General features: G+C 36.6%; 1 protein-coding gene across 1 annotated transcript; it reads left to right on the forward strand.

Annotated features, from left to right (window-relative positions):
* The first annotated feature begins 29928 nt into the window (after positions 1–29928).
* LOC129242102 (uncharacterized) lies at positions 29929–82964 on the forward strand. The gene is made up of 5 exons (XM_054878659.1): positions 29929–30063; positions 51011–55468; positions 67255–67856; positions 67914–68765; positions 82952–82964. The coding sequence occupies exons 1-5, from the start codon at positions 29929–29931 to the stop codon at positions 82962–82964; spliced, it is 6060 nt and encodes a 2019-aa protein (XP_054734634.1).
* The last annotated feature ends 61215 nt before the right edge of the window (positions 82965–144179 follow it).

Raw genomic sequence — 144179 nt, forward strand, 5'->3', positions numbered from 1 at the left:
CATTCATTTCCCTGGACATGATTTTCTGCTAAGGGGATTTTTGCGAATTCTTTCTCGAACGGCTTTTATGGCTGCATTGGTTCGAACCACGCGAGGTCCACCAGTTCATTTGGGAAAAACGATTGATCGTGCGGTAAAGACACATTCTCAAAATATTAAGTTTTTTCAGCAATTTGTATATCTCACACAAACAAAAGCAAACATAACGGAACTTTTTCCGCGAATTTATTCTCGCCGTATGCATTGTTAAATTTGCCACATAATTTATGGAAGGTCTAAGTATACTATTTCGGTTTTTGTTTATATCAGATAATAAATTAATAAATAATATTTCAGCTAGCAGTTGTATGGGAGCAATTTGTTAAAGTAACCCGATCTAAATGATTTTCACACTTAACTTTCTGTTTATGATAAGGTGGCCCAAAATTAGATAATAGTTTTTGTCCCACTGCTTGTCTGTTTGTATACTGCAGCTGTCAAGTTCACAAGTGTTAAATATGCTTGATGTCATTTGCAAAAATCTTTCGAAAGGAATTATAACACAAAACTCCATATCTGAACAACAAGGTGTATGGAAGCCATATATTTTAGAGAACCGATTTCTACAACTTTCAGAGATAGCACCGACCCAAAAAACGAACACGTGCAAAATTTTAGTAAATTAATTTTAAAACTGAGGGAGTTATATACAACAAAAGACAATTTAAGGGAATATCCAAAAACTGTTATCTCGAAAATTGGAGATTTTCATATGGCAAAACGGGGGCACCTTTGGAATTAAGAGACCACAATTAAGTACAGGCAAATATCGAAATCTTTATCGAAAAAGTGGCAAACTTCGATCACAGTGTTCCCTACGAGAATTTCATGAAAACAAATCAAATATTTTTACAAATATGTACAAATACAAACGCTTTCAATATGTTTGCTTTTAAGAGCATACACTGGTACAAAAGAGACAATATGACTCTTTTTGACATTGAGAAAAGTATATGAAAAAGTTATTCCAAGCAAGACCTATAATGGTTGTCGGGTTCCTGGTGGAATTTGCCGAAAGCTTCTACTAACTCGGCTGCACAATCACGACAGATGGCGGATCAGATGAAGATGTCAACTGCAAAGCAAGGACGGCGTTCGGGTGAATGCATACAATATGGGCGAGGTCGCAAATCTTCAGGCCCACTAAACTGCGAATATTCTGCTCATGTGTGAAGTCTGTATTTTTGTACGGAAGTGAAATTTGGCCAATCTCCAACACCATGACACAGAGGCTACAATCTTTTGTCAAAAAATGTCTCTGCATTATTTGTAGAATATTTTGGCCGAACACTAATTAGCAACGACGCGCTGTACAGATCAACGAATGAGAAGCCTATTCTATGATAAATCAAACGCAGAAAGTGACGGTGAGAAAACCGCCACATACCACCATCAGAAAGGTTCTAGACTGGAACCCTCAAGGGAGCAGAGGTCAAAGATAACTTCGAAAGTCGATGTTGTGCGAACTAGCAGATGCCGACATCACTAATTGCTTTGTGCAACTTAAAAGCTCGCGCGCAACTTAAAAACGAAATTTTTCAGATCGCTGATAAATCGGGAATAATGCACCGATCAAATTAATACGAGGACGTACGCAAATGCAAGTTGGTGAAAAGTGGAACACTCAATTTGTCAGTTGGCGGAGAAATTTATGTTTCCTCCCAAGATGACGGTTGACAGCTGAGAATGACAAACTGTGGTGGCATTTCTGTTCAGTTAAGTCCTCAGTAAGCTGGTCATAAAAATATCTGCCGTTCGGAGTCGGCTTGAAGCTGTAGGTCCCCCATTTGTGGGACAACATCAAGACGCACACCACATATATATATAATTGGCACCTACACCCTTTTTGGGTGTTTGGCCGAGCTCCTCCTCCTATTTGTGGTGTGCGTCTTGATGTTGTCCCACAAATGGGGGACCTACAGCTTCAAGCCGACTCCGAACGGCAGATATTTTTATGACCAGCTTACTATATATATATATATATATAAGGTCTGGCAAGTCATCAAGAATCGTTTAACGTCAGAACAACGCTTCCAAATTGATGAAATTTACTTTATTTTTTTAGAAATGACGAAGGAGCTGTTGTTACGGTTAATGGTGAGCGCTATCAAGCCGTGCTGACTAAATTTTTGTTATTGATAATTAATCAGCTAAACATCGACGACATTTCAACATTCAAACGAGATGAAAAAACTTGCCTATAGCACGCTTCACAATCGATTTATTGCAATATTCAAGCAACATTGACGCCACAAAGCCAAATTTATTGGATAAATCAGTCACAAATTAGACTAATTGAATGGACTATATAACTTACAGCCGCGGCGGATATATGCCGGCTATCCCATTCAAAAAATTTATTATTATTCAACTGTGACTAAAACTTATATCAATTGTGATTTATCATACCTGATTAATACCATATTTACTTCATCATTAACTACAGTTAAGCATTAGAATAAGCGGTATATCTATATGCTACATTTTTCGACAAAATCCATAAATTAGAAAAAGATGAAATCATATCTTAAAATGTGTGCATAAGAACAGCAAAGCATTTAAAATGTTATCGACTGATCTTGATCTGAGAGTGCTATATGCAAACTCTGCTGATGAAAAACATCTGTCGGCTGAAATTTTAAAAAGTAGTTAGGACACTATTAGTTGATCTATTTGAAAAAATTATACAGCTTTCAATTGAAATCAATTGTCACCATATTTTATTAGTAAATTGCCACAAGTTTCTTGGAAATGGAAAATCTTTTATTGCAATACAATTTTGCATTAAACAAGTTTTTAAGTGCTTTTTTCAATTCATTATTTAAGTTTTTTTGCGCGTGCACTTCTGCTAGATGTTTGGCCTAACTCCTTCTCCTATTTGTGGTATGTATGCGTCTTGATATTGTTTCGCAAAGTGAAAGGACCTACAGTTTCAAGCCAACTCCGAACGGCAAATGGTTTTTATGAGGAGATTTTTCATGCTACAAATGCACTCGGAGGTTTCCCTATTTTCCGCTGTTAGAGATTTTTTATTTTATGTTTATGCTAGGAAATTCGAACCTACGCACTCCCGAACGGTAGTCACAAACAACTCTTTCGGCTACGGCGGCCGCTATATGGCTTTAGCTATCCAACCCATTATTATTAAAGTTGAATAAAAATACATATTTTTTAATGACTATGTAAATAGAATAGCAGTCGGCACTATTTTTTCGCATTTTAAAATTCAATGCCAATGAAAGTTTCACAAAATTAAACTAAATTTTAAATCTCTGTATAGTAAACGTAGAATGAATATTTTGCTATTTTAATTACTTCTGTCAGTTGACATGGAAATTTGTTTTTATTAAAATGTCTAACAGCAGTTAGGTCAAAAGGTCAAAATAGAACACAACCACTGATTTTATTAAGGTTGGAAAAGCAAAGACACAGAGGATTTGAACGCGAAATTTAACTGGGTCCTTTTGTATGTGAGTGCATATAATTTAATTTAATTGTGTATCGCTATCATTGCATTTTATGCTAAAAATGAAATGGATTGTACACTAAAAATTGTTTTTTAGTGAACAGTCTGAGGAGATTCTTCAGTTGATTTTTAATGAAAATAAGCTGACTTTCCTACCTAGCCAGGTGGGGTGCACATGAAGTAGTTTTCCAGCGCAATGCGAAGTTAGGGGCAGATATTGTCTAACAGTGGTCTACTTTGGGGAAAGAAAGACGTCATTCACGTCACTTTTGCAAGTGCTGAAAAGGTATACCCACCTGATAAGCGCCGAGATTCTTCTGACGCGCAAGGGAACTTCTAAGCCTAGCAAAACCTCAGCTCTCAACTATTGTCCTACCCGGCCATCGTCCGTTACGCAACAATGCGAGAGATTTAACTTTACTTTCAGTGCCTTTTCCGGCAGTTGTCTGCAAGATAAGATGAGCCATCTCGGTAACTTCTTCTTACCTGGCCTGATTTTTTTAATTCTTATTATTATTACATATTATTACTACTATAACCCGGGATAACATATGTTCCGGATATCGATATCCAGGGGCAGTGCTCTGTTGTTTTGTGTTATTATGTACTAATGGCTCTGATTCAAAAATTACCTTGCTGTATTACAGGTTTCAGTATGACTGCTTTTTGTAGTTGTTCATGTGTTTTTTCGTCGAAACTCATTGATTTTAAGTTTTGTTTCCAGATGTTTTCAATTTCTTGAGCAAGCACTGTGTATTTTTAAATTTTTTCTACTTACTTGCATTAGGGACACTTACTTTAAAGGCTTAGTGGGAGCAAGAATTTTCCAAAAATTTATTTTTTTTGCATTTTCTTAAAGTATAATATCTAAGAAATATTGTGTGAAAATTTGAAGGGAATCCGTGAAATACTTTTCGAGTTATTCAACATTTAAAAAAGGACGCTCGGGCAAATCGGCAGCAAAAGTTTAAATGCCTTTTTCTCAAAACTATGTTTTTTCAACTAGTCATCACTGTAACTCAAAACCGCTTGGTAGATTTTAAGGATTTTTTTTTCAAAAATTTCGATTTTTCTTAAGGTTTAATTGTCGGTTTTTTTCTCGAAAATTTTAAAAATATTTCCTGAGGTCACCATATTGTTAATTTTGAAAAAAAGGTTCGCTCAGGGACAATATTATCTATTAATAAAACAAATTTTTCCTGTCCGATTAATTTTAGATAAATCTGCAAGGACTTGTGATGATCAACGCACGGTACTTCTGGAGCAACGGCCGATAATTTTTCTCTCTTTCTCTTAACTTCCCAGTCTGTGGTGGACCATAGCTTCATCAACAATCCTCCTCCAATTCAGTCTCTCTTTTGCCTCATTTCTCCAATTACGAACGTTCATCGCTTTTAAGTCTGCTTCTAAGACATCAATCCATCTCTTTCTTGGTCGGCCTCTCTTTCTTCCTTCAATTGCGCGCAAAGTAAACACCTTTTTTGGATTGTTTCATTGGGCATTTTTATGATGTGGCCGGCCAATCCATCTAATCCGCTGCGCTTTAACAAAACGTATTACATTTTCATCACCAATAAGGTTTTCAATTTCGTTGTTGTAACGGATGCGTTACGTGCCGTTTTCAAGCCGAATACGATCGTAGAATTTTCTCAATATGGTTCTTTCAAATCGCAATCGCTTGTTCATATCATTAGCTTTTAGTGTCCAAATTTCAGCACCATAAGTAAGAACCGGACGTATCAAAGTTTTATACATTTTGATTTTCTGCATTCGTGATGAAACCTTTGATCTGAACAATTTTATATTTGCCTAGTAAGTCTTATTAGCAGATTAAATTTTTTCATATTTTGCAATTTATGTGACTTTACTCGCTGATATAACGAATCGTAAGTATTTGAATTCATTTACACTTCAAAAACAAAATCATCTATAGCTAGATTGTTGGCATCCATATTACGTGCTGAGCAAAGCATAAACTTAGTTTTTTCGGCGTTGACATTCAGTCCTATAATTTTTGCTTTTGTTTCTAGCAGCTTGAATATGCGAAGTAGTTAGTTTTGTTTGTTTGCCATGATGAGAACGTCATCAGCATAAGCACATATTTGAAATTAGCGATAACTTTTACAATTATTAATTTTTTTTTTGAAATTTTGCTAAAGTCAAGTCGAAACATAATGCATTAATGCCTTATTTTTATTTTTGTAAAATAAAGCAATTGACTAGCAAAACAAATTATTGATAATCATCACATTTTTGGGCCTTTGACCACTATACCCTTAACTAATTGTGTATTTTTTTTTGTTCCTGCCTATTATTATTATTATTATTATTGACATGTTCAGGTATTACAATACATATAGGTATATGTACTAAGAACTTAGTCTATCTACAAAAGATTTCCACATATTCCGATTGCTGGCTAGGAATTTTAATTCATTGAATGACTTTTTGGATTCCTGGTTAACGCATCTACGCCAAGTCATTTTGGGACGCCCTCTGTTTCTAGTGCCTTGCGGGTTCCATTGTAAGGCTGAGTAGACTATTTCCTCGGGTTGTTTTCGGAGGGTGTGCCCGATCCATTTGTACTTTCTGTGCATTATTTCCTTTTCAATAGGTTTTTGGCTCGTCAGTTGCCACAGGCGAGGGTTAGATATAGTACGTGGCCACCAGGTACCGATAATGCGTCGCAAGCATCTGTTTACGAATGCCTGTAGTTTTCTCGTTGAGTCTTGTTTCATGTGCCACGTTTCGCTACCATACAGTAACACAGATTTTACGCAAGCATTATTGTCTGTTGCAAATTATTGTCTTATTAGTGCGCATGGTTCTGTCCCAATATAGTTTGAAATTTCCGTTTTCTAGTGTAGCTTCGTGTGTATATTGATAATATGGTGTTGTGTCAAGAAAGATAGAAACAAGATTGCGCCCATCAGAGAATGCGTGACGTCACGTTTGCCGAGTTGTGCAGTGTTGCCAACCATTTTCCCTTCGCAATAAATTTAGTGCTTTTTTAAATTGTACATAACCATATCACATTTATATAAAAAAGCGCACATTTTAAGACAAATGTCTGTCACGCATACAAAGTTTTTTAAGTAAATCATAAAAAATTTGGTATTTTATTTTCTTTAAATCGGCATTTTAGTGCGTTTTCATATCCAAAGCAAGCATACGAACATCAACAACAACTGCAATCGCGGGCAATGCTACTAGAGTTTAAAAAAGTAAAGCTAAATAAAACTGAGTGAATTATTGAACCAATTTAAAAAAAATGTATATTTTACAAAATTATAAACATTACTTTTAATTAGAACAGGCTAGAAAAATGTCATGAAGAAAGAACTAAAACTCCGAGACTAAATAACAAAAAAACAAAAGCTGAATCAAGCTACGAAAATGGTAATCTGGCCATACTGGGGCTAAAACGACGTAACTCATTGTCAAATTCGCTGAGCGCAAAGTAACGGCACCACGATAGGTGCCATCTCATTATTCTTTCCATCATGGTGTTGTATTATTTGCTGGATTGAAAATTGTGGTTTTTTCTTTGTGAATAATTTTGGCTACTTTATCATGTCTTTGCGTGTATTTTGTCCCCCGCGAGCATTGAGCACCCGGATGTTATGTGATCTATTATTTCTGTGTGTATCATTTGCCGCAGCTGTGGGATGTGATTTTTAAATCTTTTATTAAATATTTTCTGTAGTTTCTTGTTGTTATAATTTGGTCTGTATAGCAATAATGAATTCCCCTGTTTCCGCTTGTCGATCTCCTTTTCTTAGCCACGTGTATGAATTTTGCTGATTTATGTTGCCATTGTTAACTATATGCGGATGTTTTCCGTGTATTTGTTTTTGTTTCCATGCTGCTAGGGTTTCTTCTATTGTACGTTTTGGTAGGGTTAAGTTTTGGTTGTGGAGATTAAGGGGTTCTTTGTCTTCTAGTAGTTTTGTTTTATGAAGTGCTATGTTTTGGTTGTAGAAGTACGTTCTTAAGTTAGAAGAAGTCTTTAAGTTATTTGGTCGTTGTATAGATGATGCATATCAATAAGTCCCCTTCCTCCATTTTTCCTGGGGATTGTTATACGCTCCTTACATTAATGTGGTTGGTGTTTGTTATATTTTCTGTTCTTATTGCTATCTTTAGGTTTTCTATATCTGTATTACTCCACTTGATTATTCCAAAGGAATATGTCAGCAACGGTATCGCGTATGTGTTCATGGCTTTAAAAAGGTTTTTCGGGTTTAGGTAGCCTTTTAATTATTTTTATGTTTTGTTTGAAACTTAGTTATTTATAAAACTCATTTTTTCCATGTTTAGGGGTGTTTCATTGCTTAGTGTTTCTATTGTGTTTTTGTCCGCATTCTATATAATGGGTTTTGCATTTGCCTATTCCGGATCCATTTTTTCAATTATTCTTATTAATCTTTGTAATTCTTGCTGATTTTTCGCATACAACTTTATGCCATCCATATATAATAAGTGATTTATTTTGTGAATGTTTTGTTTTTTATTTTTTATATTGAATCCATATTCTGTTGTATTGAGTATATTTGAGTGTGGACTCAGACATATACAGAATCACAACGCACTTAATGCATTTCTTTGAAATATTGCGGTTATTATTTTAGTTCTATCTGTTGTTAAAACTGTGGATGGGGCTTGTAGAAGTATTTTTGTTGTCCCTGTTTTCATATTTATTTTAAGGAAATGTTTACATTTCGGGTGTATTTTATATATTTCCAGCTGTTTTAACAGCCAGCTAGTTATGTGGTATTTTGTCGAACCCTTTTTTGTAGTTAATATAACACGTTGCAGATTTCGTAGATTTCGTTGCGCATTAATGGCTTGTTGCGTGACCGTTTGGTCTATTATTACTTGTTGTTGACAGCCTTGACTTTGTTTTCTACATCTTTTGTTTATTTGTTAAAATATTGTTGTCTATGACGTGAGGGTACATATATTTTTTGTGCCATTGTCTTAATGAGATGATGTGTTAATCTTGTGAAGAGTGGGTAAGCAAGTGATAGGGCTGTAATTTGCTGGATTATTGGTATGATCATTCTTTGGTTTAATGAATGTTATTCCTTGAGTAAGATAAGATGGTAAACTGTTTGGGTGGTTTAATGCATCGTTTATTAGTTTTAGCAGTCTATTGCGTGTTGATGTTACTGTTTTGTACTACTAGATGTGCGTATTTTTGATGGTTGTTACAAGTTCTTTTAGGGTTGTTGTGATGTTTTCTTGGGTTGGTAAAGATTTATTATTGTTTCCCACACCACTTTGCCCTCCGCATATCGTTCGGGCTGCAAGTCGTATTGACACTTTCGCGTTTAGTGTTTTTTTTTTGTTATTTATATTATATATTGGGTTTTCCGGAAAGAAATTGCCGATTTTTTAAAAGAAAGTAAATACATTTTTATTAAAACTTAGAATGAACATTAATCAATTATGTATTTTCCATTTTGCTCGATAACCTTTTGCCATCTTTCCGGCAAATTCATTATTCCGCGCTCATAGAACTTCTGGCCTTTATTTGCAAAAAACTGAACCAAGTGCGATTTTATAGCCTCGCCATTGCCGAAAGTTTTACTATTCAAGGAGTTCAAAGACCGAAACAAATGGTGGTCTGACGGTGCAAGATCAGGGCTATATGATGGATGTATCAAAAGTTCCTAGCCAAGCTCTCTCAGTTTTTGGCGAGTAACCAAAGATGTATGCGGCCTACCGATGTCCTGTTGAAATATGACACCTTTACGATTGATCAATTCTGGCCGATTCTCGTTGATGGCTGTATTTAATTTGTCCAATAGTTGGCAGACATCCGAATTAATCGTTTGGTTCCTCTGAAGCAGCTCAAAATATACCACACCCTTCCAGTCCCACCAAACAGACAGAATAATCTGCTTTAGGCAAGTATCAGCCTTTGAAGTGGTTTGTGGCGCGTCATCAGGCTTGGACCATGATCGTTTTCGATTGACGTTATTGTAAACAATCCATTTTTCATCACCAAGGATAATCCGCTACAAAGAGGGATAGACTTCATTTCATTTAAGATGCATATCACAAGCGTTGATTCGGTTTGTTAAATGAGTTTCTTTCAGTTCATGTGGTACCAAAATATAAAGCTTTTTTACCAGTCCAAGACTCTTTATATGCTCACGAACGGTTGATTTTGGTATATTTAACTTCTCTCCAATCTCACGCAAAGTTACATGATGATCCAATTCGATTAAAGCCTTGATAATATAATATAATATAATTGGTTCGATGTTGAGATCTTTTAAGTTTTTAATAAATGTTTTGAGGAGTAATCCAGTCGCTGAAATCACAAATGGGATTGTTTTTACAGTATTTTTTTACTTCTTGAGCTAGCTCACTATGCGTTACAATTTTTTCTAGATATTTTCTATGTGTGTTGATATCATTTGGGCTGCTGATTTCTATAAAGTATGTAATTTTGCGGCCGCCATAGCCGAATGGGTTGGTGCGTGATCACCATTCGGAATTCACTGAGAGGTCGTTGGTTCGAATCTCGGTGAAAGCAAAATTAATAAAAACATTTTTCTAATAGCGGTCGCCCCTCGGCAGGCAATGGCAAACCTCCGAGTGTATTTCTGCCATGAAAAAGCTCCTCATAAAAATATCTGCCGTTCGGAATCGGCTTGAAACTGTAGGTCCCTCCATTTGTGGAACAACACCAAGACGCACACCACAAATAGGAGGAGGAGCTCGGCCAAACACCTAACAGAAGTGTACGCGCCAATTATTTTTTTTTTAATTTTTTTTTTATGTAATTTTGCTTATTTTGTTTATTAAAGTATTTAATAACCGGTATATTGCTCATTTGAGTTTAATCGGTGTGTTGCAATGCCCCAGTATAGGTTGTATTCACTGTCTAAGAGGTATATTTGTAATTTGGATATTTGTTTTCTGGTAATGTTGTTTATTGGCTGTTTTTTATCTATTTTTTTGCAACTATGTTGTGTCTATGTGTATACTCTGTGTGCTATAATTTGGAATCCTACAGTTATGTGGTCTATAGTTTCTAGGTGCATTTGGCATCTTCGGCATTTGTCGTTAGTTATAATCGGGTCTTTTTTATTATTTATTTTTGATAGTTTTTGGTGTGGATTCTTTGATCTTGAACTGCGATTATAAATCCTTCTGTATTGGCACCTGTCTTCATAGAGCGGAGCTTCATCCTGAAACAGAAGGATTTATAAGATTTCAAGATCAAGGAATCCTCCCCAAAAACTATTCATTTTGTCAATATTTTGGTCTTTCAAAATGTGTAGGTGTTTGCCATGTAGCTGCTTCTGTGCTCAAGCTGTCTTCTTTTCTTTAACTGTTGTTTGGGTTATTGATATTTCAGTGTTTTGTAGACTTACTGATCTTTTAACATTCGCCCAAAAGGCACCTCCCCCAGCCTTATAATCCGCAAGCTTTCAACCCATTTGCATACCACATTTCGGATCTAAAAGTATTGTCTTGAAATTCAAAGAATTCTTCCGCACAGGAGTTATTTTATCACCCATTTTCTCATTAGAGGATTTCGTCTGAATTCCATTGCAACTTCCGTAAGACCTGCGAAATTTCCAATCCATTGGTCACAAATATTATTAAGAGTAATTGTTCCCAAGGCAACTTCCTTCTCTGTCATAATAGAAGCCCCCTTCCCTCGGAAGTTCACTGAGTACATCTGTGGCACTGGTTCTCATTGCCCCAGTTAACACATGCCAACTCACACCTGTCGTAGCAAATTACTTAATTTAGTATTATTGATCTATGCGTTTACATAAAAAATAGCGTCATCGGATTTTTTGCTATGATATTTTCTGGGATTTATCCCATTCCTTCACAACCAAGTCACCATTTTCGCACTTACAATGTAAAATCTTTCAAAATAGAAACTTCCCTACGCTGTTCCCAAGTTCCTGCGCAAATTTAAAGTGCAAAAACCAATTTCGCGCTGTTCAACAACAATATATTTCAACCATACCAATGCATGCCGATTATGTCTAGTACTAAATAATGCACACCAACCAATCTGTCAAGTACGTGTCCCGAAATACCAAATATGAAAAACATTCACATTACGTATGCATGCAATCGTGCAGTTTGGATACGCTCCATTTTCCTCTTAAACTACAATACATCTCCTTAACAAATTTGCAACTTTTCCAATTAAATATTATGAGTTCTATGGTAATTTTTTATTGAATTTCCGCTTGCTAATTTACAAAGAGATCGATAATGCAAAATGCCATGAAGGCGAGAGAAAAATAATAAAAATGAATAAATGACTGTATGCGGAGGAATAAGATATACAACAACACCTACACATACATATACACTCGTACATCAACATCTGACAATTTGTGCTCTCGACAATTATATGGCGTCTCGCCCTGTTCCCGTCCGCTTGCTGATGGCTTTCGTGTCGCTAGCTCACACACACATAGGTACAAGGCGTTGTTGTCAATTTACGACTATAGAACATCAATGATGCTTTAGCATGTACAACACTTTTACAGCTTGTCTTTTGCCACTTGCGGCGTTACTTATCTTTTTTTGTGTGGCTGTAGTTGTTGTTTTGTGACAGTGTTGCCAGACCAATATTGTCAAAAATCTGTCCAGTGAAGATACAATTTTCACACAAAATGTAAAACGGAAACACAACACAGAAACTATAAAAAATGCTTTTTTAACCGCAAAATATCTTTCTGAATATTTAAATACAAAAAGACCCTTTTTAGTATTTGTAGTGTAAAAACATTAACTTTATAAATCGGAGTTGCAGAAATTATCACAGGTTGGAGCAAATTGTCGTAACTTCGCATTTTCGAGAGAATTTTGTTTTCGCCTTAATATCTTCATTTTGAGATTTTTTGATTCTTCATAGAATAAATTTTAATTCTGAAGATGAATCTTCACTTCTGGCAACATTGCCCTGTTGTATGGAAGTAACTTTGTTGTTACCGACTTTGCTTATGCTGACAGCATGCTAACCTAGTTTCGCACCAACAACAATTCAAGCAATTTTCATTTCTGTTTTTGTTCAAAAGCTACGAGAAAAACAGTTTGGAGAGAAAGCAGTAAGAGTAGATGTCGAAGTGCAGGAAAAACGCTGAAAATTGCTTGCAAAATGCAACGCGCTCTATTAACTGCTGACTTAGCTGCTTCTGTGGAGGTTTTTAACAATACAACACTTCAACAAACTGCCCCCGTAGCTGTGCTTGAGTGTTGCCTTAAATACTGAAAAAATAAAGCACAGTAAAAGATGTTAAGGCTTAATAGCAGCTACAGCTGCAAAAAATTACTAAATTGAATTCACAATAAATATTAAATGCGTAGCTGTTGTCTGTTCTTTAAATTTCTCACTTATCTGCTGTTGATTACAATTTTTTGCCTCTTTCTTTGTACACAAATTACGCATTCATTCTTCTTAAACTTGTCTATCTCTAGAAATGGAGCTGTTCGTTGTCTTATCTACATGCAAGTGTTACTGGTCTTATGTGGAGTAGGTCTTAAACCCATGGCTCATGACCCAATTGTATCTTGTGCGACCTCACGATAGGCGAATTACACCGAAAGACTTGATTAAGTAGTTTTACGCCTAAACTAATTACCTATAATTTTATTTTAATATTTTACTCCTCACCTCCTCACTTCTGCAGCTACAACTTGAAGACATTAAATACTCCTATTTCCACAAGCTTAAGGTTACTACAAATTCAGAAATATTGGCAAACAGATTGCCGTACTTCTGTGGTGGTGGAACTCTTTTTCAATAGCTTTGTCTGTCTTGCCCGCGTAAATCTTAATATTTTTTCCAAAAAAGTTTGGCGCCCTAATGTACGTATTTGTCACTGTCTCATTCCTTTTTAGTGGCAGGAAAGAACTCATGTCTCAAAACCCAAAAATCTTTTTGGTCATTAAAAGTTTACTCGCACCCTTAATTGGTAGGGCGTGTACAGAAACCTATATACCATATACTTCCACTCGGAGACTTAATTACTCATTGTAAGATATTTTATCCTAACTTAACGTTTTCCTTTTTCTAGTTACGCATTCAACAACAATATTTTTCGTTAGCAGAGTTTAGTGACAGCAGTGCAGGAAGCAGACACTGTTTTTCTTCCTAGTTATTAACTGTCGTTTTCTTTTTTAATTTTTTTTATTACAGTCTGAAAGCAAGCCTTTAGGTAATGTGCACCCACTGCCATTAACATTTTGGCCTCGTTAATGAGACATAAGAACAAAGGCATAGTAAAAAAAGCGAAGAACGTGGCAAAATTGTTATAGAAAGAAAAAGAGTTTATGTATGTGTATGTTATTCAGGCAATTCCAAGTGTTTGTATTTTCAAAATGTTTTAGATAAAATAACCGAAGATGCATGAAAGAGCTGAGGAGATCATAAGAGCATTGAGAGCTGACTGGCTTACATGCGCAAAAATAAAGAAGTGTTCTCCGTATTTTATACAACAAATTGCTTCTAGGGAGGATAGATGTGATGTGATATCCCTCGTATTAAGTTCATTCTCCCAATTTAGTCGACATATGGTTGAATAATGTTTTGTTTTTTGACAACACCAGGCCGAAAAAAGTAGTTGTGAGATAATTGCGTTCAAAGCTCTACCTGCTAAAAGGGGTGTAAAATCGAAAATACTGAGAATATCCTTCCAAAAATTTGATAGTGTATTCTTAAAAGCCTATACTTTCGAAATATGGAAGAGGAGGGGGTCGAACATGTGGCCTTTTATTGCAGCAGGTTCGCTAAGGAACGCGATGACCTAGCAAGAACAACTGGTGTGTTGCTGACGCCCAATAACCTAGTTCCGCAAATGCTTGAGTCGAATAAAAAGTGGAGGGCGGTATAAGCTTTTGTAACACGAATTGTCCTGGAGCCTTGCAACATAGATTGGAGGTGAAGGAATGATGACAGACGAACGCGGCAGCAACAACAACTGTCGCATTGATAAAATGTAGCAAGACGAACGGCAGACGAATTTAAATGACAATTGAGGTTATTGCTCACGATGGCCTCCAGACGTAATTACCAAAACGGTTCCCCTGTAGGATGAACCGTCGATCTTGAGGTGCTTTTAGTGGCGATAAAGTCCCACATCGACTAAGGCTTTCGATTGCTTTTACAGCGCGTTAAAAAACAAAAACTCTAACTCTTACTTATTTTTATCTTTAACTTAACTTTACTAAATCACTCAGATCATCTACAAGCTCGAAGCTCTGCAATTTTTGTCTTCTCTTCGTCGAGCCACATGCGGAGTAGGCAACATATGGTTTATGTCTGTCGTTCTTCCTGTAGCTTCTTCAGAAATGGGTTCGTGTTTTCCTTTCGTATGTATAAGAAATTGACCTCTACCATAGCGTGCGGATTCCTCCAAACTTTTTATGCTCACGTACTATATTATATATATCTGACACACACATACTTGTTTGTCTTGGCTTCTTCTGCAGCTTGTGGTGTGTGTAATGCTGTTGTTGCACAGTTGTATACCGTCTCCATACGGAGAATGGTTTTTATGAGAAGCTTTGTCGTGAGAGAAATACACTCGGAGGTCTGCCATTGCCTGTCGAGAGGAACTCAACTGATGATCTTATTAACAGTCATGCACATATACTTGACGCCACCTTTGCTACAATAAGCGGATTCGCGCTCTACATCTCGCCTTGCAGGTAATTATCACTTTTGTTTAAGACTGTATGGCGCATTTCAGCAGTTCACAAACAAAATAGTTGAAGAACAGCTGCATCGTGGTAAGTGAGCAAGCGAAAGCAAGAAAAATTATAACTCATAGAGTAAAATAAAATGGATAAGGCTAAGAAAGCTTTGCGCGCGGAATTTCGAAAAAGGAAAACACCGACTGTGTCAGAGAAGCGCCAACTGGCGTGCCTTGAATATGTAATTACTTCTTACAGACTTTAGTAAAAACACATACATGCACGCATGTATGCAAGCCATTGTGTATATGAATGAGAATGTACCACTTAAAGTGCCCTCCGGTTTAGGTTTTGTTATTTTTTCTTTTGCATCCTTAAGTATTACTATTTGTTCCTGTGACGTCCGCTATTATCAACCATTAATGTCTGTCGGTACCAGAATGCACGTGTGTTTGTCGTTGCCGTTACTCGGCCAGCTCGCTCTTTCACTCGTCTTTTATTTAATAGCTGAGCACATTTTTGTAATTGCCTTTCCTCCTCTCCTTCTTCTTTCATTTCAACGCAGGTGTTCATCAGCCATTGTTCTCCATTTGCTTTCACCGCTTCCTGATCAAAAAGTGGGTTAGTAAATGTTGACTCATTCATATGCTTCCTTTAACATCCTGCCACAACACGTTCACTTTTCCACATCTTCTCTTGGCACTCTTCGCTTTTATTCACTTGGTCTAGCATTGCAACCACGCTTGGCGTTGACCAACTTTTGCAGTCCTTCTCCTTTTATTAGCCGCGTCTTATAACGGCAATTTGCAGTTGACTTTCATTGCGATGTAAGAGCAAACTTAACTCTCTGGTATTTGTTCTAGGTACAGCTGCAATTATTTTGAAAATGTTATCGTTTCCAACATCCCGCTTTCTCCGCTTGAGGGGCAATTTAGCAGCATGCACGACTGAGGTTGACGACGCGGCGTTGCATTCCTTTTAATTAGTTATTCTAACGTTTTTACCTATTCAATTTAAGCTCCTGCTGTGCTGCACGTAACTGGCACAATTTTATTTTAATTTAATAACACTGAACCGGCTGTAACTAGATGCTTACTAGTTAAAAATAAACCAAGTTGTATTAATTCAAAAGAAAAATTAATGGTGGATTTGCTAATACCACATGCACCTTAGATAAATGATTACTCTATACTTTAAAAGAAAAATCACGCATGGAAAAGCTGTTGGAAGAGTTATTGGGGCATTTGTTAAGAATCAACTGAGGCAAGAAGAAATGTTTCGGTGTGTTTTGACGATTGAATTAATTAAAGTACGAATTGATGGAACATCCACCTTATTTACTATATTTGACACCAGCAACCAGCTTTAGAAGTTTTCTTTCGAGAGAAGGTGAACACCAGTAAAGTTATCTTAGGGGTTTTCTTGATAGGGTATTGTCTGATGTATGTAGATGACTTGAAAATGTACAGTCGTATAAAAGAATGAGTTGGTGCTTGACTACCATTCAGGGAGAACTTAGGTTCGAATCTCGGTGAAAGCTCAAAATGAAGAAAAAAGTTTTTCTAGTATCGAGCGCCCCTCGGCAGGCAATGGCAAACCTCCGAGTGTATTTCTGCCATGAAAAAGCTCCTCATAAAAAAAATCTGCCGTTCGGAGTCGGCTTAAAACTGTAGGTCCCTCCATTTGTGGAACAACCTCAAGACGCACACCACAAATAGGAGGAGGAGCTTGGCCAAACACTCAAAAAAGGTTTACGCGCCAGTTATATATATAGATAAAGGACGTAATGAAGCGTTGTTTGTTGGAAGTATCTCATCTCCCGTTTTGGTGTCATGTTGTGGTCTTTTGGTCTTCACGGTCAACAAGCAGAATACCTGGCCTGAAGTATCCCGGAAGACCAGAGGATGAGCCCAACCTTTGAAGGCTTCGTCCACTATGGCATCTATCTATCTGTGGTTCAGTTGTCCAAGGCGCCAGCATATCCGCGCAGCGGGATAGTTGGGCGTTTGCTCCTCCTCAATCTACCGTTTCCTTTGTCTGAATTTTAGGAGGTTTGTGACTCCTGCTGCTGGTAGCTGTAACGCACGGCTAGTAGTTGAATACGTCTCATCGGTGACTAGTTCGACCAATATCAGATGCTGACCTCCTTGACGCAGTGTGTTCCTTGTTTCGTAGCAACAGTATTGGTAATCGCTGGTGAAAACTGTTGGAACGGTCACTAGCCCGGCCGTTGATACCTGTTGCTGCTCTTCGAGGGTATCGTCGCTCTCTTGTGTTGGATGTTGAGACCATGATGACTACCCTACTCGAGCACAAAGCAACTTGGGCTGGTTAGTTGTGAACTCCTCGGTTGGTGGAGATTTCATCATCATCGCAGGTGTGTTACTCGAAGAATGGCACTTCCGCTTCCCCACCTTCGAGTCCCGCGAAGTGGTAATTACACTGCTTCCTCCCTTTACTCTTCTTAATATTGCTGCTATTGTTATTTTCATTTTTTGTTGTATTTGTACTTGTATTTATCTTGTTCATATTACTTCCTACTCGACAAGGCAAGCACAGAAATTTGTAAATTTTACAGGCGATCTCATTTGGCCCACCGCGCCAGCGCCTTGTCACTGTGAGGCCACTGTTATTTTCCAACTCGGTCCGGTGTTCAGAAAATACCTTTATAATACGGCCGAATAAAACTTCTTGTAGGGTCACGGTGATGCGTAACACCCAGGCCTAAGAGGTGGCAGCTCATGGTCATTGTTCTCAAACGGTACCAATCATCAGGGTGGAGCATCACCCAAAGACAATGCCTCCTGGTGACTAAATCTGGTTTTGGTCCCTGCACTGCGTCAAGGTGCCTTTACACAATCATTTCTAACAGATTAACAATCTAAAAGAACAATATATCTTACAACTACGAGTTACGCACGTATTTCATTTAATAATAATTTCATTCTAAGTTTGGAGGATGGAAAACCGAAAGGCAAAAAAATTTGAGGATGAGTTAGCTGCTTGCAGAACTCTTTAATACCTTAGCTTCATTTTTCATTTTTAATTACTACTAACTTTCAATTATGTAAAAACTGTTTTAAGTCGCGGTAAGTTTTAAATTAACCCCTTTTGCAAAGTTTATGGTATACTACAACTACATATTCTAATTAGAATGAAGTACTTTTAGCTATTTTTGAATGTTCTCGTATTTGCATTCCACTTATAATTACCATTAATTATTGGTTTCCTGCCATCACGAATCTCAATTACATTCCAATAAGGGAATATTTTCAAATATAGGTACGCGGATGACTATGAAAACATTTTTGTGGTTGAATATATGTACATACGAGTATATAAGTATATAATAAACATTGCATAAATGTATGTATATGTGTCTATTAGGGTGCTGCTTATGTAACTTAAACTTTTTATCTTTTATCACGTGCCATACTTGTATTCTATTCTAAGGCATAAAAAAAATTAAGACCCTTTTTTCGCATCTATAATGTTATATTAATGCATTCCAAACAACATCAAAGAGTGTCTTACGTTGTCGCCAATCTCTAAATGAGATGGCCAAACAATATCGTATAATCTTATGCTGGGTCCCAGGCTACAGAGATATACCAGGGAACTGTAGGGCAGACTAGGTAGGTACCTATATGCCAGACATAAATAATTTTATGGAGATACCTCTCGCAACTCGTAAGCTTCTCATTAAGGGGGTGGTAGGGTTTAGCGCTAAAAAAAAAAACACTTTTTTTTTAATTTTTTACAGAAATATGGCTTAAGATACTTTAATAAAATCAGTTGCATGTTATTGTACATCTTTTCAATAAGTTTTTAAAAAATATTAATAATAAAATATTGACAAATAAGCCCATGACAGAGTTTTTTTGGAGATATGTTTTTCGAGAGGTGCTCTGCGGTGCCAATCGGCATTCGTCGTAGAATCATCTGAAACTAAAAAAGTCGAATTTTTCAGTTAAAGTATGACGTAATGCTCCCCCCCCCCCCCCCCCCCCCCCCATTAATAAATTTTTTTTTTTCATTTTTGTAGTTTTGGTGGCAAAAAAACGTAAAAGGAGCATTTTTGGCGAAAAATTTCGCCATATTTGTAAGTGGAAAACAACCTTAAAAAAAAAATAAAAAAAAAACAGTGGGGGGGGGGGGGGGAGGTATTTTTGATTTAGAAAACGTGTGCCAAATTTGAAAAGAATTAGTTGAATAGTTTCGGAGTTGTGATTGGCACCGACTTTTAAGAAGTCGTTTCGGGAAAAACCCGTTTGAAAAAATGACTCTGAAAAATTATCGATGCTCCGCATTCGAGGTAGAGTGCCTACAAAGGCTATAACTTTGAGAGTTCTGCTCCGATCCACTTAAAATTTTGGACGCACTAATCAGTTCTGCAAATCAAAGATGAATTAACACCTGTGAAATTGCTAGGCAAACATGGTCAAGGCTAAATCTACGTCTGTCCAAGAGTATTATAAAATTGAGTAGACTTCAAATCAGGACCTTAGGAGGGGCCCTCACAAGACATTATCTCATCATCATGCAAGGAGATTAGGCCTTTTTACACGCATGACTTCTGTCGTAGCTGCAGAAATGAGGAGGAGTTGGAAACAATTCAACACCTTTTTTGCACATGCCCAGCTCTAGCCAGAAACAGGAACCGATTTTTCTAATGCTACTTCTTAACGAATATAGATAATCTATACACTATATACCCATCAACAACCTTTTACGCTTTTTCAAATTCTCAGGATGGTTCAATATGAAGCGGGAAATGTAGCCCAGCCCCCATTTCGTGGTCTAAGTGGCATCGATGTCTCTATATGCGATGCAGCTGCCAAACCTAACCGAATCTAAATATAAACAAAAAATTAATTTTCGTTCGAAATGGTCACCAATTGCTTTACACAGGCCTAATCGCTTGGCCATTCAGCTATTGCAGCACGCATGGTTTCCATGGATATTGACGTCTCTGCTCGAGCCAAAGATTGCTTGAGATTCTCCAAAGATCTGTGAAATCTTCGGCAATTCACGTTCTCCAATTCTGACCACCAACTGTAGTCCAATGGATTCAGATCTGGACTTCTAGACGGCCAATCTTTTGCGGCTATGTTTTTTAACCACTGCTGGGTGGTTTTTGCCTTATGGGCTGGAGCGGAATCTGGCTCGAAGATCCAATGCTCTCCATTAAAGAGAATATTGCTCAACTGCTTCAACACGCCTTCTACCACATTCTCCTGGTACACTTTTGCCCCAGTCTTAATCCCTTTTTCGCTGAAATGAAGAGATGTAACGCCTTTACAAGACACTCCCCTCCAAACCATTACGGAGGCGGAATGGTGACCACGCTTTATCTATATAAGTGATAAAAGCGAATGGCGAGTTGACGCGGCTACTTTTAGAGAGTTGAAAAATAGGAACTCTCCTAATACATATGTAAGTATTTGTTTGCACAACGAAAATTCTTATGAAACGATGCACTGATAATATTTCTAGTCAATAAAGCAACAAAACAGGTACGTTACTATGTACTTAATACCTAAAAGCAGATTAAAGTTTTCCAAATTAATTAATTTCACTACTAAGCACAAATGATGTGGCATAAATTCTGGGTTTTAACGGATATTTTGGCCTTTCGAGCGCAATTTTATGCGATTGATCGGATTTCAATTAATATGCATGCATGTGTGTTCTAATATTAGAATTTTACCTCAATGCTTTTAGTTAAACAGATGTTGGAAATAAAGTTTTTAGAGTAGTGCATTTGCAAAATACGCACTATCCCGTTGTAAAATACACACTAATGGTGTAGTTCACATGTTGGCCCAACCAAACACATTGGGTAAATCAAATAATTTATTCTCTGTATGTTGATAATATTAATATATTAAAATGCTACAATTAAAAGAATTTTGAAAAACTTACCCTTTTCCACACTCTTCAACTCATGCCGCCAAAACCACAATGGCAAGTTTTAGAAATTTATTTCGATATTACGTACACAGATAGAAATCTATTTTATCGTGTGTTTTCTCAAAAACACTTTGGCCTCAGTACAATAGAAGCAGGACTCTTAAAGTGCTAGGAATCCCCCACCATTCAATTTCTAAACTCATAGCGGTGGTCACCGCTCACTAGGAGATCGGAACGCATGCAGAGAAGCTTGGACTTCTGTAGAACAGCTGTGAGGATTCGACAGAGTAAGAGCCTGTGGAATACTACCTTTGCAAATGTTCGGGCTTGGCGGTTTCTTAGTGTGCCGTTTGGGGATAGCCTGAGGCAGTTCTCCAGCTTTGATTCATTCGATCCTCACTACATCTACAACACTGGATGGTTTTTCTTCTGTAAGTTTTGCAATCTTTCACATGTAGTGGTCTATCCATTCGGCACTCCTAATTCCTTCGTTTTGCTCTTTAGCTTCTAAATTTTTTCGACCCACTTTCATCTTTTGCTATTCTCTGTCAACTGATAAAATAACGGTCATTGCAAAGAAGAAGAACTATTTAGCTGCTAATGTTTCTTTTTGACTTTCTTGTGGATCCATTGATTGGCTGAATTACTCGGGCAGGTTAGTTTCAATGTTTGTCAGGAAATCTGACGCTCATAATCGTTGTTTTATCTTATTAGTTAATTAATAGCTCCAAACTTGTCAAAGAAGATTGATATTGAATTTTCATTATCAACTAAGTATCGAATACTTTGTAGTGTAATATTTATGATTTAGGCTAAGTGATTCTTAGGCACTTAGGTACTCGAAAATAAGTGAAACGAAATTGAAATGAAAAGAAACCCACTGTGGGTATGAAACACCAAATGATAGAAACATGTTTTTTCTAACAGCGGTCGTCCCCCAGAGTGTATTTCTGTATTGAAAAAGCGTCTCAGAAAAATCCATCTGCCTCTCAGAGGTGATATACAACTGTAAGTTCTACCATTTATGGAGAAACGTCCAAGGGCCCAACACAATTTGGAGTTAGAGCCCGGCGTAACAACCAAAAAGGAAGTAAACACAATTACATAAACAGCCTTATTTGAATTGAAGCCAGAGACTTTGCACGCGTATACCTGTAAATAAAATGCATTAAGAGTTCGGCCACTGCAGCGGTGGAAGAAATTACCATATATTGGGAACTTTTTCTAGTTGGAAAATTAAACAAATTCCAATTCTGGTTAATAAACGGTACGCAAAATTTTTTTTTGAACCGCTTCTGTCAGTAACTTTTCTTTGACAATTTTTTTGAAGGGGTTCGTTTGAGCCAACATGGCTTGCCATTTTTAATTTAAGGTAATCAAGTATTTTTTTCGATTGCACATGTGAACATTTAGCTTTACAGAATTACGTAGATTTGCGCTGCTAATTAAAAAGAAAAGCTGGCGTGAAAATTGAATTTTCCGATAATTTGAATTTAAAACTAATTTAAAAACATTATTAAAAAATTACATTAATAATATTGAAAATAATTTATTTGGAGTCCTCTCATATATGTGAATGTATTCTTAAAATAATTTGCTTACAAACAGTGAGAATATGAAAAAAAATACATATCCAAGTACATAGCTTATGACTTAAAAATTTATTTCTAATCATTTACAGCCAAATCACAATGGAACAAATAAAGCCATTTAGTCATCTGAAGATGAAAATGAACTATACTTTGATTTTGGCTCGTCCCTTGTTTTCAAAAAATTTGTCTTAAACTCTTCACCGTGAGAGTTAAGTTTCTGTGGGAGTTACCCTGGTTTTTCAACTGGTTTTAAATATGTTTCGACGAGGTAGTGAAAACGATCTTTCATTCGGCAGCGTATATTTGAAGACTTTTTTTGGCCTATCTTCGGAATTCATATTGCAAATTATTTTATTATTATTATTTTTTACCAACGATTAAATTCCATCTGTACTTCCTAAAAATGTATAGTAAGTCATCACTATAAAAGGCATACAATTTTCATAAACTTAGCTTAGCCTTATCGTCTACGCACGATGTTTTATCAGGAAGAAGTGTTTGAAAGCCGAGGAATAAAAATTGATGATTTATAAATCTATGCATTTTTTAGATTGCGATTGAACGAATCGAAGATATATATGTAGCTTTTTTTTATAGAAACAAACAAGCAACAACAATTAACAACAATTTTGGGTGGTTTTTATGACAGGAATATTAAAATCTCTCTTTATATTAACAGCCAAAAAGGTCGTATGGTTTTCTCGCAGGAGTCTCATAGAGTGGGCTTTTGCCTGTTTTTTTTAAGAACATGGGCGGCCGTAGGACTGTTGAGGTCTCGATGAATACCTGTTGTGCGAACGTACTAAGGCGGGTTGACGATATTTTTGAGAATTTTATTTCGAAGTCGTTGGATTATGTTGATATTATTTTGACTGGCACAGCCCCAAATTTGTGCGCCTTGTGACCACATTGGTTTGATAATTTGTATATAGAGTGGAATACGATAATGAGCCTGGATTTGTCTTAAAAACATTTTAAACTTTCCACCATTGATTGTATTTTTTAAATGTTTTTTATCACGCTCAGTATGATGCAAAATGACATAAAAATCGATTTGTTGAAGTTTCTACAGTGACCAAAAACTTCAAAGTAATCACACCGTTGATGATTCACCAACTTTCATAAAGTGTCAAGATTTTTACATTATTATCAGTTTTCAAACTCGGCAAATTAAAAGTGAGTTGTAACACCACAATGCAAAAACTAAAAAAAAAAAAAAAAAAAAAAAAAAAATTAATTAAAATTTGCAATTTATTTACATCTGTCCATTATATCTCTCCATCACGCTATCGAAAAAGTATTTTTCGTATCTTAGGCACTAAACTCGAGCTTTGTTATTAATTTTCTTTTGTTATAGTTTTAATTTTTAATTTAAGCTTTCTTCTTTATTTTCTAATGTTAAAAAAATTTGGTAACATCTTTGAAAAATATTTCTGGATTAATATTTTCTTAAGCCCTTCTTGATACCCTTTTATAACATAATGAAGGTTTGAAGTTGAAAATTAGGCCGCACTGCCTTTCAAAAATACTTTGTTTTCAATTTAAGTTGAAAGGTGGTTAACATTTCCTTCAATGTTTATATCATTGCATGCATTCAAATGTGTCCTACATTCATATTTCTTCAATATACATATATTAAAATCAAATAAGGGGCTTGAATTAAAGTGTGTATTAACACATTTGTTCGGATACCCACTTTGAAATATTTATTGGAGTTTTTTAAATAAATTTATTGATTGTAATATTAATTATCTATAATCAATAAATTTGAATTACAAGAAGGGGACAGTACTCTATAGAAATAAGGATTGCATTCACAGCATATACAACCAAAGCAGCTTTAAATGAAATAAAAAAATATGAAAATCGGATTAGAGTTTTGGGAAAATTTGCTATCGCTGCATTTGTATGTATATTTCGTATATCTTACTAATATTATGTTTAAAGTGAAAGTTTGTGCATGTGTGTGTGTTTGTGAATTTGGATGCTTGCAGCTCAATCACGTAAAAACGACTAAACGGATTTGCATGAAATTTTGCCCACAAATAGTTTATGAGGTGGGTTGAAAAAAAATAACTTTTCTAAGAGAGTTGCCACCTGTTAAAAATGTATTTAATCAAAATTAATCTATTCAATCATCAAGCATTAAAAAATAGGGTCAAAAGATTAAGAGAGCCTATTATCGAATATGTCTTTGAATAGAGTTACCATTTGGAAAAATACGTTACAGTAAAAATAAGAAAATAAATGAAACAGAACAATATAAGCATTAAAGGAAAGAGATTTGAATATCTTAATTTCGAATATGTCTTTGAATAGGGTTGCCACCTATAAAATTCCATCTTTCCACTCGGAACTCTTTTATCATTCTTGATGACGTGTCAAACCTTATGAACTGAAATGTCAACACTGTTTGCCATTCTCATCTGTCATATATTAGTTATCGCTATGGATATTTCTCATACTTTGTTACAATTTGTACAATTTTTGTATAATTTTGTTATCAGCTATTATTTCGCCATATCGTTTCTGCTTTACTATGTAGAAAAAATAGATATGTTGTGCGTTTGTGTGAATTTCTAAATTTCTTTTCTGTTTTATTACGCGAGTCCATTTTGCATTTTTTAATCGTAAATATCCCTGATAGAGTAAGAAGATAGTAGGAAGGAGGCAAATACATATATTAGAATCTTATTATATACATTTTGTGTCAAAAGAAAAGAACCGGTTTTTTATCGTAACTTTAAGATATATTTCGTTCTGTTTTTTGCTGTGTAATGGTCCCACTTAAGGGCTACGATGCTGGTGCTAACTCAGGTTAGTGTCGTTCGAAACATTCCCGACAACGCAACCAAACAAAAATTAGTGAGAAGTACGCGAAGCATTTTGAGGCGCTATTTTTATGCACGCTTTCGAAATGGTCGAAATTATCTTACGCCGCGGCGGTATACGGTGTACAAAAATGTTGATGACTTTTCCGCGCGCGGCTTGAAGCGAGTGACGACAAAGAAGCGGGATAAAGTGATGGTCCAACTTTTTAAGCGTCCTTCTTTGTGATTACGCCAAGCACGATCAGATCTTGCTAAAAGGGAATAGATGTGAGTATAAGCACCATCGAAGGACGTCTGAAGGAAGCGAACATATCCTACCGTTCCCCATCATCAGAACCACTACACTCAGAAAAACACATTGAAAACAACAAAACAAGAAAACGGCGTCATAGTATGGGACTGGCCTTCCCAGTCCCCAGACGCCAACCCCATTGAAAATGTGTGGGGAACTATGAAGACGCATCTTGCCGGGAGGCCAGTCCATGATTTAAGGCAACTCATGCGTCAAGTTCGCAAGATCTAGTTCTGTTTGTCGACTAGCTACGCAGAAAATTTCCAAGCATGCTGAGAAGATGGTAGGCTATACTCGACAACGATGGAGACTACACAGCTTATTGAGTAATTGCGACTGGAAATTTGTACATACTTTCTTGTAAAAAAATTAAAAATATATCTTTTATAGTTCATGAATAATCGCGGTTCCTTTTTTCTGACACAGACTGTATATATGTATATTCTAAAAATGATTGATTTTTAAGAGAAACATATCGCAAAATTTGGGATTTCTCGGAAGGTGGAAACAATCATTGAATGAGTCGAAAATTCAAAGGTTGGTGAAAAAATTTCGGAACATTTCGTTTTGAATAAAAATAGTGAAATCTAAAAGAATGTACATTTTGAATTTTTTTTTTTTCATTTTAAAACAACATCTAGACGCGTCTTTTGATAGCCCTTATGTAACTAATGTATACCCGTCTTTTAGTTAAGGCACATTTGCTTTGAGAAGTAGATTCTAATGGACCTCTTCGAACTCAATCTAACGAATCTTCTTTACTCTAATAAAACGACGCTTCGCCTAATTGAGCTTCACTGGCTTGGGAATCTTAGGAACAACAATAATTCAGTGATGCGAATCATCCTCTAATCTGGATTACTTGATACTTTGCTGAGGGCAAGCGTTTAACCACCTTCGACTGTGAGTCGCTCCCAGTCCCCAAATAAAAGAATAAAAAAATAAAGGGGTTTTCAATTGGCGCGGGTCGATTTTGGCGCCCTGTGGCAGCCATTTTGTTTTGGTGACATCTGTCAAATTTTTTGTTTATTATTCAGTTGTTTATGCCAAATCATCATGGCAAGTTACACGAACAGCACGTTCAAATGATAAAACTTTATTATCAAAATGAGTGTTCATTAACGCAAACGTTGCGCGCATTGCGCCCATTTTTCGGTAGATGTGGTGGCCCTTCCAATTTCTTATGGCCCATATTGAACCAAATGGACCTAGACGACATGTGGTTCCAGCAGCACACAGCAAACGCCATTTTATTCCATTTTAACATCTACCCGCCCTTATTGAAAAACCCTTTACATACCTACGATATATGCTGCATATGTGCACAAATGGTATATCAAATATATATGTACAAATGTAATAATGCCAACATACGCTGACAATCAAGCTGATAACAAACAGCTGCTGAACTGAAGAAAGCGAAGGAATGGCAAAGTTGGAGCAGCAGGGAATTATTAGCATGTCAAAAATACGCTTACACAAGCTTACCGGCCTTACAGAAATTGAAAGACAATTCAATTGAATTCGAAGACAATGGTAATGAACGGGGAGGTAAAATAGTGAAGATGCAATATGGCTACTCGATATGCGGCAGGGCTTATATACAATCAACATTTAAGGAAAAGGGCAAGTGTGGTATGTCAAAATGCATCGTCTGAGAGTTCGAACGTTTCGACAGTGCTCTTGATTGACGGTGGTGTGCTATTTAAGGCATGAGAATGAGCTGCATGAACGTGTAGATATACACCGAATAAAAATCCAGATGCTTACAAACATTCCTATTCTCAAACATCCGGTGAGGGCTGCTGTCAAAAGAAGAAAAAAGCCTCCTTTGCGTTGAAGTTGTAGTAAAGAAGGACTTGGATTAATTTTGCTGTGTTTCATTAGCGCCAGGTAGCACGAGGTAGAAACGACAGGCTCACATTGCTGAACTCAGTCAAAATCGCTTAAGTGTTTAAAGCATCAATTAAAATTTTTATTTATTAAGCGGTAAATCTGCAAAAGGTATGTATTTGAGTACGATTACTTGGTGATCATAAATGTCGCTTCCTTTATGTGGTTGGACTACCAGCGAGAACTCACAAATGCGGGAATGCGAATGCAGTGAAGCAAATTTTTACCTTTTTTTTTTGGAAAACTGCAGTGCAGCTCCCTTAGTTTGCGGACACAGACGTGCTAAGACTTTTTCTTCGTTTGGTCCATATAATTACTTGTTTATATATCTTGCAGTCGGTTGCAAAAGACATTACAATTACCTTGGCTCTCCTCAAGTTTTAATTTTGTAATTCGCAAAACTTACTTGTTGTTGTTTCGGTTGCAAAAGACATTACAATTACCTTGGCTCTCCTCAAGTTTTAATTTTGTAATTCGCAAAACTTACTTGTTGTTGTTTCGTATCAACTCTGCGTTGATACAATCATGCGCTCGTACTTGAGCGTCATACGTTCATTGTCTTTGCTGCCAATCAATTATTGGTTTTCCCCTTTTCCTTTGTGTTCGAATATTGTATTCTCTCTCAGTAACAACGAACGTGTTCATTTTGCAAGCTGCTAACAAAACTTGGAATTTTGCTAATAAATAAAGTTTCCATTTCAAAGTCGTTATTGAATTAGTCGACAAAATCCACATGTTGGAGGAAGATGCAAAATCAAACGTATACAAATGTCTTTGGCAAGTTTTTCACATTGGCATTAAAAATATGACAGAAACTTTGCTCTAAGCTTTGCCGAATATTTCGATCGACAGTGATCATCATATGAGCGGTCAGTTTTTGTGATCAGCGAGGATATACCTTTCGACGAGATCGAGTGGATGCGTGACACTCTAGGAAAAAACACGCCACCACTAATGCCGCGGAACGGAGTTGGCAAACCATGCAGCGGTGGCAAAGCCAATGGAACACTGAATCGAGTGTCAAATGGATGGCATAGCTCATTCCTACAATAGATAAATGGGTTCATAGGAACTTCGGGAAAGTGGGCAATTTCATGACTCAGTTCCTCTCGGGCCACGGATATTTCTGAAAATACCTATACCGCATGGGTAAGGTAAGGAATCCCAGGTGCATGTGCTGCCAAGCTCCGAGCGATGACGCCGAACTCACGTTCTTCAATTGCGACATCGCCCCGATCAATGTGATCAGTAAGATGCTTGATAAGGATAACTGGAATGCGGTTAAAATATATGTGGAAGACGTATTACGAAGAAAAAAGATCTCGACGCAGTACAACAAAGTGAAGCCTCACAGACGGAGACATAAGCAAACGAGCTTATACCATGAAGCTGGCTACAATCATGGTGGACCCAGACGTGCGTAATATAATTTGGTATAATTATTGTACAGTAAAAATTCAATCCATAAGTACAAAATATATTAACATTCAAATTTAAATTAGGGGGAAAAAATTACTTTCGCATCAATGCACTTAATAACAAGCGTGCACGTTTATTATGGTCCGGCCTAGAAATGCTATGCCAGTTATATCAGGCCCATCTGTCGGGTTCCATTCAAATTACAATTAACGGCTTTTGTTGGTTTCTTCTTTGTAAAAGTCTGTTATTAGTCTTTCTCTTTTGCTTACGCGAGTTGTTGATACAAGGTGATGCAAAATTAATCACCCTGACGGAAAATTTATAATTTTTGCAAAGTGGCAGTCATATTTGCCACTTGTGAACCAGACAAAGGTAGTATACTCGTGCAAATAGACAAGCAATGGATCGTGTAAAGGTCTAGTAAAGTCTTTCATCACTAAAAATTTTTTCTAGCGCGATGGCACACAATCGAGACCCAAAACTTTCACAAAAATTAACCATACTCTCAAATCGTTCATAATAAAGTTATATTATTTGCTCTATCCTGTAACTTATCATTGAATTTTGACATTAGTAACTAAATAATAAGCAACAGAATTGACAGCGCCAATTGTCAGCACCAAAAAACATGGTTGTCACTGCCTGTCAACATCAACCCGTCCCCCTTAGGAAACCCTATATAAAATTTTTGATTCAACTGATTTTCATCTTTCTCATCTTTTCATTCCAGTAATGCCACATAGAAAAGTGTATTCAAGATTTTGGATTCATTATACCAAGTGAAAACATAGAAACAAAATGACTTCAGAAACATATTTGGATTTGACATTTGAGCGTAGTGCAAAGAGCGGCAAACGCCCAATTAGACCGAAGTTGCTGAAATTAACTGATGTCACCATGCCGCATCGCAGCAGAAAAAAGACCAAAGTTAAGGTGAGTTAAAATAGAAAATTTAGGAATTTTTATTTGCACTGAGCTGTTTATTGCTTTACCACTCATTTTTAAAGTAATTTTGAGCATCTCCATAATGGTTAAATATTGTAAAACTCGTCCAAAACTGATACATGGATTTCTTCTGATTTCATTTAGATCAGACTTTTTATAAGTTAAGTCTAAATTTCCTTTTGTTTGATTGAGCTAACGAGTTATAAATAAAAATTTTATATGTGCGCAGGTATATAAAGATAGGTCCGGACCTAATATAGTACCTCCGTACTTATTTTATTTATATATATTAGATATAAGGATGTGATTTGCTGCACTCATTTTAATTCTCATATAATTTTCGCACTGAAACCTATTCTCCTAATCATATAACAACCGCTGCGTTCAAAAAAATTATTATATGTAGATGTCGGAGAACGCATTTGCTATAATAAATCAATACGCCCACAGACAGTTTGTTTTGGATTGCCGATTCTATATGCGCCATGCCTCCCATTAGAAAGTTGGTTTTTTCGCACTAAGTGGGATAATTGTCTAATAAGCCCTTTGTTGCTGTTACACTGTTTTCTGTGTTTTTGTAAAGTGTCATTATAAGTAGACTTCGATCAATCCAAAACATTGTTTTTGTTACTTACTTTGCTCGGAAGCTAGGAGAAGACAGCACTGTTTGTAAGTCAGCAGTCTACGGAACTGAAAGGGATCTTTTGGTGGTATGTATAAGAAAAAATTAGCATAACCGAGACCCACCCAATTTCAGACTAACTGAATTTAGGCTTATTATGAAAACGGGCGTTCAAGTCAAAATGCATATCGCACACTTCGTGATTTTTTCGGTCAATTTAATCGTCCAAATGTGCGTACAATCGGAAAAATTGTGCAAAAGTTTAAGCAAACCGGATCTGTAGGAGATGTGAAAACACCAGTGCATGCTCGTACAGCTCGTACTGCAGAAAATATTGCTGTTGTTCGCGATAGTGTGGTTGAAGAGCCGTCCACCTCAACTCGTCGTCGTGCCCAACAATTGCACCTCTCACGCTCGTCGTTGATGAACATTATGCATAAAGACTTGCATTTACACGCTTACAAGGTGCAATTGACTCAAGAACTAAAGCCTCTTGACCATTTCAACCGTCGTCAATGGTCAGAATGGTGGCAGGAAATGGCAACAGTGAATGACCAATTTTCGAAGAAAATCATCTTCAGTGATGAGACAGATTTTCACCTCAGTGGATTCGTCAATAAGCAGAATTGCCGCATTTGGGCGAACGATAATCCAAGAGTGATTACTGAAAAACCAATGCACCCACAAAGAGTAACTGTTTGGTGCGGTGCATGGGTCGGCGACATCATTGGGCCGTATTTTTTCCAAAATGAGGTCGGTCAGGCAGTTACTGTGAATAGTGCTCGCTATCGTGAGATGATAACGAACTTTTTATGGCCCGAATTGGAAGATATGGATGTGGACAATATATGGTTTCAACAGGACGGTGCCACTTGTCACACAGCTAACGAAACAATGGCTCTTTTGCGGGAAACATTTGATGGCCGAATAATCTCACGTCGCGGCGATGTCAATTCGCCGCCAAGATCATGTGATTTGAGACCGTTGGACTTCTTTCTTTGGGGTTATTTGAAAGAAAAGGTGTACGTCGATAAGCCAGCAACAATTCAAGAGCTAAAGGATGAGATAATTCGGCACATTAACGGCATATAACCTCAATTATGCCTCAGCGCCATCGAAAATTTGGACCATCGGATGGAGGTGTGCCGCTGAGGCCGCGGCGGCCATCTGGCCAATGTTTTGTTTTATACGTAATTGAGCCATACTAGTATTTTTACAATAAAGAGAAATGATAATAATTTCTTAAAAAAATTGTATTTTATTCAAAATGAACACCGGCCCTTAAAACCTAATCACCCTTTATTTCGTGTAAAACAATTATCCTGTTTTCTCTGTATCTGAAGTCATATTTCATAAAACGCAAAAGTTTATTCCAATGATCATTTTCCCCATTGAGAATCTCAATCAGTTGTGAATCATTTAAGGTAAATTTTCCGAAAAAGACTTATTTGAATTCTCTTAACATTATTAGGCAGTGTGCCAGGAAATGTGCTATGTTTTCAAGCTCGCCTAAATTACACATTGAGCGAGTTTTATTCCTGTGTCAAATCTGTATGTACATATTCACCTTTGCCTGGTTGTGGTTTGTTAAAACCAATTTTTCATATTTTATAAACTTGTGTGTGCAAAAAAAGTTCAAATAAAACCCCAAGTGTGGCCCATGGAAGCTAGTCCGGGTCTACACTCCTTAAATACTAGTTCTATAACTTTTTTTTTATGGATTTTAGGAGATGTGCTGATTACTTTGTGTACTCAAGCTCTTTATGTAAGTTCCAGAGGGTATCGAGTATGGCGTTAAAGTATTATATGGCTTTTCTTTCTGGAATATATTTTTGCTGTAACAGTTTGTCAATACTTGTACATCGGAGCTGGAAAAATGATTCGACCAAGTGGAGTTCCATAGTATCATTATTATAGCTACAACTTGGGTCCCTAGGTTCAAACTTTTTCCCATATTTTTAGCATTAATAAGTAACATTGAATTGAATGTTTCCCTTATTTGAAAGTAACTAAGCGAATCAAATAAATAAAACTGGCGGTGGGACTTCTTTATATAGTATAACAAGGCATATATTCTTGATAGCCATTTGTTCAAATTAAATATCACATGTTAATAAAAATCAGCTGCTTAAATTATCGGTCGGTATGTCTTAAACTTAGCAGAGCAGATTTATGTACCTTTACCTTTCCTATTAGAAAAACTGTTTCTAAGAGACTTTTTTTTTAATATCATATTGTATTTCATGCTCCCCTGCAAACAAATGTGTGCATGTATGTATGTGCATATATATATATATAATAAAATAAATATATATATAGGGTGTCCAGTAGCAGAATAGGTTTGAAATTTAAAGTTTCTTTCTAACCGCTGAGCGTAGAATGAACGGAGAGGGTGACGCGCTAGCTTCGTGCGGCTTATTCAGTCAGATTTTTGTAATAGCGGCGGCCCCTTGGTAGGCAATGGCAAATCTGCGAGTGCATTTCTGACTTGAAAAAACTGCTCATAAAAACCATTTGCCTTTCGAAGTCGGCTTAAACTGTAGATTTCTCCATTTGCGTTTCAACATCAAGATGCACAACACAATTAAGAAAGATCATATATTTCAGCCCGTCAAAATTCAAATCGTGCAAGCGCTTAAGCTTATTGATTACAATTTACGTAAACATTTCTGCTAGAGGGATTTCGTAGGGTAAACAGTATCTTTTGGAGTTTTTGGACTGTTGGAGCACATTTTCATTTAAAAGGAAGTGTAAGTATGCAAAATTGCCGTTATTGGCTACCTAAATTATAGCTGCCTTAGAAATAAAGTCTATGAAGTAAATCCAGCGACTATCTCAGCTCTAAGAGGCAATATCGTTCGTGGGGTGAATTACATCCCGACATCACTTCTGAAGGAGTAGGAGGCCAGATTCTAAGATTGAAAAAAATTAAAAAAAAATTAAATCCGCACTTGTCTTTTTTGTAATAGTTAGTGAAATAAACTTTTATCATTAGTTGCTTTTTAATTTAACTTTCAATTCCTAATCCTGCCGTCAGACACCCTGTAAGTATATCGGGGAAAAGCACTACTCTTCGTACTGTGGTTGCTTGGATTCATTACAAATTAATTAACACACAAACGTTGGGACTAGTTAGTTCAGTAAGTGAAAGAGATATTTCACAGCATAATTAAAAGCATGAGCTCTGTTCTAAGAATTGCACAAAAAAAGAGAAGAAGTAATAAAGGTTGAGAGTCTTAAAAGTTTCACATTACTAGCTGCAACACAGCGTTAATACGTTTGCAGCATGTTAACAAAAAAACTAAAAAAAGGTTTATTTTTATATTTCTATTTAGGTTATTAATTTTAATTAAAATTTCCAGAAGTTTGCTATAAATTGAAAACCTTTGGAATTTAACTGGGAAAACAGTCAAGCCGTTTAAAATTTGCTTTGCAGAAATAAGGTGAGCCGGTACGCGTCACCTGGCAGTGTGAGCTCGAGCACTCACGCGTCTTCACTATAAACGACGTAACTATTTGCTCATTCAAAGGTGCAGTAGCTCCAAAATAGCCCAAATAAATCGAACGAATTGTCGGTGAAACCTTGTAAAAAGTAAAAAATGCGTAAAAATTTGTTTACAAATAACTCATCGAAAAACTAATTGCATATAGAGAATCGAGAAGTTAACTTTGGGCAACTTTGGAAAACTTAACTCATAATCAACGCAGTCGTAAATATCCCATACCACGGTGCCAAAAATGTAGTGAAAATATTCTTGTATGAAAATAATTCATTCTCAACGAACTGTGGGAAGTTTTACCTTTTTTCAGTTGGACTTTAACAAAAGATTTATTTATAAAATAAGCAAGAATTGTAGGGTGGAAGTTCTAAACTCGAGTTTGGACAGAAATATCCTCTACTACCAAGCAACAAACGCTAATTCCAAATTAAAATGTGAAATTTTAAAGGAAAAAATTCCAAAATATTGCTTACACCTGCCAAACATCGGCTCACGGTGAGCATAGCATAAGCTAAAAAATCTCTAAAAAATTGATATATACCTCGAAAAATATCTTCCTGTTATTAAAAATTTCAATACTGGCATAATGACCGAAGAGACACCAAAGACGATAATGGCAGAAGTTGAGAATTTAAATATAGAATTTTCACGGATTAGATCATTTTCAAGGAATTTTTCATTTAAAATGCGAGCCAATGATTCTTACGAGTGATTTCACAGAAGAGCAGGAATGCAACATAGCTCAGCGCTTCGAGAAGGCTTTTATAACTCGTTTATTTAAAAAGAATATAAGCAAGAAATTATCGCTGGATTTACACTGCTCTCTGCTATGGAATGTGTGTGTGGTGACCTGGCTTGGGTAAGGTGGCTAACTTTGATCTACTCCCCAAAATGTTCTTGTAGGTTTATGTGTAAATCTTCGAACCATGCTAATGGATCTCCGAATACTATTTTAAAACTTGTACTTTTGAGTGTCGCGGACCATCGGATTACAACTCTTACTGCCCGGTACTTGAGGCAAAGACCCCATGAGCATGAGACACTAGGGCACTCATACATACAAACACAAATTGCTTAGCTTCCTTCCGAGTGGCATATATCGCTTTGCTCCGATACTGCTACCTAAGAGTAATTGTGCCCACAATTATGAAAGTGGTCTAAGTCAAAATTTCAAAATAACTAGTTTATCACTCATTTCACATCCACATTTTCTTAAACTATATGTATTTAATTTCCAAGATATCGTCAAAAATGAACCTTTCGATAGTGGATGTAATTTCAACGTTATACAGAGTTCATTTAGTGTTAATTATGAAAGTGGTCTAAGTAAAAAATTTAAAGAAATTACATATAAGCATAACTTGAAAATAAAGCGGGTCACTCTTCGATGTATGTATGGGATGAAACTACAGCATCAAGGTGAATAGAAAATAGCATCATGCATTTAAGCGCATATGAAGGAAATTATAATTGCTCAAAAACACGTAATAGCTTGCAGTGACGCGCCAAAGGCCAAAATCGTAACATTAAAATATCATTGATTTGAATTAAAATTGCTTAGGCATCAAATAATAATAATAACGAGACCACAAATTTTTGCCTTCGAAGACGCTGAATTGGAGGCATTGCTCAATGAGGATCCGTGTCAAACGCAAGAAGAGGTTGCTTAAGTATTAGGGGGTTACCCGCCAATCCATTTCCAAGCGATTGCATGCTTTGGGAATGATTTAGAAACCGGGGACTAGGGTTCCTTAGTTAAAACCAAGGGATGTTGAACGGCCTTTTTTTGCCAGTGAAAACTGCTCCAGTGGCAAAAAAGGAAGGATTTTCTTCATCGCATCTTGACGGGTGATGAAAAATGGATTCATTCCAGCAATCCAAAGAAAAGAAAATCATGGGGTTTGCCCGGTTATGCTTCTACGTCGTTGCCTCGGCCGAATATTCACACTGCAAAGGTTATGCTTATTTGGTGGGACCAAGTTGGTGTTATTTAATATGAAGTGTTAAGACCAAGCGAAAGCATCACTGAGCATCGGTAGCGACTTCAGTTAAGGGGGTATTCTAGTCTAGAGGCCCGAATTTCGAGCATTTTTTGACGATGAATAAAAAAAAAGCTATTGATATTTTTACGATACATTTTTTTATCATTTATTTATTCATATATTAGGAGCACACAAAATAAATTTGAAAAAAAAAAATGAATTTTCATGGAGTTATGCGTCCTTGAAGTGGAAGGGGGGGAAAAAGGCAGTGTCCCCGTCGCCACGATTTCTACCCTTGTGGTCATCTGAAAAAAAAAATACAAATTCTTAATTAATATGAATGTCATTATCGTATGAACCAGAAAAAACGGAAAAAAAATGTTTCCATAAAATGGCGGCTAGTCAAAAAATTGAGGTCGATTTTTCTCTTATTTTTAAGCTTTCTCGAATGGTTTACACATATTAAAAAATTGAAATTTCCAGTTTTTCGAGCTTCATACGATAGAGATATATTTAAGGAATATTCATGACAAATTTCAAGCAAATCGGTTGATTAGAACTTGAGATATCGTGCCGACCGATCGAAAAGTAGTAGTTTCGAGAAAAACACGTTTGAAATTCGCCGTCCGTTCAAACCAGTCTAGCTGTCGCGTCACTAAAATAGATGTAACTTCGAAAATAATTCGAATTTTGAAAAATCCTTTTAGGGAGATATTTTTGAATAGTTAAACTATCAAATTTTGAAAAAAAAATTTTTTTCGATTTTTTCAAATTTCTAGACTAGAATACCCCCTTAATGCGATTGAGCCCAGCACTGCACGAGAAGCGGCCGCAATACGCGGAGAGACATGAAAAATTGATTCTATAGCATGACAACGCTCGGCCTCACATTGCCAAACCCGTTAAAACCTATCTGGGAAATCCTACCCCACCCGCCGTATTCTCTATCCAATTATCACCTGTTCTGATCGATGGCACATGGTCTATGAAGACATAAAAAATAGCTTGATCCGTGAATAGCCTCAAAAGATGAACAGTTTTACCGCGACGGTATACAAGATCTACCAGAAAGATGGGGAAAAGTAGTAGCCAGCGATGGGCAATACTGTCAATGATTCTCTTGTAAACATTTTTTCTGAATAAAGTTGTATTTTAATCAAAAAAACAACGAGAACTTAGTTGCGCACCTAATACATATTCTATAAAACGAACGTCACTGCCGGATTTTATTACGAGGAAGTCACTAGAAGGATCAATAGCAAAAAGAGTAAAAAATTCCACGAGCTGATTTCTATACTGAAAAATCATTGGATGCATTTCTTGAAAAATGAACCTTATAAAATGTTCTACAAAACTTCTTTAGATTATTCTAAATTCCACATTTCGGATCCCTAAACGAGGAAAACCAAAAATATACCAAAATATTAAATTACTTCCATTATACACCAGCCCTAGACCAAAACATAAAGATATAATATTATGTGTTTACTAACATATATCCCACCATTTACATTTTAAGAATCTTAAGAACAGGAAAAATGATAAGAATGGGTTAACTTTTAAAATTAAATTAATTAATGTTCACGAATTACTTCTTCATTGCTGATTAATTTGGTTAAATGGTATGCGGCTCAAAACTTAACCCTTACGAGATACTCGATTTTGAAGATTATTAAAAAAAATTCCCTTTTGTTTTTGTTTGGACGTCCATACAAATCCACTATTGAATTGGTGTTCATAACAGAGTCATACATAACATAGTTACGCATACAACGTTCATTCAGCTTGCTGGAATATCATTCACGCTTCAATTAGAATTTTTAATTAAAGCTAGTTTCGCCCGTTCTCCAGCTTTCCTTCGAGCAGCAGCAGAGCGTAGGGAGGGCTACAGGCGATTGCTTTCGTAGTCTCGTTTTATTGTTTCATTTTCAGCGTGAATTTACGTTTATTTGTTATGTACGCATATGTATATACATACATGTATATGAGGTATATTCGTGTATAAGCATGTATATTAGGACGTCAAAAATTTGTATTTATTATCAAGAAAATTTCTGGAAAACGAACGAACATACTCATGTGCTCGCGCTATAGTGTGGGAAAGAGATTTTTTTACTGGCGTATGCAATATGCAAAGAAAAAGTCGCGCGGAAGCGATCAACGTTGATCTCGTTACTAAGTTTTCGAGCAGGGTTCAGCAACAGCACGGATATTTCGTGATAAGATAACTGGGATCACATTTTAATGTATCTTCTTGTGTACAATCTTAAGTTTGTATTCCTAAATATTTCTGAAGAATGCCTGAACAATCCCATTCGCCACTGCGATTGGAGAAATCCTAAATCACTTTGCGGAGGTATGGTCCAAAATTTATATACTGATGGCTCCAAGATGGAAACTAGGACTGGTGCATGGAATACCTCACACTATTTAATGATGACGGCATTTCCATATGTAGAATCTATTTGCGCAACTCAAGGAAGTGGAAATTTGAAATTTGATCACACGACGGTTTCGTAATTGATGTGCGCGGTGCACGCCTCCATCACTGGCCTCACACATATTTATGGTATTCGTTGTTCGTATTAAGAATATTACTCTTATCGCTTACTTGGTAATTGAGTATTATAGAAATTCCTCTTCTTCAACTTTATTTAGCACTTCGTTCGGTTAAGTTGCAACAAATAATGAGATTTATAACCAATTTGCATAAAGACTTAAAGCTTTATTATGTATGTATATACAAGTAATATATATTCTATATTGTGTTAATGCCCTCTCAACTTATTCTCAGGTCCAACACTCATTCCACCTTTTTGGTCGTCGTCCCTAGTGCCTGGCGTTGTCTAAAGCCATGTTTGTCATTCTGCTGTTGGGGATTCTACGCACATGGTCTCTCCATCTTCTTATTCCTATTGTCGACCAACGGACTATGTTATCATTTCGGCAAATCTCTCGGACTTAATACTGTTTAAAGTTTTTAGTATTGACGTTCTTCTATCAAGCCGAAAAAATTCTGCGATAAATCTTAATGCGCTCATTTCCACAGCCGTTTTCATTTGCAATAGTTTTGATGTTTTGCCTTATCTCCAGTACTGTTACGCACAAACTTTAATAATTATGAAAGAGGATGTCTCTAGGATCAACTTTGCTATAGGAGAACAGCAAAACTAGTCCATAGGGACTGCATTTTTTACGGAGGGTTTAAGCTTGAAAGAGCGAATAGTTTATCTAAAATATTAAGTTTTATCGACTTCATATAATAATTTCTATCCTCAATCTTCTATAATGGAATTTAAAGAGGAAATTTTTTGAAGTACATTATAATGCTATACTTCCCACATAAATGGATATTTTTGACCTTTTCTCAAAACGGGTTTAGTAAGTAATTCATTAAAAAAAGGAAATTAGGGGTTAAAGTGTTGCACAGGAATTTTAAGCAGCCAATTATACTTAGTACCACGGAAGGGGACAAACTCGAACGGGTTTAGATGAGTGCGCAAGAAGGCTTTGTCCAAGCTAAACATATAACACATGTGTTAGAGATGCATAGTTAACAACTTGCAACTTACAACTACCAGCATTAGGGAGGATCACTTTGTATGGAAACTGTATTTCAAAGATTGTTATCAAAATAAACTCGAAGTAATTTTTTACCCTTTCTGAACACAGTTGACGTATCGCAGGGAAAACAAAAGAATAAATCGCTTGTGAACTTGTTAGGGGTAGTCAGAGGGCCTAAAAAATGGTAATTTTCAATCATTTTCTTTTGCTAGTCAATTGCTTAATTTTACAAAAGTAAAAACATAGCATTAATATATCATGTTTCGATTTGACTTTGGAAAAATATCAACAAAAAAATTAATATTTTTAAAAGTTATCACTGTTTTTGTGGAGCCTGTTTCTCCAGAAGTCCCTTGTGGTGATCATCAAAAGATCTTGGAGATTCATATAAAATCAATCGGACAAGAGAAATTAGTTTTATTGATAGATAATCTTAAGCCTGATAGAAGCTTTTTTTAAGTAACAATATGGCGGCCTCAGGAAGTATTTTCCAGATTTTCGAGAAAAAAACCGACAAATAATTGTTAAAAAAACGAAATTTTGAAAAAAAAACAATCCTTCGATCAGGCACGAGTTTCTTATGTTTTTCAAAAGCAGTTTAAATTTTATTTTTGAAAAAAAAAACGCATTTAAAGTTTTGCTATCGATTTATGTGGAGTTATACGAATTATTCCCATTCCAATACCTAGAAATTGTAAATATATATAGTAGGGTATATATAGGGCGTATTTAGGTGTACTTATATGGTATATTCATCAAAATGGACATTCATAACAATAAAATTCGAGAAGTCGGTTGCGTGCAGCTGCTGCTAGCTACTTGCTCTCGAACGCTCCGGAGCGCTCTAGCGCCCTCTATTAATCGGTAAATAGCTCGAAAAGTCTTTGTCGGATTCACTTTAAAAAAATGCAATAAACAAAAAAATCCAATTTTGTGACAATTCTGACTACCCTAACCCCATAAAAACTTTTTAGGCTATGGGCTGAAAACTAAGTGTACCGGGCGTCCTTTCAAGACCTCTGTGACCACAAAACCTCCTACGCACAGAGAAAAACCCTTCACATTATAAATTTATGATTTTTTAGCACATTCTGGCACCTCTTTTGTTATTTTATGCAATTTATGCCAAAAAAAAACTTAAAAGAGATATTAGATTCCAAATGCAATATATTCTGTGCAAACTGCAGCACATAGGCATATGTAGGCTAACTTTCTTAATAAACTTGAAATTCGATTATGAAAGCAAATTTGTTTTCTAATATTGTATCTGAAGCATATCTGTGTGTACGACTACGTGTGCTAAGTGGGATATTCAGAAAGTTGGTATAAGTTTACTTCTGCATATTGCACGAAATAAAAATGTTTGAAAGGAAAGAAATATTTATTAGACGGATAAATGAAATAATCTATAAAAGGCTGAATGAACAATTTGTCACATTTTTATTGAAGGTGAAATAAAGTATTGGAGGATGGTTCCATGTGTAGAAGTCCACGCAAGTGGGGAAAGTTACTGATCGCCATTCACTTGGGAGTGGCCAGGACGATTCTTCTACATATGGTTCAAGCAGCTCACAACGTCCGGGATTAGCCCACGTATCCTCTGATTAGCTTCCGAACACCCGTTCGGGAGTGAGCTAAAGTGAGAAGGCGAAGCATCCCAGCATAGCTGGTTGTGCGCTGGGTTTGGGACCCGCCACTTAAAAATCCCCCCCAATGAAAACAGCAACAAAGCCTCGGATGAGAACTTCCAACACTGATGACGACCCCTGCAAACGAAATAAGGAATACGATTTGAGGGCATGCGCCTGGAATGTCCGGTCCCTTAATGGGGAAGGTGCCTCTGCCCGGCTGGTTGATGTCCTCGTGAGAGTAAAGGCTGACATCACTGCCATCCAAGAGATGCGATGGACGGGGAAAGGTAAGAAAAACATAGGACCTTGCGACGTCTACTACAGCTGCCATGTAAAGGAGCGCAAATTCGATGTCGGATTTGTTGTGGGAGAGAGACTTCGTCGCCAAGTACTGTCGTTCACTCCGGTGGACGAGCGTCTCGCAACAATCCGCATCAAAGCGCGATTTTTTAACATCTCGCTAATTTGCGCCCACGCCCCGACGGAAGAGAAGGACGATGCGACCAAGGATTCTTTCTATGAGCGCTTGGAACGTTCCTATGAGCGCTGCCCCCGCCACGACATAAAAATCGTGCTTGGCGACTTCAACGCCAGGGTGGGCAAGGAGGGAATTTTTGGTCCCACAGTCGGAAAATTCAGCCTGCACAACGAAACATCCGGTAACGGACAGAGGCTGATCGACTTCGCCGGGGCCCGAAACATGGTAGTCTGTAGCACCAGATTCCAGCATAAGAAGATTCACCAAGCTACCTGGCTGTCTCCAGATCGAAAAACGCGAAACCAGATCGATCATGTTGTGATAGATGGAAGACACGCTTCTAGTGTATTAGATGTACGTACGATCCGAAGACCCAACATCGACTCGGATCATTACCTTGTTGCAGCCAAACTGCGCACACGCCTCTGTGCAGCAAAAAACGTACATCTACCTACGCAAAGAATGTTCGACATCGAAAAGCTGCAATCACAACAGACAGCCAGAAGATTCGCCACTCGACTCTCACTCCTGCTCTCGGAGAGCACTGCCCAACACACCGGCATGCGCGAGCAATGGAGAAACATTTCTCGTTCCCTACGTACCGCCGCCGAAGAAGAAATCGGATTCCGGCGAGCCCGAAAAAACAATTGGTACGACGAGGAATGTCATGCTGCCGCCGAAAGAAAAGATGCCGCCTATAGAGCCACGCTGCGATCGGGCGCAACGCGAGCCATGTGGGATCGCTACAGAGAGCTAAAAAAGGAAGAGAGACGTATTATCCGACAGAAGAAACGAGAGGCCGAAATACGTGAGTGCGAGGAGCTTGAGATGCTGGCCAATAGGAACAACGCCCGAAAATTTTACCAAAAAGTTCGGCGGCTTATAGAAGGTTTTAAGACCGGGGCGTTGTCCTGTAAGAACAAAGACGGCGATCTGGTGACTGACGTACAGAGCAATCTTAAATTATGGAGGGAACACTTCTCGAACCTGTTAAACGGTGACAGCTGCGCATGTCATAGAGAATGTGAAGATCCCGATACCCCAATCGTTGACGACGGAATTGTCGTTCCGTTACCCGACCATGACGAGGTGAGAATAGCAATATCACGGCTAAAGAACAACAAAGCCGCGGGCGCCGACGGACTGCCGGCTGAGCTATTCAAACATGGCGGCGAGGAACTGGTAAGGTGCATGCATCAGCTCCTATGCAGAATATGGTCGGATGAAAGCATGCCTGCCGATTGGAATTTAAGTGTGCTCTGCCCAATCCATAAGAAGGGCGATCCTGCAATTTGTGCCAATTACCGCGGAATTAGTCTTCTAAATATCGCCTATAAGGTTCTAGCGAGCGTATTGTGTGAAAGGCTGAAGCCCACCGTCAACCAACTGATTGGACCTTATCAGTGTGGCTTCAGACCTGGAAAGTCTACCATCGACCAACTATTCACAATACGCCAAATCTTGGAAAAGACCCATGAAAGGAGAATCGACACACACCATCTTTTCGTCGACTTCAAAGCTGCATTCGACAGTACGGAAAGGAGTTACCTGTATGCCGCTATGTCTGAATTTGGTATCCCCGCAAAACTAATACGGCTATGTAAGATGACGTTGCTCAACACCAGCAGCGCCGTCAGAATTGGGAAGGACCTCTCCGAGCCGTTTGATACCAAACGAGGTTTCAGACAGGGTGACTCGCTGTCGTGTGACTTCTTTAACCTGATGTTGGAGAGCATCGTACGAGCCGCAGAACTTAATCGCTCAGGCACAATTTTTTATAAGAGCGTACAATTGCTGGCGTATGCCGATGATATTGACATCATCGGCCTTAACAACCGCGCTGTTAGTTCTGCCTTCTCCAAACTGGATAAAGAGGCAAAGCGAATGGGTTTAGTGGTGAACGAGGACAAAACGAAGTACCTCCCGTCTTCAAACAAACAGTCGGCGCACTCGCGTATCGGCACCCACGTCACTGTTGACAGTTATAATTTTGAGGTTGTAAAAGACTTCGTGTATTTAGGAACCAGCATTAACACCGATAACAATGTCAGCCTTGAAATCCAACGTAGAATCTCTCTTGCCAACAAGTGCTACTTCGGACTAAGTAGGCAACTGAGCAGTAAAGTCCTCTCTCGACGAACAAAATTAACACTCTACAAGACTCTCATCATGCCCGTCCTAACGTATGGCGCAGAAGCTTGGACGATGACAACATCCGATGAAGCGACGCTTGGAGTGTTCGAGAGAAAGATTCTGCGTAAGATTTTTGGACCTTGGCGAATATCGCAGACGATGGAACGATGAGTTTTACGACGCCATAGGCATAGCGCAGCGAATAAAGATCCAGCGGCTTCGTTGGCTGGGTCATGTCGTCCGAATGGACACAAACGCTCCGGCTTTGAAAGTATTCGATGCGGTACCAGCTGGTGGTAGCAGAGGAAGAGGAAGGCCTCCTCTGCGTTGGAAAGATCAGGTGGAGAAGGACTTGGCTTCACTTGGTGTGTCCAATTGGCGCCGGTTAGCACGAGAAAGAAACGACTGGCGCGCTTTGTTAATCTTGTTGTTGTCATATTTTAGCAGAGCCACTTATTTATGTTAGTTAATGGAGAACGTAGGTGCGAACCTCCGTGAAACACCAAAATGAAGACAATTTTTTTCTAATAGCGGTCACCCCTCGGCAGGCAATGGCAAACCTCCAAGTGTATCTATACTATGAAAAAGCTCCTCATAAAAAATATCTGCTGTTCGGAATCGGAATCGGAATCTGCATTTGTATGTCCACAAATGGAGGGACGCACACCAAAAATAGGAGAAGGAGCTCCATCCAAACACCCAAAGGGGTGTAAGCGCCATGGCACGAAATACCAAATGATAGAAAAACATTTTATTGAACAGCAGACGCACCATGACAGACACTGGCAAGCCCCTGAATATATTTCTGTCATCAAAAATATCTTCATAAAAAAAACCATCTACCATTCGGAGGCAGCGTAAAAATGTAGGTCCCTGCATTTGTGGAACGAAATGAAGAAGCGCAACACAAACTGGAGGAGGAGCGGGGCCTCTTCCTTAATTGGGTACTAAACGAAATAATATTTCGTCAATATTGTAATATTGTAGGTGTGGTAATTAAATTCTGGGAAATTAGCTATAGTTTGAGAACTGCTACAACTGCTTGATGGAGGAGATCTTGCTTCAGTTACAGTTTTGGGCTTTACGAATATAAATTTATTACTGGCGTGAAACCTGTTGAGAATGACTCCGTAATCGAAATCAGTAGCGACTGAACAAGAAAGGAAAATGGCTAATGAAAGCGAGAATATCTAAGTCATGACTGAAGACAAAGTTTATTATTTTGTCTTCAACATCTGCGACGTCATTCATCGTGAATATATTCTCGCTGGACAGACCGTGACTGCATAATTGTACGTTGGCATCCTGAATCGGATGCGGGAAAACATATCCCCTATTTGACCCAAAATCGTCGAGGCTTGATATTACACCACAATAACGCGTCGGATGTTTCCTCGTCAAAATGTTTCCTCGTGAAAAAAGATGTTCCAATGTTGCCGCGCTCACCTTAGTGAGTGCGTACTACTACGAGTATCACCTCTTATGACTTTCCCAATTTCCGAATCTCAAGGAAGTTTATCATGACGGCGTACAGGAGGCCAAGGAAACTGTAACCGCGTTGCGGAACAGGATAATTTAGAAAAATTACCAAAGGTGCTTCCAATCGGGCGAGCAAAGATGTGTAGAGTTAATGAGAGGCTGTTATAAAGGCCGACAATAAGATTTTGTTCGTCATTTAATTTGCTAGAGTTTCGTTATCACGCTAACGGAGCTCAAAAATAGTAGTCAGAAAGTTCCACCTCCTTAAACAAATTTTCTTTGCTCCTTGGGCATCCAATTCCTACACCTTGTATGCATGTATGAGTATGTGTTAAGGTGAGTAAAATGTGAGACAAGTAAAGAAAATACTCTTCTCTTCTCTTCATTTTATGTAATATATATGTATATATCCGTCGCATTAACATACACTCACGGATACATACATATGTACCATGCATACACATAGCTTTTCATATATTGTCTAGTAGTACATTCGTATATACAAATGTGTGTGCTTGTGACTTTACATACTAAATTACATACTAAATTATGCGACACCGCTGATTTAATTTAAAATTTATTCGCTGCCGCCAAATTTGGGCCAACGATAATTAATCACTGTAGTGAGTAGGTATTTATTGCTGAATGGAAAATAACATTCAATACCCTTGTGCCTAAGTGGGCGCGGGTATAAAAATTAATAAGTTGCGTGAAGCCTCTGTGGTTGCAAGCACATATTGTTGAAAATGCTTCAAGTGGCATATTAATGTGGCGATTAAGTAATTATTGGCATTGGATTGGCCCATTCCTGAGTGAACAAAGGATTTCAACGAATGTCAGTACTTTTGCAAGTGCGCACATAATTAGGACTATTGGCTGAGTCAGGAATTCATAATTTATTATCTCTCATAGTATTTCATTGAATTTTTAATTAAAAAGTTGATAGGAAGGAATGTGTGCTTTAAATGAATAAATTACTAATTGAAGAAAATACTTATTTACATTGTGCTTTACCTATATTTTTGTTTTAAATGTATACTCACATGTGCAATTACTTTTTAAAATAATGTAATAAATTTTAAGGAAAAAAAAAACGGTGAAGACGAAGTTGTAAAGGTAAATATTTTAATTTATTTTAACTTTTTAAGGGGTTAGGGGTAGTCAGAAGCCCGAAAAAATTATGATTTCAATAATAATGTTTTTTTGCTAGTCAGTTGCTTTATTTTACAAAAATAAAAATATAGCATTAATACATCATGTTTCGACTTGCCTTAAGCAAATTTTCAACAAGACACATTTATAATTGAAAAGTTATCGCTGGTTGTGGGGATCCCGTTTCTCCAGAAGTCCCATGCGGTGATCATCACAAGATCTTGGAGATTCATCTAAAATTAATCGGACAGGAAAAAATAGTTTTATTAATAGATAATCTTGTGCCTGATAAAAAATGTTTGTTTTTTTAGCAAAATTAGCGATATGGCGGCCTCAAGAAATATTTTTCGAGAAAAAAACCCACAATTAATTGTTTAAAAAAATCTACATTTTTGAAAAAAAATCCTTCGACCAGGCACGAGTTTTTTTCAAAAGCAGTATAAATTTTATAGAAATCTACCAAGCGGTTTTTAAGTTACAGTGATCACCAGTTCAAAAACATGGTTTTGAAAAAAAAAACGCATTTAAAATTTTGCTATCGATTTATGTAGGGTTATACGAATTATTTAATTACTTACAATGTGTCATCTATTCCTGGGCCATATAATAGTTTTTCAGCCGTCAAAGCAGCTTCCAAAATATTGATTTGCTATTGCCTACGTAGATTCAACTTTACTTTAAGCAAACACAAAACAAAATAAAATTTTTGGATAGTTCTGATTACCCCTAACTCCTTAATTAATTTTAAGAAATGTTAATTTATTCTATTTTAATTACTTTATTTTATGTAAATTTCTTTTATTTTAGTTAGCTTTATTTTTACCTATTTGTCTTATTTTAATTGAAAAATATTTTATTTATTTATTTATATTAGTGAAATAGAGTGTCCAACGAATCAAACTCACGACCATCGAGGTGGATGAGATAATTTGGCACATTAACGGCATAGAACCTCAATTATGCCTCAGCGTCATCGAAAATTTGAACCATCGGTTGGAGGTGTGCCGCCGAGGCCACGGCGGCTATTTGGCCAATATTTTATCCCATGCGTAATTGAGCCATACCAATATTATCATAATAATGAAAAATGATAATAAGTTCTTAAAAAAATTGTATTTTATTCAAAATCAACACCGGCCCTTGAAACTTAACCACCCTTTATATAAGCTCATGTTATTTTCTCCATTCTCAAGTTGTTGGACCAATCAAATGGTGGCTATGAACTGAGTAAATATGGTTTTTTGTAGGAGAATTAAAATCAAGCTAGTGAAAACCCTATTAGTATCAATACTACGCAATCAAGAGTGTATGCAGGTCTACTCTTACAAATCATGGATGAAGAAATTGTAGTCATTAATTAACAATACCGTTGGACATTTCAGAGGTTTTGTTAAAAAATGGTGAATGCAGTGTATCCAAGTTGTTCGATCGTCCAAATTATCCGTTCCTCAAACTCATCTTTCGCTGTCAAACCGTCCTTGCAACCTTAACCTCTTGATCAAAAAGTTACCAGAACGACGCCCTAAGTTAATTGATTTGAGATCTACTTTTTTTTGTTGGGTTGGTATATCTGTGATTAACATCTTTAGCAAAATTTGTTTTCGATATTTTCCAGTTTTAAAAATGAATTTGAATTTGAAACAACGAGTTTGCATTAAATTGTACATTAAGAATTAATTATGTGGGGTGAAAACATTAGAAATATTACTAAGCTGTTTCTGTAATGATATTCTAAAAAAAACAGTCGTTTACGATTGGCATGAACGCTTCAGAAGAGATCGTGACTCCATCGAGGAGGGCGAACGTACTAGTAGGCCGTTGATATCAAAAACTGATAAAAACATCAGTAAAGTGAAAGAAAAGTTGATCAATAATCACTTAACCAACAGAGAGTTGGCAGAGTACTTTGCTTATGGATCCATTCGTAGTTAATGATTTAGGTAAACGCCATGTTGCTGCAAAGTTGGTCGCAATGGATCTGTATTCCATGCAAACAAGGACCGTGTTGATATTGCCAAAGCACCAATGACTTGATCTCGCAAACTGAATCCTTCCAAACATTCTTTAAACGCATTTTTATTGGAGGCGAGGCGTATGTTTATGAGTACGATCCCCATTCGAGACATTAGGCCATTTTTGTTATAAGGTCAAATAGTTTTAGTCGGGACAACTAGCAAGTACAGCACTCAGACACAATTAAGTCCATTGTATTGCACTTGGATTCCCTTTTATTTGCTTTGTGGTGCCAAGGAGCCAAATTGTCGCTTCTTAACACATCAGTGCCAGAGACCTCAAGCCTGAGTCGAGCGAAGGCGGGGCATACGCACAGAAAGTGGTCCGCCGTCTCATCCTCCTCTTCACTAGCTGGGAAGAGTACGCTGTCTGAGATGCGTACCTTTTCCATGCGCTTCGCCCACACAAAGTGGCCCGTCATCAGTCCAACCAGCTGCCTTGTGGGTTAAATTAACCCGTTTGCTAACCCCGACTTTGATGGCTGCAGAAGGGAGGGGCAGAACGGGCTTCGGGCCGAAGAAGTTGGCCCCAGAGCCCATCCTAGGTCAAATAGTTAATAAGGACTAGAATTTTGGGCGTTATGAGACGTTCATGATAATGCACCGTCGCATTATCTGTGAATTTTTGACGAAGAACGAAGCGAATACCATCCAACAGGCATCGAATTCACCAGACATGGCTCCATGCGAATCAAAAAACGAATTGCAAAACGGCTCTTAAAATAGAGTTGATTCAACGCTGGACGACAATTTTACTTTTGGAAAATACCATAATACTGTATTCTGAATTTTTTGAGTATATTCCGGGAACTTTTTAAGCAATGTGGTATTGCGCCATGCTTCAAGTATTCTGCTACATCAAAAATGTTTTATTAGGGCTACAAAGTTGTGGAATTTTCTATATAACAATTTAAAACTGGCTGCTGACTTTATACTTTTTTCCTGAGACTTAACAATTGTTCAACTCTCTCAACTCTTTTAAAAATATCTCTTTATTTTATTTTATTTAATCTTATTTTGTTATCAAAGTAATATTTTTTAATTTTATATAAAAAACTATAAAGTATGTTGTCTTATTTGTGTATAAATAAATAAATAAAATTTACAAACCCCTGCCGGTGCCACTTGGTCATGCACGGCATCCGATTGCAGCAACGATATGCTCACCGTTCCAACCAATATGGTATGTTACAAATCTGCAATACATTCAAATCAATCTATATTTTTGTTTAGATAGAAATTATTCAAGCTATGCTAGTCTGCGAATACGAGAATAGGCAAAAACAAATTACCTTGCATAAGTTAATAAAAGAAATTATTATGAAAGATAAATCTCCTTATTTCATTACCTTATTTTATTACAAACGTACTCAGGGCGCAGTATCTATGGGCAAATAAGTATTTAAAACTTTTAAGCCGAAGCAGCTCCCTTAGGAAGTTTTAGCCTTAGCCTGTGTACGTATGTATGTACGTAAGTTTATTTAAAATTATGATTGGAACAAAGTTGTGTGCTACCTGTTATTGAATTCCTGCCACTTCGTATATCCTCGGAGTATTTGGAAATTGTTTTTAAATAAAATCTGTTATCGTGCACATTCCCACCGAAAGTAGGTTACTTATACGCCGTGGTGAGCATTGTGCCAGCTAATGCAATAGAAGGCAATTGTAATAGGAATATATCGTATAAAGAGTCACAATTGAAAATAGCTCAGCAGATAAAAGATGTGGTACGTATGTGTATGTGTGTGTGCGCTTGTGTGCATTTCGATCACCCATAGAAGTTCGAAAACAATACACGCCATGTGGCAGGTGGCTTGTATAATATTTTGCTCTTCAATGCAAATACTTTTAACGCTAAGCTGATTTTTCTTTGCTGTTGTTGTTAGTGTGCCTTTATTCCATCGAACTGCATATACACACATCTACACTCATGCATTCATATGAGTCCAAGTATTCACTACTCTCATATTGCATTTACGCATCAACTGCGGTTTTTAGCGACAACGGGAAACTTTTCAATCAGATTTCCGTTTCCAGCAACATTTCCGTAATACCGGCTATACAGCGCACAATAAATCCATTGAAAAAAACACACACACACATTTCCACACGCATATCACGTATTGCAAAATGCGATATGTCACCGCATGCGGTGCGCATTTAACGGTTGAGAATTTAACGCTTGTGCAAAATAGTGATACGGTTTGATTATGCAGGTATGCCACAATTCACCATACCGATATGAATTTTCTGCATTTGATGACACTCATTTTGCATATTTTCAAAACTAACTGGCAATGCATAGCTTAGTTTAGTTTAGCTGAATTGTATTTCGTTTTATATATATCAACTTATTGTCTCTTTGTTTTTTCCGCTTTTTAGGCTAAAGACCGATCAGTATCCTCAGTGCGGGACCGTATTTATGATGATCCAGCCTACACAGATGACATAAGTCACCTAGCGAATCCTCTGCGTCGTAACAGCTGCTCGGGAAAATCCGATGGGAAGGCGAAAAGCTTGCTTGGCATCAATACAGCTAGCAATGTAGCAGCTGGTGGCAGCAGCTCGTTGGGAAAACGTAGTAAATTGACAAAGGAATTTCTTCAACAAGGTAAATTGCGTGATAGAGGAACTGCTTATGAGCATGACGTTTCGAGCAGCTCAGATGAACCGCTACGCTCGGAGAGTCAATCAAAGAGCGCAACAGGCAGTGTGGGACGTCATGGGCGCAGTCTAGAACGTAGCGCAGCTTACACGGAGGGGAAGAGTGCGGTTAAAAAACATGAGAAGCGTGAACGCAGTAACAAACAAAAAGGCAGTCCTTGCTTGGATAGTACATTAACGCAAGACGTGCAAGTGAAGGAAGATCTAAGTGTAGAACCCGCAACAACCCGCTCCGCCGGTAACAGCAATCGCCGTTCGAAAACGCAATCAGCTGTAATGACCAAACAGTATAGCGACGGCATGGCAGTGGATTTGCAGTGTATGGCAGAGCAGGCGCGCGAGGAGGTCGCTTCAGTGCATAGTGGCGTATCGACCACAAAGGCAGCTGCCAAAAGTACGCTAACGCCTACCACCTCCACCTCGGGTGGCAGCACAAAAATGCAAATTGGTCGTCGCTTTCTACGCGGTGAGATTGGCATTAAAAGTTTCAACTATTATCTACTAAAGGAGGGTATTAAGAGCTCAAAACGATTCGTGGAGAGACAACGCAACTCTTTCACAAGCGGTTTGGCTGGCATGGCAGGCGTTAACAAGAAATCGCACTCACGCAGCGAGGAGAATATATACGAAGAGATTTTCTTCAAAGATGCGCCACCGTCCGATGAAGAGCAGCATCAGCAGCAGGAAAGCAGCTTACCGCCCCAAGCATCAACACAAATGCAACAAAAACAACAACAACAACATCATGCGCAACATGCACAACAACACACAGCTCAGTCACAATCGGTCAGAAGTGCGGGCACGCCCATATCACAGTGTAGTGGCAGAGAGGAGGGTATTTACGCTGATTGCGAGCTTTGCCTGCAACAGTGCACTAAAGAAGATTGTGAATACTGTTATGCGCAGCAGGCAACGGCAGCAGCAGATAGTCAGAGGTCGGTCAAAGCGCAGCGTGAATTGGTAAAACCATATGCCGTTGTTCCACTGCAGCAGCAGCAACAACAACCACTCAACAAATTGCAACATCAATTCGATAGTTCCGGGGGTCCATTAATCACGCAGGCACTGAATAGCAACATACATGTCAGTGACAACTTCAATGAGGCAGCATTGGGGGGAAGCAGCAAAACTTCTGGAAATGGCTCTGTCGGCGGACAACTGCCTGCCTCGCATATTCTTGAATTCCAATCATACAATCCGAATAATCCGGGCGTATTCAAAATAGAGACCACACCTGTGGCAATCACCGGCGATTACAATCCGATTTTGCAATTTCAACAGTCTTCGCCTTCGTCTGGCACGGCAACAACAACAACGCCAAGTGTAGAGCTACAACCACAGCAGCAGCTGGATCTTGCGCATCATGCAACTCCTTTGGTGCAACACCAGCAATTGCCACAGAAACACTCACAATTAGTGCAACATTACAATTATCAGCCCACACAACATCAGCAGCAACAATTTAAGCACGCGGGACATAGTTATTTACTGCACGGCGGTGCCACCCTACCGCATCACCACTATCATCAATCCCCTGGTTTCCCGTCTAACAGCGCCGGCATACTTATAACACAGCAACGCGTGCGCGGCAACCATCGTGGTGGCAATCAACAACAACAGTCTCATTATATGCTCACTTACAATACGCCGCCAATGGCTACAGCTCCGCCAACGGCAGGCGGAGGAAATCAGCGCTTGAACACAAAATCCTCTTCATCCAGCGATTCGTTGCAACATCAGCACATGCATAAATACAACACTATGTCGCGCCTGGAGGCACAACAAATGCTAATGGGGGACCCCTTTTATGGCGGCTCCAATATGGGACCCTCAAATTCGCTCTTGTTCGCTACAAGCCGTCCTATTGGCGGTTCGCAGATCCTCGTCGATCCATACGAATTACCACAAATGTACAAGAGCGATTCCCGCGCTTCTATATTAAGCGAATACTCATTGCGCAGCAGCGACAATTCGCATCGGTACAATCGTTTTCGCTACGCTGGCAGCGGTGGTAGTTTCAGTGGTGTGGCTGGTGGCGGCGGACAGGTGAGTGACTCTAGTCTGGGTGACTCGCTTTTCTCGTGCACTTCCGCGCAGCGACGTTACTTTGGCAGCTCAGAAAGCTGTCGCTTCGGTTTCGAATGTCGACGCTGCAGTCTTGATGGCGGCGAAAAGTGTAGCTATTCGGATACTTGTCGCTATGAGTGCCGTAATTGTGATTGCTCGTCTAGCTACTTTTCCTCGGATTTTGATGACATGTACGGCAGTGTGCCTGGTGCATGTGGTTCTGCAGCAGCGCTGGCTGCTCAGCGAAACAACGGTATCCCACGCAAAACGGCAGCAGGCACCCTGCCGGCGAGTGCCGGTACTAATGAGCTTGAGCGTCAACAGGACCAACTCGAGTTGAAGCAAAACAAGTATGCGCAAGATTTCTTCAAGCATGTTAACGATGTAAAGCGTAGCATATATCAGTCGGAGATGAAACGCAACGTGAGTGGTACGGGTGAGTGTGATGTGAGTGACGCTAGGGGTAAATACGTAAAAGATGAACACGGTAATGTTATAGCGCAGGCAACGGAGGTGAGTCCGAGGCGTCGTGCGGCCAAGGAGGGGCCACAAATCACAACCTTACCGCTTACTAAGGAACGGTCGCACGGACAACGCGCCATCAATGCATCGCATACAGACATCTCGGTCACGCCTACTCCGGCGCCCAGAACAAGCTTACAGCACGCACAGTCAACAATGCCCCCACAACCTATAAAACGTGCGCGTCATGCTCACGGGCAAGCATCTTACAAACACCACCATGAATATCCCTCATTGGATCGTTTAGTGGCAAGCGCCACCGGCGCTATACCCAAAACGGCAACTACTTTTCTACCCAGTGCCGTCGGTAAGATAAAAACTAATGCACCCAACTCAAGGCCACATCCTAATCTAGAATCTAACTGTGACAAAAACAGCAACAGTGTATATCGTACGGACCGCCAAAGTCCATGTCACAGTCCAAAAGGTTTGAAAATTACCGACTGCCCACTCGGGTTGCCAACTGCGCTGCCACACGTTGCTAACATGGATGCGATTAAGGTCAGCTGTCGTGAGACACTTGTCGCCACTGAAGCAGTTGCTAATAACAACAATAATAATCTTGTATTGGAGTCCGCCGATGCGAAACAAAATGATGCCACTAAGATTGTTGGGGGCGCTAAGATAGTAAGTGGAGGCGCGGTTTCTGGCTCAACAAAGCATGAAGAGCGATATTTAAGTGTTGAACAGACCGGAAACGCACCTGCAGCGCAGTCTGGCAAACGCCACCATCGCAGCACATCTGTCTCGAAGCAAGCTGCATTGTCAGCTTCGCGCCGTAGCAAGGACATACCAGCACCACCACCGCCATCGCCAGTCACGCACTCCGACATGCAAGAGCTAAGTGCAAACTTAAAGAACGCCCAGCAACAGCAGAGCGATGAAAATGAAGGTGAAGCCAAAAAATCATCAGTCGAAAGGCGTAGGGAAAAACTGCCAAAAGAAGGTGGCGAACGGCAAGAAAAATTCGAAGAAGGTCACCTTAAAGGGGAAAAAGAAGCGGCATTGAAGCGTAAAAAGGAAAAGCAGGCGGCAGAGCTGAATTTGACACAAGACAGTAGTTGGGGTAGCAAAAATACCACAATGAAGTCGCCAAAGTCGAAAGTTAATGCATCTGCGATGGAGAAAATAAACACAGCATTAGCGACAACAATAACGCAATACGCTGGCACTTCTGGCGGTAAAGAATTATGTGAGACACCGACAAAGCCTCTGGCCGTCGCAAAGTCATGTGTGGCTGCTGCCGTAGTAGTTGCAGGTGCTAATTACATGCCAGATTCCAGCACAGCTATGCAGCAACAACTACAGCAACAACAACAAAATGAAATGCCTCCTGAACGCGCACATGCCAAGCCAAACAATGAAAATAGCGGCAGTAAAAATTCTTCGGAAGCAGTCAAGCAACTAGAAGTGTGCACCAGCGCACACGCCACCGACGACGACGATGTCTTCTACGATGCACGCAGTGAGGACTCGGGTGGCACAGCACCCAGCGCAGCGTCAAGCTGTCTACAAAGCCAACAAATAGCAGCGACAGGCAAAAACAGAAGTGAGCAGCGTTCGCAATGTTTGCAACTTCGAGGCAAGGTGAGCGAGTTGGCGTACACTTGTGTGTACGTGTGTGTGGTAGTGTGCTTAGTTTGCTCTTATAACAGCGCGCTGAGAATATTCTGTGTCACAGTGCATAGAAATTTTGGATAACGCTAGTTTTAGCATACCTACAGGCGCCGCAGCACGTGTTTGCATTCAACTTCAACGTGCCTTTACTTGCATGGTTGCTTGCAACTGCGACACGTCTAACTTGCCACTGTATTTAACTTTCTCCACATTGTTGTCGCCATTCTTTGTAGGGTTTTTGTTTCTTTTTTTTTCTATGAAAGTTGTTAGTGCAATGATTTCGCTGCAAAGTTTTACGACTTTGTAAGTTTTCTGCATTTTGAATGTGTATTCGTTGAACAGTGTACGCTGACATATCTTTGTCTACCTGTACTCCACGACTTTGTTTTTTTGGTTTTGGTGTGTGCTAATTTATGCAACCGTTGTCTGGATTTATACTTCCCTCAAGTTGTACGTCAAGTCGTGCCTTCTCGTTTTGTTTTTGGCTTGAAAAACTTTGTGGTGCATATGAGCGGTAGCGGGGGTGGTAGATATGCAGAAGCTTAGGTGGCTGATGCATAATAATTCCGAAGCCCTGCAGCAATACATTTCATTGCATGGCATTGTTGAGATGTTTCATTAATGAAACAATTTATATTAAATGAACGAAGCCTCAACAGTCAGCACAATGGCACTGCTCCCAGACACCTACAAGCTACAGGCTGTGGTATGCTAGGCATCTTGAATAAATTTGCAGATAGAAGGAAGTGCACCTTAAAATATGGAATGTGTAAATGTACGGGTTAAATAATATCACTCTGCGAAAATATGTAAAGGATTGCGAGTAGGAAAAACAAGATAGTTTACAGCAACTAGTAAATATAGTAGTTAGCAAGCAAACTTTCGACATAAAAAAGTTTTAATATAGAATTTTTAAATTCATAATACTATTAGGCCATGAATTTCCATACTGTGAGGTCTCGCCCGATTATATATTTTTCAAAATTTAAAATTATCCAAAGCCCGTTGGTATGTGGCAAACTAGCCTTGTTTATCATTTTATTTGCCGGGTAGATCGCCACATTTCTCAAAGAGTTCATGAATTAGTAAATCGAAAGCGTACATTACGTGCTCACTACAGTTATGCCATGCGCCTTACTGCAGTGTCCAGCTCTTCCTATAAGAACGACTTTTCCCAAGAACCACAGCACCATAAAGTTTAACAAATTTATTAAAAGGTATGTAGCCGCACCACACCAGTGTGCACTAATAAACCTTTCAAGCAATCAATTAATCAAGTTCACTTTGAATGAGCCCGTAAAAGAGACTAACCAGAAGCTCAGGTAGCACTCAATACTTGGTTACCCTGGTCATCCTAAGTTAATCCCTAAAATTTTTATGAAACTCCCTCTAAGCCTCGTTTTTAGCGTAGCTGATTACGTATTTGAAAGTGGATATAGGGTCTGCAATAATTCGCTTCTACGAAGCTTGTCATTCATGCCGCTGTGACCACCCCCTTAAACGACATTCATGGTAAACAAAATTGGTTATTGAAGTAGATTGATACTACAGATACTATTAATATGTTGAGGAATAAAAAATATATGTAATTATTTTGTGAGTAGAGTATATAAAAAGCTTCTTTTGACGGATGAAGCCCGTCGTTTGTCACTACTTCCCAACTTTCGGATAACGCACGGATTCTACACCGGAAGAACTTCTCGCTTTTTGAAGGAATCTGCGAATAAATTCATTTCTACACGTTTTCATAAAAGTATAAATTCCGATCAGCCAAAGCACTTGCCATCAAACGAAATAAAGAATAGTCGGGGGAACAACGTCTAAAGAGTATGGCGGGTATGGTAAGAGGATTACGCATTTCAGTGCCATTAAATTTGTCATCACCTCTTTTGCGACATCAGACTGAGCGTTATCATGATAAATGTTAATTTTCTACTTCTTAATTCTACTTTTAAATCTACAGAGACAGCCTTGAATATTGAGAGATCAATCGTTGATAAAGATTATACACTGGTGGCGTTTCTTGTTATTAAAGGTGTTTTCAACTATCTTTTTCTTTCGTATAGCACTGAAAGTAGTTTTGTACTTATTGCCAACGGTTAGCAACCAGCTGCCAGGTCTGCATTGAGGCTCTGGAAACGTGCCCTCCAAAAAGCATTGAATCAAGGTCATGCGACTATATTAGAAAAATGTTCCACTACTCAAGCTATTTGAGATACTTGTAACAGTGTAGAGCTTCATTTTAATATACGCTTTACCAGAATATTTCCTTAAAAAGAGTACTAGGATTGTGGTATGATAGAAGATGAAAACAGAGTCAGTATATTTCCCGACGGATCTAACACAGCGCATATCTAACTATTCCTTAAAAGAAGAAAATAAATATTCCACTAGGCTGACAACGGGTAAGGTGAATAAATAAAACAAACAAAGCAACAATTAATACGGAAGTATAATATTGTGCAACAAAAATAATTTTTTTTTGTTATTCAATAAAAATCTCAATATACATGGAACTATAGATTTGATGTAGTAAAGCTGCATACTCAGTTTTTTTATTTTATCAAGAATTTAATTTTTTAAAGTGCTTCAAAGTTTCAATAATTTTGTATTATTTTCACACATTTTTTACTTAAAAGTAATTTTCCAAACTAAATGTATTACCTTTTTAGTTGGTAATATTTCGATTGCCATAGGTGTCACCTTTATCTTGCGTCAACTCGTTGAAAAGGCTATTGAATATAAAATACCAGCTTTTTTATGTTTTATCGATCTGACAAAAGCACTTGATAAGGTTTTGCTTAAAGATTTAATTAAAATTCTCAAAAAATGCAATATTGACAACAATATCCTGGCAATTGTTAGGAATCTCAACTGCGAAAACGTCAATTCCGTCAATACTAATTATGAAGTATCAATACCAGTGGCAACAGGGATAAGACAAGGAGACAGCTTAAGTCCTATACTATTCAATTTGATTATGGACGGCTGTAAAACCACATGGGAAGAGAATATTTGCTGAGAAATGAAATCAAGATAATATGCACTACTAATAAGCAGTTGTAGGGTCTGACAGTGAAGACGACCTTCAGCAGAAGTTAAATGCCTTGCGAAAAAGCTGCTTCTGCATTTAACACACAGATATCGGTAGCCAAGACGAAGACCATGACAATATCTTAACAACCGCTCAGGTGTAAGCTCGTATTTTTTGGAAAGCGTATCGAGCAGGTTATGCAAATCTGCTACCGGTATACCATAATTATCTACATCATCGAAAGAATCAACAGCAGAAGTAAGCAACCACATGAATAAAGCAGCACGAATTTCTACATGCTTGCGCAATGTTATATGGCGAAATAAGCATCTAAGCTTAAAAGGCAAATTTCGAATCTACAAAACATGCGTTCGACCAGTACTCACCTATGCAGTTGAAACCCGAGCAAATACAACTGTAATACAACAAGCAGTGCCCAAGATTGAGATTGCTACATTGCGATTAGAGGACAGATCGTATGCGAAGCGAGGATATTAGAGATATATGTGACACGCAAGACATTGTCTCGTAGAGCCGAAGACGAAGAAGGGAGTAAAAAAATTAAATGCTACGTATGTCTGACTGTAGCTTGGCTAAATCTGCAATGAAGGGAAAATCGAGGACTACGAGGCCATCCGGACCCCCACCGAAACGCTGGAATGAGTGCTCGACTATCCGCTTTATCGATAATTGATATTTATTTACTTATTTTTTGTTTATAATTGTAAAAATTTTATTTATTGTATAAAAGTGCTGATGAACAGGATTGAATCCCATAATAGAGAGAAAAAATATTTTTCTAATAATCCATTCGTAAATTTCAAGGAATTTCAAAGATATATTTTTCAAAGGAAATCAGTCATCATTCATATCACTACAGCTGGTTGTGAGCCTTAGCTTCCTTCACAATTATTTCCCATGCATCTCAATCCATAGCCATACTACAATAGTTGGTTGCTCCAAATTTTTTATATCGTCCTTAGCATCTTCTAACTATCGCCTACGCAGATGGCCTTCTCGCTTTTCACCAAGCATGCGCGCATCTAGCGCTTTGCGAGGGATTTTTTCTTCTGGCTTTCTGAAACGTGACCTAGCCAACTTGACAAACTGTATAACTGTATAAAATTCATCTATCTCGCTGCAGTCGCGTATTTTTCCTTTCTTTATAGATTGGTCTAACATAATTGTACAACCTCTGCCACTCTTTTGGTATACTCACAGATTCCCAGGTCTATTTTATACGACTTAAGGAGGCATTTAGCAATTACGTTGATCCATTTTGATGAGTTCGGCTACTCCCACTTGCTTTTATATTTCCTAACTTTTCAATCGCAAGTATTTTATCATCAGTTGTAGCTGGCTCGAACATAATTTCTTCAAATTTAATTGCATTACACGGAATGATGTTGCGCTCAATGACTTCGTTTTGTTTTTTAGGAGGTGTTGAAAGTAGCTTTTCGAATTTGTGAGAAGTTTTTCGTTTCCTTTTCAAAGGAAATTATTGCACTATATTTCTCCTGTCGAGAAGTCAGCAAAAGTTTAGAGTAAAAATTTAATAAAATAATATTAGAAAATGAGTATAAATAATTAAAACTATTTTATCAAAATTTATATATATATATATATAATTATAATATATATATGTATATACCCTCTTTGGGCAGAAATACACTCGGAGTTTTTCCATTGCCTGCCGAGGGGGCACCGCTATTAGACAAAACTTTTCTTCATTTTGGTGTTTTAGCGAGATTCGAATTCCGAATGGTAGTCACACACCAATCCATTCGGCTATGGCGGCCGAAAAATCATAAATTCAAAACTTTATCATCATCAGTCATTTGGTTCAGGCTGGTTTAAAATTCATTAACAATTTTTTTTTTTAATTTTCATTAATATTTTTATTAATTGAAATTTTTCCTGGACATAATTTACTCTCGCATGGTGTAATATAAAAGTCAGTAGAACTACGTAGGAATTTATTTTATAATCTCTGCACGAAGTAATGCAGCAATAACGAATAGACTGCGATTGGATAAAAAGTCAAACGTCAAGTATTAAATTGTATGTACTTATCTAAGTATTTGCGTATATACACAGGCACGGCAAGCAAAGCAGTAAACAGGTGTGGTGCAAATGGTGGTTTAGGCGCGGAAAACCTGTGTGGCAATGAATTTGAACTAAACAGCCCCGCTAGGTTCTTCGTCACATGCAGAAGGAAAGCTATATGTACGCACGGCAATGAAGATACTATTGTTGTTCAAGGGTAGCAACAATGACATTTAAAAGTGCGACGTGCTACATACAAAGAAAATGGGTAGTGACGTGAAAACGACGCCAGCAGGTGAGCTGCTCATTCAAATCTGTTTGCTCGACAATGACAATACCTAGACGTTTGAGTTTCGAAAGACTTAAGCCAACGTAAAAGTTTTTCAATTAATTGAACAAATTTGCTTAATGTCATATTTCGCGAAGGAATAATGGAACGTACAGATTAGGCGGCACGAATAACGCCAACAATGCGTGTAACAAAAGGATTCAAAAGGTGAACAAACTTATGGCTACACTGAGGAAGTATCTGTGTGTGTGTGTGTGTATGGACGATTGATGGAATACAGTTACCGGAAGACCGGTAAACTTTTGTGAATGCTTGAAATGTATTGTATTGAGAAGAAAGTATACCAGAGGTTTGCTAGAACGTTGAAAATTTGTTAAGTTTTAAGGAAAACTGTTTTAAAATGTGTTAAAATATTTTTAAGCACTCAGAAGTTAAACAGTTAAGTGAATAATTAAACAAGTTTCGTTCTACAATGAAAATCAATAGTTTCTATTAGACAATTTTATTAATTATTTTAAAAATGCTTAAAGTTCGGCTATTTCTCAGCCGCTTTAGTTGAAGTTAAGATCTTGGGGTGGAAATTTGGAGGCTTATAGGATTGCTGAAAGTCAAACTCTTTGAGTAAATTATTGATGTGTGATCACGTATTTGATCTGTTATCTTTGATTACTTCGAAAAATATCTTAGCATGAATAGTTTAAGTTCCATATATCACTGCAGTTAAATTTCCATTGAATCAATTGTCCTGTTACTCTTAGTCCCAAAACCGACTTCGTCTCGTCTTTGCACAGGAATTGCTTAAGGTCTTGTAATTGATTGGGTGCGCCAACGAAATTAACCAAAGGTGGAGATATAACAAAAAATTGCGCACAAAATTTGGATGATGATGTTTTTTCTTGAATTTGCAGATAGATTTCGATCGGGAAACAAAAGTCGATTCCACACCATTAAATGGTTATACAGGTACGATCCGTGTTGTGGAAATCGGTGCCATAACTTGCTGAAATGGAAGCAGCGAACGTAATTGCTCCTTCTAGAGTTGAATATATCTCATGACGCTATATGAAGCCCATAGAGGTCGTTGGGTCGACGATGACGCGATTGTAGGTGGCGGTATCTTTCTACAAGTATCACTGAATCAAAGTATCCCAATGAAAGGGCGTAGGCAATAGAAGTACAAGCTGATATCACTGGTGTTGTCGATAATGTAACTCATATCCTTGATTGTTCTAAACAGCTACTTGCGAGGACGTCGGTCGCGATCGGATTGTGTAGCTATTTTTGTAGACTCGGATTTGTGCTGTAATGAAGATTCAAACGAATGCTACGATTATCAGTGGCGCTCCAACATCTAGATGCATCTTGAACAGGTTGGATGTGATTCGGAATCGACCGATTTATTCAAGTATTTATTGACCAGTACGTTTTTACATCCCAATACAAAGGAGGGCTCGTGCCCAGTAAATCCAATGAGCTAAATATCCATCGCCTTTACTTTCAAAAATATTATCGAATCGTTATTTAAGGCTCCATAAAGTTAGCTCAACTGCCGTGACCGTCGCCAGAGCGAAACCCTTTAAGAAAAATTGTCAAAAATGTAACATCTGGTCCAGACATTTAAAAAAAACCCTAAGTTTTCTGAAAAGTATTATGCCGGTGATGAACCCATTACAAAAACCAGCAAGCAGCCGACTAGGGGAGCATTCATTCAATCAGTTTATCACAAAACACTTTTATTATACAAGGTTATTCAATAAGCTTTGTGGTCCAATAAGATAGAGCGTTACATCCTATTTTGCAGCCCTTCCAGATTTTCACTTGAGGGATGCAATTCATAAACTAGAATTTCGTTGGAATAAGGGTATTCATGTTCAGGGACTGAATAATAAAGTGTATTTCAAACCTTAAAATTATGCAAACCGCCAAACTTCAATAAGAAGCTTAGTACGAAGCCACTCTTCTCTATTAATTAAAATCTACCTATCCAAAGAAAATAAAACCAACAAGAAATGAGTGGAAAATATAAATAAAAATAACTAATTTCATATGTACATACATATGAGCCCCTCATACCCAGCCGTTCTGTGGTACCTCTCGATAAAAGCGAAATACCTGGTGTCTATTCTTACCCACCTTACCCAAATTACGAATTTTGCTTCGTTTTAGCGCTTCATATATACACAATTTATTAGATTTAGATTTCTTCTTATAATACAATTTTTCTTTTATTAAACGCGCACTATAATTTCTATTTTACTTATCTAAGAGCACAGCATACATCTTATAATTTTAAAAAAGTTAGTACAAAGAAATTCATTAAAAAAGCTCATGATCAAATTCTTCCTGCATAACAAAATTGTATATCACTATCAAAAAATCGTTTGGTCCAATTTAGTCTCAGTAAAAAAATCGCATCAGCCGCCGTAGCCGAATGGGTTGGTGCGTGATTACCATTCGGAATTCACAGAGAGGTCGTTGGTTCGAATCTCGGTGAAAGCAAAATTAATAAAAACATTTTTCTAATAGCGGTCGCCTCTCGGCAGGCAATGGCAAACCTCCGAGTGTATTTCTGCCATGAAAAAGCTCCTCATAAAAATATCTGGCGTTCAGAGTCGGCTTGAAACTGTAGGTCCCTCCATTTGTGGAACAACATCAAGACGCACACCACAAATAGGAGGAGGAGCTCGGCCAAACACCTAACAGAAGTGTACGCGCCAATTATATATATATATATATATAAAAAATCGCATGATATTTGGTCCCATAAGCTTCAATTATCTCAATCAATCTTATCATCAACGGGCAACGAATGCAGTTTAATTAGTTGGTTCTACAACACCCAGTTTTTCGTCCAATACATACAAGGATTTTTGAAATGATTATATTGATGTCGGTAAGAATGTATACAGGGTCCGGCACTCGAAGTGTAACCAACTTCAGACCGCTCACGCAGCTAATGCACAGGTATTGTTTACAAGAGCGCGGAGGCATTTTGACAAGAGTAAACGCGAAAAAAGAAAATCAGTAATGGATTTTAAACGTAAAAGTGTGATAGCATTATTGTTTATCGCACCATTACTCGTTCCAATGATACTGGTAGCATCGCGAAACATCATGGAGTTGGCCATCAAAGGACTGCAACGTCACGTGAAATGGTTCATAAACTGAAGAAACGACTTGGGCGAAATCTCCGACGAAGGCCAATCAAATTTTCAGTTCTTAAATTTCTGACCGTAGCATCCACCCCATGCTGAAAAATTATCTCAAAGTCAAACCTTACAAGATCCAAAAGGCGCATGATCTCACACCAAAGTAGCAAAAAGTCAGATTAGAGAGAGAGTAGGAGTTGCTTTGCTTGGCCAAAAGCGGTCAATTTCCGAATATAGTGTTTTCTGACGAGAAAATTTTTCAAATTGCCAATTGAGCATTTCGGAAACTCCGAAAACGATAGGGTTTATTTGACCGACTGTTCATACGAGAATTTGAGTCATTGATTGGCCACCAAGAGACAGCCCCCACCACAGGTAATGGTTTAGACCGCTATAACCGCAGATGGGCGCTCTCCAGTCGTTTTAATCGAGCCTGGCGTCAAGGTAAACTCGAAATATTATCGGGAAAGTATTATGCAGGTTGCTTTGAAGCCGTGCGCACACAAACATTTCGGTGGCAGACCATGGACGTTTCTCCGTCATGGATGGCACCGTCTCCCAAAGCTCAAGCGAACTATGAATGGCTAAAAAACAACGTTGCAAACTTCATAACGTCCACACAATGGCTCTCAAATTCACCAAACGCGAATTCGATGGATTATTCTCTTTGGGTCATTTTGCAGAGCAAGGTTCGAACTGAAAGATTCGCCATAGTGCGCGAGTGGGCCAAATTACCTGACAGTCACGTTCGGGCAGCTTGCGAATTGTTTCTGGACCGTCTCAAGGCAAAGGTCATAGTCGAGTAAAAGTAAATTGATTCCTAATTTTGTGTTATTTTTACACATTTTTTTACTTGGAATTGAATAAAAGTATAATGAATTTCCAAACTTCTTCATTTGTGGCCTTTTTAATTGGTTACACTTCAAGTGCCGGACCGTGTACAGTCCCCCGCAAAGATCGATTCGTAACACGAAGGCAAAAACAATTAGTAGGAATTTAGCACAGCACCACAGTGTGAGTGAGCCAGCATTAGGTGATTGGTGATTTATTTGCCTAAGATGATCTTACACGCAGCAACAATAGCACGCAAACCGACGCACGCAAATGCACAATGATGCATAAAAGGAAAAAAAAACAAGCAAAAACAGCGCTTTCACTTTGGAACTATTTACCTAGGTAAAGATTAAATGTTCCTCTTAGAGAGCTAGGATAACAACCATTTCTGATCTGTTGTCAAATTTGTGTATTCTCTCCGAATGTCTGGGAGAAAATTAATTTTTGTTATTTGTTTTGTGCAATTTTTCTCCGTTTGTTTACCAAATCCTGGCACTATAAATATTTACATTTGTAAACATACGAATATTTTAGGAAAAGTGAGGACTGAGTTGAATGTTTTGTCATGAAGAAGTGAATAATTATACTAGCAGGTTTTTATTTTCTTTTCTTTTGAGCAATTCTTTCATTTTGACTGGTTCGTATTTAATGCAGAAACATTAAACATCAAACATTTTTTCCTGGTTCGCAGTTCGCTTAAGAAAGTCTGAAACAAATCTGGATATTCTTGCCCACACGCATATACATATCTGGAATCGCTGAAAGGTGGGTGGGTAGGTAGGTAGATAAAAGTGTCATTCGGCTTTTAAACCAACTCACTAAGACCGTTGCCTATGCATTGTGATGTCAAAGTAGCAGTTTGCCAGCTACTCCCCGTTGAACCATTTTGTTTTAAGTGCAAACGCAGTTAGCCAAAGTATCCTAAGCTACCGACATGCAACTTGGAACAGTGATAAATGAGATATCTGAGAAATTCCTCCTCTTTTTTGCAATTTCTGCAATAGTCGAAATGAGGTTCATTATATTTTTCAGCTGAAATGCCCTTGGGTTGGTTTTATAGATGAGCATTGTTTTTGTCATTCTACTTATAAATTTATAACAATAACAGATATTTTTTAAAACAATTTTTGAAACAATTATTTAACTTGCCAAATAATATAAATAAAGAATAATCGATTCATTGCAATATTCAAGCCATCATTGATCGAGTGGAATATGTAACACATAACCCCGGCGGACACACACGTATGCCGGAAATCATATCTAAAAAATGAATACCAGGTTAAAATAAAAAAGTTTTTCGTTCAATATATTTGTTTTTTATTGTCATTGTAAATTTTCAAGCTCTTAAATGAGGCAGAAACCATGACAACGATTACTACTTTTGTCTTACGCAATTAAAAGTGTTTCGCGGTGGGATCGAAAAACAGTAAATTAGAATTTTTGGTCGAATCAGATATAATTATTTTACCGTCGTTGAATATCCAATTGAGACTAATAAAATAAATTGTAGAACATTTAAAAAAGATGGCTCTGCATTCCATTATCGCAACCAAAAATTCGCTAACTTAGAGAGACAGAAATGTCATAGGATGTTTCCATCGATCCATATATTAATAAACTAATGGAACATTTTCACCGAGATACCTATATACATATACGAAAGGCGTTAGCAAGGAAAATGGGAGTCAACTATGTTCGCAAAGTACTGCTGGGATATTATGAAAACTGCCACATGCAATTTTTACATATGATATTAAAATTGAATACCAGTCAGTCCGTCTGATGTTACATGAGAGTTACAGTATTGTGTATGTGTTTGTTTGATTCCCCAAATGTACAGTATGTTCAAATTATATTTGGCTAAAATGTGTGTGGGTATATAAAGCTCAATTCGAACCGAATTTAGCACTTCGTTACTTGTTCATACTGGGGTTTTATTCCAATGGAAGTTCCATGTAACTAAAATATTTCAAGTGCACACGTTACATTATTTAATGGTTTGTTTCGCTTTAATATAATTTAGTAAGATTTCTGTAACTGAAAAAAATGTCAGGAATGTGGCGAAATTCATTTATAATGTTTTTACGGTGAAGTACTAAAAAGATAGAATAAAAAATAAAGTGAAAATATGCAATGTTAGTGTAGAAATGTTCAAATGAGAATTTTTTCGATTATTCAGTAATTTTAAGGATTAAATGATAGACAAAAAATATCCTATTGCTTCCACCGGCCTAGACCGAAAAAGTGAAAAATATATAATAAATTACTCACATCACCTTATTCTCATCATACCCTGAATTTGTGCATATAAGGGGTAATACTGAAGAAAAAAAACCAATAAAATTCTGCAAATTGCTTTGAAAACGGGTAGAATATTTATATAAATGTTTATATATTACAGACTGCATCGAGCCCTGAATTCAGCCGAGAGCAGCGGAAACCCCAACAAAGTCACCAACAACAATATGAACAACAGCTTATCGTCAGCAGCAGCGACATGCAACTGAACACAGACAGCTCTGCCCCAGTGCAGGCGGTCACTGTGAACGTCGAGGACAATGCGACCGCAATACAAACGAAATCCAAGGACACGCTAGCGGCTACCAGTGAGAGCGTAAAAACTGAACGAACGAAAAGCGTAACGACCAAAAGCGACGAAGTAACTGTAGCTGCGAAAAGTGCACAAGCTAAAGATGTCACAAATGTTGCTACAAATGGAGCAACAGGGTCCTCGATGATGGCATTGAACCTGGTCGAGGCAACTGCGGCAACAGTGGCTACTGCTGCTCAAGAAAAAGAGCAGCATAAAGATGTGGGCGGCGATGGCGGTGCCAACAACAGTCACACGCGCAGAGAGAAGAAGCGTCGCGGCACCAGCAGTAGCAACCGAGATTCGTCAAGCAGGCAGCATAAAGTTGCTGCAAAGTCGACAACGACTATAAGTTGTGATACATGTTGCCAAGTCGAATGCGAACAATACCATCAGCAGCAGCAGCAGAAGCAGCAGAAACAGCAACAACAAAAACCACCACAACAGCTAACGCCGTACACACAACCAAGTCACCGCCATGAATCGCGTGCTGAGTCAAAAATCAAAACAAGTAAGGAAAGAGCGAACAAAATAAAAGGCGAAAAAAGCAGAGATATCGTAGAAGCAGCAACCGCACCAGAGAGTTGTGTTGAGCAATCAACAATTACAACAACAATACTAACAACAAAAGCAATAGACTTTACGAAATTGGACGATTCGTTGACATGCGCAGCAGCTATGTTGTCAAATTCGAGAGCAACAGCCGCCCACCAACGTAATGAACTGCAAACTAAAGCCACAACAACGAGCACAACTACTGTTCACACCACGGTCTCTCAGACAAAACTGGTGACCACAACGACGATTATAAATCAAATTGGCGCGCAAACTGACAACATATCGAAGAGCAACGAAAATACCATGACTGGCAAAGGCATGAGCCCGCAACATGCTCCTGAAGCTGTTGCCTGCAGCGCTGCTGCAGCTGAGCAGACTGCTAAATCTGGTTTGCCGAGCGAACGAAATGAAACAACAGCTACGACAGTCGGAAGAGGAATAGTAGCTGGTGAACTGTCAACAACAAATACAACAACGCCGACAGAAGCAACAATCATTATAACACCAGCTGAGCCAACACCGACAACAATAACAGTAACAACAATCACAACAAAGTTAACAACAGTCAACGACACAGCAGCAGTGGAATGTACTACAGTGCCTGCTAAACTGTTAACAGAAACGGCACCGTCAACGTCCACATCGACGCCAACAGCAGCGTCCGATGCAACAGCCATAGCAACTACTTCGCCAACAACCAGTGCGGCCAACTCTATAGCCAGTTGTATTTCGGATATCGCAGGTGTCACTACGCATTCGTACAGGTATGTCGCACGCGCGTGGTTTATTTATTTCACTTACTGTTTTTTTTTTATTTAGTTTTATCGGTTGATGTAATTGAAAAATTGCATATTTACAATCGTTAATAATTCGCTGTGTGAGTGTGTAATAAAATGGTGCAGTGTGAAAAATGAAGCTGGTAGAATTAAAACAAAAACAAATACAAAAAAACATTTTACTAGTTTTCTATGTGCAATAGCAAAAGCAAAAACCAAAAAACGTACAAAATAAAGATTTTATTGCATGCATTTGCACGAAGTGTCTCGCGGCAATGTTTTGATGCTGTGTTATTTTCGCGCATTGGCTCACTTGGGATTTCCTTGCAGCAGTGACTTTGCTTTTTCTGCTACTTTCTGGCAATTAGTTGTTGCTGCTTGCTACTTTTTATCGGTTTCCCAGATAAGTGTGTATGAAAGTATTATACTCGTATGTATGTATATACCTATAATCATGTTTGTCGCGCACCTATCCCAAGTTGACTTGATTTCCTTTGTTTTAATTGCAATTTGGGCTTCAGGAGACACGCAACACGTAATCTACTCGCGGATATGCCCGTAGTTTATACCGATTTAATCCGGCTTGATGTTTTACGCACCATCTAAGAGACGACCGAAATACAACACGCTTATATAGTACATTTAAGTACTCACCACATAAACCTATATACACGCGGATTCAGCACTCACATCTGCGGTGTGAGCTAATGCAGCTAATGAGGGGTGCTTAAGGCCTTGTGCGTGAGTGTCCTTCTGCTCGGGTTACACGTGTGTGCATAAATTTTGTTTTTCTTTTTACAAGAGATAGAAATTGAGTTTTTTAAAGTGAACAGTTTTAAATGTGGTATACAGCGGTCAATTGTGCATTAGCAACAGGAATAAAAAGTGAAAGATAATGTGAGAGTTGAAAGTGATTCAAATGAGTTATTGCTCTTATTTCGGTGCATTAATTTAAGTATATATAAGTGTTTTATGAGCCAAAGGTTAATTGATAGTTTTCTATTAATGAAAAATTAAAATGGCAACAATAATCCAAAGCAATGAAAAATTTAATTAAATTCAATGTAACATATAAATTAAAAGATTATGAAAAATCAATTAAAATTAAATGAAATTTAAAGAAATAAAATTCATTTTAACGGGTATAAAATAAAGAAATAAAACTAGTGTGAAATAAAAAAAATTAATACAAATGAATTTTAATTAAAATAGTTATTCTAAAATAGTATAAAATTAAATTACACTAAAACTAAAATATAATAAATAAAATTAAATTTAAAAAAGTTTAATTAAATTGAATAAAAAAAAAATCAATTAATTCAAAACAAAAAAAATTAAAAATTAAATTAAATTCAAAATAAAATAAAATTAAAAATAATTTGAATAAATTAAATAAAACATATTAATTTAAATTAAAATATTTAATCTGAAATAATAAAATAAAATTAAACTAAATTACAATAAATAACACCAAAATTAAATTAAATCAAACTAAATCAAATTATATTTAAAAAATAAAATTCAAATTTAGTAAACGAAATAGAAAAAAATTCCGTTAATTGAAAATAAAATAAAATTAAAAATAAAACTAAATTAATTTAAATAGTATTTCATTCATTCAATGAAGTAATTAAAATATAATTAGTTCATATTAAATTAAATTATAAATTAATGAAACTATATTTAATAGCACAAAAATATTTACAATAATATTAAAGTAGAATTACACTAAACTAATAAGAGAAATGAAATTTAAAAAATAAAAATAATTAATATTAAAACAAATGAAATAAACTGAAATATAATTAATTCATATCAAATAAATATGAACTTATTTCAAATTAAACTTAGTAATTTAAAAAATGTTAAAATTAGTTATACTTTAAAATATTATGTAATTTAAAATAAATAAAAAAATAAAAATTAAGTCTAACAAACGAAATCTAAAAAAAATTCAATTAATTTAAAATAAAATTAAATTGAGCAAAGGAAATAAAATATAAATATAAATATAAATATAAATATAAATATAAATATAAATATAAATATAAATATAAATATAAATATAAATATAAATATAAATATAAATATAAATATAAATATAAATATAAATATAAATATAAATATAAATATAAATATAAATATAAATATAAATATAAATATAAATATAAATATAAATATAAATATAAATATAAATATAAATATAAATATAAATATATATTATATTTAAATTTAAATAGTTAATCTGAAATAATAAAACCAAATTAAATTAAACTTAAATACAATTAAGTATAATAATCATAAAATAATTTAAAAAATTTTAAAATTAAATTTTACTAAGCTGAATTAAATAAATGAAATGAAACTAAAGATATCAAAAAATAAATTGATCAAATGAAATACAATAAATTAAAATAAAATATAAACATAAAAATATAATGAAATTAAAATATTTAATCTTATTAAATTAAAATAAAATTCAACAAACTTAAATAAAATTAAATATAATAATTTGAAAATAATTTTAAATAATATTAAAATATTATTTAATTTTAATTAACCCAACCTTAACTCTATTGAGCGTAAATTAAATTAAATTAAGGAAATAAAAAATATATTGAACAAATGAAATTAAATTAAACCAAATTAAAAATAAAATGAACATAATGTAAATAAATAAATAAAAAAAAAAAAAAAATTAAAAATCAAACCAAGTTAAACTAAATTGCATTAAAATTTAATTAAACAAATAAAATAATATAAGTTAAGTTAATTTAAATTAAAATAGATTATCTAAAATGTTATAAAATAAAATTAAATTAAACTTATTTAAAGGAATGAAAAATAAATTGAACAAATTAAATAAAAGAGACTAGTTTTTCAATAATGCCTGAGACTAACTTTTACTCACTATGCGCATTTATCCTTATATAATACTTGTGAAGTTGCTTCGAATGTTGTAACAAATGTCAATAAGTCTTGTTTATCTTTGCCATTTAGCATTAAAAAATAAATAATTGGCCGAGCTCCTCCTCTGCCTTCATGCTGCTGAACAAATGGAGAGGCCTACAGTTTTAAGCCGGCTTCAAACGGCAAATGGGGGAGCTTTTTCATGACAGAAATCCACTCGGAGGAGGGGCGACCACTATTAGAAAAAACAATTAAGTCTTAATATAGCATATTTTGCACAATCTGTTTACATTTGACGAGCCACTTGCAACTGGTTCACATCCATGAGTAGCAATACGATAATGCCGGAATATGTCGCTATGAGATTATATATAGAATTGTCGACTTGGTGACGAACTAATCCTCAAGACATTCTGAAAAAAATTTGTATGCCTCGGCTGCGTTACTTTTCTCAATTTGATATTTCACATGCGCACGGAGCTGTAGATCTTATATAGTGATGCTGCGTACTCAGTTTTTAATTTTCTCATTAAAATTATAAAGGACTAAATTTTCAAAAAAGTTGTTTTAAACTGGCTTACTGAATTGCTTGGCTGTTGCTACACTAATACACCCCTCAGAATAATATTAACTATTTGTATCATAGTAAAGATATATCTCATTTTCGTCTATCGACTTCTATTGAGTTCACATGTTAGATTAGCCTCATACCATGCTTAGATTACCGCTTCTACTTCCCACGTTTTTTACAAGCGTATGCAATAATTTTCTTTTTAACCTAATCATAGACTTCATCAGACTGAACTTCGTCAATGTCCTCGTGCTCAAGTTATTCTTTTTCGATTTCGAGCTCATTACCAATGTCAGAAGTCTCTGCTTCAGTTATGGAAATATAATCAACACTCTCTCCGCTACGATAAATTCGCTCCATACTATCCGTGAGCCCGAATTCGTTCAGGCGATTACCGCTTCGACAGCCAGCTAAACGAACGTTACCTTTGTTGTTTAAGGATGATACATTTCTATGCACGTGCAACACATAACGCAATAAAAATACACCTTTAAAAATCGATATGACCTTTGTAGGCCCTATCACACAGGGGCCTTGAGGGTATCATAAAATCTTAAATTTATAGACTAATCATTTCTATAAAGAAATTCAGTTAAAGTTGGTATAGGTCTGGCCAGGCCTTTGCTCAATAGTTTTCATGACATTTGATTCAGTTTACATACAAGAATAGCATCTTTGATTCGACCGATGTCACTACTGCGTTCTTTTCCCACGAAATATTTGATTTTATTTCTTTTTTTATTCGAATAATACAGTGGAACTATAGATATTTGCAATTTATAAATTAATTTAGTGGAATGTGCAAAATAATAAATCAAATAATTTGGCATATAATGGAAATGAGTTGAGGAGCATTAAAAAAAAGTGGCGAAAAAAGTGTGCACAAAGCAATTGCAATATCAACAAGGAAGCAGTAAATGCGATTTGCTGCAACAACTACAACATTAGCATCTGAGGAGTTTAATTCATTGCAGTGATTTTAAGGAAGTGGATTTCAGGCTTCCGGCACGTACGTAGCTCCTTACATTCTTTACATATACCCATACATTTGTATATTCAATACATAATTCCTTATTCACTGAGGAATGCAACGCAACACAAACGCATTCACACAAATATATAGTAGAAAGTGCTGTGGGGTACTGTGCCGGTCGGAGGTTGAGTTCGGCACCAGACGGGGTTAGGCTTTCGCCGCTTACTCCTTGCAAAAAACAAGAACAAAAATGCATTTTTTATAGTATAGGTTGATTCGTTGGATGCCTTTCCTGGCGGGGCTGTGTGTGTGCTATTATTGGAATTTCGCGTATGTATACGTTTCTGTATGTGAAAGGCTTGTTATTTTTCCTGTGCGAAAAACTGTGTCACATGCGGTAATTATGAAGTACCGTTACAGCTACATACTTACCTCAATATCCTGTGTGCTGTGTTTGCTCACTGGCTGCCGTCTGTATACTAAGTATACTAACAGTGGGTGTGTTCGACTAATCTCTTATACTTGTTTCTGTGAGTCTTTCTGGAACTGTGTGGTTTTGTGTATGTGTATATGTGTATGTGTGCTTTGATGTTTTCTTTAAGTTTGGATTGCACTTAAGAAATTGCAGTAGTACTTCTTGTAACTTATACTCACATACTTACATGGCGCGAACTTCCGGGGGCATACATTTACATTTCTTCATAAGAGTGTTTACACCAGATATTGGTGATTGACCTACTGTCGCCCACTGCATTCCCTGCCGCTTGCTTACACAGGCAGTTCTGCATGCAAACTTTATCAATTGCTACTTTGCAAAAGATTTTGAAATGTACTTAGTTTCCATAGTTACATAGCTGCACGGCTGATTTGAGAAAATCCTTGAATTCACCAAGCGAAAAGCAAATGCATATCTCGTTGCAAACGGAACCGAATTTTACTTTTATATACCCACCGCATTTTTTGCAAAAAGTCATAGCGTATCTTATATCGCGATTTGCCTTTAATATTTTGCGCCCAGTCATGAAAAGACAGGAGATGCTTTCCATTTCAATTGAACCGGGCTATTCGGGTCATGTTCTTCGATTTCGATGTAACTCAAATATGTTGCTCTCTGGTCAAAATATTGAGACACGTATTTTTTTGTTCGCCCGAAAAAAATTTTTTTCAAGAGTTATCGGCAATTTTGTTTTTCGGCTCAAACTCGATTTTTTTTAATTAAATAAGAAAAAATTTTTTTTAAATGCCCATAACATAGTCAAAAATGAACCGATTTTAATAATTCTGGGTTCAAAATGATCGTAATTACTTACACGAGCGACTTCATCTAGAAACAATTGCAAAAAAGTCATTGAAAATTTTTTATTTAGCAAAAAAGAAAAAAAATTGAAATTTTTTCGAAGTTCAATATTTCAAAAAGTGTATTTTTTTTTTTTTAATAACTTTTTCCAAATCAAGAGGACACCTCAAACTTCAATTAAGCTGAATGCCCAGTAGCTAAAATGAGTTGTTTTTGAGTAATGAATTTCGCACTTTTTGTTTTTTGCAAAATAAAAAATTTTTAACTACTTTTTTGCAACTGTTTCTACACGAAATCGCTTGTGTAAGTAATGACGATCATTTTGAACCCAAAACTATTAAAATCGGTTCATTTTTGACTAAGTTATGAGCATTTAAAAACGAAATTTTCTTATATTATTAAAAAAAAATCGATTTTAAGCCGAAAAACAAAACTGCCGATAAAGCTTGAAAAAAATTTTTTTCGGGCGAACAAAAAAATACGTGTCTCATTATTTTGACCAGAGAGCAACATATTTGAGTTACATCGAAATCAAAGAACATGTCCCGAATAGCCCTTTTGAATTGAAATGGAAAGAATCTATATAAGAAAATTTTTTTTAATTACTCATAACTTAGTCAAAAATAAGCCAATTTGAATGATTCTGGGTTCAAAATAATCGTACTTACTTACACGAGCGAATTCATGCAGAAACAATTGCAAAAAAGAAGTTGAAAATGTTTTATTTTGCAAAAAACAAAAAGTGCGAAACAGGTTTTTTACTCAAAAATTCATTACTCAAAAACAACTCATTTTAGCTACTAGGCATTCAGCTCAATTAAAGTTTGAGATGTCCTTTTGATTTGGAAAAAGTTATAAAAAAAAACAAAATACACTTTTTGAAATATTGAATTTCGAAAAAATTTCAATTTTTTTTATTTTTTGCTAAATAAAAAATTTTCAACTACTTTTTTGCAACTGTTTCTACATAAAGTCGCTCGTGTAAGTAATTACGATCATTTTGAACCCAGAATTATTAAAATCGGTTCATTTTTGACTATGTTATGGGCATTTAAAAAAAATTTTTTCTTATATAATTAAAAAAAATCGAGTTTGAGCCGAAAAACAAAATTGCCGATAACTCTTGAAAAAAATTTTTTTCGGGCGAACAAAAAAATACGTGTCTCATTATTTTGACCAGAGAGCAACATATTTAAGTTACATCGAAATCGAAGAACATGACCCGAATAGCCCGGTTGAATTGAAATGGAAAGCATCAGGAAAAAATTGGGTGGGGGAATAAGTAGTTATATCAATAAGCTAATCAACTTTATATTCGTCGTTGGTGTCTGCAACCTCTTCTCACCTCTCGTTGTCGTTCTGCCAAAAATCGCCTGGTCGGGTGCCAAAGCAGTTGTTGAGCCACGACTGGTTTAGCGACCGTTTCCCTTCAAAAGTGATTTGAGACGTTCTTCATCGAACTCAGAAGGCCTTCCGCTGCGGGACGTGTCACTGACCTCAAAGTCACAATTTTTGAACTTTGAAAACCATTTCCGTGCCGTAAGCTCACCTATGAAACCTTCTTCATACTTGTCACTAATGTCCCGGGCTGTTTCGGCAGCTTTTTGACCTCGATGAAAAGCAAAGAAGAGCAGGTGTCGAAAATGTTAAGATTTGCCTCCTGGGTATTCCGTTTCTTAGCCTCAGACTAATAACAAATTACATAACTCAAAATTACAATTAACATAGAGCAGAAAGAGTGCTATCGAATGAATACTTACCCTTTGCCAAACAGCAAAGAAATCTTTGTAAAATAAAAAGCGCTACGAACTTATTCCCCAACCTAATCTATTCACCTTAAATTAGTAATTTTCCCACTGGTCCAATTCAAGTCCCTCTCTTCCATCAAACACCAGTTGGTGGAACATAAATAAAGAATGTACAGCTGTCTGCCCTATAGTTAGTTGTGTCCTAACCCTTCAACCTGCATAAGAGAGTTTAACTTATGTAGATCTGAACTTCGGTATCTACCATTAAAACACCAGCAACCGATAAGCAATTTTAATAAAGCGAATTATAGCAATCTTCAAGTTTTTCGAAGTCTCGAAATTTCTCTCCTCCTTATTCTTTGTTTTTAATTATTTGCTTACTCGTTTATCCAATTAGTCTTCGGCCTTCCTTGTGTTCCTGTAATCTTTTGCCACTTAGCTTTATGACGTTTCATCAAAAATATAGCATTCACACAGTAAGTTCATAGTGAGGTCATTAATCTGCGCTTTGAAATTCCATTCAACTATTCATTCGTTCACTAATTTGGGTTTGTGTTCTGTGTTGTGTGCACATACGAGTGCTTACTTACATATCTTAACGTGGGCATGATGTGTGCAAATGTTTGTATATTTATCTGGTGGGCGAGTGCCATTAGTGTCGAATTGGTTTGAATCATTTGCCTATCGAATGCGAACTGAATGTGCGTCTTTGCAACTTTACCAACAGCAATCAAGCAAATTGCCGATTGTAAATGCCCAGTGCACTGAAATGAAAGAAGATACTCATACATATACACATCCACGAATTCATGCACACGTATGATGTGTAGCTGATAATGAGTAGACAAAATCTAAATAAAGTTTCGAAAATCTCTATAATTTCAAACAACTGAGACATCAAAGGGATTTCCTTGTTTAGTAACTGCTTTTCAATGGAATCGCACATTGACCCTAGCAAGGGATTTAATATTTAACTCTTTCGCACAAATTGTGTGACAAAACAAGGGAATACAAAAATGTAACAAAATAATCAGGTTTCGTTCCATATCTCCCTATAAAAGCTTACAAAATCCATTATTTTTCTGCTTACTCAGTATGGAAATGTTTGATTTTTTGAGTAGAACGGAGAGGTGGCTATACTCGTACATAGATATAATTCTGAAAGAAGTTCTGAGTATACCATTTTTGTAGAAGCATACATTCACGGATTTTCTTCGGTAATGCCCACCGAAATCTCCTGATAAATACAGTGCATTTGATAACTATACTATAAAAACTTATTTAAAAGTTATGACAATTTTTGTTTAGTTTCCTATTTACCTTTAATAATATTTTTATGAAACTATAATGCAGAATCATACAAAAACCATAAAAATTGTTTAATCTGAATCTTTAGCGAAATTCCGAATTTCAATATAATAAAGGGTGATTTTTTAAGAGCTATAGGAAAGTTTTTCAAAAAAAACACACGTAAAATTCAGAAAAATGCATGCAATTTTTATTTAAATCGATAGTACCGTCCATATAATTTAATGTTTGAAGATTATTTCATGCAAATGTTGACCGCGACTGCACTTGAAATGGTCCATCCGCTTAGTCCAATTTTGGCATACTCTTTTCAATGTTTCGGCCGTTATCTCACATATAAATGCTTTACTGTTGCCTTCCAATGCCTTAATTGAAGCAGTCTTGTCTGAATAGACATGAGCTTTAACATAGCCCCACAAAAATTAATCTAAAGCCACTCAGCCAATTGACAGGTCCCGAACGTGAAACAAAATGTTCACCGCACTCGCCTCTCAACAAGTTTAAGTTAATAGCTAAAAAATCACCTGTTATTATGCAAGTTTGAAGAGGCTCAAAAATCGCATTGATTTTTGACAATTTTTTGCTGACGGTGTTGTGTGCTTTCTGCCATACATAAGAAAAATGTTTAGCATGGTTAATTTATTTATTTTTTGTTTATATATTTAGCCTAATAAAGTACAATCTTAAATATTGCGAATAGCACAAAGTAACATAAAACCCAATACCCCATTAATATAAGGTGGCGCAAAATTAAACATCCAATTGTGTTTTTGAATTACTTTTTTATTAAAAAAGACAAAAAAATTTATAGATGTAAATCTTTATTTTGACCTTTGCGTTCCATTGCTTGTCTGTTTTTATACTACTTGTTGTCCAATGCCATTTCTAAAAATTATAAATCTTCCGACATGGTGATTAATTTTGCGCCACCTTCTGTAGTCGTTTTCTGGTTTCAAAAATTATGCTAAACAGTGTTATAAAAAATAATTTTTGACAACTTTGCCATTCAATTGCTTAACAATTGAGCTGTTGAGTTCCTGCTGGAATCTTTCGTGAGCTTGCACTTAAGAAATTTCTCTAACTCTTTCCGAAGAGCGATAGATTACTGGGGGCCCTATGCTTTACGCCCAAGTTTCGGTCCAAGAATAGAAAGAGCCATTAGCCAATGATAGGAACATAATCTTAACTACTAATCCTCCAATAAAAAGTGTTACCAATTAAATTGAAATTTAAATTGGGTCGTGGTAAAGCGTTAACAGATGAAGAGAAGGCTAAATTCATACCGATGCTCATTGCCTGTCTGCAAGGGTAATGTTATTTGGAACTACTTGGAAAACAAAGAAGTGTATAAAAAAATATGAAAGAAAGTAAACTACGAAGAAGGGAAAACTGTATGAATAGATTCCAGTTATAAGTGTAACTAAGTCCTTCTCCACCAGATCTTTCCTACGCAGAGGAGGTCTTTTTCTTCCTCTGCTACCACCAGCTGGTATCGCATCGAATACTTCCACAGCTAAAATTTTTATATCCATTCTTTATTCGCTGCCTATGTTGCCGTAAAGTTCATACAGCTCATTATTCCATCGCCTCAGAGTTTATGCATCATTAAGCGAACAATAAATAAAGCAGAAAATTGAGAGCAAAAACAAAACACGACAGTAACCCCAGAATGCAAAGCACTATGGCTGTGTGTATTTGAATATGGTAAATACATATATTAAATATATTAAAAATATTTTAATTAATTTTAATATATTTTATTTTATTAGAACAATTTTTTTTTTGGTTAACATTTCACTTTACAACAAGTTTGTTTTTCAACATTTAAAAATAAACATTTTAAAAATAAAATATTTTTATTGGGTATGGGAATAAGTTTCCGTCCATTCTTAGCCAAAGTATGTGCCATTGGAAGCTACAACTTTACTCCATCTTTCAGGCAGCATACGGATTCCTCTGACGAAAAGTTCGAGTTCTTTTGACTTGATCTATTCATTGAACCAGTTTGCGATGCTCTCGCAAAAAGTGAACTGCTCTCCAATTAGGGCTGACTGCATTGATCGGAACAGATAGTTATCCGAAGGTGCAATGTCTGGGGAATACGGCGGGTGGGGCAAGATTCCCCAATTCAGTTGCTCTATATATTTTCGGACCGATTTAGCAATGTGTGGCCTGGCGTTGTCATGCAGCAAAATCAGTTTGTCATGCCCACCGTCCCATTCCGGAAGCTTTTCTTTGAGAGCTCGATTCAAACGCATTAGCTGCAGACGGTAACGATCGCCAGTGATGTTTTCAGATGGTTTAAGGAGATCATAACAGATGACACCCTTCTAATCGCACCAGATGCACAACATAGCATTTGAAGTATGAATTTTTCTTTTCGCTGTTGATGGACCAGGTTCACCTGGCGACGCTTAGGGTTATAATAATAAATCCATTTTTCATCGCTAGTGACGATGCGATGCGATGCCTTTTCTTTTCTGCCGCTCAAGAAGCATCTCACACGTCACCAAACGTCTCTCGACATCCCTCTCCTTCAATTGATGTGACACCCAGTTATCTGCTTTCTGGACCATTCATATCGCGTGCAAACGTTTACAGACGGTTGATCTGTCAACATCCAACTCTTTAGACATATCATCAAGGGTTCGACATGCGTCTTCATCCAATAATTATTGTAGTTGAGTATCTTCGAATTTTTTTGATCAATATACGACACGTTTCAGCTGCACTTTTCTTTAAAAGGTAATAATGAAGCATGACTTCCCGCAAATGACGTTTTTCGGGATGAACGTAGACTTTTTTGACGTCAGATAAAAAAGGATCTTTACGCTTCAAATGAATGCCAACAACTACGATCGAGACCTCACTTATACACATTCAAATCATTAGTATATTACTAGAGCGAACACAAAAATAGTATCAGCAGCGAAACTCTTTTACGCGGGCGGAAACTTATTTCCATACCCAATATTTAATGAAAGACCTTAAGGCACTCGCCTCATTCGAAATGGTGTTTTTTGGGTGTTTCTTTAAGACCGTAAAAACCGTAAAACGAAAAAATTTTTATTTTTATTTCGAGTATTTTATTTTTTAACCCATTGTTAAAAAATATTTTTTTTGGCCATACGAGGTTCGTATAAAAAGTTGCCAGTCTTCAAAAAATGGTCTTCCAAAACAGTTATGTCGCGGCGACACGGATTCTGGGACTCACAGATGTCTTAAATCAAAAAGACGAAAATGTCGATGCTGAAATATTGACGACGAAATGTCGATAGCGTGTAAACTACGATCGTTGAAAACAAAAAAAAAATTACAAAATGAAGGACGTTCAAAGATACAGAACCGTTTTCCAACCTTTTTTTTACTTTAAAGGTCCAAAAAAAATACTAAATTTTTTTCTGAACGATCGTAATTTAAACTTTAACGGCTACGTCATTTAAATTATATTTCATCAAAATCGGTTCAGTAGAACCGGCTTTATCTGTGTCCATTGCCCATGTGAAGACCGTTTATTGAGGACTGGCAACTTTTTGAACGATCCTCCTAAACAAAAAATTGATGTTTTTTAGCGGTAGATCAAAAAATAAAATATTGAAAAAAAAATAAAATTTTTTTTCGTGTCCGTTCTACCCGCTTTTAAAGAAACACCCAAAGAAAACACCATTTCAAATGAGGCGAGGTCCTTATTGCTATTTGCTATTGTTTCATATCTAATGAATTTTATTTATGTGAATTTTGAGCCAACGCTCAATAGGCTATCGTTCTTATAGCACTTTGAATTTCGATTTTAAACATTTATACGATATTATTGAAGGTATAGCAAAGTTATGTATGAAAAAAGTACACATTTTCTCTAGCACAGGTTGATGAATTTCGCAAGGGAAATACTTTGAACAAACTTTAAGTTTAAATGAAATGTTCGCCAAAATGTGCGTCATCTTCTAGAACTTAGTAAGTTAATATGTACCCACGTACATGCCCAAAAAAGCGTATGTCCACTTCGCTAAGAACAAGAACCCTAAGAACTACTAAACGGGAAGTAAGCTGATATTTAAGACAACAATAAGCATGCAGACTACTAACATTATACGCATATATACGTATATTACATATTTAATCCAAAAAGTGGCAGTGTCACTTTCGTTTGCATTTGTGCGTATACGCATTACGTACAAAAATGTATACGTATGTTCGTATGTATGCATATGAAAATAAAATAAAATGGTGAGCTGCCCGCCCACATACCGATTAAAGTCAGAAAAGAGCAGACTTGGCCTAAAAGCAATGAACTTGTTTGTTGATTTTCTAATGCTGCCGTTGGTCTTTGAAACGTACCTACACCCATGGCTAAATGTTGATATAGGTGTGCATACCATACATAGTTTGTGGCTTTGCAAAATATTCAAAAGATTGCTGGTCATCGATTTCCTATTTCAAATTGTCGTTAACTGCCCACTTGGAATATTCGCTCATGAGAATTATAAGTTTCAAAAACTCGTTTGATGTACAATCCAAAATTTCTAGTAAATACTTTTACATTTGTGCGTAAGGTGTGCAGGCATAAAAAGTGTAGTACCTACTTATTATTTTACATAGGCATACATACTTACACCTAACATACTCGTATATACACCCATGTGAATTCAGGTGCACTCAAGTGCATATTTTGGGTTTCTCATAAATGAAAAATAAAAATAAAAATTAAATAATTGTTTAGAAATTCTGAATTTTCAAGTATACAAAGTGATGAAATGGTAAACTTCGGTTAGTTTATTTTTAGTAATAAAACCACAGATGATAACTGTTTTGTCTTTTAAGTTTTTGTAAAGCATTTATTTTTGTCATGCTCACTTACTGCATTAATTTGACTTTTAAATTATAAATTAAACATCCTCAGATATTAAAACAACGAAGTTTTGCCGCAAAACTGTTTAATTTTTTTTAATTTTAATTAAATTTTATTAATTTCATTTTTCAAAATATCTATTCCACTCCCAAGTATTTAGGTACCTCAAAAACATAAATCTTGAATGTTTCGACAGCCTCTTAAGGTGTAAAAATGCGCTCACCACGTATTTTATTTTTAAGCAACGGAAACGGAATGACGATCATCTGATGTAAGCTGCAATCAGTGGTGCCGTACTTTAGCCATAACCGTAACCAGCTGTTCTGATCAAATATATGGGCATCACTGTAAACGATTATATACATACATAAGTAGACGTAACCTTAAGCAGCCGTGATATACTTTACATTTGCTTTGATATTGTATTAGAATAAGTATAAAGAGGAAAATATGAGAAATATTAGCAAATTACACTGGGTGATGAAAATACAATGTAAATTATTCTTATATTCCTACAGATATTTGCGATAAAAATTTAAATATTAGAAATGAACGACGAAAAATTAATGAACTAAGTAAAAACTTATCCGTGTTTTTATGACCAATTGCCAAGCAGCTGATAATAGATAATTTCCTTCCAATCGCACTAAATTCTCAGCAAAACGTGCTTGACCGCTCATCCAGGCTTGGCGATCATTTGAAACGGCTCATAACGGTTTGACTACGTTATTTGTTGTATGTGATCCGTCTTGCATCACCAACTACCTATCGCTTAAAGTCGACATCGATAGGTTGCAGAAAAGAATGGCAATCGTAAACTCGACCTAAACGGTACTTTTTTGTATCAACCTGTGTGTCACTTATACATATATATGTCTGGAGTTTCTTCTTGAGACCAACCTCATTCAAATAGCTGTCTGGTTAATCTTGGATGCCAATATGCTGGTTTGACTCTACGATTCAAGTGATTTTGCCAACAATTTCGACAATTGGCCTACCGGAAGATGTCCCATCGTCGCTATGCTTTGCTATTAAACAAATAATATGCGCGTACACTTCTGTTAGGTGTTTGGCCGAAGTGCTCCTCCGGTGGTGTGCGTCGGGATGCTGTTCCACAAATGGATGTACCTACAGTTTTAAGACGATTCCGAATGGCAAATGGTTTTTATGAGAAGCTTTTTCATGGCAGAAATACACTCGAAGGTTTGCTTCGCCTGCCGACGGGGGACCGCTATTAGAAAAAGCTTTTCTATTATTTGATGTTCGCGCTCGGAGATCCGATATGAATGGTGGTTGCGCACCAAACAATTCGGCTACGGCTGCCGCTATTATTCTGCTCATGCTAAGCTAATATTTTCTGCATTCTTGTAAACACAGATTTGAATTCTTGTAAGAGGCTTTTAGATGAACCGAAGCACTGAATACATACAAATATAATATATACAAGGTGAAGTCCAAAATAAACAAGACTGGCCTCAGAAAAATGTTTTTGATGGCGCCATCTTTTTAATGAGTTATTGCGTTGGAAGATACATCCCTAGCTGACTTCCAGTGAATGCTTGGAGCCATTCGGTTCAGTGGAAGCGAAGTTACTGCGTCTAAAGTGTCAGTATGTTTGTGTCATCGGTACAAAAATGAGTTTCGATCAAAGAGCTAATATCAAATTTTGTTTTAAAATCGATAAAACGTTTACCGAAACATTTGAATTGATGAAAAAAGTTTATGGCGAGGATTGTCTATCTCGTGGCAGAGTTCATGAGTGGTTTACACGTTTTAGAGATGGTTGTGAGAATCAGTAATCGCCGAAAACTTCATCGAAATTGTTCGTAAATTGATCTAAAATGAACCGAAATCATCGTTAAAATTCATGAAATCGGAGCTGAATATCTCCAAAACAACGATTTATCGCAATTTAACTGATCGTTTGGGCTTACGAAAGGTCTGTGCACGTTTCATTCTGCACAATTTGACTGAGGACCAAAAATTCCTCAGAATGCAACATTCGAAAGACCTCCTTAAAGAGGCGAGAAAAGACGAGAACTTCCTTTACAACATTGTAACTGGTGATGAAACGTGGTGTTTCCAACATGCACCTGAAACTAAGCATCAAATTTCCGAATTGCAGGAGAAGTCAAAAATCAATTCGATGCTTATTTGTTTTTACGATTCCAATGGAATTGTCCACAAGGAGTTCGTCTCAGTGGGCCAAACCGTCAATGCAATTTTCTGTCTTAGCGTTTTGAAGTATTTGTTGCATAGTATTCGTCGAATCCCGCAAAGGAGGAAGCTGACGCTTATTGCATGTTAATGCACCATCTCATCGATCCACTCTTGTGACTGATTTTTTGACTAGAAATCGCATTTTGACCATAAATCACTCACCGCTCACTCATTCGCCTGATATGGCTCCCTGTGACTTCTACCTATTCGGAAAATTGCATTTTACCATGAAAGGAAAACGTGTTGCGTACGTAGCGGTCATCTAAAAGGTTTGTACCGACATCCTGAACGACATTCCCGTCAATGACCTGAAACACTCTTTCGAAAAGCTTTTAGATCGCGCAAAATAGTACATCGAGGCTTGAGGGGACTACTTTGAATAAATAAACTCGAAGTTATTAGAACAAAGCTCCTGACGTTTCTATTTTAGCTCAGTCTTGTTTATTTTGGACTTCACTTTGTATGTATGTATGTATGTTTCAATGCTTTTGAAGCGGGGAAATAATTACGTAAATTATACCAAATATTCTGTATACATAATTTAGATGATGTAAATATCGCTTTGATTGATTAAATTTTGTATATATTTCGCCTTTATGATCTCGCCTCGTATTTATAAACTTTGATTGATAGGTTAAGTAACATTTCTGCAGCTAAATTTATTACAAATTTCATGGGGCACAATACATTTTTAATATCAACACGCGCAAGCAAACCCACATCAAAATGCTGCTACATGCATACTTACATACATTTTTATATGTTTATATGTAAGTGAATGGCCCTATTCCTGTATTCATTCTCATTGTAATACAAAATAAAACCGACTAATTATTGGTATCCCTGTTGGCGTCATCGAAATTTACCGAAAATAAATTTATATTCTTCATTTTGTAACGAGTATATGATATTAGAACTAGAAAGCCGTTCCTCACACCTATTTTAAAAGCGGTAGAAAAAACGATGTTCGCAATTAGATGCCGAATTCCAAGCATCACTAAACTGTTTGAATGCATTGTAAAGGACACAATTTATTTTGGGCTTAAGTCTTTAATTAACCCAAATCAACATGGTTATGCAACTGGTCGCTTTTCAACTCTTATACCAATCTAGCTGTTTTTAGTGAATTCTGCATGTTATCGCTTCATTTTCTAAAGGACTCCAAGTTGATTGCATTTAACTGACTTCTCTAAGGCATTTGACAAAGTGTCGCACGATATTCTATTAAACAAGTTAGCTCATTTACGCTTTCTGTTCAAGTTAGCTACACCTTTCTGCAATTGCTTAGGTCTATCTGTGATGGACAAACGGTAAAAATATATAGAGTTTTATCGAACGATTTTGTTGCTGCTTCAGGTGTCCACGAAGGGATTGTCTTTGTCAGTTGCTTGCTCTTCATGGATGATTTAAAAATGTTCTCATCTGTTAAGGACCCAATGGATGTTGGCAAGCTTCAATTCGACTTGAGGTACTCGCCTCATTTGAAGTGGACAATCTTTTGAAGGCTGAAAACTTTTTGAACGAATCTTGTATGGCTAAAAAAAATTATTTTTTAACAATGGATCAAAAAAATAAAGTATATATATATACCTTCTGCTCAAATATGAACGAGACGTTATCAATAAAATGGTCCGCGGATGACATATGGCAAAAATAAATTTTTTGTTTTTTGGTAGGACTATTATAAGCTTACATGACAAATTTCATCGTGATATGTCACATAGTTTGTTTCCTTTGCTACTGTAAACAAGTCAAGCTCGAGTGTGTTCTTCGAATTTAACGATGGAAATTCAAGTTGAACAAAGAATTTGTTTGAAATTTTGTTATTCCAACAAAATTTCGGCTTCAGACGAGGGCTTTGAACAATCTTCATCGGTGATGCATGAGGTAGCGTCAATCTTTCAATATAAAAAAATGTTTTCATTTAACATTTTCTAGGCATCAGTTGGTTGCTACCATTTCTTATGATGTACTACAAAGTATAACAGAGTTGGAGGATCTTGCAGTTTTATTCGATAAGAAATTTTTTTTCAGCGGTCACTTTAATTTTATTCTCTCAAAATTGTACTCGGTTCTAGGCTTCATGCGTCGATATACATCTGAATTTTTTGATCCGACGGACTTTCGGTAGCGCGCTCCAAAAATATTTAATGTGCAGGCATTACGTTCCCTATGATTAGAGGCCCCTTCATCCTATAATTCTCGGCTAAAGCTAATTAATTTAGAATCTCTAGAAATGATAAGAGCAATTCTTTTACTTTCGTTTATTTTCAGTGTTTTAAATGGCTATCGACTATCCAGTTATACTTGAACCGATAAGCATTAATGTTCCACAAAGAAGTCTTCGCAATTTTTAACCTTTTTATGGGGAACATTTTGAGACTAAATCTGCGAAAATTGCATTTATTACTAGTGAACCTCGAGACTATAATTTAGTATCCAATTCCAGCTTACTTTATTTCGCTTTATCTAGATTTAATTTTGCAAAAAATTAAATTTTAGTCGCTTAACTTTGCGTTTACTTATGTCATATATTGGTTAAAAATATTTTAGTCGCCAAATTTGGGTTGCTTTTCTTTACATTCTTTTCTTGTCTGTAAGGTAATTTGATGAACTGAGTCATATTTTACAAGGATGAATTGCAATTTTGTGCATTTACTTCAGAAGGCTCCATATTTCACAAGCCTCCATCCACCTATTTTCTTAAATACAGCAGCTATTACACCTGTTGCAATATCCACGTAAGCAGCAGCTTCTTTAAATATGATGGAAATCATTGCCAATTTTTCAACTGATATATTTTATTCATTTGTTTTATATTTCCAATATCAAAAAGAAAGATTTTGTTTTGAATAAATTGGTACCACAAAAAATACGATTTCTGTCAGATAGCTTACGTGGCGACTAAGAAGAAAAAATGAAACTACCTTCTGCAATCATTGTGTCTTGGTTTTCAATTTCTTCAGAAGGCATTTCATTTTTGTCGTCGCGAAGGTTTGCATTATAGTAAACACAAACATGGAAATCTGCACAGGATTTAACCATTTCAGGAACTTTTTAGGAGTCATACTTTAGGTCAGTTGTAAGATGTTATTAGAAATAATTCTTAAAAAAAATTAATTGATTAAATTTAAAACCGAAATAAAATTAATTTAATTTTGTATTTAAAGAGGTCGAGTTCAGAGCATCTACAAATCTAAGTTGCGGTTTTTATGTACACTCATAGGTTTGCTCCACAATACTTGAATCACTTGAGATGGAATCGTTCAGTTGATAATTTTGTTCTTTGTGAGATTCCACACTTGCGCTTGCTATGCTTAAATTTTAGATTAATGGGTTCCAAAACGAATTGAAAATCTGTTTTGTTAAATCTAAGTGTGATTTCGAAGTTTAAATACGAGTAGATTCATTTAAATATATTATATATAGACATTTTTCAACAAAACAAAATTACTTACAATCTTGTAGAATCTGGAATGGCAAATTTGCTTACATTCTACCAAAGCTTTTCTGAAAACCTCCTTAGTTAATTTATAGGTTGCTCTCTATATGATTATGCGTTCGGTTTAACTAAATTTACCGGAAGAGTTAGCTGTCTACTTGCGTCCAAGCTTTGTTAAACGCGAGGACCAAGAATATAAAAGCACTAAGGATTTCTGGATGAGCAGAATTTGTAGGCCGCAGTACGAATGGATTGAATGTATAAAAATGAATCTCTTTCTTATACGTTAGTAATACAGTTATATTTAGTACAAATTAGTTTTGAAAATAATGAAATAAAATTACATTAAAAATGTTATTTTAATATAAGATGATAAAGTTAACATACTACCTACAATATTTTAAAAAGTTCCCGGAATATATGCAGAAAACTCAAAATACAAGTTGATTCGTCAAAAGTGATATTATCGCCTTCAAAGAACTTCCTTCAGTTCTCAAAAACTTTCTGGAACTCTATTTTCGGTATAGCCATCAGAGCCGTCTTCGATTTTTTCATTGCTTCTTTTCGGCCATAAAAACGGCTATTAGTAAATTTTTTACTCTATCTAACAGAAAAATATTGCAGGGGCCATGTTGGGTAAATTGGATGGCTGCTGGCTGGTATTCGTTTGATTTATGGTCGTTTGTTTTCCCAAAAATCCTTTCTTTTTTTATGAATTGCTTCACATAACAAAAATGTTTAAATAATAGCCTTTATTAGCTGTCTGACCTTCTAGCAAAATTTTTGGGTGTGCAATACTGTTATAATCCATAAAAACCGTTAAAGTCATTTTCTTTTTTGACTCAAAACGACGTAATATTTTTTTAGTCTTGGTTCATTCTGATCTCTCTGCATGTCGTACTTATAAATGCACGTCTCGTCTCCAGTCATGATGCGTTTGATGGATGTTGAGGCAGATTCAGTCCTGGAAATCTCGCTTTGTTGTTCGCGATATCAACGCGGTTCCTTTCTTATATTACATTCAGGTCTTTTGGGATCAACTTTGCAGCAACACGGCGCAAGCCCATATCATTACCTGCAATGTCCTGAACGGATCCATATGAAATGTTCAAGTTATTGATCAACTTTTCTCTCACTTTATTAATGTTATCATCAGCTTTCAATCTCGACGACCCTCCAGTACGTTCGCCATCCCTCGATGAATTCACCATCTCTTCTGAACGATTTCAAGTATTCATGCCGCTGTTTTCTTTGGAGTAACATTACTGAAACAATTTCCAAACATTCTTAAGGTTTTCGTAACATTGAATCCATTATTAACGCAAAATTTAAAAACTCGAAAACACGCTCAGAGGTAGATTTACTGAATGGGGCGTAACTTTTAAAGGGTTTTTCAATTGGCGCGGGTCGATTTTGGAGCTCTGTGGCAGCCATTTTGTTTTGGTGACATCTGTCAAATCTTTTGTTTATTATTCAGTTGTTTATGCCAAATCATCATGGCAAGTTACACGATTGAACAGCACTTTATTATCAAAATGAGTGTTCATTAACGCAAGCGTTGCGCGCATTGCGCCTATTTATTGGTAGACGTGGTGGCCCTTCCAATTTCTTATGGCCCATATTGAACCATATGGACCTAGACGACATGTGGTTCCAGCAGGAATGCCCTACGTGCCACACAGCAAACGCCACTTTATTCCATTTCAACATCTACCCGCCCTTATTGAAAAACCCTTTACAATTGTCAATCAATGCCAATGCGATTCTGATATAACTGTTAATCACAGATATGGCAACCTACCAAAAAAGGAAACGAAACTCAAATAAGTTGACTTAGATCATTACCTGACGGCTATTTCGGGAATTTTTTCATCAAGGAGGCACTAATAAAAATAATTTAAAAATATTCGTATTTCTCGCAATGACACAAATAACAACGTCTTTTTTTAAATGTCGCGAACTTTTCTTTATCGGATTGCGATTTTTGGAACGAGGTAATAATAAACACGACAACGACAATAGTAATTGGGCCGAATATGAATAAATGCGTTGCATACATACATACATACCTACATATTTACAGGCGTAGTTCGAAAGGGAGTAGGAAGCAGATTAATACTTTCAGATCAAAACCACAATTTCATAAGCCGATACTTCACAAATATACCTACATATGTAGTTTAATTGTCTTTTCGCGCAAAGCCAACGCCATTGACAATAACAACAACAGCAACAACAAAATATTTGTAAAGTGTCACAAAAGCACACAACTATTAAACGTTAATGCAAGGCATTTGTCTGCGGTCAAACCATAAGAAATATGTCTTTCAAATGCTGCAGTATCGGCCTACGCTGTTTCGTTGGTCTTTTTTGAAAATTTACCAATTTTTCTTTCTTCATATTTACATATGCATTTACATACATGGCATACTTCAGCGGGAGTGTTGAAACCATGAAACCATGCAAGTTGCGGAAGACCATTTCCAATGCGGGCGATAAACAGCAAAGCTCTGAATATGATTACCAACAGTTTGTAGCTGCATAGTTGAATGATTAAATAGTTGTTCTCCAGCTCTGTTGATGGATCCATTGTTGAGGTTGATTAATGGAACAAAGCACAAATTGTGTTGATGTTGCTGACAACTGCACGAACCTAGGAGCATTTTAAAGTATAGTCCAAAATATGAGGGCAATGGTACAAGTATGTGAGCGAATGTGGGTGAGTGAGGAAATGTCATCAATCGTCTCTCTGCGGTTTAACAGTTGGTTTTTAAGTAATATGACATTACTTTACATAATCACTGAATTAAAGGGGGTTTGGAGTACATTCCTCTTTTCTTAAATTTATTATATTTTTTAATGGGGCTTGGGATGCAATATCTAATTTGAATTCGAGATTTATGTAAACTATTTACATAATGGAAGTGTTCGCCATAGTTGTGACAGCTGTAGAGCAAGGCTCTCTGTTGACTGATTGTGCTTGACAGCTATAGTACTTTGAGCTTTATATGTATTTTCCACATCTCGGCTATTTGTACCCTGAAGAAAGACAAAGCTCTGTCTTAAGTTTAAAAAAGGAACTGTCTCTAGATGAAGTAATACAGGGTGGCTGATGAATTTTGCTACATTCAGAAACTCAAATAACTTTTTTTTAGTGTATGGAATTCATTTACTTTTTTTTCAAGTTGAAGGTCATTAAATTTTATTAAATGTAGCTTAACTAGTTTTAAAAATAATTGAATTTAAATGCCCCCCATGCTCGTTGACACATGTGCGGCATCTCAGTAAAAAGTTGTTCATTGCTGTCTTGAGAGTTGCGACAGGAATAGCCGCAATTGTTGCCCGAATGGATTGTTTTAGTTCATCCAAACTTGTTGGCTTTGTTTTATAAACTTCTTGTTTACATAAACCCCACAAGAAAAAGTCAGGTGCAGTGAGGTCAGGCGACCTGGGGGGCCAACGAAATTCGGAGTTTCTTGAAATCAGTTTATTGGGAAATTTTCACCGCAACTCTGTCATAACAGTCTGGGCTATGTGAGACGTTGCCCCATCTTGTTGAAACCACACAGAGTTGAAAGGAATTCTCTTTCGGCGTAGTTCTGGATAGAAAAATTCTTTCAGCATTTTCAAATAACGGTCTCCAGTAACCGTAACGGTGTGACCATTTTCTTCAAAAAAATAAGGCCCGACAATACAGCGTGAAGAAACCGCACACCACACTGTCACGCGAAGAGGATGCAATTCCGTCTCGTGGAGTATCTGTGGGTTAGAATTACTCCATATTCGACAATTTTGTTTGTTCACATTGCCCATTTAAATCGAAATGGGCCTCATCAGACATGAAAAGGCAGTTTAACATGTTTTGGTCTTCTTCCACCATTTGCAGATCTTCTGGCAAAATTCCAAGCGAATCGGCAAGTCTGCTGCATTCAGTTTGTTAACCATTTGAATTTTGTAGGGAAATAAGTCTAAATCTTTGTGGATTATTGTTTGCAAAGACTGTCGGCTGACACCAAGTTGAGCAGATAAGCTTCTTGTTGAAACCCTTGGATTGCTTTGTATAGCTGCAGCTACAGCAGCGATCGTTTCCTCCGTCCGAACTGGTGGGTTTCAATGATAAGGCCTTCTTGAGACTGTTCCTTGCTCAGCAAAATTATTCACCAGTCTCATTATTGTCCATCTGCTCGGGGGATCGCCGCCAACCATCCGCCTGTACTCTCTCTGTACCAAAACTACGGACTCCAGTGCGTGATAGCGGCGGACTATCCAAACTCTTGTTTGCGTGTCCCAGTTATCCATTTTAATAAATTTTAAAGATCAATCTGCAAATTAAAACAAAAATGGAACAGATAACTTAAAAAGAAAAAAAGTTATTCAATTTTTTTTTTGGTAGCGGCTTTCATCAGCCACCCTGTATGATGAGTAGAGGGCACAAAAGGCTATGAGCTCGAAATGCAAGCATCCAATAAATCTAAGCTAATCGAATGTATTTTCGAACACAGCGATGTCGAGGGCAGCGGAAAGACTAATGCACTAACAAGAGCGGGCACAATGGAAATATTTGAGGGACTTTAACTGGATATGGGCTTGAGCTCAGACAAGTGCGAGACTATAAGCTAAAAAGTGGCGCAAAAGTAAAGATGAGGACGGAAAATGCTAGCAATTTTGCAAATGCCAATTCTGCCTTAACATTTGTGAAGTAAGAGTGAACAAGTACGAAAACCAAGCTTAGATCGCTATACTTCTCAATAATATGCAATAATTGTTTCGATTTTTTTGTGGAATAATTTGTTAGAGGTGTGGGCACAGCTTGAGTATCGGTGCAGGTTGTGCGATCGTCTAATGCCAGCTACACAAACATTACGGCATTTAACCGCTCACCTCGAAAATTATGCAATAACATGAGATACTGCCAGGTATGGTCGACCTCGAAGCAGCTCTTCTGCTGAGAATGTCGTAGTTTCGGGTGACGATGTCGCAGAAGGTTCTAGAGTGTTGATGAGATGACATGTCGCGCAATTGGACATCAATCAGCAGCATTTCTTTTACAGTAAATGTAGGTGAACGACTTGAGGATGTTCCCTTACAAAGTGGAGTTAGTACAGTTAGTGGGCTGCTGTAGCATTGGCCGGCAATATCGCCCCATTTACCTGTTCCAAACTTCTTTTTGTGCCTTTTGATAGCGATATGCATTTTGATTTCAACGCCCGTTTTCATAATAAGCCTGAATAACTTTAACGCGTTGCTCGATTGTGTACCTTTCCATGGTTCAAATTGAGTTAGTCTGAGATTGAAAAATGTCAAATGAAATGCAGAAAAAAGCTTGACGCTTAGATGTGGTTTACATTCAACATCGGCCCTTAAAATTTAATCACCCTTTATATATAATGATGCTTACACTACATTAATGATAATTGATGCCATGCATGGGTTTTTGGCCAAGCTCCTCTTCCTATTTGTGGTGTGCGTCTTGATGTTGTTCCACAAATGGAGGGGCCTACAGTTTTAAGCCTACTATGAACGGCAAATGGCTTTTAGGAGGAGTTTTTTCAACGCAGAAATGTACTCAGAGTCTTGCCATTCACCGCCGAGGGGCGACCGCCATTAGAAAAAAAACGCATCTTACCGGAAAAAAATCAGGACATCAAACAAACCCATTTCAAAGCAGAACCAAAGTTTTTCATTTATAATAAAATAAAGAAAAAGATCATTGTGTCTGATGTAAATCAAAAAATATCTTTTCGAGCAACGCAGGAGCTCTAAGATAGTTTTTAATCCCCCAGACGTAGGCAAAACCAAACCCTGTTATGCTAAGACTAATGAGATTTAAAAAAGATTGTCGGCTTAGTAATAGAGTTCTTTTTTTTAAAGGTACCTACTCATAACTCAACTTAGAGCTTATGGGCGAAATTTAAAATATTTCTTTCTTGCAAATTAATGAAATTCTCTAAATGTATTGCGAATATTAAATATCAAACTGGTTTCCTGCAGAAAATCGTTCTGAAGGTGCCAGTCTTTGATTCAGGCACTGCAAAATCTTTTAGTAGGAGCTTAATAGGCAAATTATTGCGGTGATAGCTATGTCAAAACTTGATTTGAAATACACATATTACATAGGTGGATGAAAAATGGATGAAGGATTAGAGAAAAGTATACATATATGAACCTGGCACCAAACTCTCTAAGGCGCTAAACAAATGGTGTCTCGTGTTTCTCGCTGATGTCCTGCAAACGTAACCTTAGCACCGACAAGCATGTATAAATATTAACTTTACCTTATCCATTATCTTTATCTTATTATATTACTGGTAGCTTTAGCTAATAGCAAATAAGTAATCAATAATCTTTCTACTATCTGGCAATCCAATAATTTTCTATTGTGGTCAACAATATCGCCGATGGGTTGGCAAGAAGAGGGAGTTCAAAAATTCAAATAAGGCTGAGCATCAGTCTGAAACCTTAGTTGATCGTCATCCAAAATATGAATCGCTTAATCACCGGCTTAGCGTTGAGATTTTATATAGGAGACCTATACCTACTCTTTAATTTTCTAAGATGAGCAACCAAACTCACTCACTACCTAACAAATCATTTAGTCCTCGGCATGACTGGGGGACGATTTAATTTAGGATAATGTAACGTATGAATGTATAAATAATATTTTAAGTGAATTTTCCGCCTTGTTCAGACAAATCTTAAAACACTTGCGGAAATATTACTAAGTCAAAATAAGTAAGTTCTGGCGTTCATTAGGGTATCTGAAGCTATCTAAGAGATTTCCAAATTTAAGGATATGTTACTGAGGTATAACAGATCTCTGCGGTGTTTGTGTCTTACGGCTCTGTTTAACTGTACACAGAGCTTATTGATTTGTTTTCTACCTCTGCAAAGTGAATAACTGAATAATTAAATAATTCTGGCCGCTTAACTAACGTCAATAAATCATTTTAATGCCTCAATTCGATTTTAATAGCTTCGGCACACAAATTGTCGATATCGAATGTCACATTTTGGTCATCGCAATTTTTTGTTAAGCGCAGTCTCCCTGTATTTTTGTCATTTGCTAGCGTGAAAACATAATGAGACAAGTAAGCAAGTACTAAACCCGGACCGGACTGAATTTTATATAGCAGCGCACGTTTTAGTAAAATTTAATTGAGATTCACCATTCATTTTTGGAATAAAACAAACTCATAGACAATGAGAGTTATAGCTTTTAACATAAGATGGATGAACGGAAATTTAGTCCTAGTAGATAAAGAGTGGGCATGGTATTTATCCGATAACATTAATATGTATGTACAGCGAACCTAAATGAGGGGCAAAAATAAGTCTACCAAGTGTAGGTAGATTTTATCAAGTCATTATCGACATGTACGCATTTAACAAATAATGGGTCTGGCACTGCCCTTTACTCAAAATTTAACGGACAAACGGAGAGTCATGGGTAAATCGATTGCTGTCATCACTACGAATCTTTTGGTCTATACGCCCATATTTATCATGATGCATTTATGATGTGGATCAAATTATAATACCCTTATGCACAAGTGCGCGTTGGTATAAAAATGTATGCCTATATTATGATATATGGCAGTGCAAACAGCCAATGGCCGAAGAAGAAAAAAACACACAAGAACCGCAGTCTGGGATTGTGGCAGCATATTTTAAATCAGATCATAAAAATGGCAGACAGAAAGCAACATTGTAGATGGATAGCAAAGTGTAGGATGGAAGGAAGCAAAATACCTATATACTTATATAGTGTGTGAGTGTGTGCGGGTGGGTGGATTGGTAGTAAAGCTGAAGTATAAAATGCGACGAAATAAGGAAGTAATTGCAAATGATGGCACTGTTGAACAATCAGCAATGTGCTGGAGAAATTCGAGCACACGCATATGTATGTGTAAGTATATATGTACGTTTGTATGTAGCCTGCAGTCCAACGCACTAGTTGTGTACCGCCTTACTAGCAGCTTGCTTTGCCACTGAAGTAGTTCGTTTTCTATCTTTATTCAATGCTAGCAACTGATATTTTGAACATGGCATTAGCATCAGTATTATAATACTTAATAAATTTGTTCTAAATTGACAGTTAAGTTCCAGTCCCATGTGGGGCCAAAGTTAACAGTTTTGTACGAGTTAAAAAAGGTCAATAATAATCTAATCTAACATTTTAAATTATTTTTTCTTATCTTAACCGACCTAATATAATTTTATTTTTAAAAATATCATAAAATTTGTTTTTTTTTATTCTGGACCTAAATGGCATCTACTTTGAGTAAAATTTATTAAATATTGCGATTTAAAAATATTAACACAATATTTCACAATTTCACCAAAAACCGAAAGCTAACCTCAGCATAGTACAGAGATATGAACCGCAACCAACAAAGAGGTCGATCTCTTCAAAACTCATACCTTTTGCGTCTAAACAGACTTGAAATCAAAAAACTCGAATGCTAAAGGCACTTGCACACATCAAATTAACACACGAATACTTGACGAACAAAAATTCCCCTTCCTCAGGCACACACTCTAACTCACCTACTTCTATCACCACATCTCATATCATATCCCGTTGCGAAAATTTCAACACAATCAACACACAAATATTCCCGAATGCCGAACAGCGATGTTCCCCATAGCAGCGATCTCCTCTCCTACATTAGCCAACATTCACAGAGTTACAGAATACCTTAAGAAAACAAATGTATACCAACATATCTAAACACAATCACGTCGTTAAGCTACAATACACGAAATAACACACATACGAGTATAAATGTTCTATATCATAATGTTATCTCACCAAAATTTAAGCTTAAAGCCGAATATACCAAAGCTGAATGCAAAAATCCTAGGTTTTAGCTTACGGTAAATAAATAAACATAATCCAGGAATGTTTTGTTTGAATAGAGCCCTAAACTGCCTTATTGCAACTGGTGCAATACTGTTCACTCTGGAACTAGTATGACTTCTAAACTGTTCATTGGCTAGATTATTGGTTGAGTATTTCCTTTAGAGGCTATATGTATATAAGTATGTTTACTGGCGCACACAAGCAAACGATAAGTGAATGAACCGTTAAGGCTGAGATTTAAGAAATATAGTGTCGGCAATACCAAGGAGCTTTCACCTCAAGCAGCAAGTATTCGTACACTCTAGAAGATGAGCTGGGCGGGTATTATTTACTATGGGAATGGCTGAGTTTCGAAGTAGCGACAGTATTACAGTACATTTACCTCGCAAAGGGAAGAGAAAATTGCTGTGGTAAACAACGGCGACTCGCAACGGCACACCAGTTGAAATACAATTAATCATAAGGCTCCTCTGGGTGGGATTAGGTGCAGAGCACGAAAATAAGAGTGTGTAGGAAAGAAACGGCAAACGAAGTCACAAGGAACTGTAATCGGTTTTTGGGGGAAAAACGCGCAATGTAGAACATCAGCAAATTGTCTACCGCTGCATTTTTACTATTACAATTTTTTCTATATCAATATGTCATACAAAAGCAGGAAGACAGTACTCATATAATTCGAAACTGAAGCAAAGCAACAGCATCAATTTGCGTTCAAGTTGGCATTGACAAAAGGAAAAATGCGCAAGTGCAGAAATGAGGAAATATGAATGGAAAGATAGAAAATTAACAGTACGCGCGCGAAATGCTTTATGCATGCAAATTGAGATATGGTTTTGTATGTGTATCGTAGATGCTTGCATATACAGGGTACGTACGGTATTTGAGGACAACTTGAAAATGAAACCAATTAGCTTTTGTTTTGCAGAAAATTTAATGAAAATTCACAAATGTTTTACACAACATTAACATTTTATGTAGCTATAAATTCATTCAATAAAATTGACTATAACTGTAATAATTGCAACCTTCAGATAAGAAATGGTGTTATGAGGATGCTTATTGGTTTCACTTCAACTACGCTCCATACATGGTAGTCCAGGAGGTCTTCGGAGGGGAGTTAGGCGGCCATAAGTCCCGTGTTATGAGCTCATTAAAATTTTCAACCATCCAATATTGTGTCGCCATCGCTTTGTGTGAAGAAGCAGAATCTTGCTGAAAGTTGTATGGGCTGCCACCGCGTGCACTATCAATCCAGGGTCTTACCACTATCCCTAGAACCGCGATATTTGCAGCAGAACTCATTTGAAATACTGTCATTCATTTTCATCAAACCATAACAAATCAGGGGCTTCAGGGTGTTTAATTCGTTTAGAAGGCGTTTGGAACGCATAACTCGCTGTTCTCATGTTCGCTTCGACATAAACTGTCTTCTGCATATAACGTAGGATTCTTACCGAAGATCTTCATGAACAAATCGCCGAATAAGACCCTCAGAAACATTAAGCCCCCTCGCAAGGGCTCTGTTTGATTTTGAAGGGGCTCCGTCAATGATCGTTTGCTTTTATTTAATAAATTCTGCAGATCAGACAGTGCCAGAACACTCCTCGCGTTTTTTGCGTTTTGCAATAGATTCTGCCGCCTAATGCTTTCAATTCGCGGTGAATCTCATGAGCAAACCAACGGGTGCACTTAAGGAAATTTTTCATTTCTAAATCAGTGTCATTTGCACATATAGCGACGAAGTTATCGTGTCTCTTCATTTTTTGTACATCTGTCATGTCTTATCTGAAAACATGAAAAAAGAAAACTAATGGTTTCGGAAAGTTATAGCCACATATATACATGCACTCAAATACTGTATGCACCCTGTATATGTACATATACTTATAAGTATATGCTGGAGAAGTCTTAGGAAGCCTTTTGGCCATCCACCGAGGGCCACAGGTGAGCGCACAAATGAGCAAGTCGCACAGTTGTACGTAGCTTTAATGATAGGCTCAAAGGCTCTGCGCTGGCAAGTCCTTACCATTGCTGTTGTAGGTAGTTTTTGTTGTTATTGTTGGCGTCAACGAACTGTCAACTGCGAACGGCGAATTGCGACCAACGACAAATATGCTGAGGTGTGTCTTTATAAAAAAATATACAAAATTTAAGTTTTTATACTATAATCCCATGTCCTTACAGAAATGTAAAAGTATGTAGCATATGTAGTACTTATATATAAATATGCCCTCTTATTTATTTAATTTATTGCTTAATTTATTAATGCAATTTTTTCCCTAATAAAAAGCAAAATAACTTCTTATTTCGCTATCGGTTTAAATTATATGCACACATTTTGAATTATTTAAGCAGTTGAATTTCAAACATACGAAAAATTAAAATTAAATAAAGTGAGAAGTATACAAATATAAAATACGGTAATCACGAGGTCATGGCAAATTGAAGCAAGAGGAATCAGGTGAAATCATCTCTACTCTGAAACGGCACCAATCATCTATCTTGGGCCCTAGAGTTCTAACATTTCTTAATTCTTAAAACTAGAAAATATCTGAAGCAAATACAAGACACTTTATTTAATTTTTACAGTATACTTTAATTTATGTGTGCTCGTTCCAGTCCATAAGAAGAGTGATCCTGCAATCTGTGCCAATTACCGCGGGATCAGGTTTCTAAAGTCGACAAAGTTCTAGCGAGCGCACTGTGTGAAAGGCTGAAGCCCAACCTCGACCAACTGATTGGACCTTATCAATGTGGCTTTAGATCTGGAAAATCGAAAACGACCAGATATTCACAATTCGCCAAATCTTGGAAAAGGTCAGTGAAAGGAGAATCGACACACACCATCTTTTGGTCGCTTTTAAAGCTGCACTTGACAGTACGCAAAGGGGCCTATAAGTCTATATACCGGAATATCTGAATTTGACATCCCCACAAAACTAATACGGCTATGCAAAAAGACGTTGCTCAATACCAAAAGTACCGTCAGAATTGGGAAGGACCTCGCCGAGCCATTTGATACCAAACGAGGTTTCAAACAGAGTCACTCGCTGAGGTGTGACTTCTTTAACCTGAAGCGGGAGAAGATTGTGCGAGCCGCAGAACTTAATCGCTCAGGCACAATTTTTTATAAGAGCGTGCAATTGTTGGCGTATTCCGATGATATTGACATCATCGGCCTTAACAACCGCGCTGTTAGTTCTGCATTCTCCAAACTGGATAAAGAGGCAAAGCGAACGAGTCTGGTGGTGCACGTGGAGAAAACGAAGTACTTCCTGTCATCAAACAATCAGTCGGCGCACTCGCGCATTGGTGCCCACGCCGGAGATATTATGATGACTTTCTATCACGAGTTGCAGCAGTAAGGCGCTGCCACTGTTAGAATAAAATATGGTTGAAAGAATAAAATAAATTCCTCCTGCTTGCGGTGTGCGTCTTTCTATTGTTCCACAAATGGACGGACCTACAGTTTTAAGCCTACTCCGATGGCAGAAATACACTCGGCATTTTGCTATTACCTGCCCAGGGGCGACCGCTATTAGAACAAACTTTTTCTATAATTTTGCAGTTTCAGGCACGGAAATTCAAACCTATGCACTGCCGAATGGTAGTCACGCACTAACATATTCGGCTACGGCGGCTGCCTGTACAATCAGAAACTGATGAGCAACGTCAAAATTCAAAGGAACAATAACCGTGCTAGTTATCTTGCTGCAGCGGTGGGCGGTTTTCATAGGAATAGGATAAATGCACCTCAACGAAGTGCACTGCTCCACAATCCCAACCAAATTCTTATGTATGCGTTTTCCAATTTTAGTGTGTGCGATTCGCACCTGCGAGCATCTGTTTGTCCCTGGATTATTGCAGTTTGCTTGGTTTGCCGTCAACTTCTTCTTTTTGCATTTCTCAATTTTTTCTAACTGAATGGCTTTGTGACCAGCATTTTAATTGAAACGAATTCAATTCACCCACCGTTAACGCTTAACCAACACTAATAGGAAAGACTGAAAATACCTTATAACATTGTTAAGTTTTTCAAGATAGTTTTTTTACTGTTTTTTATTACATATTTTTTTAATATAATATAAAGTATTGTTTTATAAAAGGTTTTCCAATAAGAGGTGTTAATTTGATATTCAAAGAAAAATGCTATTTTTTAATATAAACGATCGGATGTTTATTTCATTATTAAGATGAAGGTATGCCGTTAATAGTGGAAAATAACACCAGGCAAATGACCACCACGACCACACTTACAGGACAATATCCTTTTCATGAAATTTTCCATAACCAAATTGCAAAGTGGCTGTCCTATGCCCTCGACAGCCTCACGAATTCCATCTTTGAGGTCTTTAAGCGACCCTGGGCTGTTGGCGTAGACCTCCTCTTTCACGTGGCTCCAAAGAAAAAAGTCATAAGGTGTTAAATCACAAGATCTCGGTGGCCAATTGTGATCACCTCTTCTAGAGATAACACGATCCGGAAACTTTTCCGGTAAAAGATCAATGGTTTCGTGGCTTGTGTGACACGTAGCGCCGTCTTGTTGAAAATAGACGTTATCCAGATCAATACCATCCAATTCCGGCCATAAAAAATCGTTAATCATCTCCCGGTAGCGATAGATAACACCTGTTTTTGGAAAACCGTTTATTATATATATACAACAAGCGTATGCGGCTGTTAAATTCGAAGCAGGTTTTGGAGCAATTTAAGCGGGAACCGAAAGAATTTTTGCGTCGAGCTGTCACCGTTGATGAAACCTGGATTTATCATTACCACCAACACTAGGCAACAATCAAACCAATGGATTTCTCCCGGTGAATCTGCTCCAAAGAAGACCAAGGCAGTCCCATCGGCCGGAAAGGTCATGGCGACGATTTTTTGGGGTGCGAACGGCGTCAACATCATGGATTTTTTAGAAAAAGGAAGAACGACCACTGCGCAATACTACAGTGAATAAGTGGGCCGCTTTCACAATAACTTGAAGGAGACACGGCCGCATTTGGCGAAAAAGAGCACTTTTTCACAGCACATTTATCAGAAGTTGTCGCTGCCAAACTGCATGAATTGCGTTATGAAGTGCTGTTGCACCCCCGTATTCACCCGGACTGGCTCTGTGCGACTTTTTCTTGTTTCCTGAAAGAATAAATGGCTCGCTGGAAAAAAATGTGGTTCAAACGAGGAACTTAAAAATAAGTAAATAAATATCAATTATCGATAGAGAGGGTAGTCGAGCACTCATTCCAGCGCTTGGGAGGCGCTCGGATGGCCTCGTAGTCCTCGGTTTTCCCGTCATTGCAGATTTATCCAGCCTATCGTTAAGTATGCGCAGCAAGTGATTTTTCCCCACTCCAACAATTAGTTTTATTTTTTATCCAAAAAATATAACTCGATATATGATTATATTTTCTGAACAACGCAATACAACTCAGGAAGATAAGTATACTATTATTATTGATCGGGGTTTTTAAAATATATCAAATTAATTATTAAATAAAGTTTTTGCTAAAACGTATAATTATTTTTTAGAATATGATATGAAAATGATATCGCAAGTACGACTATTATCGTATCGCCTTCTAGCCAGCAAAGTTTTTGTAATAATTTTTCTCCAGTCAAGGTGCAAATAACCCTGAACTATTAAGTCTTATTGCTTCCTTTAACATCAAAGTAGGCGCTGTTTTTTTGAAAATTGGAAAGTCAAGCGATTTTAAAGGACATTTTTCATATTGTTATCTTTCATATTATTTTCTCATAAGATCCTACTGCCTACCATAAAAGTGTGTATATAGGTAGGTGAACTGGTTGAAATACCAGTCTGGCACTCCACAAGTAGCACTAACATACCGTTTTGATACCATTATGAGACCTCCAACGGGCAGACATCTACAGTCAAACAGAGCTGTTGATGTAATGGAAAAGGTAGATGGCGCAAAGGTAGATAGAGCACGCAGTGACCTTATTCATAAAGCTGCCAAACGCGTATATTTACAGAAAATGTGCACGACATTCTCCTTCCTTGAAAAGTCCCCAGGGCTTCTGCAATGGGAATTAAATAGCAAACCTAGCTTTTCTGCGTGGGGAAATTGAATAGCGTGAAGACCCCAGAACTTTATGCGTCCTACGTCTATTATACTGTGTCCAAAAGGTTATCGAAATAGCACACGAAAAAATGGACCTCCATATGTTCTGCACTTTTCTGGGTATTAAGTTGTACAATTCCCCTTCAACAACAGTCAGGGGGATGCTGATGGCCGAGTAATAGACCTCTGAGACTAATTTAATCAAGGTGCATTTCCGATTGCAGGGTGCTTAGTAACCATTCCTTTTCGGACCTTAGGTTTATTCAATTTTCCCTCACTGAAACCCGTTCAAAAACATCCACCTACCGAAATCTGAGAAGAATGGACTGCTATACATATGGCAGAAATCTGCTGAACCTTTTCCCCGAAGCACCAAGAAAAAATCTAGATCTTTCAGAGGGAGCGACCGATAATCTGATGGAGATGTTCATTTCAGCTTGTAATAAGGCTCTTGAAAGCTCCTGCCCATTTAGACCGTAGAGGGTGGACAATTGAGCTTTCTGAGCTTCGTGCAGACGACTTATTAATAGGGCGAAAAGAATTAAATCTCACCCAGGATAGGAACTGTATAAAGTAGGAGTAGGAATCTATAAATACGAAATTAGGAAGGCCAAGAGGGACTCATGGCGAGCTCCGCGCCCTTGGACCGCTGAGGAACGAGGGCTGCTGGATAAGCGCCGCTTGGCTTGGGCCATTGGCTCCTTCGGGCTCTTCAAGTCGCCTGGTCCTGATATCATCATACCTGCCCAACTGCAGAAATCTGCGGAGATGTCATGCCGTTGGTTGAGCGAGCGTATGCGAGCTGCATAGCCAGGGGCCATATACGCAATCTTGGATGACTGTGAGGGTTGTATTCATACCCAAGGCAAGCAAGAGGTCACAGGTCTTCTAAGAAGCGAAATTCCCTGGGTCGTTTGTCGCATACCCAACATGCTTACTGTATCAGAAGAACTTGCAGTTGGTGCCTTTCTCGACATTGAGGGGGCTTTTAAAAACGTCCTGCCGGGGCGTACACTGGGGGTTGGAGGCGACCTTACCAGATTTATATACAGAATGCTTAGCGAGAAAACGATCGTGACAGAGTGGAGCTGCATTTCTCTCCGCCGGCAGATCAGTAGTGGCATTCCACATGACGGTGTTCTCTCACCATTATGATTGCATACGCAGACGACGTGGCACTAATTGTTAAAAGAAAGTCTGCAGTTACACTGTACGATTTAATGCAGCGATATGTGAAAGTAGTTGTTCTATGAGCAGCGGACTGCGGCTTCTTGGTGAATCCTCTTAAGACGGAGCTCGTCCTATTTACGAGGAAATATAAGATACTCAGAGCCACACTCCCTTTAATAAGGGCGCTTTCTGACAAGGTGAAGCACCTAGGCCTAATCCTTGACAGTAAGTTAACGTGGAAGCCTAACATTGAGGAAAGAGTAAGGAAGGCAACAATAGCTCTGTACGGATGCCAGGGCGCCATTGGCAAAAGATGGGCCTCTCTCGCCTAGAGGCTAACACAAGCGCAAATTAGTCACCGTTCGTAATCCACGAATACTCAACCCCCTCCTCTTCCAATAGCAAAAAATCGCACTACAGGCAAGTAGCACGAATCATTTAATCACGTACAGCACTTGCGCACATGAACCTAGCCATTTACGCATATCTGAAGGTTAAAATTGGAATGTGCAAATATGCACTTAAAAAAGTCATCTAGAAGCTTTCAGCAAATAAAACGTAACGCATACAAAGCGAAGATATGTTCCATTAGGTAAAAAAGAACCGAAAAAATTACATTTTTAGGACGTTGTATTTATGAGTGTCATTAAAAATTAAATTACATCTCTTCTAATATTAGTTTTTGACTACTTTTCACTCCTTTTCATTCAAGACATCAATGTATTTTTAATCAAAATGGGAACGTGATCATACAACTGCGCTTTCTGATTCTCGTCACATTAGAATTCTTAATTTTTCCTAATTTTCATCTCAATTTCCTTCTTCTTTTATGTCGCGTAGCTTAAGGACAAGTGAATGGAATAGTGAATTTTGACGTGAGTATGGATGGACATTTTTCTAATAGCGGTCGCCCCTCGGCAGGCAATGGCAAACCTCCGAGTGTATTTCTGCCATGAAAAAGCTCCTCATCTGCCGTTCGGAGTCGGCTTGAAACTGTAGGTCCCTTCCTTTGTGGAACAACACCAAGACGCACACCACAAATAGGAGGAGGAGCTCGGCCAAACACCTAACAGAGGTGTACGCGCCAATTATTTATTTTTTTTTTTTATGGATGGACATAACTACAAGAACCATATCAGAAGATTTATGATTTTTGTTGATTTTTGCACGTCAATCATATTTGTCACTTGTGGACTAGTCGGTTGTAGCATACAAACAGACAAGCAATGGAGCGTGTAAAGGTCAAAATAGAGATTTATTTAGATAGCATTTTTTAATTTTTTTTAGTAAAAAAATGACTGAATTTCACACTTTTTAATCAAAATTTATAGAAACGTTAGGTGTATATAGTTTTATAGTTAATTCAATTTTATCATAGCCAGTTTCGTTGGTTTTATAATTTTTTTCTGGCGGTCTTGAGCATTTTATCACATTTCCCATATTTCAACCTACACCGTGTTTGATACACTTAGTTTTTAATTTCTTTTCATCCAGAAAAGCTTCATTCTTTGCTCGCCAAATGCTTCAAAATTACTCTCATCGATATACAAATTTTTTTTTCAAAGTCTAAAGTCCGTTTTTACAATTTTTACGAACTCCTTATGCTTTTATTTTGATTCTTGAGTGGTGCTCTGCCATGTCGCACCTTTTCTTGCGAAGTGCTCTTCTAATTGTACTAGCAATCACAGGAAAGCACTTGAAATTGGATCGGCCGTTTTTTTCGCCCAAGCCGCGAATAATTCTTCACTGTATGATGCTATACAAACACATGCTTAACTATATATAATAATTTTCAGAGTGCAGTGACTCTTTCTGACAATTTCTCCCCTTTCGTACAACATTAAATTTGTTTTATGTATAATATTTAAATCTAAAGTTATTTTGCGCATTTCATTGGTGGTCTGCTAACTCATTGATTAAAAGTAGCTCGTCTTGCATTTTTTATACCTAAAACTGTGGAAGAATATTTTCGCTACTTATGCCTCACTAATAGTTGCTTTAAATGATATTTGAGAGCTTAAGTCATAAAATCCTCAGTATTTTAAAATCAAATGATTTATTTTTGAGGGTATTTTGTTTAATATATGTATGTATCTTTTAATCTGCTATAAAAAAATTTAAGTTTTAGTCGATATCTGCACTGTGATAAAAGCTTTACTACATGCAAATAAAGTAACTGTATTTTTTTTTTTTTTGACGCTTACAGAATGCACATTTTCCGCACATTTAATTTCTCAACTTCATGCTGTCCCCTAAAAGAAGACTATAAAATTCTTCTTATTTCGGTTGTTGCTTCGCTGGCAAAGTTTTTTACGGCTTCCATGCACTTTTAAAATGCATAGAGAGCAGAAATGTATTGACCAAGTTTTACGAGTAGAATGGATAGGAAAGTGCAACATAAAATCAACGAAATTTCAAGAAATCTAACAGCTGCACAGCATTTGGTAACGCCATTTTAGGAATATATGCATATACTAAGTACTTGAGTACATACTTAGGTACTTGAAATGTAGGGATACTTTGTGCAGCAGTGCACGAGGGTATAATGACATTTCTTACATAACATTAATTGAAACGCATAAGGGAGTTGAGATATTTGTATATACTTATACTGTTTAAGTATAATATAACAAAATGCTCAGAAAGAATTGTCGAATCGATTTAGTTATGTCTGTAGTACGTCCGTCCGTCTGACTGTGCAACGGGTAACTTGGTCAAAAAATGTATCTGAATGAAATTCGATACACATGTCCAGCTTCATAATGTATCCATAAAGAAAGTTGAACAATAATTGCTCGCACCTTCCATTTCTCGACAATTTTCAAAAATACAAAAAATTCATCATTTCAGTTCTAATAGAGTTACTTTGCTCAAATATGGTTTGATTAGGAGTATAAATTGGAAATTCAATTAAAGAATGGACACGAAAAACCCGTCTATTGTATTTACTCATCACTTGCTAACTTCACTAACTGTAGTTAAAAAATATTTCATTGTGTTTGCTGTCCTTATTAATTTGGCGCATTCACTTTTTGTAACTCCTGCGTATTCTTCAAATTGTATTCGGTTAAGTGTGAACTTGCTGAGAAAACTGTGTGCAAAAAGCAAGTAAACGGTAATTTGTCGCACAATACCAAGACAAACAATTTGAATTGTCCGAAAGGTACGGTAATTTATGTGACAAAAAGTTTAATGAAACCTTGTCGGTGGAATGGAAGCCTGGCGGTGAAAGAAAAAAATGATTTGCGTCGGAAACAAAAGCCAAAGAATGATGTCATTATTTTGAACAAAAGTTGGCCTTTCACTTCACTCTCATGCTGCAAATCAGGCCCGTATGCCAGAAGAAAATGTTCAAGAAGTATGCGAGAGTGAAGATTTACGATCATGTCAAAAGATTGTAGAAACCAGTCGAAATGATAAACAAAATAAGAGTTATCAAACATGGGTGCGAAAATTATGCAGTCAAGATGTTGACAAATATTGCCGGGTGGTAATGGACGATGAAACACACGCCAAAGCAGACTTTAAATAAATTCAGGATACATAGTTTTATACAGCAGCGAAGAAAGGAGGAGTTCCAGGTACCTTTAAGCTATAAATATTGGACAAGTGCCTTAAAACATGTTCCGTTTGCCAAGCAATCTGCCAGTGTGGTATGGAAAGCAAAATGTTCATGTCCGCGAAGAAATGTGTATGAAGAAATATATGTAACAAAAACGTTTGCTCCCATTCATAAAACAACAAGAAGGCTCAGTTTTGTTCTGGTAAGCATCGTATTATTATAGCCGTCTTGCTATGAACTGGTATGAAAATCACAATATTGTTTAAAACCCACCAAACTGCCCACAATTGTGACGCATTGGAAAATATTGGGCAATTGCTAAAAGAAATTTACTAAAACTGACAAAAAAATATATTAAAAATGAGCAGCAGATACCGTGACAAGAACTGAATCCATCAACTAATGAGAGGAGTCAAATCTAAATTGCGCCATTTGGTTTTTAAATGAGTTTGTTTATAGCCACTTCGTTATGTTGGTAAAGAAACGAAGGTGCCTTAATTTTAATCCCGAAATTTTATCAGTTCTGTTGAGAAATGGTTTGTCAAATCTTTCTTGACATCTTCAGACAATGGCAAAGGAAAAGGAGTTTCATTTCTCCCACTTCTTCTATTTTTAACTTCAACACCTGCTATCCTACATTCTAGAGTCCTGTGAGAAGCGCGGTTAGCCTTGAAATGACGGGTCTCCCATACTCAAGCAGTTGTTTGGTCTCCGATGCCCATATCTTCCCCAGTATAGAACAGGCCGGCAGGCCCTTCCGTTTTCTATGTGCAAAGCTGTAATAGTGAAACTCTAGTTCCTGTTGAACGGAACTTCTACTGGTTCCACTGTGGTCGATCTTAAGAACGATTTTAGTCTACAAAGCTTATCCGCTTTCTCGTTACCCTCAATGTTATTTTGCCCTAGAAATCATACTAGAGTGATATCGAGCCAGTGTCGGAGATGACTTTGCAGTCTGATTATGCTTGAAATACGATAGCTTTGTTTGAAAACTCATCGACTTGGATAGTTGTAGGCATTTAGAGTACAATTCACGCACGACGCCGCGAACCATCTTGGACCGCCGATGTAGATTTCTGCATCAAAATTTAGAGAGTTGGCTTCCTTCTCGAATCTGCTCTTGAGGAAAATACTACAGAAAAATCTTTTGTGAAGTGAAAGCTCGGTAATGATGCTAGCAAACGGATAGTAGGAGATGATGCTAGCAAATGATCGTCCTTGCAGAAGGTCTTGTTGTGATCTCCTCTTTGTGAATGGTAATCGAGTGTCTTCAGCGTGTACACAAAACTCCGAATTTTCAAGTCAAATGTATTGTCGGTACTCTTGGATGGCTCAGAAAGCTCGCTTACAAACATCTGGATTGTGAACAACATTCAAAGCTGCGTAAACAGATGTCTGCGCAGGAGATATGGTGACCCAACACCATAGCAATGACGGGCTGTACGAAAGCTACAAAATTCAAACGATAGCTGACTTGATAAAACGAGGAAAGTGGAGATGGATTGGCCATACGCTTTGCAAAGGCACAAGTAAAATTTGGCGCCAAACCCTGGATTGGAACCCACAAGGTGCTCGCAAGGTTGGTCGCCAAAAAATGTCATGGAAGAGAACGGTTCAGAAGGAAGTCGAAGAGTCTGGAAAGACGTGGGACGAAATTAAGCTACTGGCTAACAACAAAACAAGATGGGGATGTTTTATTGAGGCGCTATGCGAGAAACAGGAACTAATGACGATGATGATGATGGACCAAATGCAATATTGAATGCATTACCTAAACTATGACTCCATCGATCCCGTTCTGATAGGCTACTTGTCGAATATGTTGGTACATAAAAATATGCAAATCGTCGATTCGGGCCGTCTTATGAGCATTTATTTCATTGCTGAAGAATACGAGATTAATTAAATGATTATTAAAACCATATACATTCATTGAGGGATTAAGACAAAAAACATTGAGAACTTTTTAATTCTCCAAACATATAGGATTAGGCTATCAATGAGAGGATTTTTTCTACAAGCTTTCGAATTGACATTTTGGCATTGAAATCGACAATCATTACACTCATCTACATATTAGAGTCTATTTCTAATTTGTGCATTACTATGACTATACTGCTCTTCTGCTGCAACACTCCAAACGTGAACCGCCTTAAGACAATTTCTTATACTAACCTCATTTCAATTGCCTACTTTGCACGAATTTTCCTAAGCAGTTCAACTTAAGTATCTGCATTGTTGCGCGAGCCAACTGACAGTTGACAGCTGTTGACAGCTCAAGGTGGCCATTTCAAACCTACTAAAGTGCGCCTTAAAATGGCAATTCTACTACTACTCATACGGCTATTGTTCATAAGCAGCCAAGTTACAATGTAAGTGTATGTATGTAAGAATGTGCTATAATTCAGTGTTATATGTGAATTTTAAATGACTTGGCGGCTAGTACCGTTTTCTTGGCCGCAACGATGGCCTGCCCACTGCAGGGTCTTCTAGGCTAGTAGTGACTTTAAAGCAAAATATGATACGTACATATTTAAATACGAACACATTCAAAGCGTGATTCTTGTGCTAAATTGCACCTACAGCCTAGACATAATGAGGACACATTTATGTACATACAAGTACTAACAAGTATCTGCAATTTTTTATTGTACCAGTGTATACTTGTATGTATGTGCCATTGCAAATGATTCTACTTACGTTAATTTGTTGGCAGTAAAGCTGCTGACATCCAACGAGAGTAATATGCACAATATGATGTGACAGAACAAGGGACAAGTGCACTGGGGCAAGGACGAGTATACATGTACGAGTGTGTACGAAGAAAAAAAAAGAAATTAATGAACAACAAAAAATATGAATCTGTAAGTAAAGAAATGTTGAAAGGGCTGTGTCTTAGACGATGCTTTCTGTATAAAAAAAACATTTAGTGATGCGCTGGAAGGCAAAATACTTCAGTGTATGAAATTTTATTTTTACACATCTGTGGGTGTGTATGCGTGCGCCAGTGCATGTGTTGCGTTTAAGAAAAAGTGAAGCAATGGTTAATCCAAAAAGTAAGGTATAATTTTATAATTTTAGTACGTTTTCGTGTTTTTTTTTTTGGAGAAAAATCTCTAACGCCGATATTTTCAAAATTGGTGCAAGCGAAAAACATTCTGTGACTTTGCTTTTGGAGAATTCTTCAAGTTGTGCATACAAGTACTGTGTAGTAGCATATTTTAAATGAAAAATTTGAAAAAAAAATCCTGAATAATTATGAGATTGCAACTAATAAGTACGCGGCATTATATACTTAATGAAAAAAAACTCGTGTTTGGACACATCTTTTATTTTCAACTATAATTTACTATATAGAGGGGGATTTTTTCTCATGAACTTCCAATTGCATTTGGCATAGTGTTACTGTTTCTTCCAGCGGTAACTGTTAATGAATAAAATAAAATAAAGGAGTGTCATTTATCGCTAAGTATCTTGTGGTGTAGCATTATCAGCTGCCCGTCGTATTTCATATTCCAAGTCATTTACCAAGTCATAGAATTGTTCTTTATAATTGTGAATATACAACTATTCATAAATGATATAATATGTTCATAATTCATTAAATTAAAGAATTACTAATGTATATTTCTTTTATTTTTCTACTTTCAGGTAAGTTCATATCCTTTGGCTAATTTAATTGGGCGAGTCTACTCATACTAATGCCATCTGGTATCCGTGGCCCCATTTATATATGTAATATTCAGATAAAGCATTCAATGCTTTTAAAACACTCAACAACAATACAGTGTCGAAAAGGAGAGACAAACAATTTCTATTTTTTGTTAGAATTTCGGATAACAAAAATTTTAATAATACGTCCTCAGTTATAATTTGTAGCCTAGCCACTAATTAAATTTTGTTAAATAGGGCTAGGTTGTAGTAGTTGTCCAGGGCCGGGTTGTCTATGGGCCCCAGCCTATCTCTTCTAAAACTAATGTGAATCGTTCAGCGACTTTTGAAGATCCTTGATTTTTACCGCGCGAAAATTTTCTAATTCATTGAAAACTTGTCTACCTACTTAAGAAGCTGGGTTCAATTGGTCCTCATTCCAACTTACTTAACACGTTCCCTGTCCCAATACAAAAATGCAAAATTGACCGACAAGTCCAACAGGGTTTTTTGAATAATTTGTTTTTTTATAGTCATAGGATAGCTTTAGTAATAATAATAATTAAAAAACAAAAAAACGGATGTGGGTATTTCTACCTGAAACACATATGGTCCATGAGCGTAGAGGAACATTTTTGCTTCTGCACGTTCATGAAACACATGTGGTTCATATACCCCCTGACGCACATATGGCTCAGGAACGTATCAGTGCTTATCAGGCGCACGTTTAGTATAGACAATGTAAAACCTGATGACATCATAGTCACCTCAGATGAACGTCAAGGTAGCCGTCTTGTTCTTAATACTTGTTAATGACATTTCAGACGTTTCTGTAGCATCGCTTTGTCTGATGTATGCAGATTGCCTGAAAATTTACAGTCGCGTAGAGGACGTAACTTAGGACGTCATAAGACTCCAAGGGGACTTAACAAGATTGGAAGCTTGGTGTGCTGAAAACTCTTTACCTCTTAATGCTGGTAAATGCCAGTCCTTTAGTAGACGAAAAGTTGCGAGTGATTTCGATTACAAGTTGTGCAATACCACTCTCACAAAAATTTATGAAAAGGAAGACTTGGGAGTCATATTTACATCGAAATTGTCTTTTTCTAAAAATATGGACTTTATGATTGCCAGGTCTAAATCTGTACTCGGCTTTGTAATAAGGAATTCAAAGGAGTTCCAGATTATTTAGATATTTTCTTTTTCAATTAGCGAATAAACTTGCCATTGAATATGTCGATGAAAATGTAAAATCACGCGAATCTAATGTGCCGATAACTTCAAATGCCTTACTTTGTTTACGCAAATGGTGTCAAATACGGTACTGCCACAATAATAAGACTACTATAGTTTGTAATACAACACGTTGGGAAACCTCAACATAGTAACACTAGGCTGGATTCCGGGACATGAGGGAAATGAAATGGCTGATGACCTGGCAAAACAAGGAGCAAATATGCAACTTACTGGTCCTGAGCCTTTCTGTGGACTCACAAAAGGCCACATTAATGAATTCCTTAGGAAATGGGAAGAAAGAAAATTTGCTGCACACTGGCTAAACTGTGCCAGCCAGCGTCAAGCCAAACTATTCCTGAGTCGCAACAAAGGAATATCTGACAAACTTCTCTCACTAAGCAGAGTAGATCTGCGTCTTTTAACAGTATATCTTACAGGTCACTGCAGCCTGAGGTATCATCTAAATAATATTGGTTTATCTGAGACCAATGTCTGCCGCTTTTGCGAAATGGACATAGAAAGCTCAGAACATGTGCTTTGTGAATGTCCTGCGTTGGGCAGACAGAGACTTCATCACCTTGGTGGTATCGTAGTACCTTCATGCAATCTTTGGAGCAACAAACCCAAAATTGTGCTAAAACTTTTAAAAAGCCTAAAACTCTAGGGTTACAAAAATAGGCCTTTCACAATAGATCAGCTCTGGTCGCAGTGCGTAATGGCCTTCTAATAATAATAATCGTTTGTAATATCTGTAAAAAATTTGTATGTGGAAAATGCATTCAAAAGAAAAATTATGTTGGTATACTAAATAAATTACTTTATACTATAAGAATAACCAAACTTTGAAATGAAAATGCATTGCAACTTTTCGTTAACCAAAAATTTTTTTTTTACTTACACTTATTAATGTATACATAAAATGCATGCAATTTATTTTTTGGAAACTAATTTTTGAATAAATAAATAAAATACTATTGTTACATATTTTTTAAAGACCAGTCATTTTGACTGGGTTTGGTAGAAATTGCTTAGTCTTAACTCTCTGTAGTGTTAATAACAGATTTATTGGACTGATCGTAGCACCGAACATCATATTCAAAAAATAAATGCCATGAAATTATCTACGAGATTATAACAAAAAAAAATAATTTCAGCAATATTTCTGTTTTGAATTAACATTTTAAGTTCTCCTAAAACATTCTTAAAACACATCCGATACTTTGGAGTACATCATACAATGCGCTTAATACTCTTCGGCTATAATTAAATGACGCTCAAATATTTTCCAATCACTTTAAACATAACACACGGGCTGAAAAAACCCTTGCCTAACACATAGATGTTATTAGTTTGGTTGCATTCACCTCTTTTTCAGTTAGTACTAACCTTTAAAAGACAGTTGTTAAAATTTCATGATATTCTATTCATTAGTTAGTGAGTATCGCTACTTTTGTTATTTTTATTGTTATTTTCAAAAAGAATTTCGTGTTTTAATTTATCACTGCTTCATGATGAAAGAAATACCGCTCTAGCGAAGCAATGACTTGAAAAGTGTTATGGTGACTACGCTCCATCAGAAACAACAATAAAATGATGGTTTGCTGACTTCAAACGTGGTCGTAGATACTCCGAGAATGCACAACGCAGTGAACGTCAAAATTAGCCTGAAACACCAGAAAACATTAAAAAAAATGCACAAAATCATTTTGAATTCTCGTGACTTAGCTGGCATCGTAAATATATCAAATAGAATGTATTGGTTTCATACTACATGAGCATTTGACTATAAGAAATCTTTGTTCAAAGTGGGTGTAGCGTTTGTCCACAGTTTTGTTTCATCAAGACAATGCACCGTCTCATAAGTCAATCAAAACAATGGCACAACTACAAGAATTGAACTTCGAATTTCTCTCACATCCATAGTGTTCGCAAGTGTTGGCTCCTGGTGATTACTGGCTATTTGCAGATTTAAAAAAAAATTCGCTCGAATGAAGAGGTTATCGCTGACTCTAGGACCTACAAAATGTTAGAACGGCGCTGGAATGATTGCGTTGTTCTCGATGGAAATTACGTTGATGAATAAAGCTAATTTTGAACAAAAAAAGTATTTTATTTGTTAGGCCCGGGACTTTTCCACCCATGTGTTAATTTCACTGAAACACCTGGCTTTACTATTAGGCCATTCTATCAACCCTAACAGTATATTTTTACGAGTTCCGAATTTTATCTCACTTAGGGCAACCTCGATTTCATATTTATACTCTTAAGTCATCTCTTGATGTTGGCGTAATATTTATCCTTCACGGCGCTCCGCAAAAATTGTCTAATGATGGCAACTCATAGTTTCTGGGCGATGAATTGGCATCACGGTTTTTGGTTATTCTTCGATTTTAAATATTTGTAAGTTTGTTCTGACGCAATGTTATCCATTTTGTAAATTTCTAAATTTTATTCTAACCACCCTGAATAGTGCAAAAACTAAAATCAGCCCCCTCCTACAACCAAGAGAAATATAAATTATAATTGCAAATTTAGTACCGTATGAACTTATTTTTACATATTCGCTAAAGGATCGCCCACTGTCTTCTATTATTGTGCTAGTCCTTAAAAGATATAATTTCTTATGGTAATTGAATAAAAATAAATAAGCTGTTACAGAAATACATACCACACACACGCACGTATTTATACATTATACGTACACCTTTACGAGCATTTAATCGCACGAGCCTGTCGATGGTTTTATTTTATCACTTACTCTTCTATATTTATATAAAAATATACTGGCACACAACTAAATATAAATACGGCTTGACGTGATTTTAATTGTGCATGTTGACCGACAAGTTCTATTTCTTGCGTATGTATGTGTGCATGAACGAAGAGCATCACATTACAGAGAAAACTTGAACCAAGGCGAACCAAACTCTATTTCACAACTAGTAATGTTTTGGTAAGTAACTGTGTATATGAATATCATAAATAAAAGGCATTAAAATGAAATACTGCACATAAAATGTTCATATGTATTGTATGTACAAATATATATATGATACATTATGCTTGTAAGTATGCCCAGCTCGCCATCTGAGAGGTGTATTTTTGTAATAAGTTCCGATATGTGGGCTGTCAAAAACCCCGCTGTGATATTGACTTTAGCTGTTTCTCTTTGCTTTCCACTAAATACCGTCTTGAAATTTTAAAAGCAATCTTTATTTCAATAAGTCGAAGGAAAAAATATTTAAAAAAATGAACACTTATGTAATCACTACTCGTAAGTCTAACTAAGATGCTACAAACGCTAGTAAAATTAGTCATGAAGTGTTTTATTATTGTTATTGATTGTACTATGAAAATTGACTAGAAAGAAAGGAAAAGTAGCGCAATTCAGTCATCAGATGGCTCTTGAAGAGGTTTTCATCGTAAGCCATTAACTTGGTTCCTTCCTTTTTATGCCAAAAATACTTGAATTTCCGCATCACGTAGGTTTTGCAGTAACAAGTAAGGCAAGCTACAGGAATATTCACCGAGCTAAAAATAAGTATGACTTTTCTATTTATGCACTGAATTATAAAACTAACAACAAAGTTTTTTTTTGGAGCTAAACAAAGTGGTGAACAGACTTGTCGATAAGTGGAAAGGGCAACAAGGATACAGTGTTTGGCTTATTTCTCGACAACAAGCCAAATTCATTGCCATGCTTCTAACACATTTTTCGTTTTGCTCTTTAAAGTACGAGCTAAAGAATATGTCTAAATACTTCCGCTTTGAATTTGGTGCAGCAACACTCATTCTCATTCACTCTCATAACTCGAACAAATTTTCACCGATTGACTTGAAATCTTAACTGTATGGTATATATTCACAATATAGTACATAAAAAAAGTCCCACGCAATTCTATAGCTATTTACATGCATAATTGAAAAAAAAAACATTTGTTTGCTCATCATAAACTAAAAATTGCTGGTGCAGTTGTTTCGGCCGCGTACTCTTTACAAAACTTCTAACCCGAGGAATAGCCGTGTAGGCGCCATTTTATTTCAAATTACTCTTAGAAAAATAACATATTGCAATAAAATATAAATAAAGAATTACTACTACCTAGAGTCTCGTGTTATTTTTCTGAAAAAATGTAAAGAATATAAATTATTATATATTTGTATCAGCAACTTTTTTTAAATTTTATGCCTTCTTAAAGTTTGCCGTCCCCCTTTTATATGAATTACTTCGATATTACAATATTTATGGTAAAAACCATATCTGAAATCATTCAAAACTATTTTAGATATTTATAAATTTAATTTCAAATGTTGCTTATGCCTCGAACTTTCACTTGAGCTACAGAACTTTGAAATCTCAATAGTTTTGGTTTTATAAGCAAATTTGAAATCAAATCAAATACCGATTCATATTCATCAAGAAAGAAATAATTTGTTATTTATTATATTTTGAATGAAAATGTGATATCGGACGTGGCAGACGTTGTAGCTAACATTAATTTAAGAAAACGAGCATTTTTGCTTTTGCAACTATGGTAAGCTGTGGATGAGTCTGCATAATAAAGTTTGGGAGCTCTACTCCCATGCATGAGCCATAGAGAAGCGTTAAAGTGTTTTAATTAGCAGTGCGATATGTCGATATGTAAGTACCATCTGGTTGATTCGTTAAAATTTGGTAATATATGTGCATAAGTAATAATAATATAGAGCCACAGGAAATAACTCCCGATGAAGGCCGCTTTACCTATCATATTTTACGCATTGATCACCTACGAATATGTGCCACGATGATAATCTTACATTTGCTGATGCAAAAACTCTACAATGCCTATACGTACTTCTTTAGCTGTTCAGATAAATCCATATGCAGTTTTACGAGCTTCTGAAATTCACACACATTGTGTTTTTGCTCAGGTATCACCTTTTCCGGTCTGGTTTTTCTACATGGCATAGTTTCGGGATTTTTAGGCACAACCATCAACTTCATCAAAATTATATATCTACATGTATGTATCATATATAAATATAAATATATATATTAATATATATTAATCTACATACTTATATATTAATCTGTGGTAGGGTTTGAGATACCTGATTCAGTTCAATCGAATGAAATACACGAAAAGTGATAAATATATTTTTTATATTATAATTTCTCCACCCTTCTTTGAAAACTCCGGCATTAGAAATGAGTCGAAAGCTACCCCATCTATGTATTTTTATTACTGCAATAGTTAATCACCATTTTCCCACTGATTTCTCGACTGAAATCGTTTTGGTGACGAAACTTGGTATCCCCTGCATTTAAATACTCAAATTCTTTGCATTTATTGCTGTCGAAAACCCTAGTAAAGACTCTTTCAACTCAACTGGCATAACAGAAAATGTTGTGCTTATAAGCATTATTCAGCGCCACTAGACCCACAACAATACAAACAAAAGAGTAGTCATTAATTAAGTTTTTTCTGCTAGAATTTTCGGACAGAAATTGATTTTTTTCATTTATTTAAATCTGCCATAAGTCGGGTCAAGAGAGGCAATGTGTAACATTCTTGGTTTTTGTTTGGCACATCGGCATTTAACAGAACCGCATACTGCCAACTGTTTCTATTAGCACTACCGAGCTCATATTCATAAATAGGGTTATTTACATCAGATGAGGAATGATTTTTTGATTGTGTTTAGATAATTTTCATTAATTTCTGAACGTTAACAAAATACTAAATCGTAAAAACATGGCTATTCTTAGGATTTTCGATTTTCTTAAGAGCTCAGTTCAGTCATAAAAAATTCTTTTTTCAGGAAAATTCAATTAATTACTCTTTAAGTTTTATAATAATGTACTGTAATAATGAAAAAAGTGCTGCACATCCTTCACCTTTTCACACTCAATATGAAAAAGAGTAGTTAACCCGCTTTGCAAAATATGAAATTTGCAGTTAACCTGCTTTGCCGTGCAGTCAACATCGCTCCGCGCGTGAAAGCTGTTTTAAAAGTGTGTTAGGATTTTGCAGTGGCGAAAATGCAGCGATCGTTGGACCAACGTAACTCGATCAAATTTTGCGTAAAGCTAAACAAAACGAGTATCGAAACCATTGGGCTACTCAAGGAGGCTTACGGGGACCAATCTCTGTCCAGTGCCCTGGTAAAACGCATGTTGAAATCCAAGATCAAAACCATGCTGATCATCTTTTTCGACTCTCGAGGCATCGAGAAGTTTATACCTCCAGGAAGCACTGTAAGCGCGGCATTTTACAAAGAAGTGCCCCTTCGGCTGAAAACCCTCCTCGCCCGGGTTCGGCCCGACCTCGTCAACAATTGGACCCTTCATCACGACAATGCGCTGGCGCACACCGCCTTCCTCTGCACCTCTGCATTGGTCAAAATGGGGGTTCCCCACCCTCCCTACAGCCCAAACCTGTCCCCTCCGGACTTCTTCTTGTTCCCGCGCCTGAAAAAAAAGCTGAAGGGGAGCCGTTTCGACGCCATCGAGGCGATCCAAAAACTATGACAGCCGAATTGAACGCGATTCCGGCGGATGAGTTAAAAAAATGTTTCCTGCAATGGAAGGACCGCTACCAGCGGTGTATTGACGCTCAAGGGTCCTATTTTGAAGAATATTAGTTGTATAAGCCAAAAGGTTTAATGAAATTGCTTAAAAAATAAGGCTCATTACTTTTCAATCAAACCCTGTATTGCATTAATGGAAACAAACGAAAATTCACAAACTAGTTATGTAACCAAGTACATCTGAGTGATACCAGTTCGCAAACAGCACTTTCCCTTTCAGTATACTCTCCTTCATAAGCTCGCCTTATTTTTATGTGCAATTAGTTATTCACTTACAAAGATGACCATACTTATACATACTTGTACATGTGTATGTTAGTAAAATGCTCAGCATAGCTGCTGTTTTACTTCGTGCTTATCTGTGCTGCCTTTATCTCTTTTATCCTTTTATAACAATGTACACACACGTGAAATAATAATTCGATGACCTCACGCAACCTACGTACGAGTACATGCAACACTTTTTTATATAAATACTGAAATACCATGTGCTCGTTAGGGTGCCTCTCCCAATTTTTCCAGTGGAACTATAAAATTTATTATATTTTAAGACTACCACCAAAATATTTCGGAGGAATGCTAAGACTTACTTGAGCTGGGCCCATTTGAAAATATCTTCAAAAGTCGTATTTTTTATAAACAATTTTAGTTATTAGAAATATTTTTTTTTTTTGTTTTGAACAACCTCAGATAATGAATGAGTTTAAGTTTAAAAGGTTTGTATTTCAATAAATAAATAATAAATTTGTAAATATTTAAGCCTTTTATCGTGCTATCTTTCATTTCTTCAGAAAGAAAGATTTAAGGAAAACTTAACTCAACTTGAACTCAGCCAAATCTTGAACGATTTAGTCTTCTAATTTTTTTCGCAAATATCACTATTTTAATTTTGTTGATAACACTTTTAAACATTTATATGCAGATCTTTTAAGCTAAACTCTTCTACTAATTGAAGTGATTTTTTGGCAAATTAGTTTTTAAAAAAATTATTTTTATTTATTTAAAAAAAAAACAAATTGAGAAGATACGTTAATCACTTCATCTAGCTTAAACCTTAATATTCTTTTGAAATATTTTGGAGGATGTTAATTTTATACATTTTTTTCTGTATGGTGAGTGGTGCCCCCTAATGACTCTACAAAATATTTTCACACGTTGCGCTAATGTCGTGCGTACTTTACCGGATCGTGTGTTCTACTTAGATGAGCTATAAAAAGGTAAATATACACACACTGTATGCACATCTACATATAAGTATTTGTACGAGCTAAAATAGTGATACTTTTAGAACAAACTGATAGTAAATGTCATTGTAAGGCTATGAAACGGATGTGGTGAGGAAATGATGTAGATGTGTTGCTTAACTGTTCTTGTATTGCATAGCAATTGCTTGGACAGCTGTGCGTAGTGGTACTGCAATAACAACAATCACAACTATAGCAAAACTTTGTTACAGTGAACACTGCAAAATTACAAATTAACATAAAATCACCTCGAAGCAAAACAAATTGTCCAGCTGTGCATCTAACAAGAAGGAAAATATTCATGTATTTGTATGTCCAAACATTCGTACTTGCCTCCTTTGTTGGGAAATTCGTTTCAGGTCAAGTAAAGTACATGAATATTTTGAGCTATGTACCTTTTTTTACTCATACTTAAATTGCCGTGTGCACATAAAAGCATTGGTATTGCTGCAATTTAGAAAATTTTCAACTTGACCGCTTTCAATTATGTTAAATAGAATATTTTTAGAACTTTTTCTAACTTTTTAATAGACTAAGTAATACTCGCCTTACTTTGCTACTCCTCCTAGTTGGTTCATAGTTTTTCTTCAACGAAAAGACCGACTTTAGTCGGCAAAAACCAAAAACGAAAACTCCCACTTTATTTTTAGCGTTGCCATAGTATGTTTAGAATATGCGTAAGAGTCGCAACGCTGTAAAAATAACGATGTACTTTTAGTGGAAAAAATATTCTAATTAGTCCAATTTTGTATTGTTAACGATTTTGTCCGATTTTAACAATGCGTTTTTACATCGTGCTAACACACCAAGGGAAGCCAAGTCCTTCTCCACTTGATCTTCCTTACTTCCGTTACTACCAGTAGGTATCGCAGATCAGATTTTATTTTTTCCAATCGGATTTTTTTAACAGATCACGCGTGACTAATGTCAAATTAAATACATAATTTTCTTAGTATTCATTGACATTTCATCATGGAAAGACTTACGCTTCAACAACGTCTACAAATCGTACTATTGTATTACGAAAATTAACTCTCGGTGAAAAGTGTTCATCATGCGTTCAGCTTAGCTTATGGTGTGTCTAACTGGCCTACGGCTTAATGGTTACGTCAATAAACAAAATTGACGTATTTGAGCTGAAAGTTGAAAGCAATCGTATGGTGCCGCCTATGGTCTGGAGGACCATATTTCTTCAAAGAGGATGGCACCAATGTAACAGTGAATGGCGAACGCTATCGCGCCATGATAAACGACTTCTCCGTGCCAGAAATTAAAGCCGGTGTTGTAACAAGACGGCGCTACTTATCCTACAGCCGTGAAACAATGGATTTATTGCGTTGACGTTTCGGTGAGCAATTTATATCTCGTCTCAGACCAGTGCATTCGCCACGAAGATCGTGTGATATCACAAGTTTGGACTTTCATTTGAAGGGGTATGCAAAGTCTAAATTCTGGATAAACGAGCTTCGATTGTGGTATTAGAAGCCAACATTACTTAAGTTATTGAGGAAATATCGAACAAAGTCCTCCGGCGATTCATTCAGAAATGGGGTTTACTGATGACCGAATTACGGCGCAGTTCAGGCCAACACTTGAAAGGGTTTATCTTTAAAAATAAATGTCATGCATGGTTCTACAGAAAAGTTATAAAGATTGCCCAATCAACTTGAATTTTCTCTGTTTTATTTCTATTTAAAATCCGATACCTCTAAATTGATCACCCTCTACTTTCAAGGCTACAGCGTTTTCTTCCATGTTTAGCCAGCGTATCCGCTGGATTTTTATTCGCTGCATTATGTCTAAGATGTCTTAAAGCTCCTATAGCTCAACGCTCTATTGTCTGCGATATTTGCTATTGCCAACCTGCATATAAATACATGTAAAATCTTTCCCATAACCTTTTTCAGAAACACTCAAATGCTGCCTCATCGGATGATATTATCCTCAGAGCTTCTGAGTTATATAATACATTTAATGGAATGGGCATTATTAAAAAATATGGCTGTGGTTTTTATTCGTCGGGGGAGGACTTTATTTTTCAATTGCTTGATTGGTTCAAAGCACCACTTGCTGGCAAGGGATATTACTAGAGGAAAAATAATTTGTAATAAATTGGAAATTTTTAGAAAAGGGTGGTTTTCACGTTAAGGTTGGTATCTTGCTTTAACGAAATCTGTCTCGAAAAAAGTACAAATTTCGTGACTGCTGAAAAGTAGTAGGCTCGAGAATTTTACATACGGATCTTCTATTTGTTTTTATATCTGCTTAAAAGCGAATTTACGAGTGACTAAAGGACGCTAAAAATCATGTTTGTTCATTCCTCTTGAATAGCTTTTTTGAGGAACAAATGGCTATTAAACTGGCGTCCGCCTTTATAAACTTGTTTGCTAAGAATGCTGCAGAGGTCCTTTACTGCAGACTAAATGATTTGTAAGCTCCATGAAATTCTTCGGCAAAGTTCAATAAAATATTACCCGAGATAACTACGACATTTTCCGCATTCGTCTTCATAGCTAAAAGCACCCCAGATCATAAGAGAGCCATCGTGGAAGTTTCGGAATACTTCTGACAGCCTGATGACAGCCATGGAGATACATTTTTTTTTTCATTGTTAAAAATGATGAATTGCCATTCACCATCCCAGAACTTATGATTATCAGAGAATTCGAGTATCCGGTTTAGCCAGTCTATTTTGAAATATTAAATTCGAATTTGCTGTATTCTTTTCTTCGTAACATTAAGATAAAGTTCACAACTAATTTGGTTAGGGCTGATGTTTTATTGAACACCAACCGCCTTAGCTCCCTCTTACACCTGTTGTAAATCTTAGGCTTTGCAGCAGTTCTTTTAATTATTCATATCTATCACGGTTTTTCGAAAAGTTGTGGATGGTATTTTTATTTCGATTTATTCTTAGTGCAATGTTGGGAACTGAAACTATTAGTTAGAATACTAGCACGCTCTCGATAGATAGCTACGATCCTCTTGGCATAGTATCCTATAACGTTACTTTCCTCTCATTAAAATTATTTATTTATTAATGGAAACTACTCAACTTATCTTAAGGACTCGTTTAAATAGAGAAATGTTAAAAAAATCACGTAATCGCCGCAACAAGCAATAAAATCTTAACGAAAGTACTTGTCCCTTACAATAATTACCTTCAGTAGTGTAGTTCAGCGAGGAAACCGTATACTTCTTTGATATTGGCTTCTCTGAATTACACTACTCTGCTCGGGATAGCTCTGCACATAAATCCCAAGGAGATCCCAAATATTATAAGAAGTTTCGCCGATCCACTTTTTAGTGCGTAATAATGCTGTTGTTGTCGTGCAGCATAAACATTCCCCATACATACATGGGGTATGCTGCTGGAGTGACGTTCTTGGGACAGATATAAATCCAGGCGATTCGGGTAACGTAGAACAAATTGTTCTGGCTAGGATGAATTCATAATATTTCCTACTGAGTATCCCTAGATAAATAGATAGCCTTTATCCAATCCCGGAAAAGACTGCGCCAGTTTTACTTTGAAGATATTAAACAAACTTTTCAGCGCCACAGTCGTGGTAGGTTGAAAAGCGTTTTTGTATGAACAGTAAGAGTGGGTTATGCCTACACAATTAGACAAGGCAATAACAGAGTATACTGCTCTATGTGGTTATATATTAATTTATGTTTTATTATACTTTTCTAAAGTCAACCAATTACTTAAAGCGAGAGATTTCAGTGCATGCCAATAGAATTTAAGTAAGTCAAATGAATATGTCCAAATATGCGGCCTAGGTAGTCTAGCGCAAGTGCACTAGTCTGCCATTCCAGAGGTTGTGGGTTCGTATCCCGGTTCCTAAAAAAATCTCATTCCTCTAACCCGAACACTTATCCTTTCTATCCTTACTCACGCACAATAGATAGCGCATTATTTGCATTGTGGCTGCTAAAACAAGCAAAAACAAAGAAAAACACACAGTTACACATTGCATCAGTGGCGCCAGCAAGAGGAAGCACGCGACCGCGGTAATAGCGCAGACACACGAGATTTAGCGAAGTCCTCAATCATCTGTGCGATCGTTCTGACAGATAAATGGGAAACACAGATGGCGCTCTTAACAGCTAGAAGGCGTTATTCCTAAGCAAAGACAGGTGGGCATACCCACTATTTAGGACTGGTAGCACCAGGCTAATCACCTAGCCTTCTAGAAAGCAAAATGATTCACGAAACCAACGCAATATAGTTCTGGTCTCCTATGCTCCCGAGTAGAATGAACTAGGAAAAAACAAAGTCCATAAGATAAGAAAAGATAGGTATTGGGTTTCGCAGAAATAAAAAAAAAACTACTTACTGGAAGAACTTTTGTATCTCGGTAGCACATCTCTGACCTCATTCAATGACAAAAGGTTGTGATTTAGATCCCACCAAGACCAGGAGCTCATAATCCACTATTCAAGATGAGTAAATAGCGAAGGTGACGCGAATACATAGCCTCTCCCTCCAAAATGTCAACCTCTCCTTCACGTGGCATCCCCGGTTTAAAACGAACGAGGCCCTGACGACTAAGCAAAGGCGGCATAACCTTTCTACAAGCGAAGGGGAAGTCCCTACGCCATGGCAGCCTGGAGTGCGCCCCGGATCCAGGATCGGATGCAGAAGGCCAATCTCCTACTCATATTAAAATAATGGCTTACAGAAACCAACATAAACAAAGAAAACAGAGGTCCTATGCTTCATCTAGGAACTATGGGAAAATATATATATAAGACCAAGAATTCATATAAGATGCTCCTTGTTTTAAATACATAATCAGCATTATCTCTTTGTAGATAGTCCCATCCAGTGCAGGTTGGAATGTGGTTGATTATGACCGGTGCAATAACCTGTGAGCAACTACGGCAAAAGTTTGGTCATTCCTGCTTAATTTCCCACACGCACACATAACTCACACCGGGCTTTACATATATAATACTTTAGCCGCTAAGCAAGCTTATAAGTGTTTAGAAAGCAAACACGCTACACGTGTGCATGTTTGAAAGAGATAAAGTTACGAAAAATTTCGTAAACGGAAAAAGAAATGAAGAAGAAACTGACAGATGTGACAATATTTGTGTAATCAATCTTGGCTTCGGTCTGTGTTCGGTTGAAGGTTGAGTAAAAATTGTGAAAAGTACTCTATTGAGTGCTTTAAATTACATAAAATATGTTCAATATAGGTACATAAATCAGTGTTGTATAATTCATTTAATTTTCATCGGGGTAAAAATTATGTAAATGAGTGCGACCTCTGTGAAAATGGCAAAGCATTTACATATTGCATAATTACTAACAAATCATTAAAAATATGATTTATTATTTGATCGAGTCAATTAAATTTATCAAATTCTTGTATCATATTTCAATGTTTTCCATTTCAATTAAAATTTATTATTTTGCTATACGAGTTGTTTGTAATTGCAATTCGTCGGAAACTCTCACCATTTGTGGAGTGGGTGTTGATAAATCACTTTCGGTGAGGTGACTAACCTCAACTCCTTATATATGTACGATATGTTACTACCCAACGTTAGAAATCTGAGAGTACAGCTTATGGCAGATGTATTCTGTCAGGTTTACCAAACTATCGTACTGCAGGCAGTTCAATTGAGCCATCCAAATCATCTGACACAAAAAATGCAGCAATAACAGACATTAACTAATTAAGTCTTCCAAATAAAAATTTTTTAATATTTTAATCTGTGTTTAACGACTTCAATTGTCGCAACAACTTCTGTTTCAAATATTTAATGGAGACATTACAATCGTCTGCATACAATGTTGTTGCTGTTGTTAACGACCTGAGCGATATTGAGTTAGTCTAGTGCATTTTTTATTTGAGATGACTAATTTGTTCCAGTTATCTGAATGTTAGTGTTTGGAGCACGACAGTTTGCTCGTTCCTGCAACTGCTCACACTGATAGTGTGAGATCAGCTTCTATTTTCAAGAGGAAACTATTTTGAACTAAGTAAACTATTTAATCAAACATGGAATGAGCCGTAGCCGAAAGCATTGATGCGTGACTACTATTCGGAAGTTCATAGGTTCGAATCTCGGTGCATGAAACAGCAAAATTATTAAAAAAGTTGTTTCTAATAGCGTTCGCCCTCGGCAGGCAATGGCGAAGCTTCCCGAGTATTTCTGACATTAAAAATTTCCTCATAAAAATAATCAGGGGTTCGGAGTCGGCTTAAAACTGTGGAACAATCATTTGTGGAACAACAGCACGACGCATGCCACCAGATATTTATTATACATATATAACATCAATATTGGCCATTGAAGTTACAACCATATTTAAAAGGACCAAAAGAACAGCAGGGCTTCAGTAAAAATGGATCAACAACAGATTACTTATCTATACTGCAACCCTTTACGGAAAAGTCCATTGTGTTTGACTGTCCATATTTTGTGTACTTTGTCGAAAAAAAACTACAAATTGAACAACCAAATCATAAAAGTTATTTTCCATGCAGACGATGCTGTTTTAAAGCAGACTGCGAATATAAACGCTTCGTAATTACGATCAATCAATAATGCGTTTCAAATATTTGGGCATAAGGTATTGAGCGACCGAAATGTAATCAGAGAAGTGCGAGAAAGGTGTACCAACGGTGCGAGACCGTCAGGTTTTTCGTGATATTTTATGGAAAAATAAGTACACGAACATTGAAAAACAAAAAACGCGTATATACAAGAGTATTTGTAAGACCCATACTCACATACGGTGGCGAAGCTCAAGCGGAAAATTAAAAGATAAAAAAATTGCTACTTACTGCAGAAAAGCACACATTAAAGGCAATTGTCAAACAAAACATTAACGGCGTTGTAAAATTTATAAGAACCAATCAGCATGCATGGAATGGATACGTGATAATAGCGTCCGACAGTCATTTGATTAAAATTGCACGCGACGGTATAGCAGGCCTCAGAAAAGGTGGGTGCAAAGCTGCATATCAACTACAACAGAAAATTAACGTTCACTATGTCGTTAATAGGTATATCATTCAGTGTATAAAATAACAGAAAATATTTTGTGCTCATTTGTATCAAAAGCTAGTAAGTTAATATGTTAAAGTGCATCGAAGCAAGTATAAAGCAAAAGAGTGCCTATATAAAGGTTGTCAAAAAAGTCTTGCGGTATTTCCGCAAGCTTGTCTTTGCAAGCGCGTAGTTCTAGTTGTATTCGTCGCATCGGTTCACGCTAGAGCTTTTGGGAAAGCTCTTTTCACGTGCTAACACGTGTTTGATTAATTGTTGTTTGCTTTTAGTCGTTCGTGAGTTATAGCGTCGCAAACATGGAGCAAAATAAAGAGAAAATACAGTACTACTACGATAAAGGCAAAAATGCAACTCATGCTGCCAATAAAATTGTGCAGTTTGTGGACCCGATACAGTTTCCATTTCCACCGCACAACGATGGTTTCAACGTTTTCGTACTGGTGCAGAGGTGATCGAAGATGCGCCACGGTCCGGAAGGCCTGTCGTCAAAAATTGCGATAAAATCGCTGAATTGATCGAAAGAGACCGGCATAGTAGCAGCCGTAGCATCGGCCAAGAGCTGGGCATGAGTCATCAAACCGTTATAAACCATTTGAAGAAGCTTGGATTCAAAAAGAAGCTCGATGTATGGGTGCCACACGACTTGACGCAAAAAAACATTTTTGCCCGTATGTATGCATGCGAATCGCTTCTGAATCGCAACAAAATCGACCCGATTTTGAAGCGGATGGTGACTGGCGATGAAAAGTGGGTCACTTACGACAACGTGAAGTGCAAACGGTCGTGGTCGAAAAGCGGTGAAGCTGCCCAGACGGTGGCCAAGCCTGGATTGACGGCCAGGAAGGTTCTTCTGTGTGTTTGGTGGGATTGGCAGGGAATCATCCACTAGGAGCTGCTCCCCTATGGCCAAACGCTCAATTCGGACCTGTACTACCAACAACTGGACCGCTTGAATGCAGCACTCATGCAGAAGAGGCCATCTTTGATCAACAGAGGCCGAATTGTCTTCCATCAGGACAACGCCAGGCCACACACATCTTTGGTGACGCGCCAGAAGCTCCGGGAGCTCGGATGGGAGGTTCTTTTGCATCCACCGTATAGTCCGGATCTCGCACCAAGTGATAACCACCTATTTCTGTCCATGGCGAACGAGCTTGGTAGTCGGAAGTTGTCCACAAGAGAGTCCTGTGAAAATTGGCTCTCCGAATTTTTTGACAATAGGGAAGCGAGCTTCTATAAGAGGGGCATTATGAAGTTGGCATCTCGTTGGGAACTCGTCATCGAACAAAACGGCGCATATTTGACTTAAATCGCATTATTATAACCAATTTTTTGAACAATCGAAAATTCAATAAAAATACCGCAAGACTTTTTTGACAACCTATATAATAAAACTATAAGAGGAAGGCAAAAAAAGAACCAAAACACTTTGACATTTCAACCGGCAAATCACAAGAAAATGAAAGAAATCAGCAGCTGTAGCGAATTCACCTTAACATGTCTTACCCTGTCTTACTATGCACTTATAGAAGGTCTCCCTACCGCAAAAATGTTCACCTGAACTTTTTCTTGTTGATCTTTTGTATAGACTTTGCCTGTTTTCCTTTTCACAACAATTAGGTTACATACATATTTATACATTAAAGTTTACTTATATACATTGATACATGAATTCATTTTAATATTTAAGAGTAGTACACATAAATACATTCCTGTATAATATAATGCATACATTTAATATCATTATTGTGATTGATTTTCTGCTGTGGTAGATACCCAATTTTCTGCCCATCATGTTGATCATCTTCTTCCTTCTCAAGCTATTTTTATTAAGCGGTTGCTAGGGGCCCATGTCACATGTTTGTTCTATGTTCGTCTTCTAGCTCATGAATTTTACAATGTCGGTCACCACTGTCCATGTTCTTATTTCCTCGTTTCTTATATGGTCTAGACTATTTTTGCCAGCTGTGGCCCTAAGGGCATGCATTTCAGTAGTCCACAACAATTGTTTAGTTTTCATGTTTTCTGCATGAGCTTCTGCTCCATAAGACACTATCGGCCCTAAAATTGTTTTGTAGATTCGTGTTTTATTTCCCATGTTCATGTACTTGTTTTTCCACACGATTCCTCACAGACACCCTGATATCCGTGCACCATTTGCACATCTCTTTCGCAGTTCCGTTATTATATTTCGATTGCTAATATAGATAAATCTACACCCAAATACTTAAATTGCATTATTTGTTCTATCATATGGCGGTCAATCTTGAAGTTGCCTCTTTTAGGTTCTTTTGATATTACTAAAGATTTAGTTTTTTCAGTTGAATGTGTGTTCTCTGCCTCAATGGCTTGAAAATGAAAGTTTTTTGAACCGTGTCGTTACTGGTGATGAAAAATGGGTCCTTTACAATAATCCTGTTTGCAACCGCCAATGGTTAGATAAAGATGAAATACCAGAACTGACCCCTAGAAATGGCCTTCACTCCAAGAAGATTCTCCTGTCTATTTGAGGGAATATGGCCGGTATTGTTTATTATGAACTTCTGGAACCAAACCAGATGATAACTGCTGATTATTATTCCCATCAGCTATCAAACCTGAATGAGGCACTTAAAAAAAATCGACCGTCTTTAGTGAATAGACGCAAAGTTTAGTTTCATCACGACAACGCAAGACCTCATACCGCAAGGCAAACATTAGGCAAGCTGAACGAGCTCGGATTGGAGCTAATGCCGCATCCACCGTACTCTCCGGATATTGTACCTTGTGATTATCATCTTTTCCGTGGACTTCAATGCCATATGAGTAACAAGAACTACTCCTCAAAAGAAGCTATTAAAAGGGATATCGAAGCGTATTTTGGCTCCAAGCACAAAAAATTTTTTGAGCAGGGAATTCAAAATTTGCCCAAACTTTGGGAAGGCATTGTAAATAATGAAGGAAAATATATTATTGATTAATAAATACTTTAAATATTTTTGTTATTAATTTTAAAACCATTTTTAAAGAACGCACAAACTTATGGACTGACCTGATATTTACAATTTACCATTATTTTTGTTGAGCACGTGGTATTGAGATCGTTGATGACTTATAGGATTTGTCGAAGCGCCTTTCTTTTTTTAATATTTGCAGTACATCCTCAAGTTTGATGCGATCAAACGCTTTTTTAAGATCAATAAAACACATAAAAGCAGGATTATCGAACTCAATTGACTTTTCCATAATTGGTTGTCAAATAAATATACAATCCGTTGTGGACCTGTTTAGCGAAAGCCTTGCTGCTTCTCTTGTTCTTGTAGGTAAAGACTAAGTTGTGACAACAAAATCTTAGTAAAAAGCTTTTGAACTGAGCTTAGCACAGTTATACCGCGATAAATCTGTGGCTCGTCTTTCTTGCTTTTTTTCCACTATTGCGGTATTTTTTTTTTAATTTCTCAATGAAATGTTGAAGAGATGTGAAATCTCTTGATGAAGACACTCTCCACCATATTTATGCACTTCATTTGTAATACCGTCAGGACTAGGAGTTTTTCTATTCTTAAGCATTTGTATTGCAAGTTCAACAACCGTAGTAGTTATATTTATAATTCTAGGTTCATAATCACCAAATAGAGCGCTCGCTATCATTGTAGTCTCCTTTTTGTATAATTCTTTTATTATTGATTTGTATTGGATACAGTTTTATTGTTTCATTCACATCGATTTCTTAATATTTCCATACCTTATACATATATATATATATAATTGGCGCGTACACTCTTTTTGGGTGTTTGGCCGAGCTCCCCCTCCAATTTGTGGTGTGCTTCTTGATGTAGTTTCACAAATGGAGGGACCTACAGTTTCAAGCCGACTCCGAACGGCATATATTGTTATGAGGAGTTTTTTTATGGCAGAAATACACTCGGAGGTTTGCCATTGCCTGCCGAGGGGCGACCGCTATTAGAAAAATGTTTTTCTTAATTTGGTGTTTCACCGAGATTCAAACATACGTTCTCTCTGTGAATTCCGAATGGTAGTCACACGCCAACCCATTTGGCTACGGCGGCTGCCAATACCAAATGCTTTAACTAAAAATAGAAAATACATAAATAGGTACCTTGAACTAACATTTCAAAAGCAGTGGACAAACAAACAATAAAGGTATTTTTTTTAATCATTAAATTATATCATACAACAAAAATTTATCAGAAATTACCTAAATATTTACGTCAAGTATATAGGAGTGTATAGTTTATAAACATTTCTCAGCCTGTTCATCTGCTATTCTCTCAGTCATCAATGTGCGTATATTGCAAAAATTTCTTCACGCTGATACAAACTCAGTTATAAGCTTTGGCCTAGCAATGAGAGAATGTAAAAAGAAGAAGAAATTACACAAATAAATGGTAAAAGTGTGATTGAGAGCTATTCTGTTAAATTAACTAAGAGCGGAATATCCGTACGATATGGGCGCCGCCTTTGAAGTCTGTTCACCTAACTCCGCTATTGGAGCAATTAAAAACAAAAAACAGACCCATGCTTTTTGTTTTCCAAATTTTAATAGCAACAGGCAGCATTTCAAAGTTTTGTAGCACTTTGTGCAAATTAAAAATAAAGAAAAGAAGTTTTCATAAAATTTAAAATTTTTTGCTGAATGTTTTGTTTTTTTTTTTTTATAAAAAATCGAGCATTCATTAAATTGAGAAAGTGCACAAAGCTCAAGTTGTTATAAAAATGCTGATTAAAAAGTTTGAAATTTTTGATAGAATTTGTTAAATTTATTTTTAATTTTGCACAAAATTTGATTCTTATGGTTTTTGTAAAACAATTCATAAAAGTGTTGGTAAATATACACTTCATGGAGAATATAGAAAAATTAGTCAAAAAAGTCAAGAGGGGCACCAATCGATGCGGAACGGAACGGAAATGCTAATGGACCCTCTAACACCTTATAAAAAAATTTACTTATCGCTGCATTTCAAAAGAGTGGCAATACCAAGCATCATTCAGTTGGCTTTTCTTTTAAGTTTCGTTAAAGAGAAAGTGAAGTTTGCCCGGGTGAGTGATTAGTGAACGGAGAAAACAAATCATTTTGCTCTTTCAGATTATAAATAACGAGGACAAAACGCATAGAGTGACAATTCTGGATAAATTTTTCCATGTGCTCCATGAAGTGTATAATTACCAAAATATTATCAAAATTAAATATAAAACAAAAAAAAAATAGTCAAGACTTGCCAATAAGTCGGTTTGCTATAATTATTTAAAATGCCGTATTTTATTTTGTCATTTGCGCAGTACGAATATTTCGGAAAACATATTTTTTTAGTCACTACACTTATGCATACTCACCTACACTTCTGTTACATACAGATTTTCGGAACTTTCTTATCTTCATAAACAAAAACAAAAAACAAAAAACACAGAATACAAAACACAAGAACTATCATTACTCTTATTTTAATATTTCATATATTATTGTACGTATTTATTATATTTTATTCTATCCGGTCCACTAACTAAACGCACAAACTGAAACAAACATTCTCAATAATCCCTTTCTCGTCATGCGAGTATGTCTTAATTCCAACAGGGCGTCTTCATACATTTTCAATGCTACTCCTTGAAGCGCGAATCGTTACAGCTGCTGCAACGCCTGAGCAAACACTTTGAAAACTGCAAAAACAAAATTACAGCCTCGAACAAAGAAAAACTCAGTTTTATTTTTGTTTTGTTTTTTTGCAGGAAACAAAATAATTTCTTTTGACGGTCTGGTAATTGAAATGTAGAGGCTACTCGTGAAGTTAAACTATAACGGACTAAGAAATTTATGATTTAAGAGGTGTCAACATAATTAAAAATGCTGTAAACAAATCATTAATTTTCTTGACAAATTGCATGTATCTTTAATGACAAACGTTTTGCGAGTTGAGAATAATTTTAGAAGGACTAGAAAGACTCTTTAATTTAAATATAATATTATATTTATATTCTAGGAGAAAACTACTGCGAATTCTGATAAATCGTTTTCCATCTTACATCTGCAAGTCATTTCTAGTGAAATATTAAGGTAAATCTCTCAATAAATATTCTGTTATGAGATATCTCCTAAGTTGTATTTTCAAATTACAGAATAGCCAGTAAAACCTTCGAGTTAAACGTGTTATTGTACTCTTATACCTATAATATATGGGTAGAGTTTTTAGGCAGAGTTTGAAATGCAGCGTGAGATGGCGCCGTTGCCAAGCGGTAAACAAATTTTTTTATAACGGCGATTACCCCTGGGCAGATAATGATTAACCTTCTTGATGGTTGTATCGTTTTTTCACGAGAAATATGTTCATAAAACACAGCTACCGTTCGAAGGGCATACAACTTTAGTAGCTCACTTTTTTGGCTAACATCAAGGTGAGCATCTCAAATTGTAGAAGAAGCTCAGCCAAACTTCTAAGGAAGGAAGTATGCGAGATGAGAGGTATGTGCTCCAGGCACTAAAGGGTATTTCAAAATTGTTTGAATTAATACATACGATACTCCGACAATAGCTATCAAAACCGTCCTGAAGGATCAATTGATGATTTTTGAGTACCTAATATCTGATTTCCTTGACATTTGAAACCTTATCTGGCTTATTTTCTACCTGAAATATAATTCAACACCTTTACTAATTCCACTGATAGAATCTTCAATCGAATCAGACATGGCAAGAAGCATTGAGAAATTCAGTGTTATGTTCACAAGCCATTAAACTAATTATAAAATCAAGCATTGGCAGTACTACGTAGGTAGGTAGGTATAGTGGTTGTCGGTAAACACACCTAGGCCTGCTGTAGGCCCATTGTGATACCACCACGGCTTCCCCTCTCCTCACTCTACATTGGCCTCATTGAACCAACCTGTGGCTTTAAGAGGACCTGTAAAACTTTGAAAAAAAAAAAATTTTTCATAAAATGTTAATATAATCCTTTAAGAATATGTAAAAAAATTTTTAGAACGTAAATTTAAATATTTCTTACATTATAGATCGTCAACCGTGACGACTCTATTCTTCTCGAAAAGTAATTGACCGATCTCCCTGAAATTTTGCACACATCTTTTTTATGGTATTGCTGTCTATGTGTTTGAAGCTTTCGAAAATTTTTCGAAAAATAATTTTTCGAAGCAAAAATAGTAGGAGAATTCGCCCCAAAATTCATTTTTCTTTTTTTTTTTGAAGCATTTTATTCCGCGAAAATTTTTGGTTTTTTGTACTCAGGTCACTGACGCCGATGCTACAATGCCCGCGGATTGAGAAGCACCGCTGCCACCTTCCTGAAAGAGTTGAGTGTACATCCGCCATTTTAAATGATTAAAATAAAAAAAAATTATATTATTTTAATGTATAAATAAACTGTATGCCTATTTTGAAAAAAAAAAAAAATGTATTGACTTCTTCATTTTAAATAATTTTAATGAAAATCAGAATGAAGGCCTCCGCCTACTTGATCATTTAGCTTGGAACCATCAGTATAGATGCTGATTCCGCTTCTATTGCCCATTACCCCATTATCCCAATCTTCTCTCGTTGGGAAAGTTAGGGTAAAGGATGTGTTTAAATGCAACTGAGCTGAGCTACAAAAGTCTGTCGTTTGATGTAAGAAGGAGTATTTGTTTAGTATTGTTGCGTGACCCCTTCTGTTAGTGACTAAATTAGAAGATTCTCTTAACCTAAGTGCCGATTTCGCCGCCAGCTGTGTGCTGTGGGCCTCAATCGGTAATAAGTGCAGCATGACATTCACCGCTGCAGTACTTATAATCGGAAAAAACAATTATCTTAATCAACGTATCCACTAAAATATTATTTTACTACTTTTTAACTGCTGAAGTAATGTGAAAAAAATTTAAAACTTTCTTTTTTACAAAAATTCTCATGATTTCATAATTTCCTATCGATTTTAAGACATTATAAAATACTCGCTAACTCTAACGATTTGTAGGAAAATGGGAAAGGTTTCATATGAACAATCGCATTCGCCCTGGTCCTTGCTTTTTCGTAATTGACATCGAGTATAGACCCAACCCGAAGGTCCCAAAATTGTATAAGAAATTAATTTTTGGGCTTATTCACATCCTTCACCAGGGGGAGCTAGTCAAATAATACAAAATAGCATAATACACCGTGCAACAAAAATCAACTTTTTGTTATCCAGAAAAAGTTGTATATGCACGTGAAACTGCAGATCTAATACTGCCCTCTCTTATCGAGCCGCAAAGCTTACTGAACAACCAAGTAGTAATGCTGCATACTCCGCTCTTTATTTTCTCGTCAATTTAGTGATTCAGGGGGCTTCAACATTTCGCGGCGGCATAAGTTGCGTATACTTGATTTCATAGGATGAAACTAACTATTTTTTTAAGCTTTTATAAAACAGCAATCAGAACGAAGTTCAGGTATGTATTAATACATAATCATACCACTAGCAAATATTTTGTTCCAAAGAATTCGTTGTGATATTTCAGAAAGGTCTTAATTGTACTAAATTTTTCCTTGCGAAAAGTAAAAAAACTTATAATAGCTGGTATTTTTTTAATAGCAATATCAAATTAATATTAATATCATAGTATAAGTATTTAAAACATTTTTTAGATTTAGTTCTTTAAAATTTAAAGTCCTTTAAAAAATGAGAATATGAAAACCTGGTATGCAGCATTACTATAAATAAAATATAGCTTAAAAAAACTAAAAAACACGCTTTTATTGCTAATCGAACTAAAAAGTAGAAAATAAATTTTAATGACAAAGGGACCTATAATGAAGTAATAGCAAATCGAACGATCAGTCATAGTCAACTACCTCAGAACAGAATTATAACAAAAATTAAGATACAAATAGAGTAATTCAAATTGGAGTTAAAAGCGTGGGATACTTGATATAGTAAATATTACAATCATTCTATTGGCAACTACCTATGTACAGAGGGTTATGAAAGTGAAGCAAGGTAAAAAAAAGAAAATATTAATCCTGGCAATCCCCATAAGGATAATGGAAAATTTTTATCAACTTATTGCATTGTCATCGGTCCTTGATAGGTGTGCAAAATTTCAAGTCGATCAGATGTTTAGAAGCCAGTGAAAATTAAGCTCAAAGATTCCGTTACATACATACATACATACATACATACATACATACATACAACCCGTCCTAATAAAAGTGTGTTAAAAAGCCGTACTTTCACGTATATGAAATTTTTCGTAGTTAACTTTCAATGTCGCACGGCAGCTATTCGGTATCTACAAATATTCGGGTAGTACAAGAATAAGGTGTGTTCGTAGCTGTCTATTGGTTAGCAAAATATTGATTCTGTGACTCGCTAACTATCTAAAGCCCCTCTATTTACAGTTACTTATTTAATACAAATTACTTATCTGTGCAGCTATTTCTTTAATACAAGTTATTATTTATGAAACAAATTAAGTGCAACCATTTAACGGCTTTAAATTTTAGAACAAGCAATTAGAACCGCATAGTAGCACTTTAAAATAGAATGGGCAGACCCCAGAAAAACTTTTGGGATACAAGCATTCAAGCAGCATGAAAGAGCTTTCATATGGCGAAGTGACGCATTTTAATCGCTATCTAACTAAAATGAGGTAAAGCACTTTATAAGTATAAGGATCGGGAAGCCGAGATTCACGCACCCTTACTTACAAAAGCTGGCATTGATTACGCATTGAAAACTATGCAGTTAGTTTCATAAATAAACTGTCAAAAGTTATTGTGAATAGCAATAGTGCACATCACTATACCCTTTCTTAAATATGATTTATTCCAAATTAGAAAATTTCAATGAACACCCATACTGGCCATCTCAGATAATGCTACTTTTTGGAACAACTTGTCAAAAGCTTTAACCAAATCGGTTTGCATGATATACACTAGCAGACCTGACTTGAAGCTTGCACTACAACCTTCAGCAAAGAAGGCAACTAAGTCACGTTTTGTTAACATAGTTTTTAAACATATTTCCAGTCAAGTGATCCAAGTATTTTGGACATTGTCGTACATTTCTTTGAAAATTGTAAGTATGGAAGGAAAATTGTAAGTATTGTAAGTATGGAAAAATTTTGAAATAAATTTAATAATTTTGAGATTTATTTTATGTGTAAAATTTTGGTATGAAGTTTTTTAAAGCTAAATGTCGTCATTTCCTCAGACATTTTTATACTGAATAATAAAAACTATTTAAAAAACCTATTTATTCTATTTTTTAAAATAAACAAAGAAACTAGACATTTTTCTTATTTTTTAATTTTTTCATTAATAGCTTTGCTCAGTGACAATTAAAAGTTTCATAATTGAAGATCATTAACTTTTCGAGTTATATTCAAATGCGTACCACGAAGTAATGAGAGCAGATACATTATACTATAAGTAGCGGCGCTTTCATCGAATTGAAAATAGATTTAATATACGAGTATGCAAGCTAACGCTGCGCTAGAAAAATATTTTGCACGGATTTCTCACTGATCAGCTACTAATTAAAGAGATAAGAAAACAATCTGTGAAGAAGTGGTTTTCAAAAATAACAAAAAATTTTTTTCTGAATCATTTTTTACAAAAGTGAAAAATTTTGTTTCAAAAAATAATAGATTTTTAAAAATTATATTAAAAAAAAAACCAAATAATACAAAAATTAATAAAAATGTTTAAAAATCTAGATATTTCACTTTAAAAAACTCTATACCAAAATTTTCAGCACTGAATAAATCGTAAAATTACAAAATTTTTTTCAAAACTTTTTAACTTCAATTCTTATTATAATTAAGTCTACAAATTAACCAATTTACGGCAATATCCAAAATACTTGAATGACTTGATATGTGCATTCGAGTGCGTTGAAGCCCAGCAGCAAAATTTATGAAGTTGAAAATGCTGAAAAGATTGAAATTGACCTAATCCTGAGAAAAATTTGTTTTTATTTACTTTTTTATTTATTAAAAGAGTAACAATTATAAATAATTATTCCACTTAAAGAGCTAAAGCACTGGCTACCATGGCCTTCGGTTATTGAGAAAAATTTTAATCCCTGTTTCTTTGGGGTTCTTTCTCTCCCTCTCTGCAAAAAAGCTGGGCATTTATATAGAATATTTCATCGCACCAGTGGTAACCTTGATTGTAATCACCTTGAGCGTATTTAACATTTGATGCCTTTAAAGAAATAAAAATAAGAATAAAATTAAAAAAATACATAAGCCTCTTCACGAATTTTAATTTAACCACTTTATTTTTATCACTTTTGTCAGGCTTTGACGAATGCCCCTACCAAAAAAAAATTTTGGGATTATTAAATTGTTGACGCAGCAGTGAGCAAGTGTCTGTTTCTTTCTTTTTTTTTTTTTTTGTTTGCAAATATTTGCTTTCGCCATCAACATCAAAGCAAATACTACAGATATGCATATGTATACGTCTTTATGCCAGTGTATGTACATTAGGGTAGCTATGTCTCGGCGTTTTCTTAGTTTGTGATAATTTTCTTTTAGTTGAACACCAATTTGATTCCATTCGATTACAAAATGCGCTGTCAGTTAAAGGAAATACATAGATGCCCTTGAATCTTTAACGGTTACCCATTTTCGAGACGCATACTTATAATGTGATGCTAAAAAATTTAAGTTTTTTCACAACTGGACGTAAAATCTTCAATTAAACTGAATTGTCATTGAACTCAACATTGAGCACAACGATTGCTAGCCAATAAAACTGATTTTCCGACCATCCTCAGTACGATATTACAAAATCTACTAGTCCCAATGCAGATCTCCCAAAAAACTTGAGAACAAATTTGAAAGAGCATAGGAAAAATCATATGTTATTTCAATATTAAAATACGACTATAAGAAATATCTCGACTTCAGCGCCACCAATCGGGCTTGTAAGCAAACCTACACACATTCGCAGGTGTCTCACAACAACATCTGAAAATTTCATCAAATTCGTATATACTGTCATAGTAAATTGGGAAAGGCTACATAAAGATGGGAACACGACAGATTAACCTCATGTGCTATATAAGCGGACTAAGAAGAGATTCTAGAGCCTGTATTTGAAACCTGTCTGTTTGGCTTCTATGTGGATGGATGTATTTTGCTTTAATGTTGGCTACCAGGTAGTAACTCTACAGCAAGGACTCGGTGCGTCCATCCTGTGCACAACCGGTGTACTATGTGCGACTTCAGACTCCAGGATATTTGAGGTTTGTTTGCTTCCCTGACAAGGTGGTCACTGTTTTGTTTCTAGTTTCGTTTTCTATCGAGAACCACACTAACCCAAATTATTTGGATCCCTCCTGTTTGGCCAACTTACACCTGTATGTGTATAACATTCTATCGAGTTTAGTTTGCAGAATATTATGAACCTCATTCTATATACCGTTCAATTTTCATAACTTTTCGTCCATTCTAAAGTCTTTTTACCTATTACTCTTTGTTTAATGATTCGTGTGCTTAATTTTGCTATATTTTTATCCCATATCATTCTTCAAATTTTTTTACGACCCTGCCCATTAAAACTTTTTACGTATATTTGAAAAAAGTTTTTCTTGTTATAATTTTACTTTTTGTAATAAATTTTGGAATGCGTTCGATATTTTATGTGAACTTACCATTAATATCTTTCTTCCTCTTATCCAATTGCATCCAGTTCGCCATAGAAGTACATAAAAGAGTAAAATCGAAACAATCTCCCACCCTAGTGTTCGTGTATATGCCCTTCAGCATTAACAAACGGTCGCAGACAGATCCAATTCCTTTGACTGCTTAAAATTAAATTCTGTGAACTTTTGCACAATCCAATGCGCTCGCTCTTTTTTTGCTAGTCGCCGGTTTCATTGAGTGCAGGGCAGTGAATTTTTGTAAAATAATTAAAAACCAAACGTTGCAAAAGAATAAACCGTTTAATGACCTTGGCATGAGAAGGTTATTGCCAAGACTGCAAGGGATTTGCAAGCAAATAAAGGCACAAACAATCGTATTAACCTGAAGCGTTTTAGGCGCAAAACTGCAACTGCAGATTGCACAAATTTCTACTGATTACTACTGGGACCCAACGCAGTGCGCTCATTTACTATTGTTGTATTTTCGCAAGTGGTGCGCTCTATCGACTCTGACTGTACGAGAAACTATTTTGCACTTAGATTACTCATACGCCACGTTGTGCGGTGGCTTTTCTCTATGCATATAAGTGCATATACATACTTATGTGCGGAACTAAGCTGTGTGTGGAATTGCGTACATTCATAGTTAAAAGCCTTTTTCTACACACGCAAATTTTGGCGTCGCCATTCATGCAAAACGAAAAGTCGTATGTACTAGATATGTACATATTTCGAGAGTTGCACAAGTTTTCAGGCGGGTGGCCTAAGCAAGCGACCAATTGCGCACAACTGCTGCCACTTTGCTACTGCTATTGCCGGTGGAACTTCCTGCACTTCACTATTGTGGTTGACTTATCAAAATATTCCAGTCACATCACACCGCACCACCCTATGCTTAACACTCGTGCGCCACTTTTCTAAATAAAACTAAAACCCAGCACTGTTTATCGCATTTAACCTTGGAAGAGAGATGTGTGTCGGCAACTTGAGTGCCGTTTACTGCCACTAGTCAGCCGCTTGCATTTCTATTGCCTCTGTCTACTGCCTCTGTATTTGCTTTTCCATTCAACGCAGTAGCTTTTTGGCGAATTCACACCAGGGGCAAGCGTTTTTGTGTTTTGTTATTATAAGCGTGCTGGCAATGCAATTAAATGGATACAGTTACATATAGATGCACTCAGACACCTACACCTTCAATTGCATCCATCCGTATAATGAACATTAAATTATATAAAACAGAAGTTGCTTAGGGAAAATAGCTCAACACTTTAAAATAATTTGCTTTTCTTCTGCATGCATTGTTATTCAAGTTGATTCCGCAAATCCGATTCCGCTTGCCTCTTCTAACACTCTTGCATATGCAAATACATACGATTTGTTTACCTGTTTTACCACTCTCTCGTTCACACATGCCAACGGAATCCAGAAATGATACAAAATCAGTGCCAAGCTGAAGCAACTGAAAAAGCAGAGCAAAAAAAAAAAACATAAAACAAATAATTGCTCTGTATGGGAGTGGAAATTCATATTTATTTGGTAGCAATGGCTTTTGAGTTATCCTTCCGACTGTTTTATGTATTTCTTTCTGTTGCTGAATTTGTGCCTTTAGTAAAGTTGGCAAATATTGTTTCACAACGCTATGAATAATTTAATATTTTTGAACTAACTACCTTTTGTGAAGGAGGAATACAGCAAAGTTATAAACACACACCGACATGCATACAAATTATCAAATTTCAAATTTCGCAGGCACAATAGAAATTTTAATATTTTAGTATTTTTCTACCGAGTGCATAAATGAATAAAGATTCCCTTTTTACGTTTATCATCTGCATAGCTTACAACAAAACAACTCATATTGTATTTACATAATTTTCCTAAAGCCAATGATATTTAACTTCTTACCGTCTATAGTGAGGTGAAGCAAAAATTTGTAATTGCTTTTTCGCTTTACATATTTCGAATTTCCAAGTAAGTTGCAGATTAGGTCGGTCTTCATTGACCTCATCAATCTCAAATGACCTTCAAATACCATACGATTTTTATTGGTATATTTATCGGGCACTACCTAGTGGGAGCACATGAGAATCGTATGAGTTTCTTGCAATAATTTCTGTCACAGCAGCAAGAACGAGTAGGAAGTGTTCCGCTTTTGACAAAAACTACTATTTCTTGGGATGTCTGGCGGTGTAAAGAAAAATATTTCATTTTTTATTAGATGAACGAAATGACTGCACTACATAACGAATTTGTGATGAAACTTTGAATCCAAGAAAATGGTAACACAACAGAATTCCAGGCTTAAGGTCCTCGCCTCATTCGAAATGGTGGTTTTTAAGTGTTTTCTTAAAAGTGTGTAAAATAGAAACGAAAAAAGAGTTTACATTTTTGTTTTCAGTGTTTTATTTTTTTTGGTCATATGAGGTTTGTTCAAAAAGTTGTCAACCTGCAATTCAAAAAATGGTCTTCCAAAAACAGGTATGTCGCTGGCGATTCCGGAACTCACACAGGTGTCTGAAATCGAACAGACAAAAAGGTTCTTGTTCAGTATGAATGTCGTTATCGTGTGAACTACTATTTAAAAAAAAAATTGACAAAATGGCCGGCATTCAACTATGAAAAACCGCTTTTTTACCTTTTTTTGACTTTAAATATCCGAAAAAAAATACTAAACCATTTTTTTTTCGAATAATCGTAATTCACACGATAATGATATCAATTCTGAGTCATTTAAATTTTATTTCATCAAAAATTGGTTCTCTACAACCGGCTATATCTGGGTCCATTGTTCATGGTTGACAACTGTTCGCACGAACCTCGTATGGTAAAAAAAAAAGATCTTTTAATAAACGATTACAAAATAAAATACTGAAATCAAAAATAAAAAATCTTTTTCTGTTTCCGTTTTACACGATTTTAAAGAAACACTCAAACACACCATTTTGAATGCGGCATAGGCCTTAATTACGACCCTCCACACACTCACAGAGAGCAACCTAACGTAATCCAATCTAAAAATACCAGACTTACATGAAACTTCTTTATCTGACAGTAGTTATTCAGCGCCGGTTAGCACGACAAAGAAACGACTGACGCGCTTAGTTAAACTCGGCCAAAATCGAGTAAGCGGTTATCGCGGCAATTAAGAAGAAGAAGAAGCTATTCTTTATAGAATGGAGTGCTCTGACTCTTACGACGATTTCTATGGTTTTATCGTCATTTCCAGAGCATGTCTTATCTTCCACATCCGTATCAGCCGACTTACTTTATTTTCATTATTTTATTATATATTATTTTCATTTTTTTTAATTACTTTATTTTTTTTCGGTATAAAGTAATAACAAATACATTCGCTGTAGTCTATGGTATTACGCTATAATAGCTGAGTTACTTATTTTAGAAAAGTACACAAATGCAATTTAGGGCAAATGGCGTGGGATAGAATTCTTGACTAGTAGCAAAAATCGATAAGTCCACTGTTCTTTAGTAAAGTGGAATGTGAAAAGGGCAGATTTTTCTGGTACGTCTCATTGCCGGAGTGGCAGTTTGAAAATAAAATGTCGTTGTATGTATTAGTGCAAGCGCCATTCGCTGCAGTTGTGGTATCACAAATAATTTATTAAGGTTGATCTAGACGCAGAGGTCCGCATTCAAACCCCGCCATGCTATGCAACAGGATAAGCGTCATGATGAGGTAAAATGCTGAACTGATGGTATAAAAGGCAAACAATTACAGTTGGTGCATTGTTTTTTATGTAATAATAAATTATTTTTGCCAGTGGTTGTGTGAGCTTCATAGAAATCATGATTCAATTATTAAAGGTTTGCTCACTAGTGACATTCGATTTTTGACACTCCATTACAAAAGGTTGTATTTATCAAGGTGCATAAAAAGGAAAAAATTAAATCCTTTTTGGGAAAAATGGTAGCAAAATAGTATTTTGTTACTTAAATGGAAACAAACTGCGAACGGTTTAAAAAATAAATTTTAATTAATATTTGAATGTAAATAATGGTATAGATAGAAGTGGTTAGCGGAAATTGCCAAGTCTAATG

Source organism: Anastrepha obliqua, chromosome 3, assembly GCF_027943255.1.
Source record: "Anastrepha obliqua isolate idAnaObli1 chromosome 3, idAnaObli1_1.0, whole genome shotgun sequence".
In the NCBI taxonomy this organism is placed as follows: domain Eukaryota; kingdom Metazoa; phylum Arthropoda; class Insecta; order Diptera; family Tephritidae; genus Anastrepha; species Anastrepha obliqua.

Excerpts from the sequence above, each read along its gene's own strand:
- LOC129242102 (XM_054878659.1), top strand. The coding sequence starts at position 29,929 with ATGACTTCAGAAACATATTTGGATTTGACATTTGAGCGTAGTGCAAAG. Across the intron at positions 30,064-51,010 it reads GAAAAAAGACCAAAGTTAAG|GCTAAAGACCGATCAGTATC; the intron begins GTGAGTTAAAAT and ends TCCGCTTTTTAG. Across the intron at positions 55,469-67,254 it reads GTTTGCAACTTCGAGGCAAG|ACTGCATCGAGCCCTGAATT; the intron begins GTGAGCGAGTTG and ends TATATATTACAG.